We start from the raw sequence: 144,179 nt of genomic DNA, 5'->3' as shown, positions 1-144,179 counted from the left end.
TGTTCGATTCGCCTTCAATCATTAGATTTTCAGGTGCAATAAGGCAATAAAATCGTGAGACATCGGGGAATCATGGGCTTGGACCCTCCGGGCCGACCCATGATCGAGTTGGCTGACTGGGTAGCTTGGGTCGAGTTGGCCCTGGCTTATTCGGGCTGACCCACAAGCCCAAAGGCTTGGCTAGTCATGATCGGGCTGGGCCTGGCCACTCCGAGCCGGCCCACGAGCCCAAAAAATTTGGGTTATTACACTAACCAAATCAAGCCCAAACAAATAAGTGCCTAAAATTTGAGGCCCATACCAAGCCCATGGCCAATGCCAAAATGCCTTGCCCGATCTAAAACTAGTCTGACCCCATGGTCTTAGGTTATGCTCGTGTATATTTGTAGCCCTAGATATTGTACAGATCTAAATATTTTTTTATAGATTTTTTAATTAGACGACTACAAGTTTTCAAACATGGAACTAGAAAAATTTAAAAAAATTACAGCAACACCTCTTTAACTTTTGACAATTTGTCCTTATGCCCTAAAACTTCTAATTTTTTCAATAAGACCCCAAAACTTAAGATTTGGTTGCAATGTAGCCCAACCATTTATCTCTATTACAATTCATGAATACACGATTGTCTGGTCAGATAAGTTTAGAAATAAAATTCCATTAATACCCTTTTCTCCTAGATTAGAAGAGGAGTTACTTTATGATGGGACCAGAAGGAAATCTCATGGCGATCACCATTCCTCTATCTTTCTTTCCTTTTGAATAGGGGCTTCCTAGTTCGGTTGAGTCCGGTGAATAGAGAGAGAGAGAGAGGAGGAGAGAACGAAGGGAGAAGAGAGGAGAGAGTGGAGGGAGAAGAAAGAAACCTGAAAATCATCCATAGCTCCAAGCATGAACTCCGCCCAAAGCTCTTTCCAAAGCTTTGGCCAAAGTTTCTGTTAGATGCTTCTCGTTTACTACAGTCATTGGTTGAGGGCTCCATTGAAGACCTCATGGACCATAGCCAATCCTGAATGGTGGTTCTATGGGTTCTCCATGTATGAGGTAAGAGACTTGCTGATTTTAACTAATTTTCCAAACAAAAACTCTTTCAAATCTTAAATATATTAATGCTGACAGGAAGAGAATGTAGTTTTTTTTTTCAATAGCATGATTCGCCATCCTCATTGATGTGGCCGGGATTCGTTGGCCTATGACCATTATCGACCAGATTAGTAGATTAGACCAGTCGACGAGACCGGCCAACCAGTAACAATGGGCCACATATCCCTGATTCAAACCACATTAGAAGTAGTTAAAGCCTATTACGGAGGGTGATTACAACCCCCTGCATTTGTGAGACAAATGGAGGGATGGTTACAGCTCCTCACATAGGTTTGGGCAGTTATTACATGTTTGAGCAGTTATTGCACGTCTTATGGTTACGTCGTGCTTGCTCTTTTATGGTAACAACTCTATACCTGCACTTCTATATACATAAGACTCGAGAGACCTCTAGGTATGTTGATTCTGCTCTCCACTCTACTCTACATCGCTCTTACGCTAGGATCTCCACTGTTCTACCAAAACTCAGCCTAACTTAGATATCGGAGGATCCCCTACCGGATCAATTCCAGCAACCTCGGTGTTTCTATTTTCTGTTTGCATGTCGGATTTTCTACTTTGGTTCGACCTTCCACCATTCACCATTTCAGTCAACTTATTCGGCTCTTCTAAGTCGGACCTTGACACTTCGTTAGATCGGATTTTGGGGGTAACACTCACCATGTTTCAGAGAAGTAATCAGTAGGTTGATGCACAAAAATAGGAATTTGGAGATGAGATCCAGACCTACAAATTGAGGAGAAAGTGCTTGACATAGTACCTACTTGCTTCTTGGATAGTCACAGGAGATGGTGGGCACTGAAGTGGACCACTAGGAAGTCGGATAGGGAGGGAAAGAGAGAAGGGGAAGAAGAGAGAGAAAGAGAGGAGGAAGAGAGAGAAATCCACTCTCTCCTCTCTTCATGACGGCCCGACCCTTTCTCTCTTTCCTCTCGCAAGTCCTAGGAGTTGGCGGCCATGGTGGCCCGCCCCCCACTCGACAGCGGCCGCAACATTGGCCAACTGGCGGCTAGCGATGATATACTAGAGAGGATGAAGGCCCCTATTTTGGATAAAATTTCTAGCAATTTTCAGCTCATAACAAGGTGAAACGAAGGCTCAGACAGCGGAAAAGAAGTAGAAAAAGATGAAGAACCCTTACCTAGGTACATCAATGTGTCTCGGCGGCTCTCCGACGACGAATCACGGAAGAATGATCCAGAAGAGAGCTCAATTTTGTGGTGATTTCTCTCCTAATTTTTGATGGATTCTCAAAGGAGGAGGATGGAATCCTTAAATAGGAAAGAATACTTGTTCGATTCGCCTTCAATCATTAGATTTTCAGGTGCAATAAGGCAATGAAATCGTGAGACATCGGGGAATCATGGGCTTGGACACTCCGCGCCGACCCATGATCGAGTTGGCTGACTGGGTAGCTTGGGTCGAGTTGGCCCTGGCCTATTCAGGCTGACCCACAAGCCCAAAGGCTTGGCTAGTCATGATCGACCTGGGCCTGGCCACTCCAGGCCGGCTCACGAGCCCAAAATATCTGGGTTATTACACTAACCAAATCAAGCCCAAACAAATAAGTGCCTAAAATTTGAGGCCCATACCAAGCCCATGGCCAATGCCAAAATGCCTTGCCCGATCTAAAACTAGTCTGACCCCATGGTCTTAGGTTATGCTCGTGTATATTTGTAGCCCTAGATATTGTACAGATCTAAATATTTTTTTATAGATTTTTTAATTAGACGACTACAAGTTTTCAAACATGGAACTAGAAAAATTTAAAAAAAATACAGCAACACCTCTTTAACTTTTTACAATTTGTCCTTATGCCCTAAAACTTCTAATTTTTTCAATAAGACCCCAAAACTTAAGATTTGGTTGCAATGTAGCCCAACCATTTATCTCTATTACAATTCATGAATACACGATTGTCTGGTCAGATAAGTTTAGAAATAAAATTCCATTAATACCCTTTTCTCCTAGATTAGAAGAGGAGTTACTTTATGATGGGACCAGAAGGAAATCTCATGGCGATCACCATTCCTCTGTCTTTCTTTCCTTTTGAATAGGGGCTTCCTAGTTCGGTTGAGTCCGGTGAATAGAGAGAGAGAGAGAGAGGAGGAGAGAACGAAGGGAGAAGAGAGGAGAGAGTGGAGGGAGAAGAAAGAAACCTAAAGATCATCCATAGCTTCAAGCATGAACTCTGCCCAAAGCTCTTTCCAAAGCTTTGGCCAAAGTTTTTGTTAGATGCTTCTCGTTTACTATAGTCATTGGTTGAGGGCTCCATTGAAGACCTCATGGACCATAGCCAATCCTGAATGGTGGTTCTATGGGTTCTCCACGTATGATGTAAGGGACTTACTGATTTTAACTAATTTTCCAAACAAAAACTCTTTCAAATCTCTTACATGGACCATAGCCAATCCTGAATGGTGGTTCTATGGGTTCTCCACGTATGATGTAAGAGACTTACTGATTTTAACTAATTTTCCAAACAAAAACTCTTTCAAATCTCTTAAATATATTAATGCTGACAAGAAGAGAATGTAGTTTTTTTTTCAATAGCATGATTCGCCATCCTCATTGATGTTGCCAGGATTCATTGGCCTTTGACCATTGTCGACCAGAGTAGTAGATTAGACCAGTCGATGAGACCGGCCAACCAGTAACAATGGGCCACATATCCCTGATTCAAACCACATTAGAAGTAGTTAAAGCCTATTATGGAGGGTGATTACAACCCCCTGCATTTGTGAAACAAATGGAGGGATGGTTATAGCTCCTCACATAGGTTTGGGCAGTTATTACATGTTTGAATAGTTATTGCACATCTGATGGTTACGTCGTGCTTGCTCTTTTATGGTAACAACTCTATACCTGCACTTCTATATATATAGGACTCGAGAGACCTCTAGGTATGTTGATTCTGCTCTCCACTCTACTCTACATCGCTCTTACGCTAGGATCTCTACTGTTCTACCAAAACTCAGCCTAACTTAGATATCGGAGGATCCCCTACCGGATCAATTCCAGCAACCTCGGTGTTTCTATTTTCTGTTTGCATGTCGGATTTTCTACTTTGGTTCAACCTTTCACAATTCACCATTTCAGTCAACTTATTCGCCTCTTCTAAGTCGGACGTTGACACTTCGTCAGATCGGATTTTGGGGGTAACACTCACCATGTTTCAGAGAGGTAATCAGTAAGTTGATGCACAAAAATAAGAATTTGGAGTTGAGATCCAGACCTACAAATCGAGGAGAAAGTGCTTGACATAGTGCCTAGTTGCTTCTTGGATAGTCATAGGAGATGGCGGGCACTGAAGTGAACCACTAGGAAGTCGGATAGGGAGGGACCAAGTGTAACATTTTGAAAATTCTGGAGTCCAAGTGTTACTATTGTAAATTTATGTGGTTTGTTTGTAATATTTTAAGAATGCAACAAATGGGAATATTTGCTTTTTGTATTAACTATGTTTTTATATCTTATGTCTAAAGACAAGAATGACATATTAGAAATTTTCTAACATTATGCAATCACATTTCAACTGCTAGTGAACCTAGGTTGTTTTTGTGGTACAAATATATACATAGTAAATTTTTGGAGATTAAGTATTATAGTTGTAACTTTTGGGATCTGTCTGTAATATTTTAAAAATGCAGTGAATTGAAATGCTTGCTATCTGGTGCAAGCTATGTCTTTGGTTCTCATGTTTATGATACTTTTGATATAGTAGAATCATATTTCAGTCACTAAAACTGATTCTTACGAGCGCTAACCCGTTGATACTCAAGCTGATACCTAAGGACATGAAATCAAGTTTCAGTTTACGGAACCAGATTATAGAATAACTTCAGTTTATCAGCAAATAGTTTAAGGTATACATCTGATACTTAAGTACTACAAGTAAAATATAATGGACTACTGATAATATCACATTCTGCTACATATCAAAAATAATTAATACATCTTGGACTCAGCAGAAATAAAACCAAAGTAGTACTCAAGCTGCTGATATTTAAGTTTCAGTAGCACAAATGAAACAAACTTAACATTTTGTAAACCAAGCTGCTGAAACATAAGTTGATACTGAAGTATCAGCCCAACCTACTGATGCTTAAGTCCTATATATTCTACAGACTACAGACCAAATGAAGCTGCTAAAAATGTCACATTTAGCTGAAAAAAAGTGTCCCATTCAACTAAAACAAACATATAAGATTCAGCTGTGCCATCACATTCAACTGAAATAAAAAAATCTCACATTGACAAATAACTGAAATAAAAGAATCATATTTCTCATTCACTATTACATGAAAGTGTCACATTCACCATTACATTCAATTGTGTCATATACCAAAAGTATCATAAATTGTATCAAATGATATCAATTGGCGTCACAAACAGTGCCATTCAACTATATAAAATGATAGCAAAATAGTATAAAAGAGTGCCAAATCCTCCATGAGGCCTTTGAGAGGATTAAGTCTAACTTCTTGAGGATGCTGCTTTTGCTGCTGGTGCTAATGTTGCTGCTACTGCTGGTGGTGGTGCTGATGTTGCTGCTGCTTGTAGTGTTGTTTATATTTCTAGTGCTGCTTGGGCTACTACTGGTACTGCTTGGGCTGCCTGTTACTCTACTGATTCTAGATGCGGCTACTGCTCTATGTAATGGACTTATTATTATAAAATGTTTCCGCCTCCATGTGTATCTTGGATATCTCAGCTAACAATCTCAAATTGTCTCATTAGGGTGCTTCCAATATGCTGCTACGTGGCACACTTGGATTTTCTGCAGCCCAAGAACTCAAACATAAGTAAACATGGTACAATATGCAAGATATATACACATTGATCATAAAGAAATACAAGTCCAAGCAAGTAAATATGTAAATAATAATGGCACAATATGCAAGTAAACGGACACAATATGTTTTTTTATGTAAACATGGTACAATATGCAATTAAATATGCTTCAATGTACCTCAAGTTCATTTGATGTGCTAGATTATTATTCAAAGTGTGCCACCTGAAATTGCAAATTGTGTCCATATTTTTTAGAAACCAAACACTTAAAAGGGTGGAGCATTGCTTACCTTTTGACGAGCTATCCCCTCTCCTTTTTTTTTCTAGACCTTACCCTTTTTTTAACCCATGAGTTGCCTTGGCTTTTCAGCTCGAGGAACTTTCTCCCTTTTCGGCCACTTATTTTCTAGGAGGCCTATTTTTCATAGGATCTTTGCATGTTCTAGCATTGTGTCCCCACTACGAGAGGAGCAACTTCTTCTGATTTTATGTAGATCCAACACATTATCCTTCTCGCTTCTTCTCCACTTTTTTGGCCTACCAGGTGATCTCCTCCGTGGGGGTGCAGGTACTAGTGTGAGGTTCCTAAAACTGAAAACCAGGCACATGTTTAATAACTAGCTTATAGGCTTTGAAGAATATATCTCTGGAGTATCAATGGCCTACAAAATGCTCTATCTCCTTGAAAGTATGATAGCTCTAGCTGCATGATAATAGGGGATTCTGGTGAGATCATACTTTCAACACCCTTAGAATCTCCTCTCTAAGTAAACTACAAAAGTGCCATCTAGATGACCAACCTCGAAACTTCCCCCATCACCCCATGTAACGTGGCAATCCATGGCATGCAGCTTAACTAGCTCTACTTCTGGATTTTAGGACATATTGGACCCCTTACCTCTGCAAAGCTTGTCCCTTATCCTGGAAGCGTTGCATAAGAAGCCTTTTTATAGTCTTCAATAAAGTTATAATAGGTTTGACCCTAGCTTCCATGATATAACTATTGAAATATTCACATATACTACACAAAAAAAAAAAATTTCCGTCAACATTTGCCGACGCTTTTTAAAAGCGTCGGCTAATGACGACGCTTATAAGCGTCGTCGAAGTTAATATATAATTGACGACACTTTTAACGACGCTTTTTAGCGTTGTTAAATAACGACGCTTAAAAACGTCGTTAAAAGCATCGTCGGAAGCCAAAAAATCATCTTATTTTAGTCCCACATCGGCGGATTTGAAAAAAAAAATTGTTTATATAGCCAAATCTAACCACTCTGCACGGATGGAATGAAGGTACCGATCGGGAAGGTTGTTTGTATTTCTGAATGGAGGAGAAGATGCAGACCGCAAATGGTAATTTTATTTTGCAAATGGGAATTCGCGACGCTTTAAAGCGTCGGAAATTCGCGACGCTTTAAAGCGTCGGGGAAGAGCGACGCTTTAAAGCGTCGCTAAATTGGAATTAGCGACGCTTTTAAAAACGTCGGAAAATATTTTTTCTACTGTAGCATAGGCGACGCTTTACCGACGCTTTGGAAAGCGTCGGGATGGTTTCTACCGACGCTTTTAAGCGTCGCTAATAGCCAAAAAAAGCATCGCTAATGTCCAAGTTTCTTGTAGTATATGTTGTTCAACATCATAACCCACCAATAAAAGAATTACACAAGAAACTAATAAAAGTTAGTACAATATGATTTGTGAGGCCAATATGCTAAGGAGTACAATTAAGCCTCACACCGTTGTCTAGTTCTGAATGCATGTCTACGCCACAGATAAATCTTGTCTAAGCAACCATTCAGCAACTTTTGAGTCCAAATCAGCGACAACTTTCATTTTAACTTGAAACTCAGGGGTAATGCAAGTCCTTGTTGTCGCATACAGTGCATCTTTAAAGTTTTTATCTTTTCATAGCTTTCTAAAGTTCACATGTAAATGCCTCACACAAGACTTGTGATCAGCATTTGGCATGATGGAGTTTAAGGCCTCCACTAACCCCTGTAAAAAATATTACACAACAAACAAACAAAGTTAGTACTTCATAGCTGCCAGCAGCTGCCTCCCATGGCACACTTCAAGTAGCACCCCTCCAAGCCTATAATGGGTCTACATCCATGTATGAACCACCTCCTGCATGCATCAATGCAAACACGCAATCTCTAAAAGATGGGATGCTCGCCTTCCCGAGGCAAGGTTCCCATGAATATGGTGCTACCTTGGTTTATCTTCTTGATGATGTCATAGTACTCCCAGAGCTTCCCATACTACTCGTCGCATGACCCATGAATGGATTTAAGTGCCTTTTTCTTATCCTATATGCTTGGGCTTTAGAAGTGTTTTCTTTGACTTCTTTCTTCACACTCTAGTTGGCAATAGACTTGATATCCTCTATATATTTCTGAGATCGCCATCTGGAGTTCACATTATGGTTCTCAAAATGCCTACCATATTTATGAGTAGGCTCATGTTTCTTTATTTGATATATCTCTATTCTCTAGAGGGGAGAGGCATGAATCCTCCATCTGCAGCTCTTCTTGCACACTATGGTGACTCTGTCCCTCTCATTGTGTTTGTAAACATAATCAAAACCCTCCTATATAGAGTATTGCCTCAGTGCATTTCTAAATATATGAACGAAAAAAAATGCTAAGCTTCAGCTCTATAGGCTTGCTAAAATTAGTTTTCTCATTGAACAGGAACCCTAGATTGCTCTAAAGCTTCTCCTTTTGAAGAGCTACACAAGATTCTAACCTCATCACTATCAAGTAACTCAGATTCCCTACCAATTAACTCATCTGCTTCTCAAGTTTCTTCCCTAATATCTTCTTTATACTGCTTGTGGACCTCTCTTAGTAATAGAGTCATCAATACAATACTCAAAGAGTTCATGGTCCTTCTTATCACTTTCCTTGAAGTTACTCAAGGACAAGTACTGCCACTACCAATGCAACTATCTTCTTGCACTTTTTCTAAAGGCCTTTTACAAGGCCTTCTTCTCTATTCATGTGTTACCCCATGTCCTCCCACTCTTATGAAAGGGAATCTGCCAAAACTCTGATACCACTTGAAGGGTATCACGCACTTTAAAAAAAACAATGAGTCCGGATCAACGACCGAACACACAGAAAATACAGATTCCACCCCAAAAAAAAACGTTGGAGAGTGGATCACGAGATGCAAACACAGACCAAACAAAAAAAAACCAAAGGAAAAACAATCACAGAGAGAACACAAGGATTTTACGTGGTTCACCAAACTGGGCTATGTCCACAAATCTGGAACACTGCCCAGAGAGATCTATTCGTCTTCTTGGAAGAACAGCCACTTACCCCCAGAACGTCGGCTTAATTCCTGAAGAGACTATTCATCTTCTTTGGAAGAGCCGCCGCCTCCCAAAAAAAAACTTCAAGTCTCTCTCACGCTCTTCACATCACCCTAGGTCTCCCAAAAAGACCTATTTATACATTTTCACTTCAAAGGAAAATACCCTCACCAAAAAACAGACACAGAAAAGACACTCCTGGTCAAATTCTGCTTCCTGCGGTCGGCCTCGGATTTCTGGTCTCAGATTTCTGCAGCCTCGGCCTCTTCAGCAGCACGTAACCGCTTGTACGTAGCTCCAATTTCAATGCCGTTTGCGCCATTGGATCCCTGACGTCATGCTCTTTGTATCCGAGACATCCTTGAGTGCTGAAAGACATCCTAGATCCTTGAGTCTTAGCTCAAAGCAAACTTGCCGAGCATGGGGCTGGACTTCGCCCCCCCCAACAATCTCCCCCTCTAGACTCATGGGAGGAAGAGACCCACTGCACGCCTTCTTCAAGCCATGCCCACGAGCTTAGAACAGAACTCACGCTTCTCTTGAGTTACCATCTTAGTAGTCATATCTGCCGGATTTTTACTTATGTCAATTTTCTTGATAATCATCTCCCCCTCTTCAAGCACTTCTCGGATCCAGTGATACCTGATTGCTATATGCTTGGTCTTTGGGTGGTACGTGGGGTTCTTGCATAGATCAATTGCACTTTGAACATCACAATGCGACAAAAAAGTCTCCTGCTTTATCTCCAATTCAAGAAGAAATCTCTTCAACCAGAGAAGTTCCTTGCCGGCCTCATTCACGGCAATATACTCAACCTCGGTTGTAGATAGTGCCACACACTTCTGCAATTTCGACTGTCATGACACAGCTCCCCCTGACAAAGTGAAAACATAACCAGAAGTCGACCGCTTCCTATCAAGATCACCTGCCATGTCCGCATCTGTAAATCCTTGTAAAATTGGATTGTCACTGCCAAAGCACAATTTGAGATCTGAAGTCCCCCTCAAGTATCGAAGTATCCACTTCACAGCCTCCCAGTGATCTCTGCCTGTATTTGCCATATACTTGCTCACCACGCCCACGACATGAGCAATATCTAGCCTAGTGCACACCATGGCATACATAAGGCTCCCCACGGTTGAGGCATATGGAATTGACAACATCTCTTTTCAGCCTTCCTCTGAATCCAGTGGCATACTGGAACAAAGTTTAAAGTGACCTGCCAGAGGAGTACTTACCGGTTTTGCATTCTTCATACCAAATCTTTCAAGTATCTTATCAACATAAGTACTCTGAGACAACCATAGTCTTCTACCCTTCCGATCTCTCTCGATCTTCATGCCAAGAATGTGCTGAGCTGAACCCAAGTCCTTCATGTCAAAGGCTTTGAATAAATCTCTTTTCAATGCCTTGATCAAATCTGCATCCTGGCCAACGATCAACATGTCGTCCACATAAAGTAGAAGCACTATGAATCTCCCACCGGTAAAACTCCTTCGATAGACACAATGATCTGCAGCTGTACGAGTGTATCCCTGACTCATCATAAAGGAATCAAACCTTTTGTACCATTGTCGAGGAGCTTGCTTCAGGCCGTACAAGCTCTTCTTCAACCTGCAAACCATATGTTCTTTGCCTTTCACCTCGAAGCCCTCTGGTTGCTTCATATAGATCTCCTCCTCAAGCTCCCCGTGAAGAAATGCGATCTTGACATCGAGTTGCTCAATCTCTAAGTCCATCCAAGCCGCCATCGCCAATACCACCCGGATTGATTTCATCTTCACCACTGGAGAAAAGATCTCGGTGAAATCAATACCTTCTTTCTGCTCAAAATCTTTGACCACAAGTCGCGCCTTGTACTTCGCAACTTCTCCGGTACTGTCCCGTTTGAGCTTGAATACCCACTTGTTGTGCAAAACTCTCTTTCCCTTAGGAGCCTTGACAATCTCATAAGTGTTATTCTTCTTCAAAGAATCCATTTCTTCTTCCATGGCCTTCAGCCATTTTTTCTTCTCTTTATCACAAAGAGCCTCTTCGAAGTTCTCTGGCTGCCCCTCTTCTGTAAGCAAAGCATAATCCTCTGAATTATACTTTCTTGATGGTATAGGCACTCTAGTGGACCTCTGGAGTTGAGGCATTTTTGGAGGTGAGAGCTCTGTATCCTGCCCGGTAGATTTATCACGTATCGGAGCTTCATAACCACCAGCTGGATCCCCGACCACTGGTTCTTCATTAGCCTCTCCTTCTCCCCCCTCTGGAAGTTGTGGGGAGGAGACGGAGATATCTTCATCATGTGAACTTCTACTAGTATTTGGCTTCATATTCTTCTGGATGTCGGCGATAGTCTCGTCTTCAAAGAACACTACATCCCGACTTCTCACAATTTTCTTGGCTTTGGGGTCGTACAAGCGGTGGCCGAATTCTTCATCCCCATAGCCTACAAACACGCACGGTGTGCCTCGATCATCAAGTTTTGACCTGTTCTCCTTTGGGACATGCACATATGCTTTGCAGCCAAAGTCTTTAAGATGGGCATAGGAAACCTCCATCTTCAACCAAATACACTATGGAATATCCCCCTTCAAAGCAACTGAGGGAGACCGGTTGACAATATAGGAAGCAGTCAGCACTGCCTCCTCCCAAAAAGTCTTTAGAAGCTTTGACCTGAATAGCATCGCCCGAGCTTTCTCCATCAATGTGCGGTTCATCCTCTCCTCCAACCCGTTGTGTTGAGGGGTGCGGGGAACAGTCTTCTCATGCCTGATGCCATACTGAGCACAGTAGCTCTCGAACTCATGGAAAATATATTTTCCTCCATTATCACTACGGAGACACTTGAGTTTCTTCTCAGTTTCACGCTCTACTTTCACATGAAACTTGCAAAAGGCTTCAAATACATCAAACTTGTTCTTCAAAATATAAACCCATACCTTTCGTGATGAATCATCGATGAAAGTGAGGAAGTTGCGGCGCCCACCGAGTGTAGGAACATCGAGTGGCCCGCATACATCAGTATGGACAAGCTCCAAGAGCTCCTTCTTCCTCTCTGAGTGTTCTGTGAAGAACACTCTATGTTGCTTTCCTGCCAAGCATGCCTCACAAGAGCGAAACGCCATCGATCCAGCATTCAAAAGAATAGAGTTCTTCTGACAGAGTAATTTCATCCCCTTCTCGCTCATGTGGCCAAGTCTCTGGTGCCATAATTCAGGAGTAGCTTCAAGTGCATTTACTGACGCATCCTGAGCTACTATCTCCACATATGTCTTGTACAAGGTACAACATGCTTTGCCTCTAGCCACTATCATAGAGCCTTTGCTTAGCTTCCATGCACCCTGCCCAAACATACTCACATAGCCATCTTTATCAAGAGCCAACCCTGAAATCAAGTTTAGATCGAGATCGGGGACATGTCTGACATCCTTCAGAACTAAGGTGCAGCCAACATCGGTCTTCATGCATATATCACCAATCCTAGAGATTTTCGCCACACTGCTATTTCCCATCCTGACATTACCGAAGTCACCGGTTCTATAGCTTGTGAAGAAATCCTTTCTCGGAGTTACATGATATGATGCTGCGGTGTCTACCACCCATTCGACCTTGTCGCCTGAGGTATGAAGGCACTCTGATTCTTCTACAAAGACTACAATGCCGTCATCCCCTGCAACAGCTGCTGATGTGCCTTCATCCTTCTGCTTCACCTTCCCCTCCTTCAAGTCCTTTTTGAATTCATAACAGTTCTTCTTCATATGGCCATCCTGATTACAATACCAGCACTGATACTTGGACTTTCATTTCGACTTGGACCGAGCCTTAAACTTCCCTCTACTATGGGGCTTCCGTCTCTGACTTCTTCCACATTCCTCGTTCACTAGGGCTTGCGGATGCTCCTCACCGTTAGCCATCCTTCGAGATTCTTCATTGAGCAAGACACTGTGTACAACTGGTACCGGTCAAACTTCCATCTGGAGTCGAGTTGCTGATTGATACCACCAAGGTATCTCAACTACTTGGGAGAGAACTTAGCAACAAGCTAGCTTGAACTTCCTCCTCAAACGTTGTTTTCATGATTGCCAACTGGTTTACGATACTCTGGAAGGCATTCAAGTGTTCTGCCATTGAAGATCCATCTCTGTACTTCAAGTTCACAAGCTTGCGAATCAACAGAGTCTTGTTTTCCACGGTCTTCCGCTCGTACCTTTCGTGTAGCTTCTGCCACATCTCATATGCCGAAGTGATTCCTGAAACATGAGGACATATGCCCACATCGAGCCATTTTCGGATCATCCCGCAGGTCTTCCGATTCAACACCCTCCACTATTTAGAATCGATATTATCCTTAACATCACTATCTCTCAGGATAGGATGATACAGATCCATGCAGTAGAGTATATCCTCCATCTTCTCCTTCCAAATCAGCCATGAGTTCATGCCGGTGAAACAAAACATCCCTATATCCTTGTTATTTTTTCCAGCATCCATCTCGAGATCTAGATCCAGTATAAGACAATAACTGGTTCTCCAATCATTTGAACCTTAGGCTCTGATGCCAATTGAAAGGGAATCTGCCAAAACTCTGATACCACTTGAAGGGTATCAAGCACTCTAAAAAAAATGATGAGTCCGGATCAACGACCGAACACACAGAAAATACAGATTCCACCCCAAAAAAAAACATTGGAGAGTGGATCACGAGATGCAAACACAGACCAAACAAAAAAAAACCAAAGGAAAAACAATCACAGAGAGAACACAAGAATTTTACGTGGTTCACCAAACTTGGCTACGTCCACAAATCTGGAACACTGCCCAGAGAGATCTATTCGTCTTCTTGGAAGAACAGCCAATTACCCCCAGAACGCCGACTTAACTCCTGGAGAGATCTATTCATCTTCTTTGAAAGAGCCGCCGCCTCCCAAAAAAAACTTCAAGTCTCTCTCACACTCTTCACATCACCCTAGGTCTCCCAAAAAGACCTATTTATACATTTTCACTTCAAAGGAAAATACCCTCACCAAAAAACATACTCAGAAAAGACTCTCCTAGTCAAATTCTGCTTCCTCGGGTAGGCCTCGGATTTCTGTTCTCGAATTTCTGCAGCCTCAGCCTCTTCAGCAGCACGTAACCGCTTGTATGTAGCTCCGATTTCAATGTCGTTTGCACCATTGGATCCCTGACATCATGCTCTTTGTATCCGAGACATCCTTGAGTGCTAAAAGACATCCTAGATCCTTGAGTCTTAGCTCAAAGCAAACTTGCCGAGCATGGGGCTGGACTTCGCCCCCCCAACATCTTATATGCACATTTATTAAATCCTCATCTTCTCTAGAATGCTCTGCAACCCTATCCTATGGTCCAATATGATGAGCAATAGTTGTTGCTACATCTTTTGGGGTGGATGGAAATGGGAGTGGTGACTCCACTAGATCCAAATTAATTTTATCTACACCATGCCTCCATGGAGACTACAATTCGGTGATCTGTTGGCTCTAATTAGTCAATGACAACAGTCTTAGGGCTGTGAAAGGTGAGGAAAAAGGGAAATCAAGAATTTTACCTTGTCTAGTGAGTTTCATGGCCAACGCAGTGGTGGTGGCAGATGATGCTCAAGAGGAAGAAGGAGAGAAAGAGAAGGTGTTGGCAGAGGGCTACAGTGGATTGTACTTTAAAGGAAGGGGAGGGCTTTATAGAGTGGAAGCTAGGGTTTCCTAGCCTCTGGTGGTTTCCACAACTCCAACTTCCACCAGAAGTGGTCGACAAAAGCAGACTCCCACCAGAAGTTGTTGACAGAAGTAGACTCCCATCGGGAGTCTGTTGTTGTCTAGCACGTATAGAGCACATGTTGCGCAACCTTTGGGCTAGGTTATTTTGGAGCAAGCAAATCCAAAAATACCGGGCCTCACATAAGCCCCAATGGCACGGTATCTATATGCCAAGGTATAGCACCTACTAGCTAGGGGGTATTGATGTGCCAAGGTATAGCACCGACTAACTAAGGTATCGATGTGCCAAGGTATAGTCCCACTGGCAGGTTGTTGATGTGCCAAGATATAGCCCTTATTGGCTAGGTATCAATATGTCAAGGTATAGCTTCGACTTGTAGGATAACAATGTGCCAAGATATAGCCTTACTAATAGGTTATTGATATGCAAATATATAATCTCTACTAGAAAGATGTCAATGTACCAATATACAGTCCTTATTGATAGGGTATCGAAATATAGTCTATCTGTTCCAAATTTGATATGCATCAAAGCTCTATTTACAAAATAGCATTTATATTATATTTCAATCAAAGTATGCATATTCCACCAACAAACAACATCGTAATATTCCGCAAAATATTACACACAAATTAAACATTTATTTTTCAGTCAAAATTTAATTTCATAAATCACATGTAAATTAATTTACAATTTATTTAATATCACCATAATATTATTTAATTGAAAAACATAGAAAACATGGATTATTACTTAGCTTGTGAGAACAGCTAACAGACAAATCCAACTAATTCTAAAATTTTTTTAGAAAACCAAATATCCAAAATTATATTTTTATCAAAATATAATTAAAATAAAATTCTATGTCTTTGCATCCCCTACAAGATTAAGCCCACTAATTAGACAATATTATGATGGAAAATGGGCCAATGGTGGATAAACATGAAGAAAAGGAGAAAGGATAGGGTCGACAGGTGATAGCGTCCAATGACTCGGGTTGTTTCAATCTAGTAACCCAACAAACTAAATTACAGAACAAGAATCAGATCAGAGTACGGATAACACTACTAGATTAATGATGATAGAGTCCAGTAGTGCTCGATAAGGGATGAGGTATAGACCGATATATTGTGCGGCTACCAAGATGGTTTAGGATCTCTTTCCCAGTATTGATTAAGGTTACAAGGAAGAGACCCTCTAAGATCCACCCAATATCAAAGAGAGAGAGAAGAAGATAGAGAAAGAGAGAAGAAGAAAGAGTAAAGGGGAGAGAGAACAAGAAAGAGAGGGCAACCAAGGGCTTCACCACCTTTTAATGGAAGAGGGAAGAAGGACCGACAGTGGTTAGTGGTGGCACCAGTTGTCATGGCTAGTGACTAGAGAAAATTGATGGCAATAGATAGCCAGTAGGAGGCTAGAAAAATAGAGAAATTTAAAGCATTGAGAAAATAGAGAAAATCAAAGAATAAAGGGGATACATTGATGGGATCTATCCGGGCTCTAGCCTGCTTGTCAGTAAAAGGAGATGGCCGAAGGAAGGACATTGATGGTTGACTAAGCTCTAATCAGATTCTATCTTGAAATTTGATAAAAGCAAGGGCGAGTTCAGTAATTAGCGAAACAAGGAAGAGGATCTTAACTTAATTTCCTTGGATTCCTCAACAAAATTTGGTTGGCGGCAGATAAATGGAGAAAGGGGTAGATCGGGAGAGAAGATATATATGGGTTGAGGGTGTTTCATACCTTGTTTCCAATGAGGATCGACCATAAGCATAGTGACGATGGCTGATAGTAGCAATACTCGATGAAGAGGAGAGAAGAAGATGAAGAAGAAAGGAGAGGAGGCAATGGGTTCAATGAGGTCTTAGTGGACAAGTGGGGAGGCTATATAGCTGGCATCCTCATCGGACTTGGAGATCAAGTCTATCTCCGTCTCGAATAGGGGTTTTGCTCAAAGAAAGATAGGATAGGCCTTTGAGCCTCACTCCAGCTGTAGGCTGGGCCAAAGTCTGAGCCTCCAGGTTAGGTCGGCTGATTAATGAACATGGCCGAGCTCATACTTAAAGCAATATGAAAGCATTAAGCCTAGGAAAAAAAATAAAAATCTACTCTTCATATAATGGAAAATTCTGCATATTAGACTCTGGAGCCTCTCATGAGCATCTTAAAAAAAAGTAAAAATAAAAATAAAAGTTCAGCGCATGGTGGACTTAAAATCTATAATAGCACCTTTAAAATATATAAAATAAATTGCTGACGCATGTTAGTGCTCTAATGGATGATAAAGCCTGCTTTGGTTGCAACTTTCAAGAGCACGGTCAAGTTGGTTACTACAGGCCCAATGGCTACAACTACCAGTCCATGAAATAAAATAAATAGAAATGTTACTGTGCTTCTTACCCATAGTAAAAGACATCTATGATTGGCGTGGTGCATCATATGGTGGTGCACCACGTCAATCACAGATGCTAATTAAATTTAGTAATCTATAGCACTAGTTAAATGAATGAGTCCCTCCATATTGAAAGGTCATTTCTTCAATTGAGACAATAAAAAAAATATTTCATCTTTTTCAGTTTAGTTGGAATCTTAGGTAGTTTCCGAATAAAAATTTTGAGCACAATTATCCCTGTTGTCGATACAAAGTAGATCTTGGGCAATTCTCTCTCTCATCACATGGATAGATCACGAGCATATTGTTTTAATCATATAGTTTGCATATGGCAAGATCTAGTCATTGTATTAGTAGGGGTCCACCAATCTTCCTATTCTAAATCATGGCTTAGACTTTTGTTTTGCAAATCTTGCTTTGATTTGGTTGTATGTGTAACTTCCTTTTTTTTTTTTTTTGTCAATAATAGGAGGGGGGAAGAAGACCTCACCTGCGTAGCAGCCTCCACTAAGCCCCTCTTCCACTAGAGAATGTTCGATGCAGGCCGCAAGTTTCCGCATACCCTCTCCGACCCGTGGATTCCCCCCACTAGGTTTCTCACTTACGTGTGAGTACGTCATCCCAGCGCTATCTCGGTATCAGCGGACCAGTAGTGCTTCCACCGAAAGCATCTAGGCGTCGGGCATCCAGTCCCTAAATTTAATCGATGCCTGCGCGTTTCGAACCTGGGCCACCCAAGTGGAAACAAAGCCCCATTCCATCTGTGCTACCACCTTGGTGGCTAACTTCATATTTTTCACCTACTACAATATGGAAGTATAATGGTTGTTAAAGAATGTCATACTTCTGCATGTGATTTATAAAATCTAAAACACCTGAAAAAGCAACTATATCTCTAAAACTAAGTAATCGATGACTAGTTGAATTAAGGAATCTATGAGACTAGTTGAATGAATGGATCCCATAAAAAAGAACTATTTCATTTTTTCAGTTTAGTTGGAACGTCATGCAGTTCTCAAAGAAAGACATGGTTGAACATGATTATCCCCAGTGTTAAGACAAAATAGATGTTTAGGCAACTCTCTTCTCTCTCTCTCACACACACACATACACACACACACACACACATACACAAAATGGATAGACCACAAGCATCAATTTTGTTTTTCGTTTTTTGTTTTTTGTTTTTTTGCTGACAAATGTATTATACATAGCAGGTACGAATATACCCAAAAAAGTCAAAAAATAACAAGTTTCAGAACGCAGTAGATAATCCCCTTTCTCCCTGCCAAAGAGTCTTTCCAGAATGGTTAGCCACATAAGAGGCTACCCAATTTGCTGCCTCGTTGGTTTTTTGATACACATGCTTAGCCTGCAAGGCTATCCCACCTCTCACCATAGCTTGGATATCTCTAAGCAGCGGATGGTAATAGCCCACCCCTCCTACACTCTGTTGGATCCAACGAACAACTGTAGCCAAATTGCCCTCAAGCACTATAGCATTGGCTTGCACCACGCATCAAGCATAGCTTAAGCTGGTCCAAGTTGCCCTCAACTCCGCCCTCGAAATAGAGATGTCAAAGATCTGGCAACTACTAGCCGTAATCATCCTAGAGTCCGAACTCCTGATGGTGAAGCCAGCGCCTCTCCTGCTTCCACCGTCTTGTACACATATGTCAAAATTGATCTTGAGTAAACTTGGAGGTGGGGGCTCCCAGGTGAAGAATACCATGCGAGATGCTCCACGAGCAAGAGAGAAGCTTCAGGTGTCCCGAGCTGTCAAGGGTCCATCCAATATATGTGATTGAATAATCTCAACTGCCTAGCTCCAGGCTCTCTCGACAACAAACCTCGGTTGGGGAAGCTCTCACAAAACATCCAAGCATTCCTAATAGCAAGATCTGATGCGCCATATAGGTCGCCACAGTAGCCACCTACCTAGATCGTGGGGTGATCGCCCACCGTATGAAAAAAATATTTCATATTTTTCAGTTTAGTTGGAATCTTAGGTAGTTCCTGAATAAAAATGTTGAGCACAATTATCCTTGTTGTCGATACAAAGTAGATCTTAGGCAATTCTCTCTCTCATCACATGGATAGATCACGAGCATATTTTTTTAGTCATATATTTTGCATATGGCAAGATCTAGTCATGGTATTAGTAGGGGTCCACCAATCTTCCTATTCTAAATCATGGCTTAGACTTTTGTTTTGCAAATCTTGCTTTGATTTGGTTGTATGTGTAACTTCGTATTTTTCACCTACTACCATATGGGAGTATAATGGTTGTTAAAGAAAGTCATACTTCTGCATGTGATTTATAAAATCTAAAACACCTGAAAAAGCAACTATATTTAGAATCTCTAAAACTAAGTAATCCATGACTAGTTGAATTAAGGAATCTATGAGACTAGTTGGATGAATGGATCCCATAAAAAAGAACTATTTCATTTTTTTCAGTTTAGTTGGAACGTCATGCAGTTCTCAAAGAAAGACATAGTTGAACATGATTATCCCTAGTGTTAAGACAAAATAGATGTTTAGGCAACTCTTTCTCTCTCTCTCTTGCACACACACAAAAACACATATACAAAATGGATAGACCACAAGCATCAATTTTTTTTTTCCTGAGACATATGTATCATACATAGCAGGTACAAACATACCCAAAAAAGTCAAAGAGTAACAAATCTCGGAGCGCACCAGATAATCCCCTCTCTCCCAGCCAAAGGGTCTCTTCAGAATGGTTAGCCACATAAGAGGCTACCCAATTCGTTGCCCCGTTGGTTTCTCGATATACATGCTTAGCCTGCAAGGCTATCGCACCCCTCACCATAGCTTAGATATCCCTAAGCAGCGGATGGTAATCGCCCACTCCTCCAACACTCTACTAGATCCAGCCAACAACTATAGCCGAATCGCCCTCAAGTACTATAGCATTGGCTTGCAACACGCACCAAGTATAATTCAAGCTGGTCCAAGCTGTCCTCAACTCCACCCTCAGAACAGAGATGTAGAAGATCTGAAAACCACCAGCCGCAATCACCCTAGAGTCCGAACCCTTGATGGTGAAGCCAGCGCTTCCCCTGTTTCCACCGTCTAGTACACATATGTCAAAATTGATCTTGAGCAAACTCGGAGGTGGGGGCTCCTAGGTGAAGAATACTATGCGAGACGCTCCATGAGCAAGAGAGGAGCTCCAAGTGTCCTGAGATGTTAAGGGTCCATCCAATATATGTGATTGAATAATCTCAACTGCTTGGCTCCAGGCTCTCTCGGCAACAAACCTCAATGGGGGAAGCTTTAACAAAACATCCAAGCATTCCTAAATAGCCAGATTTGATGTGCCATATAGGTTGCCACAGTAGCCACCTGCCTAGATCGTGGGGTGATCGCCCACCATATGACCACCTGCAGAAATGACGCTGTCTCGCACCAGACCCCGAATGAAAACATGGCAAACTCCCAAATCCTCCTGATGTGATCAGATCCAATTGGAGCCATTTCGAGAGTCCATTGGCTGCAACCGCACCCCGATTGTCGCCCCAGCCCACGAGTACATGGTTCTGGTTGACTGCATTCACCTCAGGTGACAGGTTCTTCTTTTTTTTGGGCTTGTTTATCTAATTGTGTTCAGTTCTCTTGCATGATAGCCATATTTTGAGAACTTACTTTCCTGTCATATTTTGAAACCTAGAACATATATTACCACACCCGTCCTATTCACCCTCTAAATCTAGATATTAAATTAGCACACCCTAGCGACAGGATATTTCTCAACATCCATAGATCAGATTACTTTAGGATTAGAACGACCGTAATACGTGTTTGCAACCTAATTTCTTATAGTGACTAATTTTCTACCTTAATTCTGAAATAACCAAAGTACAAATTAGTAATATTTAATTTTAAGTTATTTTTGTGAAAATTTGCTAATTTTCGAATCCATAGTAGGTTGTATTAGTAGGTTGTCCTGCATTGCATTTGGTAAGTTAGGGTTCATTAGTAGCATTGAATATCATATCACCAATTAGGGTAGTCCCTTTATGCCAACCCGTAATGGTAGAGAGTACCTCCTCACTGACTCCTAGACCCCTTTAACCACCATGGACCCCAGAGTTCTGCAAGATCTTGTGGAACAAATCGCTGCATTACGAGCTGATCAAGACGAATTCAAACAAGAGATTCGTGCTCTAGTGCAACATCCTAGGACTCCTGAACCGTCAACCCCAATCGCAGCTTATCCCGAGCTTGGTTTGGCCACACCACCTGTAGCTTTTTCCCATCCCCCTAGGAACCAAATTCCTCCTGATCACCAGTGCGATCTTGACGAGCGACTACTTCGTACCGTTCGAGTAGATGCCCCCACATTTGCTGGTCAATTAGAGCCAAGCGTGTACCTTGATTGGAGAGCAGCCATGGATAATTATTTTGAGTGGTACGACATGACTGATGATAGAAAAATACGGTTCGCTAAAATGAAACTTATTGGATAAGCTCACTGGTACTGGCATAACGTTGAACATATGCATGAGACCTAAAGGCTTCCTCGTATCACCACCTGGGAGGATATGAAAGAAAAACTGAATGAGAAGTATCTGCCATTCTCTTACCGACAATGCCTTATGGATAGGTGGCAGAAACTAACTTAAGGGACTTCAACCGTTGCCGATTACATTGCACGATTTGAGGCTGCATCAACTTGGTATCAGAGCCGTCGGCTTTGCCCCTGCTGCCAAAGCCACGAGCCAGCCATTTCTCTCTCCCGATTCTCACTAGAGGCAAAGGGAAACCCTGTCTGCGGGCCCTTCCCACCAGCCGTCACCCCCGTGAACACCTCTACCACCCGCCAGACCACCGGTGGTTCTTCTGCAGTCTCCCAGAAGTTAAGCCGTAGCCGTCCGGGATCAAGCGTCACAGGCAAACAGCAAAAAAAAAAAAAAAAAGAAGGAAAAGAAGAAATCCCTCCCGGCTGGTCTTCCCCGTCCACCCGTCATCGCGCCCGACATCACCATCACCCGCGGTACCCTCGCCGTGTTCCACCTCCCCTGTTTCACCGTCGGCAGCCGCTTCTCCTTCCATAGAAAAACCCCGCCGGTGCATGGCGGAGTAGCGTCGGATCCCCGGATTCCGGTTGGCGCACGAGCTCTATGCGGTACCCCGACCACGGACACCGGAGCGTGTCGACGGGCCACGAGTGAATCCTGCTGCCACAAAGAAGAGGAGCATCGCCGCCCTACTTTCGGCCCTGTCCCTCGGACCCGTCGAAGCACCCGCCGACCACCGCGCACAGGGAAAATCCACCCGCCGCCACATTCCGCCTCCGCCTGTCGCCGCCGACCACGGAGCCGCGGCAGTGAACTCTGTTGCCATTCTGCGGCTGCCGCTGAAGCAACCGGATCGCCCTCCCGAATCGATCGGGAGGTTGAAGAAGAAGCCAGGTAACGGGTAAGTCCTAAACCCGTTACCTACAACCCGATAACCCGGGTCCAACGAGTCAAAGAAAAAAAAAAAAATTGCACGTGATCTGCACGTGCTAGACTTAACGGTTATCGGAGCGGGTTGCAACCGAAAATCCGAACCCGATAACTCGAACCCGTAAAGGTTCAAAAAAAAAAATTCCGTAGGATCACGTGAACTGCACGTGTCCCGCAAAAAAAAAATACTGCTTACCTCTGTTTCTGCCGAAGGAAAACCCTAGGGGGTTTCCGCCACTGTCGCCGCCACCGCCGCCTCCGTCGTGCCGCCGAGCTTTCCCCCCCTCCGCATCGCACCGTCTCTGCTTCGCCACCGCCGCCGCTGCCGAGCGCCGATCTTTTTCCGTGGCCTCCCCGCCGTGTGCCACCGCCTTCGACCGTTTCCTTCTTGCAGCCGACCACAGACGACCAAAGCCGATAGCCGCCGAGCCCTGACGAGCTCCACCGCCGAGCCGCGCCGCCTCCTCCATCCTCTGCCTGCAGCGCCCGTCGCCTTCTTGCCGTCGCCGTCCCCGCCGCTCCCGCGACCGCTCGATTGCCGCCTCCTGCCCCTCCTTGCTTCGCCGCTGCCCCCTCCCTCCTCTGCTCGCTTGCCGCAAAACCACCGCCTCCACCACCACTTCACCGCCTTCCCCCCCTTCCTCCCCCCCTTCATTTCATCGAGGGTTTCAACATTGAACCCTCTTCACACCGCCGCCTCCCCACCCTCTCCTCTTCCTTCACGCGCCCTACCACCCCTCCCTTTCTCATCGGGCCCAAACCACCCGCACACCCCTCTCAGGGCCCACCCTCACTCTGGCCCGTCCACCCTGTTTTCTCTGCTGCGGGCCCCTGACCCGTAGGCCTTTTGGGCCCAATTTCAGCAGGTACTTTCTTCCGCAAGCCCAACCAAGTTGATGTGATCAGATCCAATTGGAGTCGTTTCGAGAGTCCATCGGCTGCAACCGCGCCCCGATCGTCACCCGAGCCCACGAGTACACGGTTCTGGTTGACTGTATTCACCACAGGTCCTCGTATGCTAGCACTGGAACAAGGCATAGTCCACAGACTTAGCCAACTGGCACAAGGGACACTAGGAATGGATATCTAGGCACCTTGCACTCAAGACAAGCCTTGTCAGGAGCCGGCCCCAGACAACCTTCTAAAGAAACAGGGCCACCCTAGGATGTAAACCAAAGTGCCAGACTCAGGCACAATCAACCTCCAGGTGCTGCACACACCGGAGAAGGCCGTAGACATCGCCTACCCTAACTGTGGATTTGCAGGATGAGCTCCACACCCTCACATCAGGGTTGGCATATCCTAGAACTGGCACTGACCGGATCCTCTCAGTGAGCTGGTCTCCAAACAACTGAGCTAAGCGGGTAGTATCTTAACTTGCCCCTCCGGGATGAAGGAGGTCGCAAACCCGCAGTCCTCCCGGGGCGTCGATGTTGGCCATGGTCGACCGACGCCTCACCGGGGGCAAGTCTACCCAGACATCTTCCATCGCATCCATGTTCTGCCCATGGCCGATACGCCACCTGTAATTAGACAAAACCAGAGCAAGCATCAATTTTTTAATCATATAAAATGCACATGCAAAGATCTAGTTAGGATATTGGTAGGGGTCCACCGGACTTCTCATTCTAAATCATATTTAAAGGTTTAGATTTTTATTTGGCAACTCTTGCTTTAAATTTGGTAGTGTGTGTAAACTTTATAGTTTTTGCGCACTACCAAATTCAAATATAACGGTTGTTAAATGAAATTTAAGCTTTTGCATGTGATTTGCAAAATCTAGAACACGTATGAAGAAAAAAGTTTAATTTTTTTAAAAAAAATAGTATTACCATTCAACAAGCTTTATGTATGTTGAGGAAGAAAGTGTCTGCTAGAGATGGCAATCATGCCGAGCTGGATCGTATATAGGTTGGATCATATGGAAGTCGAATAAGAAATTAATAACATTAAACAAGGATCCCATTATGGGAGAAAATTAGGGTTATTGGAGCCTTGGCACCTACCATTCCAATCCATTAGTCTTTCCGTGATTGTTGGCCTCCCATCTCTGCCCATTTTCAGACGTTGCCTAATGTCAGTGTCTTTTCAGTTCAAATTTGCTCATTTTGATTACCTCCGAATTCAGGGCTGTTAGCGCCAGCATCGACGGAGGAAAAGCTTGCATAGATTTCTCTCAAGTCCTTTCGTGCAAAGAAGTCTACTGCCTAAATATGGAAGTCTGACAAATGTTGGTTAGGCATAGGAGCCTTGGGGGACTAATTCTCTTTTGATAGGAGACAAAGGCGGCACTCGTGGAAGTCATGAATCGAAGTCAATGACAGGAACCGAGGTTGTCAAGAATTAGCACTTCACACGCCATCTATCGTCAAGAGTCACCTTGTTTCAACCAAAATAAGAGGGAGGGTGGTCGGGTAAACTTTATGCAGACCCTGGAAATTAATAGTCAAGAAGGTTTTACCAATTGAAAGAACGTGACCGAAACACTTCTTTATGGAAAAATATAAAAACATGAAGAAAAGCTTCATTTTTTTTAAAAAAAAATCTTTCTACTTCATTGTTTGTGTGTTCATTTTTTCAATTAAATTGACTGGCATTTTTTGGTGATTTTATATGAAGTAGGGTAGAAGTCTACATTTGGTTGCTCAAATAATAATAAGGATAAGAACAATAATAATAATAATAACATAAATTACGAATTTATTTCATTATTTCAACGTGGAAAGAGATGAGATATATTGTAATTTTCTTTAGTCATTAGTGACGTAGTGGAACATCCTAAGTTCCCCATTCGTGGTGAAACGTTACAAGCAAGTATTAATTGTTGACCATTAGTCAATTCCTTGGAAGGTGACAAGGAAGTTATGAAACCAGCTCAAAAAATAACGTTACGGGCACAATTCTACACCGCCCATGATAAAATACAAATTTACAAAAAATAAACTAATAGAATTGGATATAACGAAGGGTAAACATTACAGTTCATTCACTAGCTCTGGTATATAAAGATCCAAATTATTGTCATTCACATGTAGATGGACAATCGTTATTTTTCTTGGATAAAAGAGAGAATCATTATTTGGTGTCACTTTTTTTTTGCTGTTTATTATTTTTTAAAAGTGAAATATGAAATCGAATGCAAAAAAGATGTCTATTTCCTCTATTTCCTTTTTTAATTTTAGATAACTTTTATAAATTATGGAAAAAATGAAAGTGAGAATATTTTACTTTAATTATATTTAAAAATAACTTTTGAGCTATAAAATCAAATTGAGTCTCAGCTCAGCGACTGCTACTTCATTGTTTCCACGCCCACTCGCTTCATCACCAAGAAGGTCATCCCTATCCCCTCCTTTCCATCTTTTTCACCCACCTATGTTCATCTTGTCCTCCGATCCCTCGCCTCCTCTTATACCCTTTCTTCCTCCGCTACCTCTGTTGACTCACCTCCTATTGGGAGGAAAAATGGACCACCCCACAAATACAATCAGAGCATCCGAATCCGACGACAGGCGTGACCCCGGCAAGCACGATCTCGGTGTGCACGACCTCCGCGTGCACGACCTCGGCATGCATGACCTCGGTTTGCATGATCTCGGCAGGTATGAGCTTGGCATGCATGACCTTGGTTTGATGACCTCGGCAGGTATGAGCTCGGCATGCATGACCTCGGCATGTATAAGCTCGGCGACCTCGGTTTGCATGACCTCGGCAGGTATGAGCTCGGTATGCATGACCTCGGCAGGTATGAGCTTGGTGTTGCCCAAGGAGACAACCCAAGGTGGGGTGAATTGGGTTTTTGATTAAATATTGACCAATTAAAGATTAGGTGAGTGATTAACTAAATCTATTGCAAGTGGATTAGTTAGACCACTAGATGCAATGAGTGAAGAGAGAGAAAGAGACAAATACCAATACAAACACAGAGAGATTTATAGTGGTTCGGAGCCAATACTTGCTCCTACGTCCACTCTCCAAGCCGTACTTGGGAGTTCACTATAATCCCTAGAATTACAGCCAGTTGTTTTGCAAGCTCACAACCAAATTTGTTGTTTTTACGAGATCACAACGAACTCGGTCGGTTTTGACAGGCTCACCAACTAGAACCAAACGATTATTTTTCCGGGGTGACAATCAAATTCAGTTGGTTTTTTCCGGTTCACCAACCACAACCTTACACCGTTGGTTTTATCTTTGGCTCACCAACAAACCTTACAACTCTTGATTCAATCCCCTGATTGAATCAAGTACAAAAAGCAAGAGTTTAAAGTTTACAACAATAAAGCTTCTAAAAAGCAGATTTAGGGCAATATAAACAAAGAGGAGTTAGAAGCCCTCAAATAGATTTGAGTTGTTGAATTGGGGCTTCTCAATTTCTGAGTCTCCTCTTGAATGAGCCGGAGGATGAGGAACAGTAGGTAGAGCTTTGAATGGAAGAAAGCTTTTTGATTTGAGTTGAATGCACTTCTCCCTTCTTTTGCTTGGATTTACTCTCCAGATGCTTTTGGTGGTTGAAAATCTTTAATGCTCAAGTGGAATGACTCTCTTCTTGTCTACTATTGTTCACTCTAGCTATTTAAGTGATTCCATTCGAAAAATAGCCGTTAGAGAGGAGATTAAAGCCGTTCTGACCCGTCTGCACATTCTGACAATATATCCGTTAGGATCGGAGTCGACTCGACTGTTACTGGAGTCGACTCGCGCTATACTGGAGAAGACTCGGCCACTGTTCCAAATTTGAATTAAAGTACATGCCTTGTCCTGGGGTCGACTCGGACCAAATTGGAGTCGACTTGCCAACAGCTGGAGACGACTTGGGCACTTAGGAGACGGCTCGTTCTCAGGAATCCAGAGAACTCAATTTCTGATTTTCTTCCTTAAGTCGACTTAGGTTAACTTGGAGTCGACTCGGCTGACTTGAGAGACGACTCGAGATCTTCGGAAGACGTCTCGCTCTCAGAGACCGAAAAATTGATTTTCTGTCTTTTTGAACTGATCTGCCTCGGAGTCGACTCAGGCTTTGCTGGAGTCGACTCAGCTCACTTGGGAGTCGACTCTGGAACACCTAGAGTCGACTCGTTCACAAGGTCTCCGAAACTGACTTTCTGCCTTTTAAACTGCTTTCCTCTGGGAGTCGACTCGGACAAACTGGGAGTCAACTCGGCTGATATGGGAGACGACTCGTAGTCTTCGCAAGTTGGCTCGCTGACAGGGTCTCAAAAACTGACGTTCTGTCTTTTTTATCAGCTTCTCTTTGGAGTCGACTCGGGATCATCTGTAGTCGACTTGCCAAGCACCGGAGTCGACTCGCAACCTTTTGGAGTCGACTCGCTAACAGGGTCTAAAATCCATCGTTCTGTCTTTCTGTCTGTTCTTAGTCGGAGTCGACTCGGAGTGTCCCGGAGTCGACTCGAGCTTGTGCCAGAAACTTCAAGTGTCCCGGAGTCGACTTGCAGAGTCCAGAGGTCGGCTCGTGATGCAGACTTTGGTTCAGACAGATTTCAATACTTAACAAAAAGACTATAAACCAAAGCTCAAGGCACTTAGACAGAAATTAATAAAGATTCACCTGAAACACTAGATTAAATTCATTAGAACAACATAAAACATACTCAAGTGCTTTGAACTCATCAAAATTAATTAGGGGAATACTCAATCACTCCACACTCGGCATGCATGACCTCGGTTTGCATGAGCTCAGCAGGTATGAGCTCGGTATGCATGACCTCGACAGGTATGAGCTCGGCATGCATGACCTCGGCAAGTATGAGCTTGGCAAGCATGACCAACAGTCAAGCCGCTCCGCCTAAAGAAGGAATCACCAGATCCTCCATATCCAGGATCAAATCCCGCGATCTCCGCCTTAATGACTGTCAACATTTAAATACACATGATTTCAACGGATCGCCAGCCAGCCCAAAATCTCAAGCCGTCTACGGTAACTCATTGACTTACACAATCCTGTCGAATCACTACGGTAACTCATTGACTTACACAATCCTGTCGAATCACTACGGTAACTCATTGACTTACACAATCCTGTCCAATCACTACGGTAACTCATTGACTTACACAATCCTGTCCAATCACTACGGTAACTCATTAATTCGTACAGTCACATCCAGTCACAGGTAACTCCTACACCCCTCTTATAAAAAGGGGACCTTTTCTTCTGAAAGCAGGCTCTCCTCTTCCCGTGCAATTTCTCTACTTGCCTCAAAAAAACCTCCCTCTGACTTAAGCATCGGAGGGTCGGCGCCGGACACCCCGGCCACTGGTTTCTTGTAGGTCCCCCGGAGAATGCTGTCATCCGACGCACCACCTGCCAGAGCTCCTCCTCCTCAGCCCGCGGTCGCCCCCCGAGTCCAATTTCCAGCAACACCTCCCACCCTTAGGTATTCAAATTCATAGTGTATCTCATATATCAGTTGCATGCCTGGCATCTACTACAGGATATTGAGATATTTTCTATTTTTGATTTTGGCAAACTTATTTTTTTATTCTTCTTGTGAAAAATAAAAAAAAATAATAGTGAAGGTTTCTATTGTCAAATATTTAGAAAAAAAAGAAATAAATTTTTTATTTATTTTTTTTAAAAAAATAAAAGTGATAACGATGCCAAGCCTTACCTTTTAGACGATACAAATACACTCAACATGCGTTCCTTATTTGGAGGGGGTGAGGGAGATGGCAATGTGACTTTTTAGCATGAAAGAAGGCAACTTTTCCTGGCTGTGAATGATCTATTTGTAATTATTGCTCCCAGTCTAATGAGGATATCTATTAAAAAAAATGGAAAAAATATGGAGGAATTGTTATTTACCCTTCTTTGTTAAGGCAAACAATGGTCATGGTTAATTGGAAGCTAGCCTTTCCGTTGGAGACCTGCTTTCGAAGCCCAAGGAGCCAAGGTCTTATGGGGCCAACACCCTAGACCACTTCACTAAATAATAAAATTAGGTTCAAATATCCCTTTCAAACAAAGAATTCCTCCGACCTGCCTACCAAGAACCTCATGAGCCAGCTCTCTCTATATATACCTCCTAACGCCCTTCCATACTCCAAACCACCATTCCAAGAGACCAACTCGAAACTCTTTGCACACCAATTCCCATCTTCTTCATCCCTCCAAACCGCTGAGGCCAATGGCGTTCTCCTACACTTCCAAAGCCTTCATTGCCATAATCCTTGCTCTCAACTTATTAGTACCACAGGTGCTCGGTATGTACTAACGCTTGGCATCGTTCACTTTGAGGCCTTCTTTCTTTCTCTCTTCTGTACATTTACTTACCTTTATTTACTTTATGAAAGTCATCAGGTCAGCATAATCTTCTCCCGCGGGGAACAAGATATTCATTTTGCGTTGTATTTGATTTGGAATGAGAAAAGAATAGAAAAGAGAAGTGGAATATGAATACTTATTCCTCTTGCAGTACTTATTCTTTTCACAGTTTGGCTGCATGTTTTTCTTTCTGTCTGGAATGACCACCGGGCTGAGGTCATTTCTGTGGCATACAAATAAAGAAGGATCGAAAACTAAGAGGGCTGCATTTGAGGAATAAAGTTATTCCATATCTCTTAGAATAGTTATTCCATAAATATGCAGCTTTGACTGGAATTGTTATTCCCGTTTCTATTCCTGCTCTATTCCAGACCCAAACTTGCGGGGCCTAAAGACTCATTGAACCTCACCAGTTCGATCAACTATTCCTTTGTTTGTCTGACAGGAGCTGTCACGTGCGAGAGGCTGGACCGAAGCACGTGTGCATTCGCCGTGTCGTCCGCCGGCACACGGTGCGTTTTGGAGAAGCGTGTGAGGAGGGGAGGACAGGAGGAGTACACGTGTCGCGCATCCAGAATCGAGGCGGACGGATTGAAGGACCACGTCGAGACGGACGAGTGCCTCGAGGCTTGCGGACTCGGCCGTGATACCCTCGGGATCTCTTCAGATTCTTTGTTGGATTCTCGCTTCACCCAGAAGCTGTGCTCGGCCAGGTGTTTTAATGGCTGCCCCAACATCGTCAATCTCTACTTCAATCTTGCCGCTGGAGAAGGTAGATCAAAAACCTGAAAACTTTTTAATATCATCTGACAGTTGATTTTTCACCGGTATTGGGATCTTTTCTAGCCAATCTGGAGAACAGACATGTCCCATCTTTGAAATCGGGCCAATACGCCAATAGAAACTAGCAACTGTAAATTTTTGGACTGCTTCATCACAAGCAGTTTATGCAGAAATTGGATATGATTTCAAAGATTGAACCTGTCCTATCCCTATCAAAAATTTTGAGCAGCTTGTCAAGAAATTCCAAGAATAACTCCATTGATGATCTCCTAGAAATCAACTAATATTTTACCCAGTAAGTTAAGGGTGAAAGTGGATCGGCTAATATCTACCTATATTCATTTTTATACCCAAATCTATCAAGATATGGACAAAAATTTAAGTATCCAATCCATCAAAAAAAAAGAAGAAAAGAAGATATGTATAATGATAGAGAGTTGCCGGATCCGTATCTGAATATTCAATTCTAATTGTAATCTTATTTAATTTTATGTACAACTCATAATTTTTTTATAAAAATAAATGACTGTATTAATATACTATTAACTTGATTTATTATGTATTAAGTGATATTTTTGATTCTATTGTTAAAAAATTTAATTATTCGACTTATGTCTGTATTTTTATCCATACTTTTATTATCTGATTTGTATCCGTATTTGTTTAAAACAAAAATGGTTGCGAATGTTTGTATCTAACTAACATCTCTATTTGCGTATGTTAATAAAATAAATATAGGTATGGATATATAAGTTTTTGATAAGTATTAGATTCAGTTCTAGCCCTACAACAAGTGCGCTTGTGTGGCCGTAAGGTACTGTAATCACGTGACAAGCATGAGGTATATGTGGGCCCATTTACCAGAAGGTATTAGCATGGGCATAGATTTTGTGTTACAGGGACAAACTAAACGCATGCCTAGGTCCGTTCTGATAGTATTTGGTAACTCAGGACTTCACTCAAAAAGGCAAGTCAGAAAATATTATTTGGATTCTTTGATTCTGTATAAATGTCCAAGATCTATCCATTGAATAACCAATGTGAGACTAAACACACGCCTACACAGGTTCTCATATATGGCCTGGAAGATGTTTATTTTCAAAAAAAAATTATCATGTGAGCACTCCAAATTTTATATTAATTTGAAGTGTATGGTATCCTTTAAAATCTGTTAATGACGTTAAAAATATCATCTTCTGTCTCTTAGGTGTCTTCCTTCCCAAATTATGCGAAACGCACCGAACAAGCAACCGAAGGACCATGGCTGAGATTAGAAGCTCTGGTGAGGTGATGCCAACGTACGGACCGGAGGCTGCAACATCTAACAAGCTTCTAGCATATGCTCCAACTCAATCCTCTGATATTCTTCTCTCCAGCTCTGCAAAGGCGCCTTCTATGGTGTAATTTACCTCAATGAAGGATTATATATCCAATGTAGTGTTCTATAGATGGCTTTGTAATAAGGTCGCTTGTAGACCACCATAAATAGTTAGAAGGTAAAGAGTATAGACTACAAAAGGTGTGCATTTGAATTTGTTATTGGTGGTATTGTAAGGCTTCCACTGGAGACTTATAAGTAGTGCATTATTGTTACTTCACCCAATTGGATTGTGAGTTGGTGCATACTAATTTGGCATGGTTTGAGCTGTTTCATAGTCTAACTGTACTATTAGTTGAATCTAAGTAATGTTCCTCTGTACTTCTTACCTCTTTCGTTACCTCAATAAATTTGTTGAGCCTTCCTAATTTTGATCAAAATAAAGCTAAAAATGGTGACTTCCTCTCACTCAAAGAATGATCATACGTTAAAGCAAGCTAAATCAAGCATTGCTTAATTATCTTTCAGTTTGCACCATTTTATTGTGATTTATTTGATCAGCATATTGATAATCTATAAAAATTAATTTTCTCTAGCATTGCCTCACAAACCTATCTAAAACCCAACAATTTAAAAAGTCTTCTCCATATATATTTAGAAAAAAAATCCAGATCTAAGGGCTCCATGGGCAGAAGGAAGGCAATAAAAGCCAGCAATGGGAAAGTGGCGCTGAAAGACATGGTGTAAGACTATAAACATATTCGAGCACTTTTTTCCCACAAAAGCATACGGACGCTAATGTTAGTGCCACAGGGCGACGCGAAACATGTTTGCCTCACATATAACCATCATCAGGTTGAATGAGCCTATCTTAAGTTAAAGAAATTTTTTATTGAAAAACTAGGACTTTCTGGTTCTTATGAACCTAACTCATTAAAATATTGCAAATAGAGCCATTGCAATGATCTGTTTTTTTTTAATATTTTTACTAGTGTTCTACATGTGAGAGCTTTATGAAGAGAAGGCTATAAGAACTTTCATTTTTTTGCAGGTGTCACATTTTTTTGAAGGCTTCTTTTGGTTTGGATTTTCGGCCATTTTATCCCAACTTTTGTGGGGTAAGTTGCCAAACAATTTAATAAGGCTTATAAGATCCCTCATGTTACCCGAGACCAGGTCTTTTGCAGTCCTAAGTATCCTTTTTCTTTGGCTAGACCCATGTCTTAATGGTGAGGAAGGTCATTTCTTCCTATAGTTGAAAAGATGATTCTACCTTCATCTGATCTCCTATATCCAACTCAATCCCCTACTTTATTTGATGATCTCTCTCTCTCTCTCTCTCTCTCTCTCACACACACACACACACACACACGCACGCACATATGCATACGCACACCCTAAAATGGATGCTCGGCTTATGTTGATCTCTCCATTAACGTGAACCTCCATTTTAATGATATTATTGATACGATTTTTAATTTTAGATAATAAATAAGACCCTTATATCTATGCTATTTTATTATCTATTATCTATTTTATATAACTAAAATGGAGGCTCGACTTATGCTCAACCCTCCATTCGCCATATGGATGTCTGTATTAGTAACTTTATTAATAGAATTATGTATTTGGAATAATAAATAGAGCTCTTATGTAATACAGTTCTTTATCAAAATATAACAATATAATATCATTCATAAGAAGTTTTTTGGCTTATTAACCATATCAAATGAAGGGCTTTTCATTAGTACTACTAAATTAATACATAAATTAATGATATTATTAATAACCATATTTACTCAATGTATGCTGATGCTAATGAGAAAACATTTTATATTAGTACTACACCTTGCCATATTCTGCTAATCATTAGGCTATACTGATTTTTACTTATTTTTTTTGCATCTTTTTTTATCATGATCAATTTACTTAAATACTTAAAAGTGAAAGTACAACCACAAATGCTCTTGTTATATCGCAATTAAATATCTCCTAGATGAAATATTTTTCTGTTTCTTTTTATATGCAGGTTGGATCATGTTCTTATTATTTTAATAATATACTAATTTACTGTAATGATAGATATACATATACTATTAGAGTTTTGTATAGTAATAGTATATCAAAATATTAAAACCAAAAATTTATTATAAATAACATGAAACAAGATGGAAGCTTGATGTACAACAATATTAATAATATTAGTATTAGTATTATTAGTGCAAAATGCTTACTAATATAAAATAAAATCAAAGAAAAGATAACAAGGATAGTGTGGGTCCAAGTGCATTGACCTTCAAGAACTTTCACTACTATCACATCATCGTTCGAAAGAAGATAGGTTGGGACTGGATGTAGCTTGAGCTACGGTTGAAAAATCAAAGTTAATCACACTCCTAGTGTAGAGTCCTATTGGTTGAAAAATCAAAGTTAATCACACTCCTAGTGTAGAGTCCTATTGGTAAAGAAAGTATAGGATAAAGTAAGCTAAATACAAAATTAATAAAGATATAATAGGATTGATTGATGTGTTGAAGGTTTCTGTTTAGAGTACAATTCTACTTATTTATACTAAAAGACAAACAACACATTGTGACTATTCTCTATGATGGTGGCTTATGTCCCTCTCCCACTACTAATGGTTTTGGCAATTGATGCTAGCTGCCCTTCTACTACTTCACATCTATCAGGACGATCTAACCTTATATTTCCCTCTTAAACCAATAGTCATGCTTAATCAAAACAAACCTTTATTAAATCTCCATTTAGTCTATCTTTTATTTTTGCATATTCAGCCTCTAATGTGATACCCTCCAATCAACTCGGTTAGCTTCAATATAATATTCTTTACTTTGGTCCACGTCTTGGGATATTCTCCTGAGACCCTATTACAACCTGACATGTTTTTAACTTGCCATATGGCCGATCAAGCATGCACTTTCCATGTGTCATCTAGAGTAAGGATGTGGTGTAAGCATTATTGAACCCTTCTATTTATTATACTTTGTTACATTGTTATATTGCATTTCAACAATAGTTAAAAAGGAGAAAAAACTATATCATAGACATGTAGATGATATACTAATATATAACTAAAATGGAGGCTCAACTTTGTGCGAGGTCTCTATCGGCTATGTGGAGGCCCACATTAATATTATTATTAGTACAATTTCTTATTTTGGGTAATAGGTATCGCTCTTATTTAATATATTTTTATTTTAGACCGTATTAGTAATATTATTAATGTGATTTTTTATCTTGGACAACTAGTAGGACTGTTATTTAATGTGATTCTTTGCTTTAGATAGTCTATTATGTATCTCTAAAATGACTATAGTCATTCATCAAACTTTGTACCTTTAAAGAAAATAGATTATATTCATCAATTTTTGTTCTCTTAATAACTTTATAAAATCTTCATACCTTCCCTCCTGACAAATAACTTTCTTATTTTTGATTAATGAATCTCTTATAACACATTATTTAATGTCATAATTTTTAGCTAAATATTTTTGCAAAGTTCAATTTTTTGCATTAACTTTCCTAGAAAGAAATTATGTTGTTTGAGAAATGATATTTATATCAAGTGAAAGGTGATTTAAAACATACTATCATTATTTTTGTTATTGTATTTAATATCATAATAAGTATCATAATAATAATTTAATATACCGAATTTTAAATATAACTTTCTTATTGTAGCAAATACCGAATGTTATTTACTCTTATAACTCATAGAAGAGAAAGACAGGCTTATGATGATCGCTTGTAAACAAATATATATTACATATGGGTATTATATTATCTATTCTCTTAATGATAATAGTATAATAATAGATAATAGTGTATCTTACAATTATCAAAAATAAGTATCAATTATATATAGGTACCAATTATATTTATATAATTGTTTTAAGTATAATTGATACGTACAAATACTATCTAAGTTAGGTAAGTACTATACTTACCTAAACTGATATCACTATTTTAGTTTAGGTATGTGATGGGAATTTTTTTTGGCCATCATTAAAGTTTATTACTTAAGATACAACAAAAATTCAGCTTTTGAAGCCTTCTATTTCTTAAATTTTTAAATTAGTAAATTATATTTTAAGAACAGTTTAAAAAAGAAGAAAAACATCCTATGCTGTGCATCATGTAGGGCTAGTATTTTAACAAGTTTATCTTATGTGAATTGAATATTTTTTATATTATATTATGTTATTTGGTTTTTAAGTTTTCTGATATTGAACACAAATTAGCTTAAACAACCGACTTTCAGGACATATAGTGCTCCACTCAAAAAGAGTACTTGAATCGAAGAAACCCATATCCATATGGAGATCAATAGTTTTTAATAACTTCCTGAAAATGTTCCATAGATTTAGAAATTTATAAATTAGTAACAAATTATCACCATCATGTTTATGTGAGGGAAAATTCTAAGAAAGAAAAGAAAAAAAGTGAAATACATTGTAAGTAATTTCTAGGAAAAATTAATGACAAATAAATTGTGATAAAAAAGTATTTAATCATTTTGATTGACTAATTTAATTCCAAGACCACAAAAAAAGATTAACATTGATAGAAAAACAATTGTTTAACAAAATAATTTAATATTTATAGTAGGTTTAATAAATGTATGTTTATATTAAGGTAGGAGAGATCTAAGTTAACACTACTTCTAAGGTAGAGTTATATTGGTAAATAATGTGCATAATAAAGTAAAGCTAATGCAAAGATAAGTAAAGATAAATTAAAATTGATGGGTATGTCAGAAGCCGAAAAGATTTTCTATTACAATATGATATTTATAAGTGGCTCCTCTTAACTAGTAAGATGGATGCCACTACTCCTTTTGAACATTTGTCCTTCTTATTAGTGCCATATATCATACTATTGCTATACATGATAGGTAGTGTTACCTCTCCTCTCATGTCATGGGTAGTAGAAAAATAGGTACTACTATTCATTGTGGATGCTTATCCTTAACTATGCTACATGAGTCACTATTACCATACATTGTATATAGTTCGACCATTTCTCCCATGCATGGATGGTGGTAACCGGCAACCAACTACTATCCTTGGACTCCACTCCACTAAGGTCTTGTTCTAGGTTGATAACTCTTGCCTACTTGATGTATAGTCACTCAGCTTCAACCTTAGGTATTTTAGCCTATACCTTTGGTGTTTCAACCTGAAACCTTAGTATTTATGCCTAGTTTGACACTTAGTACGAGGCCAACATGCAACTTAGCCTGATGAGTAAGTTCAATTTTGGCATACTAGTTGAGTGCTTCATCCCACTGATTGATTCTCAGTCTGCACTTTGTAACTTGAAAGCTTACATCTTTTCACCTTATTCGGCCTGCTTAAGGTATCCCTTTGAAGACTTGCTATTACTTAATCTATAATGGATGGCATTTTAAAACTTGTTATTGCAACGATCTTCAACTCGCGGACATTGGACTAGATGTGATGTAAGCAATGCCTCCTACATCCCATTAGTTGATGGTTAGAAGAGTGATGGGGTGTATTTGACACTACGCCTATCGTCCTAATATTTGGATTTGGATATCATTTAACTTAGCCGATGTAAAGGCCATGAAGGATCTAGTAGTGGTGAGACTTAATAATAGTTTGAATTTATGGAACATCTGGTGGAGGTAAGATGTATTCTTGCATCCCCTATAAAATCTCTTCCTTATTACCTTGATCTGTATATTCCAAGGACTCTATAGGATAGTTTTGGGCTAAAATCTCAATGTTGGGTTCTTTGAAACTTCCGACATTTCTATGCAAAGATTGAATGGCTGATTCGCCTACCACAAAGATAAGTCAACAAAGTTTGCCAGGGTATGCACCACAACATGCTATAGTTTACAATATCGGCTCTTGATGATAGAAATAAGTTTGTTCTAGCATCAAAATCAAAGACGCTATATATCGCTCCATGATTGGCCTTAGCACAACTGTCACTTCACTTGCAAAAAAAATTTTGATCTCATTTGTAGCGACATGTTAATAGCTACACCATAATGTCCAACCAAGTATGTCAGAAAACTTGTTTGCACCGGTTGAGGCTCTCCAGGTATGCCATAAAAACTTGTTTCCCTGCTGGCTTGCTAGAGTTGCTTGCTAACGGAGAGGGCTGACAAGTTTGATAGGAAGGAGTAGATAGGTTCACAGATGTGCCCCCGACATTATACCAGCCAGAAAGAATATGATCGAAGGATGGATAAGAGAGCAGCGTGGGTCCAAGTGCCTTGATCTCTCAAGACTTTTGCCATTGTCATACTGTTGTTCAAAGAAGAAGGATTTAGATTGGGATAGACTATAGCATGGGCTACGGTGGGAGAGTTAACACTGCTCTTAAGATAGAGTCCTACTGATAAATAAAATATATGGTAAAGTAAATCTAATATAAAGATAAGTGAGAAAATATAATTGATTGATATGTCAGAGGTCGAAAAGATCCTCAATTATAATTTGATATTTATAAGTAGCTCCTCTTAACTGGTATGATGGGTGCCACTATTCCTTTAGATACTTGTCCTTATTATTATGTGCCACATGGCCTGCTTTTGTTATACATGATAGGTAGTGTCACCCCTATTTTATATATCATGGGTAGTAGGAAGATAGGTACTACTATTTACTGTGGATACAAGCTTACTATTGTATACCTCATGGGCTACTATTGCCATGCATGGTAGATAGTATAACCATTTCTCTCATGCATAGGTAGTGGCAACTACTAGCCAACCACCATCCTTGGACTCTGCTCCACTAAGTTCTTGTCGTAGGTCGATAACACTCACCTCCTTGATTTATAGTCACTCAGCTTGAACCCATTGAAATTTTGACCTATTGATCGAGTGCTTGATCCTACTGATTGATTTTCAGTAAGCATCTTGGTACTTGAAGGTTTACATCCTTTTTACTTATTTGGCCTACCTAAGATGTCCTTTTTAGAGACTTGCTATTACTCGGTCTATATTGGACATTGTTGAGACTTGTTATTGATTGGTATTCAAATCACAGACATTGATCTAGTTGTGATGTAAACATATATAATATAGTTATAACCTTTTGTTAGGTTGAGCATACTGAGTAATGAGTTATAGAAGGGACTGATAAGGTGCAAGGAAAATCTCCTTCAGTGCGAATGTCCCATTTGTCTGTCGAACCCCCAAATTTTAGTCACCAACCACTTTTAACTTCTTGATCTTCATTTCTTTAGCGGTAGACAACTCTATCGCTAAGGCCTCATATTTTGAACTGTTATTAGAGCATGGAAACTAAAATTTAAACGATAAAGATGTTGACTCTCCTTTTGGTGATTTCAAAACTATTCCTACACCACCTTCTTCCTTGGCTGTGGATGATCCATCAAAGTTTAAGGTCCATTGCCCATCTTCTACTATTGCAATCTATTCTATCTCACCTGAAATTTCTTCAGAAAGCTCGATAGAGTCTTTTGATGGGCCAGTAGAATGGCAAAAACTTGCCTCTTTATCAGATGTATGCATGCAATCCGAGAACACTTTGGGGTGAACACCCATCGGAACAAGTAGGGTCAATAGTTCAGCATTTAGGCCGTAACATTTAGCAAAAAAAAAATCTTTAACCCAACAAGTGCTCTCCAAACCAAGCTAGATAGTCTCCTTTCTCCCATGTTTCCTCTCTCTTGCACACCTTCTCACCTGTTAGTTTTTCTTTCTTCTCTTGTGCATCTAACCTCTATCTCCTCTCTTTCCTCCTATGTTCTTTGCTCACACCAAAATAAAGAATTAGGAATTCATATTTTAGAATAGGCAGAGACAAGCCACTCTTAGATGATATCTACTATCAAAAGTAGGAAATAAAACCATTTAACGTAAGTTTTTCTTGTACTCACCAAGTTTGTGCTATCGAGCATTTTAGGGTATAGGATCCTCCTTTTTTTTTTTCTTTTGAGTTTTGTTAGACAGCTAACTATACCAAGAAATGAGTTTTATTGTTCAGATTCTTTTGTATTGTAACATGTTTTGGAGCAATTTTGATGAAAATAAGGAGTAATTAGGATTTTTGCCTATTTTCAGAACTTTCGATCAACTGCAGTTCTGGAGTTATAATTTGAGACATACATATCCATTTTGGTATCACTAGTTTTAGTTAAAGCCTAATTAGTCATCAAGTTCTTGTGAGTTAGTTCCTATAAGACGATAGTACTATGTTGAAAGCCTTGTCTATGGAGAGAGTTGTAATTATGTGCTCCAATATGCGTAAGTGAGAATAATGTATTCTAACAATACTTAATAAAAGAATAATATATATTTTCCATTTTTTTTGCTTAGATATGTTTTGAAATGCTGGAATATCTAGTTTTTTATTGTGTGCTATCACATGTGAGATGAGTTCTCTCCTCATAGTCTACTATTCTTAAAATTTTGAAACAAGATTTTTTACAAAACTAATCTTGTATGAATCCCGTGTAATATAATTTGTGAATTTGCGGAATTCATGTAATGGATATATTAACAAATGTGTGTCACATAGCATAAGAGTTATTGTATATAAAAGGAATTGAAACTAAAACTTCTATAAGAATTTGACAATGAGATTTGATGGGTTGGAATTCTAAGTCAATTTCATAGAGCAAATCATGACAACTTATTGATGTTTGTCATGGAGCAATTCATGGCACCTGATTGATGGTTAACTAATTTATTTTGCCTAAAACCCATCATTTTATTTATGTTCAAATCTGGAAGTCAATGAATTTTTTGTTCATAGATATAGTGAGAATTTGAATATTATATTCAAACTCCTTTATCTATTTAAAATTATTTTGAATCTATTGCAAATTACACATTTTACTTACATATCGTTTACTCTTTTTAGATGTGGCATACTAGTATAACTTAGTTGGAGTTAATCATTAATTTCTTTTCTTATTTGTGAACCTATCGGCTTAAAACTTTGTGTGATAGTTAATTGAATGTAAGAACAATGAGCTGAACAATGGATCGGGCTCATATAAGGCTGATTTCATGAGGTATACAGCATCACAAGTCTATCCATGTGATGAAATTAAGTTTCTACCTAGCATTAGGTGCCTTAATTTGCTCCTCCAAAGATTGGAATAACAAGTTGCAAAAATCTTTGTATTACTTCTTTAATTTATCCTAATCATCTACATTTTGCAAGACCATGACCTTCATTAATAAAGTAAAATTCTAGAGTTGATGCCAAAATCTGCCAAAATACTATATTGATTGGATGGATAGGTAAAATAAGCTTGTAGCACTGCGATTATTCACTCAGGACTATCGTTAGTAGAAATCTTAGGACTCTCAGTACATATTCTACTTATTTTAAACTTTTACATTATGTTTGACTCATAGAAATGTAAAAGAATCGGAATGAGAAATGGAATGGAATCAAAATGGAAGATAAGAAATTGGAATCATCATTCATTTCAAAAAGGGACATTCTAAAAGTTAATTTAACTTGTTATATATTTGAGTGAAATAAATTTTATACTAATTTTTGAATATTATCATGGACTAATAATTAGAAATAAATCTTGTAAAAATGATCATTGTAATTCTTTAGATATTACGGACTTGGCCACCATAATGTTAAAATAGATAGGTCATTTAACATTTTCATAGCATTTCCATATTCTTGTTATTTTATTGTAAATAATAATATATTTCTTTTTTATATTTTATTTTCTATTATTTTGATACTATGATGTGTTATTTACTATATTCTTAATTTTATTTATTTTTATTTTTTATTATTTACTTTTTATTTTATTTTACATAATTTATAAATTTTTATTCTACATTTATTTTATATTTTGTTTTTGTATACATTAATTCCTATTTTAATATTTATAAAATTTAAATTTTATTTTTGTATAATTTAATAATACTTGTTCATTTTTATCAAGTTTTTCTTGAGTGTGCACTGATGATGCTTGTTTATTACTGTATATAACAAATTTTTGAGCAAAACTATTATGAATATTTGCTACTTTATATTTTATTTTTTAAGAAAATTAATATTTTAATTAAATATTATGTAAATTATTTAATTTTATTTATGTCATAAAAATAGTTGACTTAGATCAATTATTATTTTATATTATAACTATTGCAACTTAGTTTACACTATAAAACTTCATACATTCTCATCGCTCTAGGGGAATGAAAATTCCTCCCATTCAAGAATCCCCTCACGCAAGAAGGGAATCAAAATTCTTATATTCAAGAGAACGATGACCTAAAGTAATATGATTCTTTGCTTATTCTATGGACAGGGTAAGTATTTTTCATGCCAAAGAAGAATTCAGCTTCCGTTGCTTGAGTCCACCATTGGATAATCGAACAATCGCTTTAAGATATGTGCATGCTAATGAATGAAAAGTTCGTAGTGCTTCAAGATCTGTGCAAGGTATGATCCAATGGTCTATGTTGCGAAAGAACATCAATCATTGTTTTATATGATAGATACAACCCAAACCCTTATTCTATGCGGCAAAGATAAAATTATTTGCCTTCCATTATAAATCTTCTTTTATTCTAGTAGTGCTCGAGATTTTCTATACCGTGCCCCTTAGGAACTTTTTATTCTAGCAACATCTGTGCAGCTCATGGCACAACAAACTTGGTCAGTCATGTTAATAATTTTAAAATTTCTATTGAAAAATAAACACCATTTAAAAACTTGGTCAAGCCTGTCTTAACTAGTGATTTCAGAGTCAAACAAGCTGTCACGCCCTGAACCCAGCACCCGGGTCCGGTACGCGACCGGCCGCATGAGCTCTAGAGCAGTGCCCTAAAGATCATGCAAGGCCTATGATTAACAAAAATTCCAATAAATCCATAAGAAATTGATAATTTAAATAGACAAATCCGACATGTCCAAATAAACAAATTAGTTCAATTATAAGATCTTCTAATGTTCATCAACATCAAAGAAGGATAAACAACTAACTAACTAATGACTCTGGTACTTGCACTCTGCGCCCATCCCATCCATATATATTTATGCATCCTGCAACTCTGGTAAAGAAAAAGAAGAAGAAGGGGGTGAGCTTTACAGCCCAGTAAGAATCCTTACACATCCATACCAACACAATAATAATATGAGTTTGAAACCACGACAAATCGATGCACATTTTATGAAATCATAAACAGTTTCCAAAAGACTCAAATAATTAATATAATTATGTACATCAAGCATTAATGAAAGTCCATAATTATACATCAAACGTCAATGAAAGTCCAGCCACATAAGAATGATATAGTTGATAATAGCTTATAAATCACTATAACTATTTTTCAATGCTTTTTCTTTCCATTCCATGTTAACTTGATCCGGATCAATTATCTTTCCGACTTTGGGCTACATCCCGGTCACATTTCCGACCCATGACGGGGCAATCGATAGTATCACATTTCCGGCCTGTGATGGGGCAATCGATAGTGTCACATTTCCAGCCTGTGACGGGGCAATCGATAGTATCACATTTCCAGCCTGTGATGGGGCAATCGATAATATCACATTTCCAGCCTGTGATGGGGCAATCAATAATAACGAGATAAGCCCAAAGTCCCTGTTCATTTAATCAATTCACAAACACACATCCATTCCCTTTTCCACTTTATTTCCGGCCTAGACTAACCATTGTCACGTTTCCGGCCCGTGACAGGGCAATCAATATAACATGGTTAGTCCATACCACCACATCCATAAATCCAATTATACAAGTAAAGGTTATACACATACATGCATCCATCATAACACCAATCACAAGCTAACACGATCAAAACATAATTTAATATAAAATTATTTTGCTTTGTCTGGATCATAGCATATCAAATATATATAGTGCAAAAATATCTATATCATGTAGAATTGGCGTACAAAGGTTCTTACAGAAATTGTAGACTGACACAAATACAGATCCGGATCACAATCTACGAGCTGGGGTGCTGAGTCCCCTAATCAAAACCTCCTAGCACCGCTGACTCTTTTCCTACAACATCAATTATAAATCACAAACTAAATTATTTAATATTTAAATATTCTAAACCATAATTCATATCTACTATGGGGTCCATCACCAGGTCCCCAAACATCTCAATCCCTCAAATCTAGGGCAGTCGGGGTGGCCCGACTCCCACCCTGTACCACCGGTCTATGTCGTCGCCAGCCGTGGCCGCTGCCACGCCAGCGATGATGGCCGGTCCCGGTGAAGAGACCAAAAGAAAGGGATGATCCCTCTCTCTTCATGGTTGGGAATACATCTCCCTCCCTCAAATCCTTTTTGATCCAAGGGCAACAACCATGGTGGCTGTGCCCTCTCCTTCCCCAACCCGACATCACCACTGGCCGAACCATCGCCGGCCGCCACTGTTGCAGTCGCCGGCGATGGTGGCCGACCAAGAGAGGGAGAGAAGAAGAAGTTTCTTCTCCTTCTTCTTCTTCTTCCCCCAAAACCGACACAGGGTCCCCTCCCCCTTCCTCCATTCATCCACGGAAAAACCACCGTGATGGTGGCTTGGCTTCCCCCACCCGACGGCAGCCACAGTGTCCAGGTCCCACCGTCGTCGCCGGCCGGCAGCGAACCGACAAGAGGGAGAGAAGAAGAGGGTGAAACCACGAGAGGAAGCCCTCGGTCCACCATCCCCATCTTCAAATAAATCATAGAAAACCCTCTCCGACCCTCACACAGACCCGACCGACCCCCAATGCCATGGATCCCGGCCCATCCCGGCGGCCGGCGGCGGCCAAAAACCGGAAAGAAGAGGCCGAAACAGGGGTACCCTGTTTCGGGCTCTTCTCCGACGATTCACCGGGCAAATCCCTAACCAAAGCAGCCCTAAATCTAGCAAATGACATGCAAGGAGAGGAGCCACACTTACCTCGGTCCGACGGGGTGTTCCGGCGACTTTTCCGGCGAGGAATCGGAGGAGGAATCTTGAGTTTTCATGCATGGATCCAAGGCTTCTTCATGTGTATTCATTGAAGGGGGAAGCTTATGGCTTCCGCCGCCCCTTCTCCGGCGATTACCCTCCCCCAACGATCGGCCTCCTCCGGCGATCGCCCTCTCTAGCGCCGCTGCCCCCCTTTTTTTTTGTGTTTCTTCTCCAACGATCGTGCCTAGGGCACGATCGTATATGGTGGATGGGCCCGGTCTTTTCGGGCCGGCCCGTCCACCACTCTTTTTTTTTTGGGTATTACATACTCTCCTCCTTAAAAAAATTTCGTCCTCGAAATTAACTTACTTGAAGCCTCAAACTTTAAAAATATGCATCCGTTATATCATCCCCGAGATCTCAAGTAGTCTTCTTCTCGGAGTACCTACTCACAAGATTTTAATATACACAATCACAGCATCTCAAAACTTGATCCTTTCTATTTACCACACGTAGTAAGTTCTTTTGATCTCCTTCGAAAGAATTCCAAACTCCCAACCTTGGATTAAAATGCCGTAATTATATCCCAAAGAAATTAATTTCTCTTGATTCTACATCGAGATCATAATTAGCTTGACAGAAATAGGAGATATTTTTAGTATCAAATGCTCTTAATAATCTATAATCCTCCTTCTTTTCTTAACTTTGCCTGTGATTAAATGATCAACCTTTATCTTAGGAAAACCGCAAACCTGTTCAAATAGATATATTAACAATGTCAGAGCTAGGAGTCGAAGAACTATATTAAATCATTCCAGGCCCAAGCTTAATCACAGTGCTATCAATTCGTTAACGCTAAATTTGAGATGCCCCAAAATTCTTCTTAGAATTATCAAAAATAGGAGAGCCATAACTACTTCCAGTAGGCAAAGAATCAACGACATTCCCCTCTACTAGAAAACTAACTCAAGTCTTCCATAATAATACCTTTCAGATCAAGGTATTATTATTATTTTTTTTTTCTAATCGGTTTCAAAATAACTCAAACCACTACACTTCCGCTGCGCACTCTGATTTAATTTATTAAATACTCTAGAACCTCTAAATGATTTATGACCGAAATATCACTTGGCACTGGGAGTAAGAAAAATCTAAATTTCAAAACTTTAATTGAGCAGAACCTCCAGATCTCTCTGTCCTCAATTTATGTAGAGTATACTAACCATAACTAACTCTCAAGCCATTAATCAAGTTTAAGGTTACTATATAATCTTCACAACCATTTTAGAATTCAAAATATCTAGATTTAATTTAAAATAAGTTAACCTTGGATTTCCTCAGCAATTCGATTAGACAATCTACGTTGATCTTCTTTCCAAAAAAGATTTACTTCAAATTCAATGGGTTAGAAATCATTGAGCCAATATTACTATGAATAGAATTAACTCCATTATCTCCAAATCTTTCTTCACTAAGATTCTTGATGTTTAACATCAATGCTACATGTGATAACTCATATAAGCATCTCAAAATCGAAATCTCTACTCAATATTGTATTTTACAAAGATTCCTGGTTAGATGATAAATCTAGACTTGCGTTCAAGTTAACACATCCAATAGTCTCCAACAACTATGAAAAAAAATTCAGTAGCCCAATCTGAATATACAAATTCAAGTAATTAGAATTTTCCACCAATTTGCATACTAGCCTTAAGAATTTAACCCACCAATAGAAATACACCTATTTAAAATATCCAAACATGTCAATACCAAATATAATCTCATATACAGATTTAACCTCGAAGAACAATCTGCTTTAATATTATGAAAAATCGTTCTTAGCTCACTCCAATGCTATGATAGATCCATGCACAAACTCTACTCTAATAATTACCAGCAAAACCAAAAGTGCTATCACATCTACACCCATATCATGTTTGAACTTTCAGGTCACTTACACAACATCTAAACATGATATAACCAATATGCCAAGGCTAACCTTCCTTGCCTTAGGTCTAACCTCTTTTATCATGATCAAAGACAATTTATCCAGTCCTTCTATACTTGTAGAATATCAAACCCAATACTTACATTTTATCACAATGCCTAATAATCTTACACCTTAAGCACTGAATTTAATTATCATGTCGTCCCAAGTGATCATAACCTTAAGCTATGATATATTTCTATCACAATCCCTAGTGATCTTAAACATATGCTCGGATTCCAATTTTGTCACTATCCCCAATGACCTTAAACCTCAAACTCTAATGCCACTAAGGCCATAGTCCCTAGTGGTCTTAAAGCTTAGATTACAATATCATTCCTATTACAATCTCAAGTGATTATAAACCAAGGCTCTGATAGTTTTCCTATCATATCCCCACTCACACTCACCTGAACATAAACCCTAAGATACCTTAACCTTAAGCTCTGATACCACTCTGTCACGCCCCGAACCCAGCACCCGGATCCGGTACGCGACCGGCCGCATGAGCTCTAGAGCAGTGCCCTAAAGATCATGCAAGGCCTATGATTAACAAAAATTCCAATAAATCCATAAGAAATTGATAATTTAAATAGACAAATCCGACATGTCCAAATAAACAAATTAGTTCAATTATAAGATCTTCTAATGTTCATCAACATCAAAGAAGGATAAACAACTAACTAACTAATGACTCTGGTACTTGCACTCTGCGCCCATCCCATCCATATTTATGCATCCTGCAACTCTGGTAAAGAAAAAGAAGAAGAAGGGGGTGAGCTTTACAGCCCAGTAAGAATCCTTACACATCCATACCAACACAATAATAATATGAGTTTGAAACCACGACAAATCGATGCACATTTTATGAAATCATAAACAGTTTCCAAAAGACTCAAATAATTAATATAATTATGTACATCAAGCATCAATGAAAGTCCATAATTATACATCAAACGTCAATGAAAGTCCAGCCACATAAGAATGATATAGTTGATAATAGCTTATAAATCACTATAACTATTTTTCAATGCTTTTTCTTTCCATTTCATGTTAACTTGATCCGGATCAATTATCTTTCCGACTTTGGGCTACATCCCGGTCACGTTTTCGGCCCGTGACGGGGCAATCGATAGTATCACATTTCCGGCCTGTGATGGGGCAATCGATAGTGTCACATTTCCAGCCTGTGACGGGGCAATCGATAGTATCACATTTCCAGCCTGTGACGGGGCAATCGATAATATCACATTTCCAGCCTGTGATGGGGCAATCAATAATAACGAGATAAGCCCAAAGTCCCTGTTCATTTAATCAATTCACAAACACACATCCATTCCCTTTTCCACTTTATTTCCGGCCTAGACTAACCATTGTCACATTTCCGGCCCGTGACAGGGCAATCAATATAACATGGTTAGTCCATACCACCACATCCATAAATCCAATTATACAAGTATAGGTTATACACATACATGCATCCATCATAACACCAATCACAAGCTAACACGATCAAAACATAATTTAATATAAAATTATTTTGCTTTGTCTGGATCATAGCATATCAAATATATAGTGCAAAAATATTTATATCATGTAGGATTGGCGTACAAGGATTCTTACAGAAATTGTAGATTGACACAAATACAGATCCGGATCACAACCTACGAGCTGGGGTGCTGAGTCCCCTAATCAAAACCTCCTGGCACCGCTGACTCTTTTCCTACAACATCAATTATAAATCACAAACTAAATTATTTAATATTTAAATATTCTAAACCATAATTCATATCTACTATGGGGTCCATCACCAGGTCCCCAAACATCTCAATCCCTCAAATCTAGGGCAGTCGGGGTGGCCCGACTCCCACCCTGTACCACCGGTCTATGTCGTCGCCAGCCGTGGCCGCTGCCACGCCAGCGATGATGGCCGGTCCCGGTGAAGAGACCAAAAAAAAGGGATGATCCCTCTCTCTTCATGGTTGGGAATACATCTCCCTCCCTCAAATCCTTTTTGATCCAAGGGCAACAACCATGGTGGCTGTGCCCTCTCCTTCCCCAACCCGACATCACCACTGGCCGAACCATCGCCGGCCGCCACTGTTGCAGTCGCCGGCGATGGTGGCCGACCAAGAGAGGGAGAGAAGAAGAAGTTTCTTCTCCTTCTTCTTTTTCTTCCCCCAAAACCGACACAGAGTCCCCTCCCCCTTCCTCCATTCATCCACGGAAAAACCACCGTGATGGTGGCTTGGCTTCCCCCACCCGACGGCAGCCACAGTGTCCAGGTCCCACCGTCGTCGCCGGCCGGCAGCGAACCGACAAGAGGGAGAGAAGAAGAGGGTGAAACCACGAGAGGAAGCCCTCGGTCCACCATCCCCATCTTCAAATAAATCATAGAAAACCCTCTCCGACCCTCACACAGACCCGACCGACCCCCAATGCCATGGATCCCGGCCCATCCCGGCGGCCGGCGGCGGCCAAAAACCGGAAAGAAGAGGCCGAAACAGGGGTACCCTGTTTCGGGCTCTTCTCCGACGATTCACCGGGCAAATCCCTAACCAAAGCAGCCCTAAATCTAGCAAATGACATGCAAGGAGAGGAGCCACACTTACCTCGGTCCGACGGGGTGTTCCGGCGACTTTTCCGGCGAGGAATCGGAGGAGGAATCTTGAGTTTTCATGCATGGATCCAAGGCTTCTTCATGTGTATTCATTGAAGGGGGAAGCTTATGGCTTCCGCCGCCCCTTCTCCGGCGATTACCCTCCCCCAACGATCGGCCTCCTCCGGCGATCGCCCTCTCTAGCGCCGCTGCCCCCCTTTTTTTTTGTGTTTCTTCTCCAACGATCGTGCCTAGGGCACGATCGTATATGGTGGATGGGCCCGGTCTTTTCGGGCCGGCCCGTCCACCACTCTTTTTTTTTTGGGTATTACATACTCTCCTCCTTAAAAAAATTTCGTCCTCGAAATTAACTTACTTGAAGCCTCAAACTTTAAAAATATGCATCCGTTATATCATCCCCGAGATCTCAAGTAGTCTTCTTCTCGGAGTACCTACTCACAAGATTTTAATATACACAATCACAGCATCTCAAAACTTGATCCTTTCTATTTACCACACGTAGTAAGTTCTTTTGATCTCCTTCGAAAGAATTCCAAACTCCCAACCTTGGATTAAAATGCCGTAATTATATCCCAAAGAAATTAATTTCTCTTGATTCTACATCGAGATCATAATTAGCTTGACAGAAATAGGAGATATTTTTAGTATCAAATGCTCTTAATAATCTATAATCCTCCTTCTTTTCTTAACTTTGCCTGTGATTAAATGATCAACCTTTATCTTAGGAAAACCGCAAACCTGTTCAAATAGATATATTAACAATGTCAGAGCTAGGAGTCGAAGAACTATATTAAATCATTCCAGGCCCAAGCTTAATCACAGTGCTATCAATTCGTTAACGCTAAATTTGAGATGCCCCAAAATTCTTCTTAGAATTATCAAAAATAGGAGAGCCATAACTACTTCCAGTAGGCAAAGAATCAACGACATTCCCCTCTACTAGAAAACTAACTCAAGTCTTCCATAATAATACCTTTCAGATCAAGGTATTATTATTATTTTTTTTTTCTAATCGGTTTCAAAATAACTCAAACCACTACACTTCCGTTGCGCACTCTGATTTAATTTATTAAATACTCTAGAACCTCTAAATGATTTATGACCGAAATATCACTTGGCACTGGGAGTAAGAAAAATCTAAATTTCAAAACTTTAATTGAGCAGAACCTCCAGATCTCTCTGTCCTCAATTTATGTAGAGTATACTAACCATAACTAACTCTCAAGCCATTAATCAAGTTTAAGGTTACTATATAATCTTCACAACCATTTTAGAATTCAAAATATCTAGATTTAATTTAAAATAAGTTAACCTTGGATTTCCTCAGCAATTCGATTAGACAATCTACGTTGATCTTCTTTCCAAAAAAGATTTACTTCAAATTCAATGGGTTAGAAATCATTGAGCCAATATTACTATGAATAGAATTAACTCCATTATCTCCAAATCTTTCTTCACTAAGATTCTTGATGTTTAACATCAATGCTACATGTGATAACTCATATAAGCATCTCAAAATCGAAATCTCTACTCAATATTGTATTTTACAAAGATTCCTGGTTAGATGATAAATCTAGACTTGCGTTCAAGTTAACACATCCAATAGTCTCCAACAACTATGAAAAAAAATTCAGTAGCCCAATCTGAATATACAAATTCAAGTAATTAGAATTTTCCACCAATTTGCATACTAGCCTTAAGAATTTAACCCACCAATAGAAATACACCTATTTAAAATATCCAAACATGTCAATACCAAATATAATCTCATATACAGATTTAACCTCGAAGAACAATCTGCTTTAATATTATGAAAAATCGTTCTTAGCTCACTCCAATGCTATGATAGATCCATGCACAAACTCTACTCTAATAATTACCAGCAAAACCAAAAGTGCTATCACATCTACACCCATATCATGTTTGAACTTTCAGGTCACTTACACAACATCTAAACATGATATAACCAATATGCCAAGGCTAACCTTCCTTGCCTTAGGTCTAACCTCTTTTATCATGATCAAAGACAATTTATCCAGTCCTTCTATACTTGTAGAATATCAAACCCAATACTTACATTTTATCACAATGCCTAATAATCTTACACCTTAAGCACTGAATTTAATTATCATGTCGTCCCAAGTGATCATAACCTTAAGCTATGATATATTTCTATCACAATCCCTAGTGATCTTAAACATATGCTCGGATTCCAATTTTGTCACTATCCCCAATGACCTTAAACCTCAAACTCTAATGCCACTAAGGCCATAGTCCCTAGTGGTCTTAAAGCTTAGATTACAATATCATTCCTATTACAATCTCAAGTGATTATAAACCAAGGCTCTGATAGTTTTCCTATCATATCCCCACTCACACTCACCTGAACATAAACCCTAAGATACCTTAACCTTAAGCTCTGATACCACTCTGTCACGCCCCGAACCCAGCACCCGGATCCGGTACGCGACCGGCCGCATGAGCTCTAGAGCAGTGCCCTAAAGATCATGCAAGGCCTATGATTAACAAAAATTTCAATAAATCCATAAGAAATTGATAATTTAAATAGACAAATCCGACATGTCCAAATAAACAAATTAGTTCAATTATAAGATCTTCTAATGTTCATCAACATCAAAGAAGGATAAACAACTAACTAACTAATGACTCTGGTACTTGCACTCTGCGCCCATCCCATCCATATTTATGCATCCTGCAACTCTGGTAAAGAAAAAGAAGAAGAAGGGGGTGAGCTTTACAGCCCAGTAAGAATCCTTACACATCCATACCAACACAATAATAATATGAGTTTGAAACCACGACAAATCGATGCACATTTTATGAAATCATAAACAGTTTCCAAAAGACTCAAATAATTAATATAATTATGTACATCAAGCATCAATGAAAGTCCATAATTATACATCAAACGTCAATGAAAGTCCAGCCACATAAGAATGATATAGTTGATAATAGCTTATAAATCACTATAACTATTTTTCAATGCTTTTTCTTTCCATTTCATGTTAACTTGATCCGGATCAATTATCTTTCCGACTTTGGGCTACATCCCGGTCACGTTTTCGGCCCGTGACGGGGCAATCGATAGTATCACATTTCCGGCCTGTGATGGGGCAATCGATAGTGTCACATTTCCAGCCTGTGACGGGGCAATCGATAGTATCACATTTCCAGCCTGTGACGGGGCAATCGATAATATCACATTTCCAGCCTGTGATGGGGCAATCAATAATAACGAGATAAGCCCAAAGTCCCTGTTCATTTAATCAATTCACAAACACACATCCATTCCCTTTTCCACTTTATTTCCGGCCTAGACTAACCATTGTCACATTTCCGGCCCGTGACAGGGCAATCAATATAACATGGTTAGTCCATACCACCACATCCATAAATCCAATTATACAAGTATAGGTTATACACATACATGCATCCATCATAACACCAATCACAAGCTAACACGATCAAAACATAATTTAATATAAAATTATTTTGCTTTGTCTGGATCATAGCATATCAAATATATAGTGCAAAAATATTTATATCATGTAGGATTGGCGTACAAGGATTCTTACAGAAATTGTAGATTGACACAAATACAGATCCGGATCACAACCTACGAGCTGGGGTGCTGAGTCCCCTAATCAAAACCTCCTGGCACCGCTGACTCTTTTCCTACAACATCAATTATAAATCACAAACTAAATTATTTAATATTTAAATATTCTAAACCATAATTCATATCTACTATGGGGTCCATCACCAGGTCCCCAAACATCTCAATCCCTCAAATCTAGGGCAGTCGGGGTGGCCCGACTCCCACCCTGTACCACCGGTCTATGTCGTCGCCAGCCGTGGCCGCTGCCACGCCAGCGATGATGGCCGGTCCCGGTGAAGAGACCAAAAAAAAGGGATGATCCCTCTCTCTTCATGGTTGGGAATACATCTCCCTCCCTCAAATCCTTTTTGATCCAAGGGCAACAACCATGGTGGCTGTGCCCTCTCCTTCCCCAACCCGACATCACCACTGGCCGAACCATCGCCGGCCGCCACTGTTGCAGTCGCCGGCGATGGTGGCCGACCAAGAGAGGGAGAGAAGAAGAAGTTTCTTCTCCTTCTTCTTTTTCTTCCCCCAAAACCGACACAGAGTCCCCTCCCCCTTCCTCCATTCATCCACGGAAAAACCACCGTGATGGTGGCTTGGCTTCCCCCACCCGACGGCAGCCACAGTGTCCAGGTCCCACCGTCGTCGCCGGCCGGCAGCGAACCGACAAGAGGGAGAGAAGAAGAGGGTGAAACCACGAGAGGAAGCCCTCGGTCCACCATCCCCATCTTCAAATAAATCATAGAAAACCCTCTCCGACCCTCACACAGACCCGACCGACCCCCAATGCCATGGATCCCGGCCCATCCCGGCGGCCGGCGGCGGCCAAAAACCGGAAAGAAGAGGCCGAAACAGGGGTACCCTGTTTCGGGCTCTTCTCCGACGATTCACCGGGCAAATCCCTAACCAAAGCAGCCCTAAATCTAGCAAATGACATGCAAGGAGAGGAGCCACACTTACCTCGGTCCGACGGGGTGTTCCGGCGACTTTTCCGGCGAGGAATCGGAGGAGGAATCTTGAGTTTTCATGCATGGATCCAAGGCTTCTTCATGTGTATTCGTTGAAGGGGGAAGCTTATGGCTTCCGCCGCCCCTTCTCCGGCGATTACCCTCCCCCGACGATCGGCCTCCTCCGGCGATCGCCCTCTCTAGCGCCACTGCCCCCCCCTTTTTTTTTTGTGTTTCTTCTCCAACGATCGTGCCTAGGGCACGATCGTATATGGTGGATGGGCTCGGTCTTTTCGGGCCGGCCCGTCCACCACTCTTTTTTTTTTTTTGGGTATTACACAAGCCGAGTCCAAATCATATTTCTCAATGATAATGTCTGCATTGTGCAAGTTTAAGCAATAAACTTTGAGCAAGTTAAGATGTGTTTAGTACATTCGGTAAAATCTTCCCAACTTTGATCAAGCTCTTTGCACAAAGTTGATTTCCTCCTAGAATCTTGTGCGTGTATGCTGGACCTCAATCTCATTCTTGACAACAAAATAAGCAGCGGAAAAAGCTTTAGATCTTCGTTTCTTTACCTCTTTAATAAAATGCTTAAGCCGGACAAAGGGTTTCAATGTCTTTTGAAAGTTAATATAGACATCTTGAAGGCCTAGCATCTCTTATGGTCCAACCTTAGAAGTCTATCAATACCCATCAAGAGCGTTTGGTGTTGTATGAAATCATAGCTATTCTCATTTTCGTTACGACAAGAGATGATCCATCTTGACCTTCCCTGTCCAAGGGCATCTTACAGGCAAGTTTTTAAGAACAGATCATGGTAATGTTTTCATTTGTGTGGCTTCTTGAAGTATGTGTACTCTAAAGATACTCTGCAAGCAAGGTGAAACTAAAACCTAATGGCTAAGGCTAATTACTGTCCAGCCTTGATTTGACTACAGTCTATTTTGTTTACGTTTTACTCGTTGGAATATGATGATACACACTGGTGACTTGTTTTAGATACATTGACAACTATGTAATACACGCTTACTATTTGTTCTGAACATAGGCCAAGAATCCAAAGGTAATGGCCATCAAAACAAGTCCAGGAAACAAATTTTTCCACAATAGACCTTGAGAAACTTTTGTCTATAATAAATAGACGATGGTCAAAACGAGGAAGGAAAAGTTCTGGGTAGTTTAGACCCAACCCACCTGGCTTAATCTTTGGGTGGCCCGGTGGCTCCAGGCCAGACCACATAGGCCAGGGTAGGCCCAAATTTCATCCCTCTCTCTCTCCCTCTATCTCTCTCTCTCTCTCACACACACGCACACAACTGGTCGGAAACATGTATAATAGATTTAAATAAATAATAGTTTATATACTCTTGTCTATCCATTTAATAAAAATTAATGGAGTGAAATATAGTTGCTAAAAGAATAATATAGAATTGCATTTACTGGTAGTTGGCTCAGAAACCTATGAACAATGATGCCAGTTTGCAACATTTTAGGGGATGGATGCTGATTAGGAAAATATTGGATATTTCGATTTCGGATTAGACTGACCTCCTTGTCCTCGGTATAAACCAAGGTGAACAACGTCGGCGAAATCTGAGGAGCTAATCTACATGTGCCAGTAAACTGCAGCAGTTATGACAACACTGTTGTCAGTGCACGTTTAGTATACTCACCGTCATATGCTGCTCATACAAAATGTTTTTCATATCGTAAAAATACAATTGCTATTACTTGGCTATTAACACACGTTACATCAAATCAGGTAACCATACAGTTGACTACCCTATATAAAGGGGTAGTCCGGGGGTCTTTAGGTAAGCTCATTAATTCAGAGAACTCCACACTACAAAGATTTCTCCCTTCCATATTATTGTCTCATTGTTTTAACTTAGGCATTGGGAGGTCTCCTGTCGGAAACCTTCTGGAAAGAGGACTTGTTGCAAGTCGACCCTGGAGAAAACTAGTTCTTCCACATCTTGGCCAACTAGTTCAGTTCGGTTCACATCGACCTCAGAATCATCTGACCTATGCTCCGACTTCGGTTCACAATTCTACGACAACAGATTGGCGCTACAAAAAAGGTCCTAGCTATATCGATACCAAGTGAAGGCAAAATTTTCTGCCTGAGTCCGTGCGGTGGAGGCTTGAGCTTCCGCGGACTCGACTTTGTCCTCGACCATCTTTACCCTCTCCTCGGACCAGTCCAAGTCGAGGTACGAGCCTTGGGTGATGATGGATATGAAGACGCGGTACCGGCGGGCAGCTGAGCGAGGACGACCCCCTCCAGAGGGGCTGACCTAATTGGTGATACAATCTCGACCTCAAGGTCGAGCTCCACATCCTCTGCCCCAGGTACTGGCACCTCGGGGGACACTCTGGAAATCGAGGCCTCGGCGGCAGCTTCGGCCATAGGGGGGCTGAGAAGGACTCTCCCCTCGATTTCTTCTTCTGGGAGGTTCACCTTTGGACACCGCGGCTGACCTCTTGCACATCGTCATTCAGATAAAGCACCAAGTTGGTCTTCATAGTTGCAACAGTTGCAAAGCCAAACACTAGGTTAAAAAAGAACATGATGACGAGGAGAAAATATAAAAAAAATTAAAGAAGTTTACCCTGAGGATCGGCTGGGCTCAGAATGACATTAATCAATGTCTTCTCGGACAACAACTCTTGTAAAGCAGGAATCTTGGATTTAAGAAGAGTGTCCATGGATCTTTGATCATTGCTAGACAGCCTTGGAGGCTGGTTCAAAGATCTATGAGGTGTTATTCCATAAGGTTTCAAACCACCATGGTTGCTCAGTGGAAATGAAAAAGAATCTCCCTTTCCATCCATGAATGGAAGAGAAAGTATCTCAGATCAACTAGCAGCCTTTCCGAGGAGAAAAGTACCACCAGTTGCTTTTCCAAGGATGCCTCTTTAGAGCAAAGCATCTCCAAAAAAGGAAAACTGATGCCCGAATGTTCAAAAGAACCAGCTGAGTCGAGATGAGGCTGTAAACCCACCACAACTGAACAAAGAAAGGATGAAGAGGTAATCTCAGCTCGGCCCTGAGAGTGTCCTTGTACAGGCCGGGCAAAGTTGGAGGAGGGTTTGTTACAAGGTCATCGAGACCGGCGAGCTCAAAAGTGAACTCGGAAGTAATGATGTCTCGAGCTCGGATGAGGTTCATCTCCTCTTAAGTGAGGATGGACACTTTATGGTCCAGGCCAGAATGGACCTCAGGCTCAACCCAACCTAGAAGTGAAGACTGCCAAGCTTGAGGAGAATGGTCGGACGACCAAGTCTCTGTTGAGGCGTTGGCCTCGACATCACTCATGGGGGTAGAAAAATCAAGAAAAGAGGTGAAGAAGAAAACAAGAAAAGGAATTCGATCAGTCAAGAGCAAGAACCTACCAAAAAATGAAAGAAATGCCGAGGATGCCAGAGCCAACGAGAAGGAGCTTCATCGAAGCACCACCTGGGAGCTTGAGCACTTGAGCACTTGGGAAGATTTACAAATGAAGCAAGAGTGCAAAATGAGGAAGGGGTTACCCTTATATAGAAGATTGATGGCCCTGATCAAAGCAACGGTTCAACTACTCGAGTAGATTTTACCATGTGTCAACTCAGGATACGACATGGGCAATCTACTAGGATACACTATAAAAAATTTTTTCTATACTATTGCCTCACTATTCTAACTTAGGCATCGCAGGATCTTCTGTTGAAAATCCTTCAATAAGAGGACTTGTTGCAGGTCACCTAGAGAGGAAACTAGTTTTTCCAAACCCTGGCCAAATAGTTCAGGTTCATACCAACCTAGAGTCATCCAACTTGCACTTCGACTATGGTTTGGGATTCTGCTGCAACCAATGATGCTATTCCAAGGTCTGGAAGCCATATATCTCTGCTTTCGGCTTTCCGAGGGCAAACTCCTTTATTTTTTTTGGTTAAAAACTGCATTTCATATATCTCTAACGTGAGTACATCCAGCCAAGTCAAAAGAAAGTAAAAGATACAGGGGAGAGGATAAAACTGTCGACATCCAAATGAAATCCCCGGAGTATCGGGCTACAAATGAGGTGACTCAGTCAGCTATTCTATTCGCCTCCCAAAACATACGCTGCCTAGACAGAGGTAAACTCCCAAACTAGTCCGCGAATCTCACAAATCAAAGGGTGGTCACCCCCAAACCTGTCCTCTTTCCGAATCTAGTCAATCACCGTAGAAGAATCCCCAGCACACTCTGTCAACACCTAGCACGCACCTCGCATAGTAGATGCTCTCCCAGGCTGTCCGTAGCTCTGCTCCAATAACAGTCAGGCCTGGGGTACGCCGACCTCCGGCTGCAATCAACCTGCCAAAATGGTCCTTGATCACAAACCCCATTCCTTCTAAGGCACCATCCGTCAACATACCACCATCGAAGTTCACTTTGAGATAACGAGGGGGTGGAGGTACCCAAGAAAAAAGGGCTTGATCTAGGGGTGGCAAAATGTGACCCGACCCGCCAACCCGACCCGTGTTCGACCCGCTATAAACAGGTTTGGGTTTGGCCTAAACGGGTTCGGGTCGTAAACAGGTTGACCCGTTTAACCTGTTTATTAATTGGGTCGGATACGGGTTTTATATATCTGACCTGTGTAACCCGTTTAACCCGTTTAATTTTTGGGCTGATAGACAAGGGCCACAACCCACAAAGCCTAGGGCCGGCCCAACTCCCCGCCTCAGCCCGTTTTAGTTGCCTCGGCCCAACACACCGCGTCGGCCCAATTTATTGCGTCCGCACAGTCTCCAAGTCACAGTCCCCGACTTGCCGACTGCCCGAGTTCCCGTCTTCTACTCTTCTCCTTAGGGTTAGGATTTAGGGTTTGTACTGCGCCGCCCGAGCTCCATTCGGCTATTCCCTCCCTCAGGTCAGGCCTCAGTCTCTCTCGAGTCTCTCCCCTCTCCTCCGGACCTCCGCCTCCGCCCTCTCCTCCTCCATGCCGACAACTTTGGCCCCCGTCGACGGCGACCGTGGCGGCTTGAGGACCACACTCCACCATCCGCGACTTCTCCTTAGTTAGGGACTTAGGGTTAGGTTTTGTGTGCCGCTCGAGCTCTATTCCCTCCCTCAGTCTCTCTCGAGTCTCTCCCCTCTCCTCTCCTTCAGATTCTTCGCCTCTCGAGCCCTCTCCTTTGGACCTCCGCCTCCGCCCTCTCCTCCCCTGTGCCGACAACTTCGGCCTCCCCGTCGACGGCGACCGTGGTGGCTCGACGGGTCCTGGGAACCAAGGTTGAACGGAAGAGCTCATAAAGAGATCGGATCCTCTGCTCTACCGAGGTAAGAAAGATCTATCTTTTCTTCTTTCTTCCTTTGATGTTTCCGTCTTTTCTCTCTTCTTCTCTTTCTTTTTGAATGCTGGTAAAACCCCTTAGGTAAGAGTTTCTGAAGATTTATGAGCTTTGATCCTCTTAGTAACTGTTATTGCTTAACTGTTAGTAACTGTTATTCACTTTTCTTGGGAAAATAATAGTAAGATTTATGCTTAACTGTTATTGCTTAACTGTTAGTAACTGTTATTCAATTTTTTTGGGGAAATAATAGTAAGATTTATGCTTAAAGCTTTGATCCTCTTAGTAACTGTTATTGCTTAACTTTGATAAGAGTTTCGAAGATTCATGTTTTTTTTATCACTTTTTTTTGCAGTGCATTTACAGTGACTTTCTAACTGTTTTTAACATTATTATTTTATTTTTTTGCAGTGCATTTACAGTTGTTGGAAAGTAGAAGCAGTTGAACATCTAAGTATTAGAGATTATTTTGATAAATCTGACTCAGCAAAAGTAAATGCTTTATAACCTAATGGTTTCAACCTCAATGCTTTATGTTTCTGCTCTCTTTTCATATTATTTTCTTTCTAAATTGGCATTCTGATTTCTGATATAATTTTAAATTATATGATATAGATGGATAAACAATTCGTGAATATAGAGTTAGAGAGTGATGGTGATAGGGCAAATGAATCGACGCCTTAGGTTCTAATGCAGTTGCATGCGACTCCACACATGGAAAACGTAAAAGAAAATTGACTTCCCCTGTTTATCAATATTATCATATAAATGAAGCAATTGAAAAATGCAAGTGTATAAAGTGTGGTGCAGAATATTCATTTGGTGGTAAGGTTGAGACCGGAAATTTGAAACATCATTTAGAGAATTGCAGAAAGAACCGTGACATAGGATAGATGATCTTATCACAAGCTCAAGGGTCCATATCAATGTGTTCTACTAAGTTTAATCCTGACAAATTTCATGAATTGCTAACATTTGCAATTATTAAGCATGATCTATCATTTCAATTTGTTGAGTATGAAGGCATTAGATCTTTATTTGCTTATGTTCGTGTGGAGGCCAAGTTAGTATCAAGGAATACTGTAAAGGCTGATTTGTTGAAATTATATAAAAAAGAGAAGGAAAAATTAGTATTGTGGCTACATTCAATTCCTTATAGGATAAGTTTAACTTCGGATTTGTGGACCTCTATTACTACCGATGGCTATTTATGTTTAACTGCCCATTTTATTGATGATGAATGGGTGTTACAAAAGAAAGTTCTTAACTTTCGCTTCATGCCTCCTCCACATAATGGCATATCTTTATGTGAAATAATTTACAATTTGTTGATTGATTGAGGGATTGAAAATAAATTGTATTGCATGACTTTAGATAATGCATCGGTAAATGATGTTTTTGTTGACATGCTAAAGATCCAACTTAATTTGAACAATGCACTTTACTCAGATGGTGAGTTCTTTCATGTCCGATGTTGTGCCCATATTCTTAACTTAATTGTACAAGAGGGATTAAAGGAGATAGATGAACCCATCTCTAAAATTTGTGAAAGTATTAAATATGTGAGAGGTTCACAAGTTCGGAAACAAAAATTTTTGGAATGTGTTAGACAAGTTTCTTTATAAAGTAAAAAAAGCTTAAGGCAAGATGTTCCTACAAGATGGAATTCAACTTTTTTGATGCTAGATAGTGCTCTCTTTTACCGTCGTGCCTTTCTTCATTTGAAATTAAGTGACTCTAATTACAAGCATTGTCCATCTGAAGAGGAGTGGGGTAAAGTTGAGAAGATTAGCATGTTGTTGAGTGTATTCTATGATGCTACTTTAGTATTCTCCGGAGCTAAATATCCTACATCAAACCTATATTTTCTTCAAGTTTTCTTGATTGAGCTTACTTTAAGGCAAGAGATGCAGAGTGCAGATGCTTTCATACAAAGAATGACACGGCAGATGTATCATAAATTTGAAAAGTATTGGTCGGATCATAGCTTAATCTTGTCCATGGCAGTTATTTTGGATCCTCGGTACAAATTTCAGTTTGTGGAGTATTGTTATAAGAATTTGAATGGGTATGGTTCTACTGAGAGCATGCACATCCGTGATTGTATGTTTTCTCTCTTTAATCAGTATATGCTTGCTTTTTCTAAAACTCCAACTGCTATCACATCAACTCATAGAGATATGGAGACCGGTACTTCTTCTGAAACTTCTAAGGCATTTAGAAAACAGATGCTTTTAAGGTAATATAAAACTTTTTTTTATCTAAAATAAATATATTGTGCTTGTATATGGTATTGTTTCTTATAAATAACTTATTCCATTTTTTCAATAATGTAGGATTTTGATACATTTGAAAGCTTTGATTTTATTACTGCTGCATAGAAGTCTTAATTGGAATTATATTTGGATGAGCCTAGAGTTGATAGGATGTCCAATTTGGATATCCTTGATTTTTGGAAAACCAAGCAGTCTAATTATCCTCAACTTTCTCTTATGGCACGTGATATACTAACTACTCCAATATCTACGGTTGCCTCAGAATCTGCTTTTAGTATCGGTGGGCGAGTACTTGATAAGTATCGTAGTGCTCTTAAACCGGATATTGCCGAGGCCTTGATTTGTACTCGAGATTGGGTGTTTGAAAAGAAAGGTATATGTTTTATGAATTATATTTCTATTATCTTTTGAATGAATTTATTATTAATTTTGCAATATTTCAATGCAGATGTTGAGGAGGCTGAGTTAGATGAGACTGTAGAAGATGTCATAAACTCAAGTTCCTACAATGAAACTCAATTAACTCAATGCTCGGCCAATGTTGAATCTAATTCATAGTGAGATGAATCATGATCATGGATACTCCTTTTTGGTTTTGGTTTAAATATGGATGTTGTTATTGTTTCTCTCTTTTTTTATTTTTGCTTTGACTATGGATGGTGTCATTTGACTTATGGAGTTATGGACCTTATGATGGTGGTTATTCAATATTAAGTTGATATTTATAGCTATTTGGTAGTTTCTTATTTAATATATGAATGCTTTATAGAAACTATGAATCTTGCTGTTTTCTTGAAATCATTCTTATGTTATAATGAGACAGGTTCATTCTTATAATCTTATGTTATTCAATATAGCTCTTTGATAGTTTCTTTTGCTAGATTCTTTTTTTGCACAGGTTGCTATTGTAAGTTTGTAACTTTGGGACAAAGCAAGAAAATTCATCTGGAGATTGCCAAGCAAAAGAAAAATCATCTTGATGTATGCAATGCTGTTTTTATTTTTATTCAATAATAGTCTAATAGCCATCACCGGAGGGACAAGAGGTGAAGATATTAGGTGTTCAGTTGGTCTGATGATCTGGGTCTGTGATTCTTGGTTGTAGTTCTATTGGCCTGGCTTCGTTTGTTAGGGACGCATGGAGTTGGTGCAAGCAACTGGTACTTGATATTCTTGGTTGTATGCAATGCTGTTCAGCTCTTTGCTATTGCTCTCTTGTGCCAGATATGAACTTAAATTGTGATTTGAAGTTGGTGCAGGCAAATGGTACTTGATCTATTTGATCACATAACTTTTGTCCCCTTATATTGAGGTACCAAACTCTTTTCTCTCCTTATCTTTTCATTAATTTTCTGCCATCTATTATCGCAACTTTTCTGCGATGCGGACTCTTTGATTTGTATTAATCAAGTTGTATGAATCAACTTTTTTGCGATACAGGCTCTTTTCTGCGATTTTTGTCAGTGTTTATATTCTTGTGATTGAAAACTGACTATCTATTCTCTTCACCATTTTTACAGTAAGTTACAGAGTGATGTTTTGAGGGAAGCAATCTCTCAGATTGCAAATGATTCTCGGGAGAAGAAGCGCAATTTTACTGAAACCATTGAGCTACAAATTGGTCTGAAAAACTATGACCCCCAAAAAGATAAGCATTTCAGTAGATCTTATGTTTACGTAATATAATTTTTAATGGCAAACATCATACAAATAACTTGCCCAATGCATTTGAATTCAGGGCCTGGTTGTTCTTCTATTGGCTATGGAGAGGCAGAGGAACTTGGACCTTTCTTAATACAAAAAGGTGTGCCAGAGCTCAAATTCAACAAGCATTCTTGGAATCGGAGGAATTGCGACTCATCACTCGCCTATAGGCCCTATACTGGTAAGCTCATCACTTGTAAGCTTAGAAATACATATTATTGATTTAAAAAACTTGGGGACAAGATCATTAAACTACATCTGCATTATATTTGTTGATCAACAATGTATGAAGAAAGATGAAAACAACTAGTAGCTCATTTTTCATTAATTACAATTTGCAGCAACAAAATATTATACTAATGCTTGATTATGTCTTCTGCAGACAGAGAAAATAGGGCTTGACTATATGGATGTTGAAGCACTAAAAAAATGAACAAAAACAAGAAGCTGGTCAAAAAGCTTGCTAAGAAGTACCATGCTTTCCTAGCATCAGAGGCGATCATGTATATTGACATTAGTTCTATATGAAGCAGATTTTCTTTTCGGGCTATTCCATATGTAAATTTGGATGATTTGACTTGTATTCCTTGTCTTTGTAAAGATTAAATATTTTTTGAATATTGCTGGTATTAGATGAATGAATAAATAACTTGTATTCCTTATGTTCAGCTTTTTGTAAAGATTGAATGCTTTTTTAATGTCAATGATGTTGGGACAAGATTTTTATAATGTTTTCTAAATTTACCTTCTTTTTTTTTCTTGTGTTGCTTAATGTATAAAACAGGTTGGGTCGGATTGGGTTGGGCTAAGATCTAAGGCTAAGAGCCTAAGTGGTTAGTGGTTACCTATTTATTAAACAGGTTTGGTTGGGCAGGTTAAATAGGTCCAAACAGGTTAAACGGGTCGGATTGGGCAGGTTAAACATGTTGGGTTGGGCAGGTTAAACAGGTTGGGTTGGGCAGGTTAAATGGGTCAGATTAGGCAAACAGGTTAAATATGTTGGATTGGGTTGGGCAAACCGGTTACCTGTTTATTAAACAGGTTAAACGGGTCGGGTTCAGGTTGTAATTTCTGACCTGTTTATTCAGATTCAGTGTGAAGACCTGAGTTGGGCCCGTCCTAGGGCCCAACATACTGAAGTCGGCAAGGGGTGCCGACTTCAGTTGAGTCATCGTGGGGGTGACCACGATGACCACGCCGGCCGAACGGCCAGCGGGATCTCCGCCCCACCCCCCTCTTCCCTCTTCCCCTCTCTCCCTCTCTCCCTCTCTCCCTCTCTCTCTCTTTGAGAAACTCTCAGAGGAGCTCCCATTCTTCTGAAAGTTCAAACCTTCTCCTCTTCGTTTTTCCCTCTTTGTGAGAGGATCGCCGGAGCCCCGCCGCCGCCGGAGCCACCAACGCCGCCTGGGATTCATCCATTGACGACCGGAGGTGAGGAAGATATTTTTGTTATCACTTTTTATGGATTTAAGGGGAGAAATGAGGGATATCAACCGGTTTTACCTTCCCCTGTTTCTGAAGACTTTTTTTTTTTGTGAAGTTTGGCCGGCCGACGGTGGCCGGCCGGGGTCAATCCGGCCGAAATGAGTTCGGCCGGAGGTGGGCGAACAGAGGGGACGAGTTTTGCAGCCCCGGCCTCCCTCCTTCCTCTTTTTCTTCTTTTCCTCTTCCTCTTCTCGTTCGGCGCCGCTCGTGAAGGTTGGGTAGCCGACGGCGGCTGGCCGAGCGCCGCCGTCGAGGGCCACAGTCGGCCGCCGAGGGCCGACCGGAGCCACCAGCCACCCCCCTTTTTCCTTTCTTCTTCTTCTTCTCCTTCTTCTTCCTCTTCTCCTTCTTTTTCTTCTTCTTCTTCTTCTTCTTCTTCTTCTTTCGGCTGGGTGTTTTTCCTTGCATCGATTTCCGTGCTTAATTTGTGAACCAGATCTTGGACCGGGTTCAAACTGTGAACCGGTTTCACCTATGCTGTGAATAGGGTTTGATCCGAGTTGGAGTGAATGGGTTTTGGTTAGGGTCTGAACCTGAGTCAGGAATTTGGGTTAGCCTGGTGTGAGTATAAACTGATTCATCAGGATTTGATCTAATCTGGTCTGATCAAATCTGGTTTGGGTTGGGTTGGGAAATCTGTGTTGGGCTGAGTTGAACCTCATTGGATCTGTGGGCTGGTTTGGTATGGGCCTGAGATCTGATCTGGACCTGAATCTGGTTTGGTTCAATTGGGCCTAATCTGTTTTGGGCTACAATTGGTTTTGGGTTTAAAGGATCCTGATTTTTGGGGTTTTGGTTTACCTGTTCTTAGGGTCTATGTCTGATCTTAGGGGCCCATTCTTGGATCCATGAACTTAGAAATTTAAGAAATTGGGAATAATTTAAATTATGTTTCTTAGTTAATTAAATAATTAATATTTATGTTTAACCAGGGGTTCGTGATATCTGTGGCAGGGATTTTTAAGCGAACCCATGTAGGTAACCTTGCTTAAAGTATGATTTACATGTACTATGCATATGTGTGATTATTTCCAGCATATTGATATGTTTTATATTCTTGGCAGTATTATCATTTAGAAGCATGTTTTTGACTGTAAATCGATCATCTGAAAATCTATTATGCATATATATTGGTTTTGAAAACTTATGTTTATATTAAGTTTGATTGTTGGAATTTGTGGATGTGATTTTGGAGACCGCGTGACTATTGTCTAGGATTCCCGCCAATGGGGTGGAAACGTTGGCCCTATCGACTTGTATGAGGAGCTAGTTCCGGCACTATGGGGTGTTTTGGCTCTGCGGAGCATGCTCTGAGGAGCAGAGATTGGGGCACCCTGGGGTGCAGCACTGCGGTGCAGGGCTCCATTTGGAGCAGAGTGTTGACACTTCGGTGTGACCATGCCACTGGGTGATGTGGCCGTAGTCATGCGGTAGATATGTGGATTATGTTATGCGTGATATGATAGACTAAGATGGTATATATATATATATATATATATTACTTGAGTATCGGATTGGTTTGCGGATCATCATATTTATTTGTGCACATGACCTGTAGTTATATTGCATATGCTTTAATACATGTTATCGTGACTTTATGCATGTTGTTATCTACTGAGCTGTTGTAGCTCATACCTGTTTTTGACATAATTGCAGGAGATGATTGATGGGGGATTCGGGAGGAGAGGACTTATGACATTGGACATAGATAGATTTAGATTCATTTTGTCATAAGTAATTGATCTTGTAAATAAATGTTACCAACTTTATTTGAGACATTTGAAATTGAATTATTGATTTGATTATCATAAATGATAGATTTTTAGTATTGATATTGTGATCTGATGTTGTGACTTGAGTGTCTGATTATTCAGCCTTGCACGCTCGTGCGGTCCGCCGTGCGGGTGTGCGGCGTCTGGCGCGTCCCGGGCCTAAGTTCGGGTTCGGGGCGTGACTGATTTAGTGGTATCAGAGCGGATCCGGCCCATAACTTATGTGGACTAGGGGACACTGCAGCACAGATCCATTGGGGTTGACCACGGACCGATCGTGGTGTTTGTGATTAGATTTGAATGGATTTGAACCCTTAGCCTGACGAGAATGTCAGGGCTTGAACGGGAGGAGTATGTGAGGACCTGTGCGGGCGTGTGTTTAGTCCCACATCGGTTATTCGCTGGGTAGATCTTGGGTACTTATACAGGATCAAGGAACCCAAATAATACCTTTCGGCTAGCCATTTTGGGTGAGGTCCTAGGTTGTTACATTCAGATTTATGATTTTCTGATCCGATCTGTATCTGACCCAATTTGTTTATGTCTGACCTGATCCGATTGCCACCTCTAGCTTGATCACACCCAAAAAGGTGGAGCTTGCTTTTTCACTAATAAAATAAAAGCCGACCTTGTCGTTTCCACTATGGAGCTGTACGCCCCAACGGCACGCCAGCAATAAATGGAACTGCTCAGGGACCGATCTAAATATAAATTTAAGAAGGCTGCAACCTTCGTAACGGAGGTAACGAAGAACTGGCCTCGTCGGATCCGCCTCAAATCCCATTCCCAAAGGCGTCACAAAAGTTCAAGGGAGTCTCCTTCTTAGCAAACTCCTTTCCGTTGAATCTCCTCTCATTGGGGCCTATTAATAGCTCTCACCTTCCCCTTCCCACACCACACATCACAACAGCAACCTGAAGCCCTCGCTGCTCCATCTATCGAACATTTTGCACCAATGGCTTCCTTTTATAGCTCAAGCACCCTGGTGTGCCTGACTCTTGTTCTTCTCTTCGGTGTTCAGTGCACCCTCGGTATGTTCAGTGAAAGCACAACGTATATTAAATCCCATCCATCTTTTTGAACTTTCTAAATGGACATGGTTTGATGGCCATTGCAGGAGGCATCACATGCGAGAGCCTGGCAAGAAACACCTGTGCCTTTGCCGTGTCGTCGTCCGGCATGCGTTGCGTGCTCGAGAACCGGGTGCGGAGGGGAGGGCAGGAGGAGTTCTCCTGCAGCACATCAGACATCGAGGCTGAGAACCTCAAGGACTGGGTGGAGACCGACGAGTGCATCAAAGCCTGTGGACTCACCCGGAGCACCGTGGGGATCTCATCGGACTCTCTGTTAGATCCTCGTTTTGCTCAGAAGCTGTGCTCACCTCCATGCTACCAGGAGTGCCCCAACATTGTTGATCTATACTTCAACCTCGCAGCTGGTGAAGGTAAGTACTCTATCTTGGCTACGCACATGCAAGTGATCTTTGATATCGAATTGAGATATTATCTTCGTTGATGCTGTTTTGCAGGTGTGTTCCTTCCAAAGTTATGTCAGGCATCATCGAATGCTCGCCGAGGCATGGAAGAGATCAAGAGCTCCAGTGCAGCAGCGGCAGGGCCTGCATCAGGGTCGGCAGCGGTAGCTTGTGCCCCTGGGCAGTCCGAGACGGGTTTTGTTTCCGGCGCAGCCATGGCGCCTCTCTGATGTGCTCTGTATGAGAGCAATTGGACTGTTTCTCATGTATTCTGTGGCCACAAACCAGTGCAAGGAAGGTTGCTGTGAGAGTATGAAAGCATGTACTTGAACCACCATGTTGCATGGCAACTGAAATGTAATACTTGTTACAACGTTGGTAACAATAGTAATATTTAGTTATTTATGGTTCCATTCCAGGATGCTGAATTCTGATGGCTTATTCCTTGCCCTCAAGGAATCATTGTGGCAAATTCTTTCCATCCCTTCAATTGCAAGATAATTGAACAGAAGATCACATAAGGAATAACCAAACATGATATAAAATTAAATCCTCCAGGCTCAAATCTAACTGGGGCGGAAGTAATGGCCCAATAGAGTGAACAAGGCTCGAACGGCCCAATAGGATGAACAGGCCCGAACTCGGCCATAATGGATATGGCCCAATAGGATAAATAGAGCCTGAACTCGGCCCATAATGAATACGACCCAATAGAATGGCCAGGGCCCAAACTAGGTCCACAATGGGCAAGGCCCAAATGAATGATCACGTCCCAACACAACTCACAATGGATGTTCTTCATCCCGTTGAAGAAGGTAGGAGAAGGAAAAAAAAGGAAGAGAGGGAAAAGAAGGCTAGGGGTGGGTGCTGGGGATCCAGCACGGTGGAGCCAGTGATGGAGGTGGCGGCGATGACCGTGGTGGCAGCCAGCGAAGGTGGCAAAACAGCCAACAATGGAAGAGGAAAATCGAGATCTTTCTCAGTTTGGCCCGAAATAGGGAAAAGGAAAAAACTTGATTCAGCTAAGGATTGAAAAGTAGAGGGAAAGGAACTTACCGGCAATTGGCAAAGGTGGTGGATTATATCTACGGGTGGTTTGGTCCAGCGACTAGCGGTGACAAAGCTTGAAACAGGGCTTGGAATAAAGAAAACAGAGCTTGGAGATAAAAGCTTCGGACGACCCTCAATTAGGGTGGCACACCGACCACTGGAGAGGGAGAGGAAGGAGGGAGGAGAAGGAGCTCAAAGATGGTGGCTCGATGGCAGAGGAAGAGGCAATTTATAGAGAGGTCTTCCAAATGGAATCAGGCACACAGCTCGTTCACCGTCGCGATTCTCGTGGCGGTTGAGCGGAATAGGTGGCTGTTCAGAAAGGCCGCGGAAATGCCGTTCAGAAAGGCCGGCCATGGGGATGCCATGGACCCCACCCCCATTACCCCGAGAAATGAGGAGCAGAGGATCGCAATCGCGATCCTCTACTTCAGTTTCTCCTAGGCCATGAGCTGAAGCCAGTTGGGCTCGCCGGCTTCAGCTCAAATGGCCCATTCAAGGCAAATATCACAAGCATCTATTTGCCTCAAGCTCCTGTCCGTTACATGGGATCCCATTGAAGTCCCACTTCCTATAAGTTGAAGTGTGCTCTCTCAAATCAACTACAAAACAATCCAAGTTATCTTGGTAGCTTCTCCCTACTTTCGGACCGCTGAAGACTAGGCTAACACCTGGCAGATTGGTCCTTACTCTTCTCCAACTTTTTTGATTTTTGGGGCAAACTTCTCCTTGGAAGCTCATTATCATCTTGTTCCTCTAGTTCATGATCCTATTTGTTCTTTCTTATAAGCTCTAACATTGTTAAAATAGACTTCTCCCTTGCATCCAAAAGTGGGATATTTACCCATGGAAAGGTGATTTGTCTTGGAGTGACTTATAAACATTCTCAGACGGCTTTTTCAGTTTGCCCATCTTCTCCTCGAAGTCCTCCGCGTAAGTTGCCCTGGCACGGTTCCACATGGCATCCTTCAACCCTCTTCCTGGATGCTTTGCCTTCAAGTTAAAGTATGGATGTCTCATAAAGAATCTATGTTTGGGAATAGCTCTTCAAGTGCTGGCACCAATCCTAGCATATGCCCCATAAACATTGGATGATAAGTAAACATAGCTAATGATAAGTGACAAATTAAATAAAAGAAAGTAGATAAATAGTACATTCTGCTCTTCAGAAATCCAAGTCCAATGATATTAACTTTCCAATTCTCAAGTTCTTTGCCAATAGCTTCAAAAACCGTGTCCAAGATTCACTGATGCATTAATGCTTCTTTCCAGAAGCCGTGTCTTCGATCGAGATGACGATACAATTTTCGTCAGCCGAACTAAGATACAGCTCGGCCTCAAAAGTAGGGACAATGATGGAGGAAATATTGGACATCTCAATCTTGGATCAGACCGATCTTCTTGACCGCGACATAAATCGTAGTGAACCAAATTCGAGTAGTTAATCTATACGTGCTCTTACGCATGGGAGCCCCCACCCCCTAGCTTCCTCAAGATCAATTTTGATGGGTCGGTGCTGGGTGGACGCACAAAGGGTGGAGCAGGTTTCGTTATTAGAAACTGAACTCCAAAGTCGTTGCAGTAGGAGGATGTCAGTTATTTGACTGCACGGTTCCTGATACGAAGCTGACAGCTGTCGGAGCGGGTCTTTGATATGCTCAGTGTATGCTCTCAACTGGCTCAATCATCTTGGAGGGTGACTCGGCTACGGTCATCAGCAGGATCCCGGAGGGTCCGGGAGTTGCTGCTGGTGACCATCCTTTGCTTCGCGATATCTGAATGATGATGAGGAACGAAGGGATTATCCAGACGAAGCATGTTTTTAAAAAAGCCAACGGGGCTACGGATTGGGTGGCCACATACGTGGCTAACCATGCTCATAGCACCCTGTGGGCAGAGGATGGAGAGTTGCCTCGAGAGCTCGATGATATTCTGCTTTCCCGATCTTCTTGGGTGCATCCGTACACGTATTGTATGAATCACCCGGTCTAGCAAAAAAAAAAATTTATACGTGCTAGTAAAGACCGGCAATTATGGCAACACTGATGTCATCGCATGATCAGCGTACTCACTGTCATTTGCCACTCATGTGGAATGTTTTCCATGTTGTAAATATACAACTGACCATTACCTAGCCATTAACACACATCGTGTCAAATCAGGTAACCATATGACTACTCTATGTAAAGGTGTCGTCGAGGGGCCCTCAAATAAGCTCATTCATTCAGAAAACTCAACACTGCAAAGATTTATTTCTCCCACATTATTGTCTCATTGTTCTAACTCAAATATCAGAAGGTCTTCCATTTGAAATATTTCAGCAGAGGACTCATTGCAGGTCGCTTCAAGAGGAAATCATTTTTTCTGTATCTCGGCCAAACAGCTCAGTTCGGTTCAAACCAACTTTAGAGTCATTCAACTTGCGACCCGGCTTTGACTTGGAATTCTGCGGCAACAGATGCTATCCCGAGGTCTGCTAGCGATCTATCTCCGCTTTGGGCCTTCCAAGAGCAAACTCCTTGATCGCACCCAAAAACACATGTAACTGGCTTTTTCACTAATAAATTAAATACCGACCTTGTCGTTTCCACTATGGAGCTGTATGCCCCAACCGCACGCCAGCAATAAATGGAACAGCTCAGGGACCGATCTAAATATAAATTTAAAAAGGCTGCAACCTTCGTAACGGAGGTAACCAAGAACTGGCCTCGTCGGATCCGCCTCAAAAAGTCAAAGCCCATTCCCAAAGGCGTCACAAAAGTTCAAAGGAGTCTCCTTCTTAGCAAACTCCTTTCTGTTGAATCTCCTCATTGGAGCCTATTAATAGCTCTCACCTTCCCCTTCCCACACCACACATCACAACAGCAACCTGAAGCCCTCGCTGCTCCATCTATCGAACATTTTGCACCAATGGCTTCCTTTCATAGCTCAAGCACCCTGGTGTGCCTGACTCTTGTTCTTCTCTTCGGTGTTCAGTTCACCCTCGGTATGTTCAGTGAAAGCACAACATATATTACATCCCATCCATCTTTTTGTCCTTTCTAAATGAACAAGGTTTGATGGCCATTGCAGGAGGCATCACATGCGAGAGCCTGGCAAGAAACACCTGTGCCTTTGCCGTGTCGTCGTCCGGCATGCGTTGCGTTCTCGAGAACCGGGTGCGGAGGGGAGGGCAGGAGGAGTTCTCCTGCAGCACATCAGACATCGAGGCTGAGAACCTCAAGGACTGGGTGGAGACCGACGAGTGCATCAAAGCCTGTGGACTCACCCGGAGCACCGTGGGGATCTCATCGGACTCTCTGTTAGATCCTCGTTTTGCTCAGAAGCTGTGCTCACCACCATGCTACCAGGAGTGCCCCAACATTGTTGATCTATACTTCAACCTCGCAGCTGGTGAAGGTAAGAACTCTATCTTGGCTACGCACATGCAAGTGATCTTTGATATCGAATTGAGATATTATCTTCGTTGATGCTGTTTTGCAGGTGTGTTCCTTCCAAAGTTATGTCAGGCATCATCGAATGCTCGCCGAGGCATGGAAGAGATCAAGAGCTCCAGTGCAGCAGCGGCAGGGCCTGCATCAGGGTCGGCAGCGGTAGCTTGTGCCCCTGGGCAGTCCGAGACGGGTTTTGTTTCCGGCGCAGCCATGGCGCCTCTCTGATGTGCTCTGTATGAGAGCAATTGGATTGTTTCTCATGTATTCTGTGGCCACAAACCAGTGCAAGGAAGGTTGCTGTGAGAGTATGAAAGCATGTACTTGAACCACCATGTTGCATGGCAACTGATATGTAATACTTGTTACAACGTTGGTAACAATAGTAATATTTGGTTATTTACTGTTCCATTTCAGGATGCTGAATTCTGATGGCTTATTCCTTGCCCTCAAGGAATCATGGTGGCAAATTCTTTCCATCCGATTAAATTGCAAGGTAATTGAAGAGAAGATCACATAGGGAATAACCTCACATGCTATTAAATTATCTTAATACTACAAGAAAATCAGGCATTGCCGACGCTTTTTATTACCTATACCAATGCTTATAAGCATCGTTAGTTTTATTACCGACACTTTATAAAGCATCGCAAAAGTGTTGGCATTGTGAGCGTTGAAAAAAATTATTTTCTTTCAAGAATTAGGTGTCTGTTTTAGCCTTCAGTCGACGAAGAAGCATAATCAAGCTCAGCGAATTCAAGTTCGGAAATATGCTTCCTATTATCTGAGTGGCATCACCAAACTCCTTCAATGAGATGGTACAACAAAAAAATAATAATCTCATATGGTTGCTACCATCCAGTAGCTAGATAACAATTATAACCATAAAAGCTATGATATTCTCTTACTTCATCTTTAACCAGTATCTTTAATCGAAAACAACAGATGCCCAATTTATATGATATTTTTTTTACGAATTACAATAAATTACAAAACCTACGGAAAGCTTGCCTCTCTCTCACCGGGAACCTAACCCTAACCCCAACCCCAACCTCTACCTTTGATTCCATTTCCTCTTCTTGCTCTCGCGTCAGCGGCGGCCACTTCTGCACCATCTTGGAGCCTCCATGAGGTCTCGGGGCCCCGCGATCGCACATTGATCCGCCTCCTTCCATGGCCTGGCACGGGCTACCTCCAGCCGAGCAACACCGATCTAGCTACCGGAGAATCACCCAAAGCTCCCTCAGCAGTCGGAGATCAATGGAGCGTGGGGCCGGTGCTCGTGGGGATGTCGCCAGAGAACACGGTGGGGGATCTGGTTCAGGCAGAGGTGGAGACATACGCCAAGCAGAGCTATCGACCGCTGCTACCCCATACCGATACTAAGGCTTATGACCTCCACTACTCTCAGTATAGCCTAGAGAGTACTCACTCCCTCCTCCTCCTCCTCCTCCTCCTCCTCTTTCTCTCTCTGATCTGCACTAGGGTTTCCATCGCCTTGATCTAGGATTGGCGTTTTATAGGGGGACTTGGCCTTCGATGACGTAGTTGAGCGTCATCTTAGGTCCCTTGGACCACAGGATTCTGATGACACTTTTAAGCATCGTCTGGCCCAAGTCTTGCAGCCTTTGGCTTCTACCGATGCTTGTAAGTGTCGTCTTACTATTTGCTTTTCCTAATCCCTGCCGACGCTACTTAAAAGTATTGGCAAATTTTGGTGCCAGAGACAAATTACTGATCCTTCTATCTAGCTTCGGCATGTATATGTTGGTATTTTTTCATTTTCTTGTAGTGTAACTATCTTTTACGTGATTACATGAGGTCGGATGTTCACCCTGCAATTAGCTACCAGAGATGATTATTTTTGGCTTAATTACTAAATTAATCCCTGAGGTTTGGGCTAAAAGTTATTTGAGTCTCCAACTTTCAAATGTTGCAATGTCATCCTTGATGTTACATGAATGTTTCCTTTGAGCTATTACTGTCCCTTCGATGTTGCTAATCAAACAGAATTGCACAAGTAGCATGTTTTTTATGATGTGGCAAGAAGATGCCACTTACCAGACCAAGACGTGGCAGAAAGAAACAATTGGGAGGGAAAAATTACTACATCAGCAGGTTGTTGGAGTTGCAAGTGGGTCCAGCCCACTTGGGGAGGCCCAATAGCCCACTAGGGCTTTGCCTCTTTGGTTTTTCCTTGCAGAACCGCAAGAGGTGGGTGCGACACAAAAGGAGGGGCGTGAACATCAAGAGGGGTGGCGGCACTGTTAGGATCTGTCACATGCCGCTGAAAATTCAAAAAAAATTCAGATGCGCAGCGGAATGACATGTGCATATCCCGTTCATCGCATGAACGTATTTTAAAACCATTTATAGATAGATCAGGATTAAATTCTTATTAAATTATTTTAAAATCAAGATTAAGAAGATCAGATCTTCACCTTGTGCAGGTAGATGGTCTCCACAAATTTGATTCACGTGGTATTCGATGAGGGTTTAGTGGAAGCCGCACACGCGTCCGGCCTCTACAGGTATCCACACGAAGTATTGAGTCGATCGAAGCCTTTGGATCTCCCTGGGGTGCTAGCTCCGTTGCAGAGAAGGCTATGGATGGCTGAAGTCCTCTCCTTTGAATCAACATTTGATTGCCTTGAGAGGAGGAAGAAGAAGGAAGTGCCAAGGAAGAAGAAACGAAGGCTCTTCGCAGCCTTTTACTTTCCCTTACGCTAGAACCAAAAGAAGAGAGGGAGGAGGCCATGCCTTGATGATCTCCTTTTTCCCTTGTTACTTGCGGCTGAAGAGAGGAAGAAGAGACGGATATTTGCTGCCGTGAACCACCAGAAAATAGCATTAATAGAGGGGCCAAAACCCCTTCCTTTTAATGCCATAATAGATAAAGATGAGCTCCTACTTTTTAGGAGCTCATCATTATCATCTTATTTTCCAAAAGAGGAGGGGCGTAGCCCCTCCTTTTCATCTCACGCAAGCAAGGGAGGGGCGTAGGCCCCTCCCTCTTCTCCCTTCTATTCTTACACCCCACTTAATCACATTAAGTGGGGTGGGTTTAGCCACATTCATAGGGACTCAATCCTTTTCTAAAAAGGATTAGATGAACCCAATTCAATTTCTCCAAATCCTAATCCAATTAGGATTTAATTGAACTATGAATCTATTGAACTCTTCAATCCTAATCCAATTAGGAGTCATTTAATTAATTAGATTAAAATTAAAAATTAATTAGAACTTAAGAAAATTCTAATCTAGTCAGGACTTGTTCAAATTTCAGCCCTAAGACAATTAGGACTTTAGAAATCCTATTCCAAGTAGGACTCTAATTTAATTTGAAATCCTAATCCAATTAGGACTTCATGAATCCCACTCCAAGTAGGACTCATGATCAAGTCCAATTAATTAAATTAAATTGCAATCCGATTGCAATTATTCCTTCTTCTAACCACTAACTCTTAGTGGATTTTCAATTTATCAATCTAATTGATCATATGTGATTCTTAATCACAATTCAACCATCGGATCGGTCAATACTTCTAATGTGTGTGACCCCATAGGTTCTATTCTGACTGGTAGTGAGATATATTACAATCTCTATCACAATATCATTGAAAACTCCTTTCAATGGGTTGAAACAATTCCAACTCAACTCACCAGGAATTATCGACCATCGAGATGATCCCTGTGAGTCTCACCATCCACCAGTGATACCTAGCAGTATGCAGTGGCTACCCAGCAGAATAGAATGATGAACCTCTAGGTGCAGTTATCGTATGATACAGTCCTTCTATCATGGATCCCTACAGACCGGAGGTCATGGATAACTTGTCAAACCCCGTTATCTGTCATATGTCTAGATTTATTCGACTTGAGTTCGATAGTGGAAAACTCTTTCTCCACTTTATATTACTGCCCTGGCCAAGGTCTTAGAACTCAGTCTAATAAATCACATAGGATCACTCCTCTTCTATCAAGGTCGATAGATTCAATGTAAGTGCATATCCTACTCCTACAGTAAACTTACTGCAGTCAATCTACACAACAAGGACCCATATGACTAGAGACCATGTATATGTGCAGTCAAATTACAATAACCTCACTGTGAATAGCCGAAGCATCGCAGGTCAAAGGACCAGTCACACTACTGCAATATCAAGCAAGTCATTGACGAGTGGATAGACATCCAAGTGACTTCTTGTCTTAGTCATGCTCAGTACCCTTGTTCTCTAACAAGCACCTGCACTATCACTTCAGTGTCTCTACACTGTGGACTCAAGTCTCGTCCATCCATAAGGAAAGCGATCTGTGCACTGATCGGATTGATCACCGTCCTCGTGATGATCCATTGACCAGGAGCATTTAGAAATTAATCACCAATAATACATGGCTCAAATTCTCAACTCTTGAGAATATGTATCATCATCTTATTAATTTCTTGGACAATGCATAGACACATAAACAATATGAATGAAAAGATGCACATTTATTATTCAATAATAATAAAGTCAAGTACAAATTTATGTCCCAGAATTTATAATGTGTCCGCCAGATTGGCTTCTAGGGCATACATCTAACAGGCACATCAAAAGAAAACTAAGAAAAACAAATTAAAAAGGGGAGAACGGCGGAACAACAAGGGGAGTGCGTGAGTGCTTGAGCCTGCAGAACTCCAGGCAGAGGGCACAACTCACGGCAGCATGACAGGCAAGAAAAAAAAAGGGAAAGGTGCGTGAACCAGGAGGTGAGCGCGGCAACGGAAGAAAAACAGGTTTTTTTTCTTTATCCTTTTTGGGCGTGGTTTTTCACATGGAGATTTAACAAATTGGGTCTATCTAAGAGTTGTATTGGATGCTACAAGGAGTTGTAGTATTTATTGTTAGAGATTTAATTATATTCTTTGGTTCATCACATTGTGGTGGTTTGGGTAAGATCATTGTTTAGAGAGGTGATATTAGAGTTTTTCTAATTTGTTGTGAACTCAAGTTGTGAGCATAAACTTGAGTATTGTAAACTCTATATTTATTATAGTTGATTGATCGGATTTGCCCCATGATTTTTTTTCCTCTACATTAGAGGATTTTCCACGTAAATTTGGTGTGCTCTTCTTTTACTCTTCAGGTATTTGATATATTGCCCATGTGAATATTGCTTTTAGTTGGTTTTGGTTTTGGCTTAGTTTATTTCGCAATATCTCTGTTTTGGCCCCAACAAATGGCATCAGAGCTGAGGTTGTGTGGGTGTGAAGATATTGTGGAAGTAGATGGAGAATTCTTTGGGTATTATGATGAAACTTAGTGCTTCTAATTATTCTATTTGGAAGCCTATGATGGAGGATATCCTTTACTGTAAAGATTTACATAAGCCCATTAAAGGTGCTAATGTTAAGCCAAAGGACATTAGTGATAGTGACTGGAAGAAGATGCACAGAAAAGCTATTGGATATATCAGACAGTGGATTGATCTCAATGTGTTTCATCATGTATCTCAAGAGACAGATGCCTACAGTCTTTGGATGAAATTAGAGAGTCTCTATAAGAAAAAGACAACCCAAAACAAAGCCTTTGCAATTAAGAGGCTTGTAAATTTGAAGCTGAAAGAGCAAAGATCTGTTGCTGAGCATTTGGGTGAGTTCCAAGATTTGGTGAAACAGTTGACCACAATGAAGATAGTGCTAGATGATGAGTTACAGAAATTATTACTGTGGAGTTCATTGCTTGACAGTTGTGAGACTTTGGTGGTATCACTTAGCAAATATGCTCCTGATGGTGTGCTACAACTTACTCTGGTGAAAGATAACTTGTTCAATGAAGAAACAAGGAGAAGAGACATGGGTAAGGACAATGCGCAGGCTCTTGTTATAGAAAACAAGAGAAGAGGTAAGAGTAGAGATTTTAAGGGGCGCAGTACTTTTAGAAGTCAGTTTAGTGTAAGAAAAAAAATTAAGTGCTTCTACTGTAATAGAGAGGGTCATATGAAGAAACATTGCAAAGCTTGGAAAAAGAAATTGAAAGAGAAAAAGAATCAGAAGAAGGCCAACAATGAAGACAGCACTGCTTGTGTTTCAGATAAAGTAGTGGCAGTTCTCTATATGGGAGAGGACTGGTGTTGTCATGTTGCAGATCTCGATGTGGAGTGGATAATTGACTCAACATGTTCTTGTCATATCACTCCTAGGAGAGAGTTCTTCACTACTTACAGAGTAGGTAATTTTGGCAGGGTGAAGATGGAAAATGATAGTTATGCTGATATTGTGGGAATTAGTGATATCTATTTTGTTACCAATGTTGGATGCTCCTTTACACTCAGGGATGTGCGACATGTTCCAGATATGCATCTGAATATGATCTCTACTAATGTTTTTGATATAGCTGGGTATGAAAATTATTTTGGCGACAAAAGATGGAAACTATCGAGGGGATCAATGGTATTTGCTAGAGGAAAGCTTTGTTGCACACTTTACAAAACACAAGTAAAGTTGTGTAGTGGTAGAGTGAATATGACTGAAGATGATGCTTTGCCAGATCTGTGGCACAGACGGCTGGCTCACATGAGTGAGAAGGAATTACAGATTTTGGAAATAAAATCCTTCATTTCTTTCCATATAAGTATGTTATTGAATCTCTGTGATTACTGTTTACTTGGCAAGCATCATAGAATTTTTTTTCAAAAAGCCTCTACTAGAAAACCCAATATATTGGATTTGGAATATTCTGATGTGTGTGGTCCCATTGAAGTGGAGTCTTTAGGTGGCTATTTTGTTACCTTTATTGATTATGCTTCACGAAAAATGTGGGTTTATGATTTAAGAACAAAAGACCAGGTATTTCAGTGCTTCAAGCAGTTTCATGCCTTGGTGGAGAGAGAAATATGGAAGCAATTGAAGTGTCTTCGTACAAATAATGGAGGTGAGTATACATCTAATGAGTTTGAGAATTACTGCTCAGAGCATGGTATTAGATATGAGAAGACAGTTTCTGGTACCCTACAGTATAATGGTGTTGCAAAGAGGATGAATCGCATCATTATAGAAAAGGTTAGATATATGTTGAGGATGGCTAAATTGCCTAAGTCATTTTGGGGTGAAGCTGTACTTACTGCATGCTACTTAATCATCCGGTCCTCATCAATTTCTTTAGGTTTTGATAATCCTGAAAAAGTATGGACAGGGAAGGATATTTTCTACTCTCATTAGAAGGTATTTGGGTGCAAGGCATTTGCACATATGCCTAAGGAACAGCGGGCAAAGCTTGATGACAAGGCCATTTCCTGCATATTTGTTGGCTATGGAGATGCGGAATTTGGCTACATACTATGAGATCCAAAGAAGAAGAAGATCATCAGAAGTAGAGATGTGGTTTTTCATGAAGACTAGACCTTGGCAAACTTTGAAAAAGTAGAGAAGCCTAGTCAAGCAGTTGAAGGTGTTCCTGACCTTACATCATCTGTTTGCCTCCAGAAAGTGCCATTGATGGAGAAGAGATGCAAGTAGAAGATCAAGGTGATGAGCCAGTTGTTGATGAGGACGATTTGTTTGAGCAGGGAGAGCAGTCTACTCTGCTAGAGAGAGTTGAGCATGAGGAGCAGCCTACGGCGATAGAGTCTCAGGTTAGGAGGTCTACCAGGGAGCATCGTCCATTAACTAGATACTCTGAATCAGAGTTTGTTTTGCTTACTGAAGAGGGGGAGCCAGAGAGATTTCAGAAAGTGCAGACTCACAAGGACAAGCAGAGCTGGGTAAAAGCTATGCAGCAAAAGATGAGTTCTCTACAGAAGAATGACACTTATGAGTTTGTAAAGCTTTCTAAAGGTAAAAGAACTCCAGAAAACAAATGAGTGTTCAAGCTAAAGATGGATGGTGAAAAGCTAGTAAAGTACATAGCTCGATTGGTGATAAAAGGCTTCAAGCAGAAGAAAGATATTGACTTTGATGAGATATTCTCTCCAGTTGTCAAGATGCGTTACATTCGAGTTGTTCTAGATTTGGCAGCTAGTTTGGATCTTGAGCTTGAGCAGTTTGATCTGAAGATTGCTTTTCTCCATGGTGATTTAGAGGAAGAGATCTACATGGTTTAGCCAGAAGGATTTGAAGTAAAGGAAAATAAACACATGGTTTGTAGGTTGAAGAAGAGTCTGTATGGGTTAAAGTAGACTCCAAGGTAATGGTATAAGAAGTTTGATTACTTCTATAAGAAGTTTGATTCATTCATGGTGGGTCATGGCTATACCAAGACAAAGGCAAATCATTGTGCATATGTCAGAAAATTCTCTGATAGTAAATTCATTATTCATCTATTATATGTAGATACCATGCTGATAGTAGGACAAGATGTTCAACTGATTTGCAGTTTGAAGGTAGAGTTGTCCAAGTCCTTTGACATGAAAGACCTTGGTGCAGCACAACAAATTTTGGGTATGCAGATTTTTTCGTGATAGGAAAGTCAAGAAGCTGTGGTTATCACAGGAGAAGTATATTGAGCCAGTACCTAAAAGGTTTAACATGAAGCCGGCTAAACCCGTCAGTACACTTCTTGGTGGTCACTTCAGACTGAGTAAGAAGACTTATCCTTTTTTTTAAGAAAGAGAAAGATAGCATGGCAGTAATTCCTTACTCCTCTGCAGTCAGAAGTTTTGAAGTATGCTATGGTTTGCACATGCCCAGACATTGCTCATGTTGTTGGAGTTGTTAGCAGGTTTCTAGTTAATCCTGGCAAAGATCACTGGCAAGCAGTGAAGTGAATCTTCAGATACTTGAGAGGTAGCTCCAAGATGTGCTTGACTTTTAGGGGCTCAAAACCAATTTTGGAGGGCTATACAAATGTAGATATGGCAGGTGACCTTGATGGAAGGAAATCAACTTCAGGATATTTGTTTACTTTTGCAGAGAGAGCCGTATCTTGACAGTCGAAATTGCAGAAGTGTGTTACCTTATCTACCACTGAGGCTGAGTATATTGCAGCTACTAAAACAGGAAAAGAGATGCTTTGGATTAGATAGTTTCTCCAAGATTTGGGTTTGAAGCAGCATAAGTATATAGTTCATTGTGATAGTCAAAGTGCATTAGACTTGAGTAAGAATGCTACATATCATGTACGCATGAAGCATATAGATGTGAGATTTCATTAGCTACGCCAGGCAGTTGCAGAACAATTAGTACTACAACAGAAGATTCACACTGATAAGAATCCAACTGACATCATGATGAAAGTTGTGACCATAGAGAAGCTGAAACTTTATGCCGGAATGGCCGGCATGGATTTTAACTAGCAAGTTATAGTACAGTTTCTTTCCTTTGTGGGCTGGAGGGGGAGATTGTAAGTGGGTCCAGCCCACTTAGGGAGGCCCAATCGCCCACTAGGGCTTTGCCTCTTTTGTTTTTCCTTGCAGAATCGCAAGAGGTGAGTGTGGCACAAAAGGAGGCGCGTGAACATCAAGAGGGGTGGCGCACATCAAAAGAAAACTGAGAAAAACAAAGTAAAAAGGGGAGAATGACGGAACAGCAAGGGGAGCGCGTGAGTGCTTGAGCCCGCAGAACTCCAGGCGAAGAGCACAACTCACGGCAGCACGACAGACAAGAAAAAAAGGGGAAAGGTGCATGAACCAGGAGGTGAGCGCGCACGGCAACGGAAGAAAATTAGGTTTTTTTTCTTTATCCTTTTTGGGTGTGGTTTTTCACACGGAGATTTAACAAATTGGATTTCTATCTAAAAGTTATATTGGATGCTATAGGGAGTTGTAGTATTCATTGTTAAAAATCTCATTACATTCTTGGGTTCATCACATTGTAGTGATTTGGGTGAGATCATTGTTACTCTTAGGAAGGTGATATTAGAGTTTTTCTAATTTGTTGTGAACTTAAGTTTTGAGCATAAACTTGAGTATTGTAAACTCTATATTATAGTGGATTGATCGGATAGTTTTTTTCTCTCTACACTGGAGGGTTTTCCATGTAAATTTGGTGTGCTCTTTTTTTGCTCTTCAAATATTTGATATATTGCCTATGATAATATTGCTTCTAGTTAGTTTTGGTTTTGGCTTAGTTTATTCCGGAATATCACTGTTTTGGCTCCAATAAAAATTAATACATCAGTGGGTTGTTGGAGAAAAACTCCCACCAAAATGAGAGAGATAGGAGCTCTAGTTTGCAACAGAAAGAGAAAAGAATAAGAGAATGGAGCTTTGTTCGAGAGACAATAGAGGAGAAAAAAATAAGAGAGAGAGAGAGAGAGAGAGAGAGAGAGAGAGAGAGCTTATCTGGTTTGCAAAAATCGATGCTTTAAACGTGTTGTCTCCTTGTTGGGGTTTGAACTGGCTTCTATGTGTATTATGTGGTCTATCTTCCTATTTGCCTAGCTGGAACACAAAAATGCAATGCGCTTGATGGTAATAAGCACCATTGGAGGTCTGCAGCTTGTGCCTTTTTTGTATGGTTTAAGTTCTTGTAGGTAACTTGCAATGTTTATGATGGAGAGGGTTACCTTTACGTGTGGATCAGTTAGGCTAATATAGATTATGGTTCCATGTAATGAAATGCTAATTTTATATTTTTGAGTAGTAAAATATCTTGTTCAATCTCTTTCCCGCAATGTATATCATTGAGCATGGAGTATAATATGATAATAAGCTAAACACAGGCACAAGATGAAAAATTGAACTCTCGTATAGCCAATTATTGGAGCACAACTACTACTAAAAACTATGATTCTCATTCATTTCTACGAGAAAATTATGGTACACAAGAAATTTGATAGTTCAGTATCAACTTTTACAGTTCGATACTAATCTTTATACAATAGAGCTGATCACGGGCTTGACCTTAGGCGCCTGAACTTTATTCATTTTTAATCGGGCTTTGGACCAGGCCTATTTAAAATTCAATATTATCTATGCCCAAGCCCGGCTCATGATCAGCTCTAATCAATAAATAACATCTGCCCATATCAACAAATAAATATCCAAAATAACTACATTGCCGTTAACAAGGAACTTTTTCCACAGTACAAAAGAGTATATCCCAAAATTCAAAAAAAAAAAAACTCTCAGCACTCATATATTCTCCGACATTGCTGCATTAGTGACAGACTGGAAGCTTTTGGAATTTGTCACTGACTTTCCTCTATGAACATTTGCTTGCAATGCGGTGCATTCAGTTGGCACTGGATATGCTGCCATTGACTCTTTATGGCTTTACTGTGTTCTTGGGATTATTGTAGGTTGAGCTAGAGTTGATGTAAATAGACTTGGTGCTAGGTATGATGCCACTATATTAGGTATAGTAGATAGTGTAGCTTTGTTTGACTGTGATATTTGATATTGGCTAGAACCCGGAAATGAAAAATGACAATAATTAAATTTACAAATATGCAGACATAAAATCACATATGAAAGATAAAAGAAAGGAACATTAATAGTGGCATGTGTCCATCTGATATTTCATCCATAGGTATCCATCAGGTATCCATCCGACAGTGATTGTTGATGAGATCCCTCCAATATATGATGAATTCCATCCGTAGGTAATCTTTTTTATAACCTTCATTTAAAAAATTCAGTGTGTAAATTGAACTTATAAATGATATTCAACTAAGAAATAAAAAATCCTATTTGATTATCTTCATTTATAAACTGCTATAGGTGCATTTCCGCTTATTTATCCACTTGGTTGACTACTTGCTGGTGGACATAAGCTACTTCCACAAGTCCTTTTACCCTTCAATTCAAGAAATAAGTCATGTGTCAACATATATAAACATTGGACTTAAGAAAGACCCTCATATAAAAAATAGTGTTAAAAATATGAATTACTTTCACAGTTGGATTATTTCCTCCTGAGCCACTTGGTTGATTAGCTGATGGTGGTTCTAAGTTCCTACCACCGCCTCTTCTGCATGCCCTCTTGTTATGCCCTTCTCCACTATATTGTCCACAACATAGCTTGAAGCTCCTTTTGAGTTTAGTTGGCTTTTGTGGCTCATCTGGCTCCTTCCTCCTTGCTAGTTCGCGCCGGCGAGGCATCTTCTTAGGAATCTCGGGAGGTTGTATTTCCCCTAGGCCATACTAGTCTTTAGCCACAGCTAAGGCCCATTAATCGGTTTAACAATTGGAGGCGACTTCTTGAAGTAGTCATGGATCCCATTCAAGTCCCACTTCCTATAAGTTGAAGTGTGCTCTCTCAAATCAACTGCAAAACTATCCAGGTTATCTAGATAGCTTATCCCTACTTTGGGACCCCCTGAGGACCTAGGCTAACACCCGGCAGATTGGTCCTTAATCTTCTCCAACTTTTTTTGGAATTTGGGGCACATTTATCCTTTGAATCTCATTATCTTGCTCCTCTTGTTCATGATCCTATTTATTATTTTTTATAAGCTCTAACATTGTTAAAATGGACTTCTCCCTTGCATCCAAAATAAACCTGCTGAAGGCTTCACAAAGATTGTTTAGTAACATGTCGCACTTGGGATATGTGCTAGAGCGTGATCTTGACCTATGGAAAAGTGATTTGTCTTGAAGTGTCTTATAAACATTCTCAAACAGCTTCTTGGGTTTGCCCATCTTCTTCTCGAAGTCCTCTGCATATGTTCCCTAGCATAGTTGTCACGCCCTAAACCAGAAGCGCAACAGACGCCGCACACCTATATAGCAGATGCCATACACTTATATGGCGGGCCATATAGGCGTACAAGGCTACACATTATATCAAAACAAATTCTTAAAATTTATTTAATTAATAATTTATTCAAATCATTCTAATAATAGTTTCAATGTAACATGTGCTAACATAAATCAAATATTCTAACTAGTCTAACTAAAATGCTAATAACTGAAAGAATCTTCAGAAAATCTAGTGCACTCCCCAAGTTCCGAGCGATCATGCATCTATGCCTCTGGATCTAAAAAATAGAGAAATATAATAATAAGCTACACTAGACCAGTAAGCAACATAACAACCCAAAGTGGGGTCAAAGAATGTCATATATTTAACCAAAATACAAAATTATAACTGAAAAATATATCATCAATAATACATTTTTTTTTGAAATTTATTATCATTTTCATAAACTAATACTAGAATCCCAACATTAATAGGCTATGGACACGTAACCCAGTGGTATAGGTCTCACAAAGTGCAAAAAACTACTATTATTAATCACTGGTGGCAATAGTGTCCAAATACCACTATTCTAATCACCGGTGCTTTAGAAGTTAAAGTATGGATGTCTCACAAAGAATCTATGTTGAGTATCTGGGAATAGCTCTTCAAGTGTTGGCACCAATCCCTAGCATATGCTACATAAACATTAGATGATAAGTAAACATAGCTAATGATAAGAGACAAATTAAAAAAAAGAAAGTTAATAAATAGTACACTCTGTTGATCAGAAATCCAAGTCCAATGATATTGATTTTCCGTTGTCAAGTTTTTTGCCAATAGCTTCAAAAACCGAGTCCAAGTTTCACAGATGCATTAATGCTTCATTTCAGAAGTTGTATCCTCAATCGAGATGCCGATATGATTTCCATCACCCGAATTAAGATACAGCTCGGCCTCGAAAGTAGGGGCAATGATGGAGGAAATATTGGACATCTCAATCTTGAATCAGACCCATCTCTTTGTGTCACGCCCCGAGCCCGAGGCGTGGCAGACGCCGCACGCCCGTGCGGCGGGCCGCCCAGGCGTGCAAGGCAGCTGATCATATCAAAGCAATCACATATGTTTAAAGATGACATAATTATTCAAAAAGCAGTCTTACAAAATTTCAGAATAGCATATTTGCCAACATAATTCAAATGTCCAAACTAATCTAACTAAAATGCCAATAACTGAAGAAATCATCAGGAATCTACGCGCTCCCCAATTCCGTGCGATCAAGCCTCTGGATCTGAAAAACAGAAAAAATAAAATAATGAGCTACACTAGCCCAGTAAGCAACAAAATATCCCAAAGTGGGGTCAGAGCATATCAGATCAAAATACAGGATAGTAACTGGAATAATTCATAAATAACATTGTTTTACTGTTCTCAAAACTTATTATCATTTTTCCAAAAACTCTGATATCATAATCTCAACACAAACAGGCTACGGCCACGTACCCCAGTGGCATGGGTTGCACAAAGTGCCAAATCCACTATTATTATCCACCGATGGCAGCCGGTGTTGCACAAAAGTGCCAAATCCACTATATTTACCCACCGATGGCAGCCGGTGTTGCACAATAGTGCCAAATCCACTATATTTATCCATCGATGGCAGCCGGTGTCCAGAAACCACTATTCTAATCACCGGTGGCGCGGTGTCGAAACCGGTTCCTCATAGATTACAAGTCGACAGGTCCAACGTATAATCCCCATTGGCGGGGCCAGAACAGAACAGAACAGATCATAGCCATGCTGAGAATGCATATATATATATATAAACAGATTTCATAAATTGCCCAGTCATAATTTATGGATTTCAGAGCATAATTTTCAAATAAAATTTAACATGCTAGACCCATTTTACTAAATACAAAACATATGTCGAAACTTAATCAGTTTATCAAACAATTTGGAAATCACACTTGAAGTATTAAGTTACTTACATCTTCTCGCTTAATCCCTACTTCAGATAGGCGGATCAGGTTCACCTGTTTAAATTTAATTAATTTCTTTGTTAATTTCAGAGCTAAGCAAAAGTCCAAAAATAATACTACTGGGCACGGCCCAACAGGGCCCAGAGTTGGTCCATAATGAACATGGCCCGATAGGGCCCACATCAGATACGGCCCAATGGGCCCACATAGACTCGGCCCAATAGGGCCCTCCCAAGGTTGGCCTCTAATTTGTTCATTTATGCAATAAAAATTCGTTTCAGGGACCAATGTCTAATTACATAGCACAGTTCTGTAATAAAACTTGGGTAAAAGGACCAAACAAATATAGTTGAGGGACTTTATGTAATAAATCTTTCCTACAGGGATCAAATACAAATTACAGAATACCTTTTTGTGAAATAATATACTGCCAAGGGCTGAACTGAAAAATTCCATTTATTAGCCAAATGGGTTCGGATTTTGGGTTCCGGGTTTCGGGTTCCGGGTTCGGGTTCGGGTTCGGGTTCGGGTTCCGGGTTCGGATCTGAACTGGGCCCAAGTTGGGCCCACAAAGGTACTGCCCAACTGGGCCCAACCGGACTGGACTGGGCCCAAGTTGGGCCTGCAGTGGACTGGGCCCAACGGCCCATCAAAGTGCTCACGGCCCACAATGGGCCTTCTTCCTTCCCGATCTCCCCATGGACAGGGGAGATGGGAAAACGAGGGAGGAAGGAGGGCAGCAGGGTGGCCGGCCTAGGTGGCCGGACGGTGGCCCGGCCGGCGGCTCGCGGGGGACGCGGCTGTCGGTAGGGCGGTCGTGGCCGGCGGCAGATTGCTGCGGCGACCGGCGTCGAGGAAGAACCGAGAAGGATCTCGGTTTGGGGCAAAAACAGGGGAAAATATCACGTTATTTGGCAAAAGACGAAGGCAAGGAGAAGGAGGCTCACCGGCGGTCGACGGAGGTGGCAGATTCCGGCAGCAGGTGGCTCGGTCCGGCAGCTAGCAGCGGCGACGGCAGCGGTGCTTTCCGGAGAGGAAGGAGAGCTCAAAACAGAGGAGGCTCAAGTGGTGATGGTGGTTGGCCGAGGCGGCTCGCCGGCCACTTGGGAAGCGGGAGTAGAGGAAGGAGAGGGAGAGGAGAGGGAGGAGAGGAAGAAGAGGGAGCTCGGCGGTGATCTGGAGGAGGGGGCGGAAAGGCTTTATAGCCCTAGGGCAACGGCTCTCCGCCGCGTGAATCGCGGCGGTCGAGCGAAATCCGTGGCCGGATTGGCCGCGGATTAGCTAGAGGGGGGGGGGGGGGGGTGCCGCGGATGCCCACGACGCCCTCGCCCCGATCGCCCCCGGAGGGGCCGGAGAGGATCGCGTTCGCGATCCTTTATTCCGGCTCTTCCCCAAAAAGAACGGGGCTGAAGTCGGCTGGGGCTGCCGACTTCAGCCCGTATCTCACACTTTGATCTCGGGATAAACCGAGGTGAACAACTTCGGCAAAATTCGAGGAGCCAATCTAAATGTGTCAGTAAAGACCGGCAGTTATGGCAACACTGATGTCATCGCATAATTAGCGTACTCACTATCATCTGTCGCTCACGTGGAATGTTTTCCACGTTGTAAATATACAACCAACCATTACCTAGCCATTAACATACATCATGTCAAATTAGGTAGCCATACGATTGACTACTCTATATAAAGAGGACGTCGAGGGGCCCTCAAGTAAGCTCATTTATTCAGAGATTCAGAGAACTATAAAGATTTATTCCTTCGATATTATTGTTTTGCTATTCTAACTTAAGTACCGAAAGGTCATTCATTTGAAATCTTTCAGCAGAGGGCTTATTGCAGGTCGCTTTAGGAGGAAATCAATTTTTTCGTACCTCGGCCGAACAGTTCAGTTCGGCTCAAACCAACTTTAGGGGCATTCAACTTGCGCTCCGGCTTCGACTTGGAATTCTGCGGCAACAGATGCTATCCCGAGGTCTGCAAGCAATCTATCTCCGCTTTTGGCTTTCCAAGAGCAAACTCCCTGATCGCACCCAAAAACACATGTAACTGGCTTTGTCACTAATAAATTACATACCGACCTTGTCGTTTCCACTATGGAGCTGTATGCCCCAACGGCACGCCAGCAACAAATGGAACTGCTCAGGGACCGATCTAAATATAAATTTAAAAAGGCTGCAACCTTCGTAACGGAGGTGACCAAGAACTGGCCTCGTCGGATCCGCCTCAAATCCCATTCCCAAAGGCGTCACAAAAGTTCAAAGGAGTCTCCTTCTTAGCAAACTCCTCTCCGTTGAATCTCTTCTCATTGGAGCCTATTAATAGCTCTCACCTTCCCCTTCCCACACCACACATCACAACAGCAACCTGAAGCCCTCGCTGCTCCATCTATCGAAGATTTTGCACCAATGGCTTCCTTTTATAGCTCAAGCACCCTGGTGTGCCTGACTCTTGTTCTTCTCTTCGGTGTTCAGTTCACCCTCGGTACGTTCAGTGAAAGCACAACATATATTACATCCCATCCATCTTTTTGACCTTTCTAAATGGACATGGTTTGATGGCCATTGCAGGAGGCATCACATGCGAGAGCCTGGCAAGAAACACCTGTGCCTTTGCCGTGTCGTCGTCCGGCATGCGTTGCGTGCTCGAGAACCGGGTGCGGAGGGGAGGGCAGGAGGAGTTCTCCTGCCGCACATCCGACATCGAGGCTGAGAACCTCAAGGACTGGGTGGAGACCGACGAGTGCATCAAAGCCTGTGGACTCACCCGGAGCACCGTGGGGATCTCATCGGACTCTCTGTTAGATCCTCGTTTTGCTCAGAAGCTGTGCTCACCTCCATGCTACCAGGAGTGCCCCAACATTGTTGATCTATACTTTAACCTCGCAGCTGGCACTACAAAAAAATATTAATTTGCCGACTCTTCCCCGCCGACGCTATCAAAAAGCGTCGGCGAATTTCGAGCGGGGGTCGAAACTCGACGACGCTTTTTGATAGGGTCGGGTGAAATTTAGAGACGACGACGCTTTAAAGCGTCGTCGGAGGCCAAAAGGGGCCCAACTTCCCCGATCCCTCCTTCACCCAGCGGGTCCCCCGATCTTAGAGACGACGACGCTTTAAAGCGTCGTCGGAGGCCAAAAGGGGCCCAACTCTTCCGATCCCTCCTTCTTCACCCAGCCGCTCCCCCGATCCCTCCTTTTTCTGGCGCTCCATCCGCCCACCCCACCATCCGCCGACGTTCTTCTTTTAATCCCACACCGGAGACCCCACCCGTTCTCCCCTTTTCTTTATCTACTGCACCTTTGGGCTTCTCCGTTCTTCTTTCTGCTACTCTTTGGCGTGGGGTGTTGGGAGAGAGAGGATGGGGATCGATCTGAACACGATCGAGGAGGAGGAGGAGGCGGCGGCGGGCCTGATAAGTGCTGATTAATCTATAATTTAATATTCTTTTTCCAGCACTTATCAATGTTCTTAAACGGATAACTACTTGTTTTACCATGAAATTGAATAAACAATAAAATAAATTTAAAGTAAGAGGTAAATAATACTTTTCTTAAAACAGACTCTGAATTTGTCTCTCTTCTGGTTTAGATCTTTCATAAAAACATATAAGGAGGAGATTGTGTTGACCCGAATTATTAACCTGATGGAGTTGCAATCAAGCTAAAGGTATAATTCAATGGGCTTTGGTCCTGGTTAGATTGAAAGTTATAATTATATAAAAAAATATTTGATTAATCCTTTTATTAAGTCACGGTTTGATCTGGTTGAGTTCAATCTGAAGCGGTGTAGTAAGAATTAAATGTCATTGGGCTCGAGAACAAATTCAAGCAAATCAACAATCATGACCCACCTCAAACCCAAAGTCAATTCCCAACCAATGCCTTGCGTGCCTTCATATAAAATTTATAATTTTAAAACAAAAAAAAAATAATAATAATAAATAATAAAATAATAAAATAAATAAAAATAATTTCGGGAAGAATTACTGGGAAACACTGTTCATATAAACAGTATCCCGTGAAAACACTGTTCATATGAACAGTGTTTTTACAAATATATATATTTATGTATATATATAAATCAAATAATAAATAAATTAATAAAGAATATCCACTGTTTATCTTCTTCTTCTTCCCGATATCCCACTGTTTATCTTCTTTCCCCTCCCCGTTACCTATCCTTTTCAGCTTCCTCCCGCTGCCAAACCTTCCCGTGATCCCGCCTCGCTCACAACAACCCGATCCCCCATCATCCGCGTGCCAAATCCAAGAGGGAGATTAGCCGGGCACCTTCCGCATCCAGCCATGGCGTCGTCTTCATTCCCGGATGCTCCGCCGGCGATCACTCCTCCGCTGCAATCAACGAGCCGCTCCAACCGTCGGGAATCAAATGCTCCGCATCAGCCCGTTCCAGCACGAGTTCCACGGGGTGCAGCCAGCGACCGGATTCCCCGCCTCTCCTTCCGATCGTAACGCTTCCAACTCATCATTCGCACAGACACCTACAACATCTTTCCGTCCGGATTCATCCCTAGCACCAAGCCGTGACCGGCTCCCAACCGCCGGAAACCCAGCTCGGCATTCATCTACAGCTCAGTCCTTGGCTTCTCCGAGATCCAGATACTCCGAATCAGCACCTCCCGTCGATCCAGCGGCCGGCTTCATTTCCGGCCATTACAATCAAACGCTCCATGGATCCCTCCCAAGATCCAGCCACGCCATTGACACCATTCATCCACTATAAAAGGAGGCCATCGTTCGGTGGCAAAGGGGGGCTGGGTTGAGAAGAAAGAAACAGGGGAGAGGCTCTGTTTCGGTGAAGAAGAAGAAGCCACCAGCCGAGAGAAAGAAATAAAAAAAAAAGGAAAAGAGAGAGGGGAGGAAAGAGAAGAGTTGGTGATATTTTGGGAAGAATGAGAGGTGCTCAATTTCATTTGAAGATGGGAGGTCATCCGGAAGCCATGCTCGGCTAAACATCTAATCTAGGGCTGGATGAAGCCCTAGCAATGTATCAGGGCATTGTAGTTCTTATTTTTTTTATTATTTTGGAGCTTGTTTAAATTCTTATCTTCAATGAAATATCTTTTTATGATGTTTAAACTTTGAGCATGCCATTTACTATTCATGTTTGCTAAAGTAGTCTAAGATGATACATGCCTAGGAAGATGAGGTGTGCTGCATCCTAGATTAGCATACTTAGGTAGACACTTCATGCTATACCAAAGATGGATTTTCCTAACACTCTTTATGTTTTTATTTTAAAAGGCTTGTAGCCAAAATTGCATGCCTCTCCAAAAGATAAAAATCAAGAACACAATCCTTGATGCAATGCTATGTGGTGGATTCCAAATCCTAGATCTATTTACTTTGATAAATTCCAATCCGTACTCATAGTTTAATTTAGTTAAATCAAGTTAGCAAATTCTTCTTTTTGAGTTATTTTTAAAAGAAAAATAACCTATTCTTCAATCCCTGTGGACCGACACCCGTAATCACTATCCTACAGGATACGTGCTATTGCGTGGTTTATTTTTGAAATTGAAAAGAACCGATCAATTTTTGGCGCCGTTGCCGGGGATTGCTAGAATAGTTATTTTTCTTAAAAAAAAATTATTTAAAAATTAAAAAAAAATTCTTTAAAAAAATTTCTATTATTGTTACTTTTCTTATCTTCTTTTTCTCCCTTACTAATTTTTATTTATATTATTTGATCAGGAATCGAGGAAAAAAATCTGGGATGATCAAAAGGAGAACTGCCGGAAAAGAAATGCTGTAGAGGTTTGCAAAAAAAAAATTAAATTGCTGGGGAAATTCCCTTTGGTAACCTCTAAACCTTTCTTATTTAAATTAATTATTAGCTTGAAATTTTGTGGTGATTGTTTGATTTCAATTTCATCAAAATTGTGAATGCATGCCTGATACACATACACAAATCAATTTGCACATAGTAAGGGCAATCACCCCAACAAGATAAGAGCCAGATTTCATCACCGGACTCTTGCCCAACTTAGGTGAACTCAATCTCACATAGTGTCATCTTTAATTAAAATCAATTAGACGTTGGCCCCTAGGGACATTCGAGCTCAATAGGACGAAGATCACCGAAAGTTGCACCAATTTCGCTCTGTGGCTTAGTTGATGTCTAGGCAAGCTTTGTTCCTATAAGGGAGACAGTTCATCTGTTCGAGGCAAGTAGGTTTTAAGTGGGACCTTTGCGAACGCATCGTGACCCCTCCACTTACCTGGGAGCTTACCTGGTCAACTCGGTTCATTAGACCGGATTGGAGGCTTAGGTGTCCTCTTCAAACCAGTTAGGAGCTGTCTAGTGATTTTAGGACAAAGACTAGGATTGATATGCTTTTCTCTTTTATTGCATGCTTGATTGATCGAGTACTAGTGTATGCACGGTAGTCGTTCTAGAGTACAAAACCTATTACCTTTTGACCCTGAAATAGAACGAACCCTTAGGAACATTCGAGCTAAGATCAAAATATTAGGATCATCCCCACCTCTTAAGATGGCTGAAGAACAACCCAAACTCCTGAGGGAATACTTTACTCCCACCATTTACACTTCCCCATCTTGCATTCGATTACCTGAAGTAGCAGCTGTACAATATGAAATAAAGTCTAGTGTGATCCAAATGCTCCCATCTTTTTATGGGCTCACCAATGAAGACCCATACAAACATTTAGATGAATTTCTTGAGATTTGCACCACTGTCAAGATTCAAAACTTCACTGATGATGCCCTGAAACTTAGATTATTCCCCTTCTCCCTTAAAGATAGAGCTAATCAATGGCTGAATTCTTTAGAGGCTAACTCAATTCGTTCTTGGGATCAAATGCAACAAGAATTTCTTAAGAAATACTTTCCTATAGGAAGAACAAACCAGTTTAGACGTGTCATTACAAGCTTCTCCCAAACCGAGGGAGAAGAATTTCATGAAACTTGGGCGAAATTTTGGGACCTAATCCGTAAATGCCCTCATCATCAAATACCTAAGTGGCAGCTAGTGCAATGTTTCTATGACGGTTTGACGGAACGAAACCGTCAGATGATCGATGCTGCATGCGGGGGGACTTTCATGCTTCGAAATGAGCAAGAAGCATGGCAACTATTTGAAAATCTTAATGAAAACTCCCTCCACCATGCTTCATGTTCTCGTCAAGCACCCCCGAATTTTCAAAGAAAAGGGGCCATTTGTGAAATAAGTCATTCTATGGACCTGTCTAGCAAGGTAGATGCATTGTCCCATAAGATTGACCAACTAATGATAGGAGGACATGTCGTTAGCTCTTCCCAAGCACAAGTATGTGCTATCTGTTCTAGCCCATCGCATCCTATTCATGAGTGCCCCTCAGCACCCCAATTTCCCGAACTCGTGCAAGAACACATCAATGCTGCCCAAACACAGCCCAGACCGGGTAATGATCCATTTTTCAATACATATAATCCGGGATGGTGGAATCATCCAAATTTTTCTTGGAGGCAGCAAGCTTCTAATACCTCCCAACCCTTCTCCCAAAATTTTCAAAACCCTCAGAATTTTCATCTCTACCGTCCCTCAACTCAATTTCAGCATCCTCCTCCTCCAACCCAAAGAAATACAGCCTTTGAGGAGAAGGTGTTGACTGCCCTTCAAGGTTTGGAGGCAAACACACAACTATTGCACTCTCACACACAATCAATTGCTAAGCTAGAATCCCAAATGGGTCAACTAGCTAATGCATTAAACAAGCGAGAGGAAGGTAAGCTTCCAAGTCAACCAATGAGTAATCCTAGGGGACAATACGTGGCTCAAGAAACTCGACTAAATCATGAGCAAGCCAATGCTTTGACTACCCTAAGGAGTGGACGTATAATAGATAATAAGGTTGGGGAGGGTAACAATAAGGAAGGTGAAGAAGAGGAACAGACCATATCACATGAAAATCCAAAACCTTCTTCAACTAGTTCACCATCTGCTACAACCCACATTCCAAAGGCTCCATTCCCTGAAGCACTTAATGCACCCTCTCCATTTGGCAAAAAGGAAACTTCACTAGAAGAGATGATGGAGGTCTTCAAACAAGTTAAAATCAACCTCCCACTCCTTGATGCCATCAAACAAGTTCCCTCCTATGCCAAATTTCTCAAAGACCTTTGCACCCAAAAGCGGAAATCTAGGACACATGTGCCTAAAAAGGTCCTACTTACTGAACAGGTAAATTCAATTCTCCAACACAACACCCCTCCAAAATTTAAAGATCCTGGCGCTCCCACTATTTCCTGTGTCATAGGAGATAACTCCATTGATCGAGCACTTTTAGATCTAGGGGCAAGTGTGAATCTTCTACCCTATTCAGTCTATGAAAAATTTGGGTTAGGTGAATTAAAACCTACCTCGGTGTCCTTACAATTGGCTGATCGATCTGTGAAGATACCACGGGGGATGATTGAAGATGTTCTTGTCAAGGTAGACAAATTCTATTTTTCAGTAGATTTTATCGTCCTTGACATGGAACATGTGCCCAACCTAAAAAACAAATTCCTGTGATTCTTGGTCGTCCCTTTTTAGCGACAGCCAATGCATGCATCAACTGTAGAACTGGGGCAATGGATATATCATTTGGGAACATGAAAATTAAATTGAATGTGTTTCATGCCGCTGACCAACATGTGAGGGAAGACGAGTGTTGCCTAATTGACGAAATGGATGATCTTGTAGAGGAAGCCCTTCCCTATATCTTAGCCGATGACCCCTTAGAGGCATGTCTGGCCCATTTTGACATTGACAACTTTGATATAGACAAGGCCATAGAAGAAGTTAACATCTTACTTGACAATCAATCTCCTGTGAGTTCCCTTCCTTGGAAGAGCCGACCTGAACCTCTTCCTCCCATTGCTAGCGCGCCACTTTGTCCTTCCATTGATTCACCACCTAAACTTGAGTTAAAGCCACTTCCAACAAATCTTAAGTATGCCTTTCTAGGACCAGAAGATAGCCTCCCTGTAATTATCGCAGCCAACTTATCTACTGAACAGGAGGGTAAACTTTTGAGGGTGTTAGAAGAAAATAAACATGCCATAGGATGGTCTGTAGCCGATTTGAAAGGGGTTGACCCCTCTGTTTGCATGCATCGAATTCATCTCGAAAATGATGCAAAGCCCACCCGAGAAATGCAAAGAAGACTCAATCCTAACATGAAGGAGGTAGTCAAGAAAGAAGTGGTGAAGTTATTAGATGCCGGAATCATTTATCCAATTTCTGATAGTAAGTGGGTGAGTCCGACACAAGTGGTACCCAAGAAATCAGGTATCACTGTGGTTGAAAATACGGAAGGAGAATTGATACAAACACGCACAACCACGGGTTGGCGCGTGTGCATTGACTATAGGAAACTTAATTCAATGACTAGGAAGGACCATTTTCCTCTACCTTTCATAGATCAAATTTTGGAACGGTTGGCTGGTCAAGGTTTCTACTGTTTCTTAGATGGTTATTCTGGATATAATCAAGTACCTGTTTATCCGGACGATCAAGAGAAAACCACCTTTACTTGCCCATTTGGGACATTTGCATATAGGAGGATGCCTTTTGGACTATGTAATGCACCCGCAACTTTTCAACGATGCATGATGGCCATCTTTTCAGATATGGTGGAAAACTTTCTAGAAGTGTTCATTGATGATTTCTCAGTTTTGGCCTATCTTTTGATGATTGTCTAGACAATTTGACCTTAGTTTTGAAAAGATGTAAGGAGACCAACCTAGTACTAAGTTGGGAAAAGAGCCATTTTATGGTTCAAGAAGGCATAGTTTTAGGACACGTCGTGTCCAAGAGGGGCATTGAAGTAGATAAAGCCAAAGTCGATCTTATTTCCAATCTTCCTCCACCAAAAACTGTGAAACAAATTCGATCATTCCTTGGCCATGCTGGTTTCTACCGTCGCTTTATTCAGGATTTCAGTAAGATTTCCAAACCCTTGTGCAATCTTCTTGCCAAGGACACTCCCTTTGTCTTTGATAAAACATGCGAGGAGGCATTTGAAAATCTTCGCTCGAAATTGACCACTGCACCTATCATACGACCCCCTAATTGGACCTTTCCATTTGAACTAATGTGTGATGCATCCGACTATGCTATTGGGGCAGTCTTAGGGCAATGGCTAGATAAAGTACCTCATGTCATTTACTATGCTAGTAAAGCACTCTCAGATGCACAATTAAACTACATCACCACTGAGAAAGAATTGCTAGCGGTAGTATTCGCACTAGACAAGTTTCGATCTTACTTATTAGGATCCAAGGTTACCATATTCACTGATCATGCTGCCCTTCGACACCTTCTTGCAAAGAAGGATACCAAACCCCGTCTGATTCGATGGATTCTTTTACTACAAGAATTTGACCTAGAAATTCGTGACAAGAAAGGAACTGCAAATGTCGTAGCGGACCACTTATCTAGGATTCTTCTTGAGCCCTCTTGTAAAAATACCTCACCCTTACACGATTCTTTTCCCAGATGAATAATTATTTGAGGTACAAAGAATAAAAACGCCATGGTTTGCAAACATAGTGAATTACCTTGCCATAGGACGAATTCCTGATGATTGGTCAACTCAAGATAAGAACCGATTCTTTTCACAAGTAAAGTTCTATTATTGGGATGATCCTGATTTATTCAAGTATTGTCCCGATCAAGTCATCCGTCGATGTGTCCCTGAATGTGAATTTCAAAGTATTCTTTCATTCTGCCATTCACAAGCTTGTGGGGGACATTTTGGGGGTAGAAAAACTGCAGCAAAAGTTTTACAAAGTGGATTTTATTGGCCCACACTTTTCAAAGATGCCCATAACTTTTGCCAAACTTGTGAACGGTGCCAACGGATGGGTACCATCTCCCGTAGAGATATGATGCCTCTCAATCCTATTTTAATTGTAGAAATATTTGATGTCTGGGGTATTGACTTTATGGGCCCTTTCCCACAATCCTTTGGTTTCGAATATATTCTTGTAGGGGTTGATTATGTTTTAAAATGGGTAGAAGCTGTCGCCACTAAAACTAATGACCACAAGGTTGTGATTAAATTTTTACATGAAAACATCTTTTGTCGTTTTGGCACACCCCGAGCCATCATCAGTGATGGGGGATCTCATTTTTGCAACCGGTCTTTCGAGGCTTTGGCTCGCAAATATAACATCACCCACAAAGTTGCTACCCCATATCATCCCCAAACGAGTGGACAAGTCGAGGTGTCCAATAGGGAGTTAAAACACATCTTAGAGAAAACGGTACGTCCCGATAGGAAAGATTGGTCTCAAAGGATAAATGATGCACTCTGGGCCTATCGTACTGCCTACAAAACTCCTATTGGCATGTCTCCCTACCGATTAGTTTTTGGAAAAGCTTGTCACTTACCGGTAGAACTTGAACATAGAGCTTTCTGGGCTATCAAAAAGTTTAACTTAGATATGGCAGTAGCTGGTCCTCACCGAAAACTCCAACTAAGTGAACTTGAAGAATTGCGCAATGAGGCTTATGAAAATGCTAAAATTTATAAAGCAAGGACTAAGACTTTTCATGATAAAAATATTAACCGTAAGTCCTTTGAACCTGGTCAAAAGGTTTGGCTATTCAATTCAAAGTTGCGACTCTTCCCGGATAAACTTCACTCTAGGTGGGATGGACCATTCGTAGTGAAAAAGGTTTCTCCTTATGGTGCAGTAGAGATTCAACACCTCAATGGTGGACATGTTTTAAAAGTCAATGGTCAAAGGTTAAAACCTTATGTAGACTGTGTTGCCGACGGGCAATTGATCGAATCCCTTAATTTAACGAACCCTGTTTATCAAAATAATTAAGGACCCACTGTGTCTGGCTGAAGACAATAAACTTAGCGCTTGTTGGGAGGCAACCCAATTCTCTTAGATTATTTCTTAACATTGAGGACAATGTTAGGTTTAGGTTTGGGGGTATTCATCTTGATTTTCATCAAAAAAAAAAGTTAAAAAAAATAAAAAAAAATCATTTTTTTTAAAAAAAATAAAAAATTAAAAATATTTTTTTTAAAAAAATGTGTTTATTTTCATAAAATAATAATAAAAAAAATTATTAAAAAAAAGTTTTGTTAAAAAAAAAACCTAATTTATATACATTTATGCGAGAATGATAAACACACAAGGTATATAAAATCTAAAAGCCCAATGACTAGTGGGAAGTAATACAAATTTAAGTTCTTTTTATTAAAGTCTCTCTTAGGGAGTTGTAAGCTAATTAATACTTTGGAATTTTACTACACACTGGCCGACCCTTCTAAGGTCTAGGCTCGACATTATGTTGATAGTATAGTAGCAACCTTGGACCCTGATGAATCATACTTATCTAATCCAATAAAAAAAAAATCAATAAAAATGGATTTAGTCAGGAACATCGAAAAGGGCTACCTATTGTCAAAGGTCAAGTGGGCTTGTGATGAGGACTCCGAGCATAAGTCCGTAGGGGAGTCTTGATGCCCGACACCTTATGCCAACTGGTGTGAGAGTTGTCGACTGATTGCTCGTTACACGGAGAAATCACCACAAGATTAAAAGTGCACAATTTATATATCTTTCTGAAAAAAAAGGGAAAAAAAATGGTGTATTGACCGAAAAGACAATAGCGTGAAAGCCGTCGTTGTAAAAATTCGAGTAAACTGGAATATTACAGATAAAGCCCGTGAGGTACTAAAGTAAACATCCACAACTCTCGAAATCCTGCAGATAAGATGATTTTGAATCAGTGAGTAGGTTCCTTCGACCAATTCTTGGAAACTACTGGTATTAGCAATATTTTGGAGATCCGAACTCTTAGCTTGGGTACGGTCCAGATTTTACCGAGCACTCCAGTATAAATAAGTCTTACAACTTCCTAAAAGGAAACTTAATGACTTTAACTTAGATTGCATACTAACCTAGAATTTGGGCTGACTTAGTAAATAAAACCGTGTGTGCTTTGAAATTCTTATCATTTATGTATCTTAGATAATAATAATAATAATAAAAGAGAGTTTTTGAAAATCTTAGCTAGTATGCATTTGGAATTCGATTTTTACTTCATAGATCAATCGATCTAATAAAAAATAAATAATAAAAAAAATAATAAAAAATAAAAATAATAATAATAATAAATAATAATAAAAAAATAATTTATTGAAGTTTGTGAGTATCTTCACTGTAAACTCTCACGAGACTATAACTCGTCCACTAGGGTAACCTAGGGGTTTAAAGCCATGTTGCATATGGTAAATGCAATCGCGATGCCTGCGAAAGTGAGTTAGAGTTGTTCTTTTCTAATTTTATTTTGCTCGAAGACTAGCAAAACATAGGTTTGGGGGTGTGATAAGTGCTGATTAATCTATAATTTAATATTCTTTTTCCAGCACTTATCAATGTTCTTAAACGGATAACTACTTGTTTTACCATGAAATTGAATAAACAATGAAATAAATTTAAAGTAAGAGGTAAATAATACTTTTCTTAAAACAGACCTCTGAATTTGTCTCTCTTCTGGTTGAGATCTTTCATAAAAACATATAAGGAGGAGATTGTGTTGACCCGAATTATTAACCTGATGGAGTTGCAATCAAGCTAAGGGTATAATTCAATGGGGCTTTGGTCCTGGTTAGATTGAAAGTTATAATTATATGAAAAAATATTTGATTAATCCTTTTATTAAGTCACGGTCTGATCTGGTTGAGTTCAATCTGAAGCGGTGTAGTAAGAATTAAATGTCATTGGGCTCGAGAACAAATTCAAGCAAATCAACAATCATGACCCACCTCAAACCCAAAGTCAATTTCCAACCAATGCCTTGCGTGCCTTCATATAAAATTTATAATTTTAAAACAAAAAATAATAATAATAAATAATAAAATAATAAAATAAATAAAAATAATTTCGGGAAGAATTACTGGGAAACACTGTTCATATAAACAGTATCCCGTGAAAACACTGTTCATATGAACAGTGTTTTTACAAATATATATATATATATATTTATGTATATATATAAATCAAATAATAAATAAGTTAATAAAGAATATCCACTGTTTATCTTCTTCTTCTTCCCGATATCCCACTGTTTATCTTCTTTCCCCTCCCCGTTACCTATCCTTTTCAGCTTCCTCCCGCTGCCAACCTTCCCGTGATCCCGCCTCGCTCACAACAACCCGATCCCCCATCATCCGCGTGCCAAATCCAAGAGGGAGATCAGCCGGGCACCTTCCGCATCCAGCCATGGCGTCGTCTTCATTCCCGGATGCTCCGCCGGCGATCACTCCTCCGCTGCAATCAACAAGCCGCTCCAACCGTCGAGAATCAAATGCTCCGCATCAGCCCGTTCCAGCACGAGTTCCACGGGGTGCAGCCAGCGACCGGATTCCCCGCCTCTCCTTTCGATCGTAACGCTTCCAACTCATCATTCGCACAGACACCTACAACATCTTTCCGTCCGGATTCGTCCCTAGCACCAAGCCGTGATTGGCTCCCAACCGCCGGAAACCCAGCTCGGCATTCATCTACAGCTCAGTCCTTGGCTTCTCCGAGATCCAGATACTCCGAATCAGCACCTCCCGTCGATCCAGCGGCCGGCTTCATTTCCGGCCATTACAATCAAACGCTCCATGGATCCCTCCCAAGATCCAGCCACGCCATTGACACCATTCATCCACTATAAAAGGAGGCCATCGTTCGGTGGCAAAGGGGGGTTGGGTTGAGAAGAAAGAAACAGGGGAGAGGCTCTGTTTCGGTGAAGAAGAAGAAGCCACCAGCCGAGAGAAAGAAATAAAAAAAAAAAGGAAAAGAGAGAGGGGAGGAAAGAGAAGAGTTGGTGATATTTTGGGAAGAATGAGAGGTGCTCAATTTCATTTGAAGATGGGAGGTCATCCGGAAGCCATGCTCGGCTAAACATCTAATCTAGGGCTGGATGAAGCCCTAGCAATGTATCAGGGCATTGTAGTTCTTATTTTCTTTATTATTTTGGAGCTTGTTTAAATTCTTATCTTCAATGAAATATCTTTTTATGATGTTTAAACTTTGAGCATGCCATTTACTATTCATGTTTGCTAAAATAGTCTAAGATGATCCATGCCTAGGAAGATGAGGTGTGCTGCATCCTAGATTAGCATACTTAGGTAGACACTTCATGCTATACCAAAGATGGATTTTCCTAACACTCTTTATGTTTTTATTTTAAAAGGCTTGTAGCCAAAATTGCATGCCTCTCCAAAAGATAAAAATCAAGAACACAATCCTTGATGCAATGCTATGTGGTGGATTCCAAACCCTAGATCTATTTACTTTGATAAATTCCAATCCGTACTCATTGTTTAATTTAGTTAAATCAAGTTAGCAAATTCTTCTTTTTGAGTTATTTTTAAAAGAAAAATAACCTATTCTTCAATCTCTGTGGACCGACACCCGTAATCACTATCCTACAGGATACGTGCTATTGCGTCGTTTATTTTTGAAATTGAAAAGAACCGATCAGGGCCCGCGTCGCCGAGCACAACCCCGACCTCCGCCACTCCGCCTTCAAGCCCACCTCGCCTGCCGCCAAGGCGGTCGTCGACCAGCTCCTCCGGATCGCCTGGGCTTCGAAGCAAGGGCACTTGGTGCAGGACTCCAGGGTGGACTCCTCCTTGCCGGAGGCCAGAGGTCGGATGGAGCTCTACCAGTCAAGAGGATCTCGATGATCGACGACATTGAGATCATCCTCCTCCTCCATCAGCTCTCCTTCCAGGCCGGCAAGCCCCTGGTTCCCCTTTTTCTTTTTTAATTTTTTTTTTGAAAAACAGGTTGCTAACACCGACGCTTATAAGCGTCGGCGTTGAGTACTTTCGCGACGCTTTCATTAGCGTCGGGAAAGTCCTGTTTTTGCCGACGCTTTCTCTTAGCGTCGGCAAAAACCGGACCCACGCCCACCTGCCCGAAGTCTGACCCACGCTTTGTGGTGCGTGGGCTGGAAATCCGCCGACGCTTAAAAGCGTCGGTAGAGACCAAAAAACCGTCGGGAGATATCCTTTCTTATGTAGTGTGGTGAAGGTAAGAACTACATCTTGGCTACGCACATGTAAGTGATCTTTGATATCGAATTGAGATATTATCTTCGTTGATGCTGTTTTGCAGGTATGTTCCTTCCAAAGTTATGTCAGGCATAATCGAATGCTCGCCGAGGCATGGAAGAGATCAAGAGCTCCAGTGCAGCAGCGGCAGGGCCTGCATCAGGGTCGGCAGCGGTGGCCTGTGCCCCAGGGCAGTCTGAGATGGGTTTCGTTTCCGGCGCAGCCATGGCGCCTCTCTGATGTGCTCGATATGAGAGCAATTGGATTGTTTCTCATGTATTCTGTGGCCACAAGCCAGTGCAAGGAAGGTTGCTATGAGAGTATGAAAGCATGTATTTGAACGACCATGTTGCATGGCAACTGATATGTAATACCTGTTACAACGTTGGTAACAATAGTAATATTTGGTTATTTACTGTTCCATTTCAGGATGCTGAATTCTGATGGCTTATTCCTTGCCCTCAAGGAATCATGGTGGCAAATTCTTTCCATCCGATTAAATTGCAAGGTAATTGAAGAGAAGATCACATAGGGAATAACCTCACATGCTATTAAATTATCTTAATACTACAAGAAAATCTGGCATTGCCGACGCTTTTTATTGCCTATACCAATGCTTATATGCATCGTTAGTTTTATTACCGACATTTTATAAAGCATCGCAAAAATGTGGGTGTTGGAAAATCCGATTTGGTCCACCCATGATGGTTCAACCAAACCGGTAACCAAAAAACATGATCTCATGTCCAAAAGAAATGTCTTTCCATAGACATCTCTCCAACCCTGAAACTGTCTATTGACAGTTATGCATAAGGCTTCATTTAAAAGGTGTGGGTAGTTAATGAGATTCTCAGCAAGAGACTTGGGCATTTAGGTTGTGGAAAACAGTAGATTTTTATTGGTAAAATCCATTCCTCGATCAGTGAATCGAATTAAAGAGAAAAATCTGTAAGCATTACAAGAATAATGGTCATTAGCGACGCATTTTTTGGCCTTTAACGACGCTTTTAAGCGTCGCTAAAAAACATCCCGACGCTTTCCAAAGCGTCGGCAAAGCGTCGCCTATGCTACAGTGGAGAAAATATTTTCCGACGCGTCGAAAAGCGTCGGAAAACATTAGCAACGCTTTACCGACGCGTTTTAGCGTCGGCAATTGCAAACTTAGCGACGCTTTAAAGCGTCGCTAATTGCAATTTACCGACGCTTTAAAGCGTCGGTAAATCGAACATTTACCGACGCTTTAAAGCATTGTTAATTCAAACCTACTGACGCTTTAAAGCGTCGTTAATTGATTTCTGGTCGAAATTTTAACGACGCTTTAAAGCGTCGTTAGAATATTAATTTTTTTAAAAAAAATTTGAAAAATTTTTAAACCCTGTTTACAATATCAAAGCCACACACACTAAGCGAGATATACACAAAATCAAACATATTTATCTAAACATTCATATTGTCAAATTACATTCATACTATCAATTTACGTTTACAATGTACTTCAAAAAGCATAAAAAAATACATATAAACTCCAAAATAAATGCTTCAGGGGTCGCTAGCATCACCATCTCTACGTGCAGATGAAGTATCAGGAACCTGTAATAAAAAAACTTAAGCAGTTAAGAATACGAAAATTATTAAGCTCTTTAAGAAAAATATGATACTTATGCAAAATGTTCAAGTAGATGTAGTAATTTACCTAAGGAGGGACAAACTGATGCAACAAAGATGTAATCTGATTAATCTGAGCCCTCAAAGATTGCATCTCTGTCTGGTGGCTCTGCTTCAACTCTTTTATCTCTGCCTTCAGATCATTAACCTCTGCAGTACTACTACTCTGTCTAACATCTTGAGTATATCTACCCACTGCAGACAACTGAGTGGGGGTAACTCCAACGCCATAACCCCTCACTCGACCATAACGCTTCGAGCCCATCAATTCGGTAAACACCTGAGCTTCGACACCTCTGGTGTTGCCGATTGAAGATGACTCTCCGATACGCTCTGAAATAAGGGATGTAGCTCTGTCCTATATCTCTCAAAAACAATCAAATTAATTTTTGAAAAATTAAAATATATAAAAAATCATTGCAGAAATTATTAATAAGTACATACAACTATATCTCTCGACTCCTCTCGGACAAAGTTGCCATCTCGATGGATGTGAGTCATCTTATAGAACTCCACCTCACCAGGTTTCCTCCCATGGTCTTCCATCTACAACAAAAAGTATATTGGAAGAGTTTTATCTTATAGAACTATATCATGATACATGCTATATGATACAAGAGTTTCAAAAAGTTTCAAAAAAAACTTACGAATTCAGCTCTGAGCCTCGCATAACTCTTCGAGCCTGAAGTGTGAGGAATTGTCTGAGATGCTCGTGCGGCTCGACCAATGTCAGAATATGTCTACCACGAAAAAGTAAACATTGTAATATATTAAATATATTAAACATTATATAAGGTATTGAGAGAGAATACACAACCTGTCCTCTCTCGGAAAACCAATAGTGAACAAGCTCCCTCCACTGATGATGGTATACATCAGGAGGACAAACACGAGCAACCTCCTCCTCTGTCATACCCTCGCGCTTCCGGTCGGCCTTCAACTTCGACTTATATTCTTTCCATTTGCGGTTGAGGAACTTTAGTACCCAATCATGGCTCTCTGGAGGGAGTACAAACTTTTTCTACACCAAAATAAAGAATGTTATAATAATATTAAATCGAAAAATTAAATTTATAATAGTAAGCAAATTAACATACAGTAGCTATCAAATTAACAATATTAAATTCAATTCTTTACCTGTACAAATTTAAGAAGCTCAACTTTATAAGAAGTGTAATAACCCCAAAAATTTTTTTTTATATATAAAAAGGGATAGAATAGTTCTTTAAAATTGATATAAGGGGTAAAATTGGAAGGAATCAAAAGATAATGGCATAGTTGTAGATATGTTGAAGTGTTAGGGGCAAAATGGGAATTTAATAATATTAAACAAAGGTGAATAGTGCTTTGATGTGATTTAAATGGGGTGGTTGGTGGCTCACGGGAATGAAGCAGAGAGAAGAAAGGGAGGGGTTCTCAGGCGATAGAGAGGAAGAAAAAGAAGAAGAGGAAAGGAAAGGAAGAAAGGAAGAGGAAGAAGAAGAAGAAGAAGAAAAAGAAAGGGAAAGGAATTTCGGGTGCACTTCCAGCTGAAGGGAAAAATGTAGATTTCCTTCTCCTCTACGCAAGGACCTCGATTTCCAAAAAGAAAAAGGTAAATATCCATCCCTATCTAGTCTTTTGATGACATTAGGCTATACAAAGGGTGGATATAGTCTAGAGGGGTCGGATAAGGGTTGTAGAGGCGGTTAAAAGAGGAAGAATCGGATTTTGACAAATTTTTCCGGCACTACGGAAAAACTGTGTCGAAATTCCAACTTTGGCGAATTATTTAGGGGGTCAAACAACCTCCGATAGCAATGCATGTTACCTCTTTGGAATTCCCTATGAGTGTAGAATGTTAGGTAAAAATTTCATCAAATTTGGAGTCTGGAAAGTGGATCAAACCTGGGATGAAGTAACTGGCCGTCGGTCCGGATTACTGTTCATCCGGGTGGAAAATAAGGGATTTCATGCTATAATAGAGTATTAAGCCTAGATCAAGCTAAAAGGGACCTTGTACTCATGCAAGGGAATCCCTGGTATACATAAATGATGAGTTAATTAATTGAAAAAGAAAAAAAGAAAGAAAAGAAAAGATTTAGGGAACGGGAGAGTTGAATCAATTAAAGTTTCCTATATTATAATTGGCACGTAGATTATAGCCCTTGATACAGGACTAAATGTATTGTAAATGCATGTCACAGTTGGGCAAGAAGCTAGGGAACAAGAGGAAGAAGTTCTCCACTGCCAGCTGTAGATTTTTGGAGGCGTATCAGGGCTGTGCCAGATTGACAGGTGAGTGGGAGTCATGTACTTTGCACCATGAGCATCCTTAATTCATTTTCATGAATGTCGCCAAGTGTGAATTGATTCCACTTGAGCTTATTGATTGATATTGTAGTAGATTCCTCTATAATCTTGATTCTCCATGCTTGATTATTCTGTACATGCATTTGAGGGAACATTGAGAGGAATTACGAGGGGTTGATGAGTAATCAAATTGATTCCGAATTGTGAAATGATTTCTTTTGTAAATTGATTTTATTTCCTCTATTTTAAAGACTTGTGAGTCGTAGCTTGATTATACTCTTTTATGAGTAATTAAATTGGTTCCAAATTGTGAAATAACTTCTTTTGTAAATTGATTTCATTTCCTCCATTTCAAAGATTTGTAGAGCCTTTTTAGTGGTATATTAAGTTGTATTGCACTTCCTTGACCCTCACTCCTAACCCTGATGTTAGTTTATGATTGGGTCATGATCGAGTGAGTGGTAATCTTGATTATACTCCTTTTTAGTAGAGTATTGGGAGGGTGCATTATGACATTTATGCATGGCTTGGCAGTATCTGCAGGACACCTACAGTCGATGGGGTTGAACATCGGCTTTTGTGCACATAGTAGCCTTCTGGGTGGGCGGAGCCCAGTCCCTTCCTAAGGGGGACACGGTCCTAGGCGTAGGATCGGCCGGTCCTACGACTTATATTCTGCTTGCCGCCGGGCATAGTAAGACCCCGCGAGGTGCAGTATGGCTTTCCGCGGATGTAGAATTCCCGCGAGGTACCGTTTAGTATATAGATGTGAGATGGATTTCTGTTCTGGATACTAGCCGGCATTTACATGATTAGTGTGGTGTCTTATCCTGCATATGCATGTGACAGTAGGGAGTTGTTGCTGGTTCGCCTGGGGCGTAAAACCCACCTTCCGACAGCTGTCTAGCATTTCCATTATCGATATGGTGTATTATCCTGCATATGCATGTGACAGTAAGGAGTTGTTGCTGGTTCGCCTGGGGCGTAAAACCCACCTCCCGACAGCTGTCTAGTGATGATTTCAGCATATTGACACCTGATTTGTATGTTCCAGCATTATGATCTGTTGAGCATATTCATGAGTAGCATATATGTTTACTTGATTATTCCATATATGCTTCAGATGAGTTGATATTGATTGTGGTGATATTGATGATTTACTCTATATTCTCTATGTTGAGTTCATGTTCATGTTGTTATTGATCTTGAGATTTCATCTCGAGCCATGATTATATTCTGTCTCATGTGCATAGTACTCTCTACTCCACTCACTGAGTATTCATATACTCACTCCCCAGTTTGGTGTTTTTGATTGCAGGGCAGGTATTGTATAGAGAGGAGCAGGGTTAGAGATTGTCTGCTTGCTGTGCCGCTCCATAGTATAGTATAGTATAATCTAGATAGAGGTTTATACCTTTTGGTGTATTATAAACCTTCTGTTGTATATAGTGTATAGTTATAGTCATAGATCCTGTTGTGGATATGGGTTTGACCATGGATGGATTGGAGAGCAGGTATATATATATGTGCAGATCAGTTGTATGCCTGTGATGATACATGTGTTGTCCAGGTTATATTGTGACAGATTATGTGATTGCTGCTCTGACAGGTAGTGTGTTGTATGTATTGAGATAATCCTGACAGGTCACTATAGGAAAGGTGATCATTTTGTGCATGCATCATGCCAAAATTTTCAGAATTTAATAATGATTGATAGGTAATAGGGTTCTACGTGGTGGCTGGTGGCCTTATGCCTACCCGCACCCTAGGACCGTCGCGACGGCCCGCCGGGAACGGGGCGGGGGTCGTGACAAAGCTTGGTATCAGAGCAAAGATTAAGAAGAGTCTTGTCAGAGTAATAGGATGAGTCAGGATTAAGTATAGGATTATACTATGGAGCATAGGATTTTTCTATATGTTAATTTATGAGTCATTTACAATTCAGTAAAATATATTATGACTCAGTTTGTAACGACTGCCCTCTCTTTTTAACTCTTTTAGAGACATATAAAGAATACTTCCAAGGAGAATGGAGCCAGATATAGCATTGGATGCGGGTTCCGCACATGTCGAGCCCCAAAGAGAAAAATCTCCTCCTGCTGATAGACGGAGGGTTGATGATCAAGGAGAGGTAGGAAGTAGAGATGCATTAATGGAACAGTTACTGACGGAGAATCAGGCTCTGAGGGAGCAGATTGCTCGGGGGAAATCTCCTGCCCCGTCAGTAGTATCCATCCCACCTCCTGTAGTTGTGCCAAGAAGTTTGGCAGGCGGGCTCTAGATGATGAGGGGATTACTGTACAGGAATTTCTGAGGCTCAGAACCCCAGAGTTTAAGGGGGAAGAAGGTGAAGATCCTCAGAGATTCCTGGAGGAGACTGAAAAGATGATACGGAGACTGCCCTGTTCTGATGCAAGGGCAATAGAACTTGTTGGGCTCACAATGAAAGAAGATGCCTGGGGCTGGTACCAGAGGCACGTGGAGGACAGATTGTACAGTAGGAATCCTCCAACCTGGGAAGAGTTCAGGCAAGCAGTGATGGATGAGTTTTGTCTCCGGCTGAGAGGCAGAATCGGGCTCTTCAGTTTGAGAGGCTGAAGCAGATGCCCGAAATGAGCGTATCTGAGTACGCTCGTGAGTTCACTAGATTGGGGAAGTATGCTCCTTACATCATCCCCACTGAAGCTGCCAGGATAGAAAGATTCAGGCGGGGTCTGATTTCTCCGCTTTATAATGCAGTACTGGCAGTAGAGGTCCCCACCTTGTCTAGGCTGATTGATAAAGCAAAACAGTGGGAGATCAGAAACAAAGAGGAAAGGGCTGAAAGAGAACAGAGGAAAATGAGTAAGGGGAAAGGGCAAAGCAGCCGAGGTAGATCTGAGGGAGCAAGTCTCCCGGAGGGCCCGACGGAGCAGTCTGTACGCTCAGCTCCACCTGCCCCACGTAAGAGGAAGTGGAGGAGAAGAGGTCAGTCACAGGATGCTTCTCTACCATTAGCACCTCGTCCTCCGGTCACTATGGCCAGAACTGAATCCAAGTTCCAATCATGGCCAGTGTGTGGCATATGTGGGAAGCAGCACCCTGGCAGATGCAGAATGGGTCAGGGAGTGTGCTACAGATGTGGACAGTCGGATCATTTTGTCAGAGAATGCCCGCAGGGTGCCACCCAGCAGTTTATGCCTTTAACATCCTACCCTTCTATGCAGATAGACAGGCCTAGTAGTAGGGGGCCTGTAGGCAGAGGCAGAGGTCAGACACCAGCGTCACAGCAGAGTGTTGGACCATCTCAGCTGTTAGCTCCAGCAGGCAGAGGGCAAGGAAGGGTGTTCACGGTAAATCCACAGGAGGCACAGGCATCAAATGCAGCTGTGACAGGTATGCTCCTCATTGATAAGATTAAAGCTAGAGTGTTATTTGATTCTGGAGCTACCCATTCATTTGTGTCCCCTTATTTTGCTAAAAAGTTAGCTAAGGATAAGATATTGATGCATATTCCCTTAGTTATTAGCACACCTGTAGGGGATAGTATAGAAGTGAGATATGTGTATCCTACCTGTGTGGTAGAGGTAGAAGGTAAGACACTCCCAGTCGATTTGATTGAGTTGGCAGTGTTAGACTTTGATGTCATACTGGGCATGGATTGGTTATCAGACAATCGTGCCACCATTAACTGCCAAGAAAAGAGTGTTATCTTCAGACCTTTAGATAAGGAAAAATTTACATATCAAGGGGACAGGAATGAGATCCCAATGAATTTGGTGTCTGCAGTAAAAGCAAAGAGGCTGTTGAGAAAGGGGTGTCAAAGCTATCTAGCTTATGTGATGGACACCCAGGTAGAGTCTGTGGATCTGCAGCAGATTCCAGTTGTTAGGGAGTATCCTGATGTATTTCCAGGGGAATTACCAGGATTGCCACTTGATAAAGAAATTGAGTTCAGTATTGAACTTCTTCCTGGTACAAACCCTATATCGATTGCTCCCTATCGTATGGCACCTACAGAGCTGAGGGAGTTGAAGGTGCAGTTGCAGGATCTGCTAGACAAGGGGTTTGTTAGGCCCAGTACATCACCATGGGGTGCCCCAGTTCTGTTTGTGAAGAAGAAGGATGGGTCGCTGAGATTATGTATAGATTATAGACAGCTGAATAAAGTGACCATCAAAAATAGATACCCACTCCCCAGGATAGATGACCTGTTTGATCAATTACAAGGGGCTGAGTACTTCTCGAAGATTGATCTGCAGTCTGGGTATCATCAGTTAAAAATCAGAAAGGAAGATATATTGAAGACTGCATTCAGAACGAGATATGGGCACTATGAGTTTCTAGTGCTTCCATTTGGGCTGACAAATGCCCCAGCAGCATTCATGGATTTGATGAATAGGGTCTTTAAACCCTATCTTGACAGATTTGTGATAGTCTTTATAGATGATATCCTCATATATTCTAAGAGTCAGGCTGATCATGAAGAGCATTTGAGGATAGCACTACAAACCTTGAGAGAACATGAACTGTATGCCAAACTTACTAAATGTGAGTTCTGGCTACAAGAAGTTGGATTCTTGGGACACATAATATGTAAGGAAGGAATCAGGGTGGATCCCAAGAAGATTGAGGCAGTTATGGATTGGCCGAGACCAACAAATGTAACAGAAATCAGGAGTTTTCTGGGTCTGGCTGGGTACTATAGGAAGTTTGTAAAGGACTTTTCAAAAATAGCTACCCCATTAACAAAGCTGACTCGGAAGCAGGTTAAGTTCACTTGGACAGATTCTTGTGAACAGAGCTTCCAGAAGCTGAAAGATTGTCTCACATCAGCTCCAGTTTTGACTCTACCCACAGATACAGGCGGGTTTGTAGTCTACTGTGATGCTTCTAAAGTGGGATTGGGATGTGTGTTGATGCAGAATGGCAAGGTGATTGCATATGCATCCAGACAGCTAAGAAAGCATGAAGTAAACTATCCCACTCATGACTTGGAAATGGCTGCTGTCATATTTGCATTAAAGATATGGAGGCATTATTTATATGGTGAGAAATGTGAAATATATACTGATCATAAAAGCCTCCAGTACATTCAGCAGCAAAGAGATTTGAATCTCAGACAGAGGAGATGGATAGAGCTGTTGAAGGATTATGACTGCCAAATCCTGTATCATCCGGGCAAGGCTAATGTAGTAGCAGATGCATTAAGCCGGAAGTCAATGGGCAGTTTATCTCACATCTCCATCCAGAGGAGAGAGATAGTCAGAGATCTGGCAGATTTATTTGCTCAGGGACTATCTTTTGAGTTATTAGAGGTTCGTCCTTTGATTGCATAGTTTCAGGTGAAACCGAGGTTGATAGATGAAATCAAAGTTTCACAGGATTTAGATCCAATCCTTGTGAAACTGAAAGGAGAAGTGCAATCAGGACAGTCAGAAAGGTTTCAGATTGTAGATGGAATGTTGAGGTGTGGCAGTAGGCTATGTGTGCCAAATGTGGAAAATCTGAGACAGAGGATTATGCAAGAAGCACACAACACTCCCTATAGCATTCATCCTGGTTCCACCAAAATGTATCATGATATCAAAGGCATATATTGGTGGAACGGATTAAAAAGGGATGTAGCCAAATATGTGGCTTCTTGTTTGACTTGTCAACAAGTGAAATTTGAACATCAGAAGCCAACAGGGCTTTTGCAAGAGTTACCTTTGCCCGAGTGGAAATGGGAAAGGATAACTATGGATTTTGTGGTCGGGCTGCCCAGAACACAAAAAGGATATGATTCCATCTGGGTGATTGTGGATAGATTGACAAAATCAGCCCATTTTCTACCGGTGAAAACCACATATTCAGTAGCTCAGTATGCTGAAATATATGTGAATAAAATAGTATCCCTGCTTGGAGTGCCAGTTTCTATTATATCAGATAGAGGTTCATAGTTTATCTCTAGATTTTGGCAGAAACTCCATGAGGCATTAGGAACTCAGCTTGATTTCAGTACAGCATTTCACCCTCAAACAGATGGGCAATCGGAGAGGGACCATTCAGACCCTCGAGGATATGCTTAGAATGTGTGTACTGGATTTCAGAGGTAGCTGGGACAGATACTTACCTTTAGTGGAGTTTGCATATAATAACAGTTATCACTCCACTATTGGTATGGCACCTTATGAGGCACTTTATGGGAGGAAATGTAGATCTCCCTTGTGCTGGTCTGAGATTGGAGAGAAGCACCTAGAAGGACCAGATTTGATCAGAGAGACATCAGAAAAAGTGCCAATGATACAGGAAAGGTTGAGGACAGTGTTCAGTAGGCAGAAAAGCTACTCAGATGTCAGAAGGAGAGATGTGCAGTTTGGCACGGGGGATCACGTGTTCCTAAAGATCTCTCCTATGAAAGGGGTAATGAGGTTTGGAAAGAGGGGCAAGCTTAGTCCCAGATACATTGGCCCCTTTGAAATATTAGATAAAGTTGGCAATGTATCTTACAGATTAGCACTGCCTCCAAACCTCAGCCATGTGCATCCAGTATTCCACATATCTATGCTCCGGAAGTATGTGCCGGATCCATCTCATGTGCTATCAGTGCAGGAAGTTACACTAGAAGAAGATCTTTCTTATGAAGAACTTCCTGTCGCTATTCTTGATACTCAGATCAGAAAGCTGAGAAATAAGGAAATATGTATGGTAAAGGTCCAATGGCACCGGCACAATGTTGAAGAATGCACTTGGGAGTCGGAGCAAAGTATGAAGAGCAAATACCCTCACCTCTTTGAGTAATCAGGTAATTTACTCTTTTAAATTCGAGGACGAATTTTATATAAGGAGGGGAGGATGTAATAACCCCAAAAATTTTTTTTATATATAAAAAGGGATAGAATAGTCCTTTAAAATTGATATAAGGGGTAAAATTGGAAGGAATCCAAAGATAATGGCATAGTTGTAGATATGTTGAAGTATTAGGGGCAAAATAGGAATTTAATAATATTAAACAAAGGTGAATAGTGCTTTGATGTGATTTAAATAGGGTGGTTGGTGGCTCACGGGAATGAAGCAGAGAGAAGAAAGGGAGGGGTTCTCAGGCGATAGAGAGGAAGAAAAAGAAGAAGAGGAAAGGAAAGGAAGAAAAGAAGAGGAAGAAGAAGAAGAAAAGAAAGGGAAAGGAATCCCGGGTGCACTTTCAGCTGAAGGGAAAAATGTAGATCTCCTTCTCCTCTACGCAAGGACCTCGATTTCCAAAAAGAAAAAGGTAAATATCCGTCCCTATCTAGTCTTTTGATGACATTAGGCTATACAAAGGGTGGATATAGTCTAGAGGGGTCGGATAAGGGTTGTAGAGGCGGTTAAAAGAGGAAGAATCAGATTTTGACAAATTTTTCCGGCACTACGGAAAAACTGTATCGAAGTTCCAACTTCGGCGAATTATTTAGGAGGTCAAACGACCTCCGATAGCAATGCATGTTACCTCTTTGGAATTCTCTATGAGTGTAGAATGTTAGATAAAAATTTCATCAAATTTGGATTCTGGAAAGTGGATCAAACCCGGGATGAAGTAACCGGCTGTCGGTCCGGATTACTGTTCATCCAGGTGGAAAATAAGGGATTTCATGCTATAATAGAGTATTAAGCCTAGATCAAGCTAAAAGGAACCTTGTACTCATGCAAGGGAATCCCTGGTATACATAAATGATGAGTTAATTAATAGAAAAATAAAAAAAAAAGAAAAGAAAAGATTTAGGGAACGGGAGAGTTGAATCAATTAAAGTTCCCTATATTATAATTGACACGTAGATTATAGCCCTTGATACAAGACTAAATGTATTGTAAATGCATGTCACAGTTAGGCAAGAAGCTAGGGAACAAGAGGAAGAAGTTCCCCACTGCCAGCTGTAGATTTTTGGAGGCGTATCAGGGCTGTGCCAGATTGACAGGTGAGTGGGAGTCATGTACTTTGCACCATGAGCATCCTTAATTCATTTTCATGAATGTCGCCAAGTGTGAATTGATTCCACTTGAGCATATTGATTGATATTGTAGTAGATTCCTCTATAATCTTGATTCTCCATGCTTGATTATTCTGTACATGCATTTGAGGGAACATTGAGAGGAATTACGAGGGGTTGATGAGTAATCAAATTGATTCCGAATTGTGAAATGATTTCTTTTGTAAATTGATTTCATTTCCTCTATTTTAAAGATTGTGAGTCGTAGCTTGATTATACTCTTTTATGAGTAATTAAATTGGTTCCAAATTATGAAATAACTTCTTTTGTAAATTGATTTCATTTCCTCCATTTCAAAGATTTGTAGAGCCTTTTTAGTGGTATATTGAGTTGTATTGCACTTTCTTGACCCTCACTCCTAACCCTGATGTTAGTTTATGATTGGGTCATGATCGAGTGAGTGGTAATCTTGATTATACTCCTTTTTAGTAGAGTATTGGGAGGGTGCATTATGGCATTTATGCATGGCTTGGCAGTATCTGCAGGACACCTATAGTCGATGGGGTTGAACATCGGCCTTTGTGCACATAGTAGCCTTCTAGGTGGGCGGAGCCCAGTCCCTTCCTAGGGGGGACACGGCCCTAGGCGTAGGATCGGCCGGTCCTACGACTTATATTCTGCTTGCCGCCGGGCATAGTAAGACCCCGTGAGGTGCAGTATGGCTTTCCGCGGATGTAGAATTCCCGCGAGGTGCCGTTTAGTATGTAGATGTGAGATGGATTTCTGTTCTGGATACTAGCCGGCATTTACATGATTAGTGTGGTGTCTTATCCTGCATATGCATGTGACAGTAGGGAGTTGTTGCTGGTTCGCCTGGGGCGTAAAACCCACCTTCCGACAGCTGTCTAGCATTTCCATTATCGATATGGTGTACTATCCTGCATATGCATGTGACAGTAAGGAGTTGTTGCTGGTTCGCCTGGGGCGTAAAATCCACCTCGCGACAGCTGTCTAGTGATGATTTCAGCATATTGACACATGATTTGTATGTTCCAGCATTATGATCTGTTGAGCATATTCATGAGTAGCATATATGTTTACTTGATTATTCCATATATGCTTCAGATGAGTTGATATTGATTGTGGTGATATTGATGATTTACTCTATATTCTCTATGTTGAGTTCATGTTCATGTTGTTATTGATCTTGAGATTTCATCTCGAGCCATGATTATATTCTGTCTCATGTGCATAGTACTCTCTACTCCACTCACTGAGTATTCATATACTCACTCCCCAGTTTGGTGTTTTTGATTGCAGGGCAGGCATTGTATAGAGAGGAGCAGGGTTAGAGATTGTCTGCTTGCTGTGCCGCTCCATAGTATAATATAGTATAATCTAGATAGAGGTTTATACCTTTTGGTGTATTATAAACCTTCTGTTGTATATAGTGTATAGTTATAGTCATAGATCCTGTTGTGGATATGGGTTTGACCATGGATGGATTGGAGAGTAGGTATATATATATATGTGCAGATCAGTTGTATGCCTGTGATGATACATGTGTTGTCCAGGTTATATTGTGACAGATTATGTGATTGCTGCTCTTACAGGTAGTGTGTTGTATGTATTGAGATAATCCTGACAGGTCACTATAGGAAAGGTGATCATTTTGTGCATGCATCATGCCAAAATTTTCAGAATTTAATAATGATTGATAGGTAATAGGGTTCTACGTGGTGGCTGGTGGCCTTATGCCTACCCGCACCCTAGGACCGTCGCGACGGCCCGCCGGGAACGGGGCGGGGGTCGTGACAAGAAGGAAGTATATCATTCCACTTATGATAGTTGAGCGGACACAACTGACCCCTACGCGCAACTGATCCTAAGAAACTTGATAAAAGGCTTCCAGCCCTCTTGATGGGCTGCCCTAGTTCGTTGCATTCGACGACCATCTTCTCATCCTCACGAAGCTGCCACACATCCCGTGCTCGAGAGGAACCCCGTGTCAACCTCACTCTCCCTTGTTCATCTATAAAAAATAATAATTAAAACATTGGAGGCAAATTAATTAAAATAATTAGATTGTAAATGAACTTAATATATGCACTTTAAATCAAATTACCTTGGATATGCAAGTCATCCATAACCTCCTGGCCTGGATGTTGCTGAGACTGGAACTCATGCTGAGACTCGGACTCGTGCTGCTGGGGCTGCTGGGATCGCATGGACTGAGCAGAAGAAGATCCCACCTGAGACTGCTGGAACTCCACATCTCTGAATCGTTTTCCTCGGTGCATTTTGTTACCAAGCAAGTACTTAAGCAATTGAAATCTGTTTAAAAATGCAAGAGTAACTAATGCAAGAGTAAAAAATGCAATTAATAAATAGGGCATTTTTTTCTTACTTCTGAATCAACAACAATAATTGTGAAATGTGATTGCGGATAACTTCACGGCTCTTTCTTACTGCAGATTCTTTGTACAAAAGAACAAGCTCATCTACCAATCTGAGCACAAGAATAACAAGTCAGCAGGAGCTTCTATTCAACAGAATCCACAACTAAATAATTAGCAGACTATCTAAATTATAAACGAGATTAAAATACAAAATATTTTCACCCAAGATTCAATCAAGAGTTCAAGATTTCCATCTTGTTTCCTGATGGGAAGGATGGGCTGCCAAAAAGGAACTAATACAGATAGAGACAATTAACACCAAGTAAATTCATCCAAACGTAATTATATACCATTCGCTTCTTCCATGATAGATAATATTAGATACATTTATATGTGCTTCTAAACTTGTGATAAACCTAATAAGCAGAATAAACTTTGGGAGAACAAAAGGAATGCTTATATACAATTAGATGGACACCGGCTGAATTTTTGAGCAATCTTAATTTTCATCTGAATAGAGTTGTACAAGACAAAATCATATCAACATGAACAGTTAAGCATACCTTTCAATATATGGTGATCTCCTGATCCATGTTAATTTAATAATTGTATGTAGCCGTTCAAGAACCTGCAAAATGATGGGATTGGTTCAAAATATTCAACCATCCAAATCCACCACTAAACTCCATATTGTTTACAAACACCAACAAGTACTGATCAATTTATATCCTTGTGCCGCAAAAATTGGAAAATAGAGGAGCAAGTACCTGTCTAGCACTGCACCATTGCTTGGGAACTAACAGTACATAATAAAAGGCAAATGATAACAAGAACACAGTACGTAATAAAAGGCAAATGATAACAAGAACACAGTACATAATAAAAGCCAAATGATAACAACAACTTATAACCCCAAACAATTGGTCAAGGCATGTCAGTTATGGTATGATCATACTCCAGGTCCAGCTGCCTAATGCTTAATGGTTTTCTGTTTGCCCCAAAATGCTCGCATGCAAAGCCTATGCCACTTTACTAGTATAGATAAAAGAAAGTTGTTTTAGTGCATGGTACCTCTATATGCTTATTTGAGAGCATCCATGTGAGTTTATGAACATAAATGCATGCATACATTATGGCATAACAAAGTATATAATGCCACTTTACTGGTATAGATAAAAGAAAATTGTTTTAACGCATGGCACCTCTATATGCTTATCTGAGAGCATCCATGTGAGTTATGAACATAAATGCATGCATACATTTTGGCGAAACAAAGTATACACCGTGTCATTTTTATTAGACAGACCAATTTATTGATATAATATATGCCAAACAGCAGATTAGTACTTTGTTGTTCTTTATAATCCACAAACATCAAGTTTCTAATATGTTTTTATCTGTAAATAAATTGAGCATATCTTAATTATGTATTTATGCGTCCACCACTCACAAAAACCACCATATACATGTAAATACAAACAAATAGACATATACATACACTTTGAGAGAAAGATTGGACATCGTCCAGTCCTACATAAATGCATACAAACATACTACATTCATACATATATTTGAAGAAGCCGATGATTAGTATTTTGAAGCACGTCATGACATCAGCAGAGCCATAGTGCAGCAGGGACCATGCACCAGTGTTACTACAATTAAATGATTCATATTCTAAAATGATCTGAGCATTAGAAATTTCCAAGTAGCATTACTTGAAAAATTAAGCATGGGTTTCAAAACATGGACCAAAAATTGTTTTGCTGAAGTCTGGCTGGTTTCTAATAAAGAAAACAGATGTGTGAGAGCAAAGTGTCATGAAGGAAATATATGGTACCAACTATTAACAAGGATGTGGTAATTCTTCTTGCACAGTGAATGGAATATCTAGTAATGTTTTCCACTAAAAAGGAAGAGTCATACAACAATTACCTCACCCTTCGTACGCATGCAGAGCACCGGAAAAGAATGACTTAGAAATAAAGCAAACTGGTACAATATGCAAAGAGAAATTCTGAATCAAGGTTTGACTCACTTTTTTTAGCGAGCTTTAAATAAAGTTCTGTCTAGCAACCTATTGCATGTGAAAATAACACTGGATCATTCATTACACATGACAACATAATATTCTTGTAATTATGAAAGGAGAGAATCCAAAATAACATATTGCAAAGCTAAGGGAATGATGATTACAATCAGTTTCTTCTTGCTCCACGAGATGCATGAGATGTTGCTTAATAGACTATTCCTAAGCCCCCTGGTAGCACTGAAGTATATTCCAAATATTTTACATTATTGGTTAAACAATTTGCAGTACCAAAAGTAGCAATAAAACAAATTCATACGCTACTAGTAGAAAAGTCAGTATCGGTAACATAGAAACAGACTAGAAAATTTTTCTTACCATTATGAAACTATACTCTTTCATTGTCTATCAGTCGGCATAATATTAAAAGACATACACTGAGTATAAGTCTCATTATCCTCCTCTTCCAACCCTTTTTCTATATCATACAAGTCCCTAGGTTTAGTCTTAATGACAACAGGCCAATCTTTATCTTTTGAGTCTTGTACAAAAAATACTTGTCGAGCTTGAGATGAAAAAATGAATGGGTCATCTTTCAATAGCACACCGGTATGCATCAACTTTGAAAAATTTACAAGTGTGAAACCATTTATGTCTTGTCTCAAACCTCTAGATGAGTTTATATCCACCCAATCACAACGAAATAGTACTACCTTAAAGTTTCCATAATAATCCAGCTCATAAATATCCTTCAGTGCACCGTAATAAGATTTTCCCTCCGCATCAACCATAACCCCACTGTTTTGGGTTTTTCTAAATTTCTCACGTTCTTTAGTATGAAATTTGAAACCATTTATAATTAACCCATCATATCTGTTGATAATATTATTCGGACCTCGAGCAATGACTATTAATTCATTGGAACAATTTTCCTCCATCATCGTGGGCACCTAAAAAATTATAGAAGCAATGATTAATTATTCAATGACAATGTATTAAAAAATTGTGAAAATACCTAATGTATTAAATGTCTAACCTGTTTGAATAGCCATTCAGGAAATAACTCAACCAACCATCTTTGCTCAATCCTTGGGGTAGGACGAATGTTATTGTTGATGCTTCGCTGAGTTACTAAAAATTCTCTGCACGATCAGAAACTCTTTAGCTAAGCATTTATATCTGATATGACAGATAAGAAGATTACAATCATACTAACCTGCGATACTCGGATATTATATCACTATGAAGTAACACATAGCGATGTGCTTGTGCTAATGATTTTTGGTCAAGAACAACACTTTTAACTGTCCCCAAAACTCTTCCCGCAGATGAGAACTTGTAAATTTCTGCATTCTCTACAATATCAAAATTTCTTGGAGGTCGATTGAGAGCAGTTTCAACACCTTCGAGATATCTCGAGCAAAATGTCAAACACTCCTCAGCAATATATCCTTCAGCAATCGAGCCCTCGGGATAGGCTCGATTGCGTACATAATCCTTTAAGCGCATCAGAAACCTTCAACGAGAAATTTTTAAGATTAATATCAACACCGATATGATTTATAAATATAGACATTAGAGTTTAGCAAAATCACCTCTCAATAGGATACATCCATCGGTATTGAACCGGTCCACCAAGTTTAGCTTCCGCCGCTAAGTGAATGAGTAGATGAACCATAATAGTAAAAAATCCAGGAGGAAAGATCTTTTCCATATGGCATAATGTAAGGGCAACATTAGACTCCAATTGATCAAGCACCCTAGGATCAAGAACTTTTGAACACAATGCTTTAAAAAATGATGACAACTGAGAAACAATTACAAGAACTTGTTTCGGCGTTGACGATCTTAAAGCCAATGGAAGTATATCTTGCATCAAAATATGACAATCGTGACTTTTAAGATTTGAAAGTCTTCGCTCTTTAAGATTTACGCACCGTGAAATATTCGATGCATACCCATCAGGAACCTTCATATTTTTCAGAACCATTAGAAAAAGATCCTTATTTTGAGTAGACATTGTGTAACATGCAGGAGGTATAAAAAATTTATCATTAGAAAGCTCTTTCGAATGAAGCTCTTGTCGTATGCCCATATCTTTCAAATCAAGACGCGCTTTCAAGTTGTCTTTGGTCTTTCCATCAAGATTTAACAATGTTCCAATCAAGTTATCACAAACATTCTTTTCTATGTGCATGACATCAAGATTATATCGAAGAAGATTATACTTCCAATAAGGTAAATCAAAAAAAATACTCCTTTTTTTCCATAACTGTTTCTGTGTAGAAGCAACCAATGTGTCATCATCATTTTTCTGTCCATATGCATTGTCATCATTCTCAAAAAAGTTAGCATCCTCTAAAATCTCTGATATTAACCCTTCATTTAATGAGCTACCAACATCCTCCCTTCCCCTCTTCTTTAAACATTTGGAGACCTTACCAGGTATGTAATTTGTGCCATGCATTTGTCTAAGAACTTCGGTACCAGTTGGTGGAATAGGGGTAGAACGCAACTCTGTGGTACTATCAAACAGATCATTCTGAAATCGAAATGGATGGTTTGGTTCTAACCATCGACGATGGCCCATATAACAGAACTTTCCTCCATTTTTTAACCAATATGAATGGGTTGAATCTCCACAAGAAGGACATGCAATACGCCCCTTAGTGCTCCAACCGGATAAATTAGCATATGCAGAAAAATCATTAATAGTCCATATAAGAGCTGCACGCAATTTGAATGTTTGACCAGTAAAAGCATCAAATGCATCAATACCCTCCCATAACTGTTTCAATTCCTCTATTAAAGGCTGCAAAAAAACATCAATATCATTACCTGGGCCCTTATCACCTGGAATAACCATTGACAAAATGAGTGAAGACTGTTTCATACACATCCATGGTGGTAAATTATATGGAACCAAAACAACCGGCCAAGTGCTGTATGTAGAACTCATAGTTCGAAAGGGATTAAACCCATCAGTAGCCAAACCCAGTCTGACACTGCGAGCATCAGAAGCAAATTCGTGATGCCTATCATCAAATGCTTTCCATGCTAAACTATCTGCTGGGTGTCGTAACATTCCATCTTTTGTACGGCCTTCGTCATGCCATCTCATAGAGGAAGCCGTCTTTGATGATGCATACATTCTTTTCAATCTAGGTATGAGAGAAAAATATCTCAACACTTTAGCCGGTCTTTTCTTAGTCTATGCAGCATCCACTTCATTCAAAAAATCATGCTCATCTTTAGATTTCTCCCATCGTGAAGATCCACATATTTGGCACGACTCTTCGTTAATATTTCCACCACGAAATAAAATACAGTCATTCGGACAACTGTGTATCTTCTCGTATCCAAAATCTAATTCTTTTACTAATTTTTTGGCTTTATAAGAAGATGATGGCAAAGTAACGCCTTCCGGAAATGCATCATTTAATAATTGGAGAAGCATAGTAAAAGACTTGCTAGACCACCCATTCAAATACTTCAAATGGAATAAATGCACAAGAAAAGAAATCTTTGTAAAATTCTTACAACCCGGATATAGTTCTTCATCACAAGATTTCAGCAAGTTATGATACCGAGCTGTGTCATCATCAGAGTGTATATGTTCTTCAACATGCATAAAATCAGTTGCTGTACGCTCATCACCTATTTCAGTTGCTTCTTGTCCTCCACTAATATCTGTTAAATTTCTAATACTATGTCCAAGAGCATCTCTGAGTAAGCCCCTTATATCATCTTCTCCTACAGATTTTTTTTCTATATTACTGGATGCAAAACTAGAGGTGTCTTCTATATACGAGGGTTAGTTACATGGAGATGACAATATCAACTCTCCATGAAATACCCATTCAGTATAACCTCTTGTAAAACCATTCCACACTAAATATTCTTCAACAGTTTTTGGAGCAAGAGAAGAAGCATTTACACATTTTCGACATGGACATAAAATCTTTCCATTCATATTAGATTTCTGAAAAGCAAATTTAACGAAATTCTGAACTCCATTCAAATATTCGTCACTGTATCTCGGCTTATTCATCCAACTTTTGTCCATTCTAAGAAAAAACAAGGTAAATGATACAGTCAAAAATATGCATGCGTACACTGACTCAAGCAAAATTAAGTTAAACAAATAGCACTTAATCAATTAATTCAATGATTGCATAGCCTACATTAACTGACATGGTCTGAAATCCCTTGCCAGAAGTAAATGAATGCTTCAATTGAAATCCCTTGCCAATTAAAAAAAACCCAAATATTTAACTTTTCCATCAAGCATCAATTACATACAGCAATTAAAAAAAACTTGATCACCAATATACATACAGCAAGCCCAAGACTATAGGATGTAATTATAATTAGTATCTATGAATAATACTTTCTGCACTTTGCTTTTATATTCATATTTAAGGACTCTACGATGACTTAATGATAATATATGACATGGAAAAAATAAACGTACTGATCCATATCTTCAAGCATTTCATTGTAGCATTTCCATATATGACATGGAAAAAATAAATGTACCGCTCACCTCATGTGAGCTTAATTACCTCCTTTAAGCTAAAAAACGTAGAATGGAGAAGGCTATATACGATCCAAAGAATGGCGATGTTTCACTTTATTCTCGCTAGATGGCACACATATTCCAGCTAATGTTGGATCATTTGATGTGTGTCAATTTATGTAAACCATAAACCAGGCAGTGAAAGGAGTATTTGAAGGCTCTGACCTCAATGCATCAGGACTGTTTTGAAGACTATGCCCAGAACATACGATTGTTGCAACTAATTCAAATGGAGGAAAGGTTAGGTGGATGGTTGTGCATGGAATGATAAATTGACAAATCGGTACAATATTTTATTTCTCCTTTTTCATAAAAAAAACAGGGTATTGGATCAAAACTAGTTTTTCTCAAAAATAAAAGCAGAAGCTGTATGATGGCTTTTGTGAATCAAAAGTATGTGAAGACAATCTTCTAGAATAGTGGGTTGTTTTATTTACCATCTCTCTCTCAACAGCACCCCCCATCCCCCCAACACACACACACATCAAATGATTAATGCAAATGAAAGGCTAGTTAATGTTACAAAGAACAAAAGTTCTTGACTTTTACATTAATATGTATGGTGTCAATGCCTTTTATGTACTCAACTATCAGCATGTTAATATTGGCAAGCAACAAACACACATGTTGCTGTATTATAGCTACATATATAATTTATTATGTTCTACATTTAAGAGCTATTCTAATTAGAATTATCACTGTTATAATAGATGGTTATATCAAGGATGACTAGAATTGCAGTTTGAGCCGAAGATTAATGCTAAAAATAACATCTAACAATAAGAACATTTTGGTAATTAGATGTAGGGGCTGGAAATTGATAGTCTACAGTGGTGATTCTTTCATTTGAAATTTGTTTGAAAGAAGTATAGCATAATGAATATATTCACAAGAGAATTTTAACTAGGTGATGTAGAGGTATTGTTCTGAATATTTTGTATCATTGTTGGAGGTCCTTGAGACTTGAAAAGTTTTACGAAGTTCATTGTGTACTGAAAAATAAGTATATCAATGCAAAAGCAGCAGGTCTAGATTACACACAGAGAAATGAACAATATGGTAGCAAACTCTAATAAGAGGAGCTTGTATTTGTGTCCAGCAACCAGAAGATGCTAATGGAAAACCGAGAAAGAGAAAAAGAGTGAAATTTAAATAAGAAGATTAACAAAGGATTTTTTTTTCTAATGGTAGGAGAAAAATTCCCAAACTCAACCTAGCTTGACAATCATTGTTAGAGGTCCTTGAGACTTGAAGAAAAGTTTTACAAAGTTAACTGTGTACTAAAAAATAAGTATATCAATGCAAAAGTAGCATTACTAGATTATACACATAGAGAAATGAACAGGATAGTGAGCTTATATTTGTCTCTAGCCCAAGCCAAACCTCAGACATCTGTAAGGAATTCCAAAATAGGTATTCCAAAATCTGTAAGCTAAAACTTGCAAAAAGATAAACTTGCTAATTTACAGGTCATATATGGAAATGCTAAATGCAAAACAAATGCATAATCTAATCGGACAAACTCAGTGAAATAAAAGTAAGAGAGCAAACGAAACCATATATTTCCAAGACTACCACCTCAAAACTTAGAAAATAAGCTAACAAAGCAAAGGAAACGCCAGAATCTGTACATTTACAGAGAATTCTAAAGCATAAACCTGAGATTAAAAAAAGGACAGAGGGAAACGAGTTCTCAAGTACCTGATAAGAGAGCAAGTCTTCCTTTGATAACTTTCCCAAATTTCTAAGCCAACGAAGAGATCTGAAGAGCAGTAGATCTAGATCGCATGCAATCGCTCCAATCCACTGAAATGAAAAATATTAATACAGTAATGAATGAACATTCCTAAAATAAGGAGACAGAAAGAGAAAGATATATAAATATCTCCAGGCAGAGCTCTCTTTTTCTGAAAGAGAAGAAGATAATCCTATGATCCTTGATCGAAGCAAGAGAAGAAGATAATCCTTGCCGGCTCCAAACTTCAAACGCCGTGTGAGTGCTCTGTGGCGGAGGAGGAGGAAGTCGTCCACGAAGAGGAGGCCAACGAAGAGGGGAGGAGGGGAAGGAGATGCGGCGGAGATCGGTGAAAAGGGCTGAGGACGGAAGGGGTCGGTCGCCGGAAGGGGACGGAAGGGCTGAGGATTTAGGGCTGTGGGCTGTGGGGGGAGGGGATCGATTAGGTTTTGTGGTGGGAGGAGTGAAGTCCGACGATGCTTATAAGCGTCATCGTATTTTTACATATGCCGACGCTTATAAGCGTCGGTAATGGTTTTTTTTCCGACCCTCTTTACAAGCGTCGGCGGTTACTGTCGGGGGAAAAAAAAATGCCGACGCTTTTATTTAGCGTCGGCAATATAGAGTCGCGATAGGCCTTTATTGTTGTAGTGAAGTGATCCGAAATCCTTGCTTATGTTAATGTGTTTATCTTTCATTGGTATCAGAGCATGTTTGTTCGATTTCTGAAATGTTTTGAAGTGAATATTACATGTTTTTAACATCTTAAATCCATTGCTCTCGCACTCACCACCTTGAATGGCCATTAATGGCGGTTTTGTTTACACATAGAGTTAGGCCGTGATTTTTTGCATGAAGATACTATATGATATGTAGATGATATCTGGAAAGTTCGGTGATGTTTAGTGCACTGGTTTGAGATATATAAATTCATAAAGATCAAAAACCCGGAATTTTGAACCTTGATAACTTTCTCCACAATTTGTTTTGGGAAACGAAATTTATATCAATGGAAAGCCCTTGAAACAACCTTTCTATCCATATATAATACACTCAATTTCGTTCACTATGGAGGGAGAAACAAGGCCCGAAAATTTCAAGCTTGTTTCTGCAAAATTTTTTTTTCATGTGAAGAAGACCTCCCCTTTTTCTCCCACGCGGCCACCTCATGAAAAAGGGAAGCCCAACTGTCCCAAACCCTTTTTTTCTCCCCTCCTCATCTTCTTCTTACTGTTTTTTTCATCCGAACATCTTGAAGAAGAGAAAGGAGGAGAGATGGGTTACGTTGGGAAGAATATAATATTTAAACAAAGAAGGTTGAGCTCTGTAGCCGGAATTTGTAATCCAAGTGGGAGCGCATTTGGGGGTTTGAACGCTTGGTCACGCCTCTGAGTCTGGGTTTGGTGGTGTAAGAGGCTGGCTCGCTCGCTCCAAGTTGAGTAGCGAGATGTGTAGCTTGAGCGAAGGTTTGGGCCGCGCATCTTCTGAAGCGGAGGGGACCGCGTGAGGCTGGTTTCACAGAGCAACGTACACCTCCCGCTCTCAACGGTGGAAGTTTAACGGGCAGGCCACCAATTTTCTGGAGAGAAAATTTCCAAACATGGTTTGGAGAAGTATATTGAGACGTAGTTTGTACCATTGAATTCAAAATAATAATAATTAATTTTCTAATTTTCTGTATTTTTTTTTAAAATATTTTTTCGAATATAAAATAATTTTTTTATTATTTTTATATTCGAAAATGAGTTAAAATTATAGAAAAATATTTTTTTGAGAAAAAAATAATAAATAAATAAATAAATTCTGAAATTTTTCCAATCATACCGTGATTGTATGTGTGACATTTGGAAATTTTGAAATTGAATGTTCCTGTATCCTTTAATTGTGTGTTATTATATTTCAGTGTTATGCCTAAGCATTTTTTCCATATTTGTTGTAGGAAATAATGCCACGAGTACCACTCTTAGTGAGGGTTCCGAGGGCAGCAAGGACTCCGGAACAAAGGGCGAGGCTTAGAGATTTGTTGCACACATTACGAGTTATAAGGATGGATCCTAATGATGACATGATTTTACATATACAAACTATTCATTATATGATGGAAGAAATCATTCATCTAGGACATGCGTTATGTCAACATCAACGGTACCAAGTATTGTATGATTCTCTATTTGGATCATGGCAACAAGTTCTAAGAGATATTTGGAATTCCTTAGTAGTGAGAGATTATGCTCAATTGGTGAGAGCATTTATAAAAGAGTATTTAATGCATGAGATTAGTGGAATTTTAGCAGTAGCTGGAGGTCATACCATTAGTAGAATAATGGTTCCTTGGATCGAACAAATAGTATCAACTATGATTCAAAAAGAAATTGAGGATACTATTCCAAGGAGGGTTCGGGTTCTTAGATGGCAAAATCACTAGTTGAAAATAGTCGATGCTAGAATGACTTATATTCTTTACTTGTGTATTAATTATTTAAATTTTTTTATGATAATAAATGTCTCCATGTTTATATAATTTTTAATGTTTTAGTATACATGTTTAAAGTGGGAGTTCTAAGACTTACTATATAATTTGTCTTAAGAACTAGAACTTTGTCTGCTAAGAATCAAAATTAATGTTTATAGTGAATTTTCAATTCCATGCCATTATGTGAATTAGCATTAATTTTATTTGTGTTTAGTGGCAAAGAAAAATATGTGTTGTGTTTGGCATTAATTGTGTGCATGTTTGTCTTTATGTAGAAATTTAGTTTTCTGCAATGGCTTCAGCATCTTAGAATATAGTAGTTGAACTTAATAAGGGTGAGAAATTGAATGGTGAAAATTATAAAATATGGCAAATGAAAATCCAATATGTATTGGAGGAACAAGAGGTGCTGGAAGCCTTAAACCATACCATGAATGAGCCTGAGGATGGAATAACGGTTCAACACATAAGGGATAAGGAGGCTTATATTGCCTGAAAAAAGAAGAACTCAATTGCTCGGATTACATTGCTGAGTAGCATGGAAAATGATATCATGCGAGAGTTCAGGCCTTTTGAGATGGCAAAGGAAATATGGGAAGCATTAAAAGAAAAGTTTGGTGGAACTTCTGTCACCAAACTTAGGCAGCTGACCATCAAGTTCGACACATATAAGAAACGCACTAATAATAATATGAAGCAGCATTTAAGGAAAATGTCGAACATGATAAGTGAACTGCGAGATGCTGGACATGTGCTAACTGATGAACAACAAGTTCAAGCTATAATTCGATCTTTGCCTCATAGTTGGGAGCACATGAAAGTTCACTTAACCCATAATAAAAGCATTAGAACTTTCACTAATGCTGGTCGTCATCTGGAATTGGAGGAATGTCTTGAGGCAAATAAAACCACTAATGAAGTGTATACGGCTAACACTAGTTCGCAAGGAGCTTCGGGCTTCAAGCGAAATCATTTTAGTGGTCATTTTAAGAAAGACAATGGTAATGGCAAGTCCTCTAAGAAGCTCAAGCATAGCCAGCCGGGCAAAAGAAAGCGTCCTTTTAAGAGGAACAAAGCAAAATTGAGATGTTACAACTGTGGCAAGAAGGGTCACTTTGCTCGTGAATGCTCCGAGGCAAAGAAGGTAAAAATCCTTAGCACAAATATAAATATGTCTTATGTTTCAAGTTCTGTGTTCTTAGCTGAATCTCATCTTTTGTGGACTGTAGACTCAGGGACCACAGACCATGTAGCAAGAGATCGAGACGCTTTCGTGGAATATCGTCGAATTCCACAAGGAGCAAGATGGATATATGTGGGAAATAATTCAAGAGTTGAAGTAAAGGGGATTGGCACCTGCAAATTAAATATGCGAGGTGGTCAACCCTTAATTCTACATGATGTATTATATGCTCCAGATATTCGGCGAAACTTAATTTCTGTTGTTATGTTACTTAAGTTTGGCTACATCTTAAATTTTCATGGTAATGGTGTAGACATATTGCTAGGGACAACTTATTATGGATCTGGTTATGTACTAAATGGTTTTATTATACTTGATACTGATTATAGTATGTGTAATGTAATAAGTACTGTTTTTTCCTTTGTTACATCTACTAGTAATCCAAACATGGATGAAAATATTTGGCATGCTAGGTTAGGTCACATTGGGCAACAACGAATGAATAGATTAGCCAAAGAGGGATTATTAGGCCCTGTTGAAAAGGTTAATCTAGCTATATGTGAATATTGCTTAGCAGGAAAAACAGCAAGAAAACCATTTGGTAAAGGAACTAGAGCCAATTTTCCATTGCAATTAATTCATTCTGACATTTGTGGGCCGATGAATGTAAGGGCAAGACATGGAGCTTCTTATTTCATCACATTTATTGACGATTATATACGTTTCAGTTATGTCTATTTGATATCTCATAAATCTGATGCATTAGATTGCTTTATAAGATATTTAAACTTTGTTGAAAATCAATTAGACCAGAAAATCAAAGTGTTAAGAACTGACCGTGGATGTGAGTATTTGTCTGATCAGTTCAAACAAATTTGTGATGAAAAAGAAATAGGTAGACAGTTAACTATTCCTAGTACTCCACAACAAAATGGTGTTGCGGAAAGAAGAAATAGAACCCTATTGGAAATAGTTAGGTCTATGATGGCACAAGCTAATTTGCCGATCACCTATTGGGGTGATGCATTATTAACAGCTGCATATGTACTTAACCTAGTGCCCTCAAAAATCAGTAACTTCCACCCCTTATGAATTATGGACCGGTCGCAAGCCTGACCTAAGTAATTTAAGACCTTGGGGATGCGTTGCATATATTCATGATTCTTCTCATAAATATGGAAAATTGGGTCCAAGGGGCAAAAAGAGTATTTTTATTCAATATTCTGAAAATTCCAAAGGATATGTGTTTGTTGGTAACACTGACAATGGAAGTATTACTGAGTTTGAATCTCGTAATGCCACATTTTTGGAAAATAATTTTCCAAATCAGGATGAAATAAATAAAGGTTTATCTTTATTTGAGATAGAAGACCATGATAATTTGTTTAATCAATCTCAATTGGTAAAAAATCTTGAAAATCCATCAACAACATCTGGTTCAAGTGGGAGAAATTCAAGAAATGATGAATTTATTTCACAACAATCTCAATTACGAAAAAGTAACCGTGGATTAGTTCCCCATCGACAATTTGAGATTGAAGCAGAAGCATTTCTTGTTACACCTCAAGAGGAAGGTGAACCGAGAAATATTGATGAAGCTCTTAAATATCCTACAAAAGAGCAATGGATGAAAGCAATGGAAGAAGAAATGGAGTCAATGAGATCAAACCAAGTTTGAAAATTGGTTGATCTTCCGAAAGGTCGGAAAGCAATTGGGAACAAATGGGTTCTCAAAATAAAGTGCAAGGCAGATGGCACAATAGAAAGATATAAAGCACGCCTTGTAGCAAAAGGCTATACACAACAAGAGGGGATTGACTATGACGAGACATTTTCTCCTGTTATGAGATTCACCTCAATTCGCATAATTTTAGCCATAGTAGCTAGTTTGGATCTTGAATTACATCAAATGGATGTAAAAATAGCTTTTCTCAATGGAGAATTGGAAGAAGAAATTTATATGGAACAACCTATCGATTTTATTAAAGAAGGCTAAGAGCACAAAGTGTGTAGACTTTTGAAGTCGATTTATGGCCTTAAACAATCTTCTAGACAGTGGAATATAAAATTTCATCAGGCTGTCATATCATATGATTTTGCCATGATTGATGAAGACCACTGTGTCTATATTAAAAGATCCAAAGACAAATTTGTGATTTTATCACTTTATGTGGATGATATACTAATGGCTGCTAATGATAAAGAATTCTTAGCATCAGTTAAGAATTGGTTGTTCACTAATTTTGAAATAAAGGACATGGAAGAAGCTAACTATATTCTTGGAGTTAAAATTGAAAGAGATCGTTCAAAAAAGTTATTATCTCTTTCACAGGAGCCTTATATAAAGAAAATTCTTGAACAGTTTCATATGCAAGATTGTAAACCCATTGATACTCCCATTGCAAAAGCTGAAGCGTTAAGCCAAAGAATGTGCCCGAAGACTCCACAAGAAGAAGAGCAAATGAAAAGAGTTCCCTATTCCAGTGCAGTTGGAAATCTTATGTATGCAATGATGTGTACAAGACCAGATATCTGCTTTGCAGTTGGTATGGTAAGTAGATATCAATCACACCCTAGCCATGACCATTGGAAAGCGGTCAAAAGGATATTAAGATATCTAAAAGGTATTGCGGATTATTCATTATGTTATCAAGGAAATGATTGGGGAGGTGATTTGGATGAAAGAAAATCAACCTCTGGTTATGTTTTCTTACTAAGTAATGGGGCAATTTCATGGAGTAGTAAGAAACAAACTTGTATAGCTTTGTCCACGATGGAAGCTGAATTTGTAGCTTCTTCAGCGGCAGTACAAGAAGCAATTTGGTTAAAGAGATTTCTTAATCATTTGGGGGTTATGAAAAATGCTGCATATCCAGTACTAGTACATTGTGATAGCCAAGCATCGATAGCTTATACAAAAGATCCCAAATATCACTCAAAGACTAAGCATATTGATACAAAGTATAACTTTGTGAGAGACATGGTTGCACAAAAGAAAGTGAACATACAGTACATATCTACGAATCAAATGATCGCAGATCCGTTTAATAAATCTATTCCTAGAGATGTATTTATGAGACATGTGAAATCTTTAGGTCTTTATAGACTTTGATGTACTTAATGGTTTGAATAATGAGATATTTTAATTTCTAATTTGGGATTCACATGTATGTATTTATATTAATGCTAAGTTCTTATTTATTTTTTTTAAGCACACACATATGCATATATATATGCGTTAATGCTTAGTGCATATGATTAGTTCATTTAAAGAAACGTATATTGGGCAGAAATTAGATTGGCCTTCTCACATGGGCAATCGCCTCTATAACTTGTGGTTGATAGAGATGAGACAATTTTAAGCATAACGTATTTATGAGCTCAAGCTTAAAATTAGTGTCGCCTTGATAGTAAATCAAGATGAGGTTACTATATAATATTTTGTGACCGAAGGTGAGTAAACCCACAAATCACCTTATCTGTTTTAAATACTAAATGTGAGTTCCGTAGTAATAATGAGAAAGAAAGTAGAGTGGTGAACTCAAGTTGGACACTAAGTGTGTCTGAACTATCATTTGTATGGTATTTCATATAATGAGAATCAACATACGCTCCATGGAAAAGGAGAAAAATACCATAACATGCGCTTCATACCACATGTGCGTAATTCGACCAATAAGGGTAACGAGAGAATTGATCTCTTCTCTCTCGTTGTGTGAGCCCTGAGGCTATAATTACCTCTGTTAGTATCCTTATTACTTTTACTGTTTCTTAAGATTTAGTTCAGTGTATGCTATCTTGGAATGTTACCTGCAATCATGCTTGATTCGATTTATTGGGACATATCTGGAAAAGCAACTAAACTATAATTAAGAGATTCGAGATAGAAAGGAAGATCATTTTGTGTCTCATTTCTTTGTTGTATTTACTGGTCGACCAATCATCTTAACTTCGTGTTAAAGCATGATTGTGAATACAAAACAGAAAACAAGTAATGTGATAAGTTAAAGTGAGATCATGAGGTATTTGAAATGTGACTTAATTGTTCTGGGGTACTGCATACTTACTCTACTGAACTACTATATATTCCTAATAGATGTATGATAGTGTGAGCTCGTTATCATTTCTTTATTGGTATGCTGGTCGCACGATCTACTTGCCTGTATGAAAGTCGCAGAGAAAAGACTTGTTCGTAATGGTTAAAACTCACACTGTTGAACCCATCATGTGTGAGTGGGAGATGTTGGAAAATCTGGTTTGGTCCACCCATGATGGTTCAACCAAACCGGTAACCAAAAGACATGATCTCATGTCCAAAAGAGATGTCTTTTCATAGACATCTCTCCAACCCTGAAACTGTCTATTGACAGTTATGCATAAGGCTTCATTTAAAAGGTGTGGGTAGTTAATGAGATTCTCAACAAGAGACTTGGGCATTTAGGTTGTGGAAAACAGTAGATTTTCATTGGTAAAATCCACTCCTCGATCAGTGAATCGAATTAAAGAGAAAAATCTGTAAGTGATCCGAAATCCTTGCTTATGTTAATGTGTTTATCTTTCAGTGGGCAATGTGAGCGTTGAAAAAAAATCTACTGACGCTGGTAGAAAGCGTCGGAAATTCAAGTATATTATTTTTTCAAGAATTGGGAGTCTATTTTAGGCTTCGGTCGATGAAGAAGCATAATCAAGCTCAGAAAATTCAAGTCCAAAAATATGCTTTCTATTATTTGAGTAGCATCACCAAACTCCATCAATGAGATGCTACAACAAAAGAACATATAATCTTATTTAGGTGCTACCATCCAGAAGCTAGGTAACAATTATTGTAAAGAAACAGGCAAGAAGGCTGTTGAAAAACAGGGGAAGCTTGAATGAAGAACTCAAGACTTTATTGATTAATTCTTTCTTACATGATACGTCCTATTTATAACATTATATTGATAGAGTAACCGACTAACTAACATGATAACAAATTAACTAAAAATAGGTAGAGACATTAAAGTAGTTAGTCACAGTTCTTGAAGTTCTTCATGGAGTGACTGAAGTATATCCAGAATGCAGGGAGTGAAGCAGAGTTGAGAGTGCTGTTCCTCAATACTCCCCCTCAAGATGGAGTGTATAGATTGTGTATACCCATCTTGCATAGTAGAGTATGAAACCGGTTTGTTCCGAGTGCTTTGGTCAACAAATCAGCAAGCTGTAAGTTTCCGGATACATGAAGGGTTCGGATGATGCCCAGTTGAAGCTTTTCTCTCACAATATGGCAATCAATCTCGATATGTTTTGTTCTCTCATGGAACACTGGATTGGCAGCAATGTGCAATGCTGCTTGATTATCACAGAATACTAATGCCGGTTTGGTATGTTGTACATCAAGATCCTTGAGGAGATGATTAACCATTGTAGTTCACAGCATGTGGAGGCCATGGAACGGTATTCTGCTTCAGCAGAAGATCGGAAAATGGTGTGTTGCTTCTTTGATTTCTACAAAATGAGAGATCGCCCAAGAAATATACAGAAACCGGTGACTGATCGACGCGTATCTAAGCAAGATGCCCAATCTGCGTCACAAAAAGCCTTTAAATGAAGCTCAGAATCTAATGGGAAAAATAAACCTTGCCTTGGTGTAGCCTTCAAGTATCTCAAGACTCGATATGCAGCATCCAAGTGCGGTTGTCGTGGTGATCCGAGAAACTGACTCAAAACCTGCACAGAGAAGTTCAAATCGAGCCTCGTTATAGTAAGATATAACAATCTTCCTACTAATCGCCTATAGACTGTGGGATCTTCAAGCAATGTTCCTTCAAGGCTGCTGAGTTTTAAGTTTTGGATCATAGGACTTCTCACTGGTTTGGAACCGAGATAACCAACATCTTGTAGAATTTCCAAGGCATACTTTCTTTGACACACTGAGATCCCTTTAGAGCTTCTTGCTATCTCAAGGCCAAGAAAGAACTTTAAGGTTCTTAGATCCTTGAGTTTGAATTGTGCATCAAGGTTTTTCTTGAGAGCATCTATATATAGAATGTCATTCCCTGCAATGATTATATCATCAACATATACAAGGATTGCAGTATAAGAACTTTCATCCTTTCGTGTGAATAAAGAATAATCAACCTTCGACTGAATGAAGCCTTGGGAGATAATGAAAGAAGATAGCTTGGCGAACCACTGTCTTAAAGCTTGTTTCAGCCCGTACAGAGATTTATGTAGATGACAGACCATCTTCTTCCCCTTCTCCCCTTGAAGTTCATATCCTGGAGGCAAATTCATGTATACTTCTTCGATCAAATCTCCATGTAAGAATGCATTATTTACATCAAGTTGAGATAAATGCGAATTTCTAATTGCAGCAATTGCTAGTAATGTTTTGACCGTGACCATTTTAGCAACTGGGGAGAATGTGTCATGATGTTGCCCAGTAGATACAAGCCAAGAGGGGGGGTGAATTGGGTCTTTTAAAACTTTTATGCTACTTCTAAAACTTTTTGATTAACTATGCTAAGTTGTATAGATGCACAGTGAAAGTTAAACTTAGCAAGGGTTTGATGTATAGACTTCGACTTGATTAAATATGCTTGCAACTAAAGGATGTGCGGATAAGAATTAAGCAAGCAATTTATCTAAGTAAGTAAGTGTGTTAGTTAGACAATAACTAGAGGCATTACAAACACAAAGGACATATAGTGGTTCGGTGCACCCCAGCACCTACATCCACTCCCCAAGACCTCTTGGGAATTTCACTATAATCCTACCGATTACAGCCGGTTGTTTTACAAGCTCACAACCCAACTTGTTGTTTTACGAGCGCACAACGAACTCGGTCGGTTTTCCCAGGCTCACCGACTAGAACCTCCCCGATTGTTTTCTCGGGATCACAATCAAACCCTTACACGTTGGTTTTACCCTCGGCTCACCAACAAACCTATCACCGTTGGTTTTCCCTTTGGCTCACCAACAAACCTTAACACCGTTGGTTTTTCTTTGGCTCACCAACAAACCTTAACACCGTTGGTTTTTCTTTGGCTCACCAACAAACCTTAACCCCTTGATTCAATCCCTTGATTGAATCAAGTTACAAGATATTAAAACAAAGTATAAAACAAGACAAAGCTTCTTAAACAAGCAAATATGACAATATAAACAAATAGAGTAAAGAGAAGCCCTCAAACGAGTTTTGAAGATGGAGGAGCTCGACTTCTTCTTTACTTGACCCTCTTCTGATTTGGCACGAAGTAGAGGATCACCGCGGCAGCACACGGATGGAGAGGAAGCTTTGGGATACACTTGGAAGCTCTTCTTCTCTCTATTTCACTTTGAATGGCCCTTATTGTGCTTATGGGAGATTTTCCTTGGAATCTCTTCCCTAAATGTTTTCTCCCACTTCCCTTCCATCTCCCCTAGCTCTCTTCTTGTTTTTATAGCTTTAGATGGCGTGGAAACAAGAATATAGCCGTTAGAGACAAAAATAGAGCTGTTGGACACAGTCTGCACCTCCTGACAATATTACCGTTGGGATCGGAGTCGACTCGCGCGATCAGGAGTCGACTCGCCTGTTGCAGGAGTCGGCTCGTGCTTTACTGGAGACGACTCGGCCACTGTTCCAAATTTGAATTAAAGTGCATGCCTTGACTGGGAGTCGACTCGACTTAACCCGGAGTCGACTCGCCAACATCTGGAGCTGACTTGGCATTTTCGGAGTCGGCTCATCCCATGAATTCAGAGGACTTTCTTTCTGATTTTCTTCCTCGAGTCGACTCGGATTCTCTTGGAGTCGACTCGGCTCTCAGAGCCCGAAAACTGGACCTCTGTATTTTTGGCTTGTCTGGTCTTGGAGTCGACTCAAATTGTTTCGGAGTCGACTCGGCTCTCAGTTTTCGAAACACAGCCTTCTGCCATCTTGGTGTAGCGCTGCCTTGGAGTCGACTCGAGCTGTCTGGGAGTCGACTCGAATCTCAGAGACGAAAATACAGTCTTCTGTCTTTGGGGATGCGCTATCTTGGAGTCGACTCGGACTTTGTGGGAGTCGACTCGAATCTCAGTGTCCGAAAAACTACTCTCTGTCTTTTCGTCCTGTGACTCCTAGGAGTCGACTCATACTTCCCCGGAGTCGACTCGGTAAACATTGGAGTCGACTCGAATTCCTCAGGAGTCGACTCGAAGACTATTCTTTTGAATTTTTCCTTTGATTTTACTCCTCCAATTTGAATCCTTTGAACATTAAGCTTGGGCCAATAAATTGTAGCTTTCTTCCAACTTGAGAGCTTTGGAGGCCTTCTTGTGTTCTCCCAACTTGCTATGTTCCTTGCAAAATAAATATCTTTCTCCTTGCAACATAAGCATTAGTATCTATACTTCAAGGTTTTGTGATCATCAAAATCAATCTATGAATCAATCTTTGGGTCATCAATCTCCCCCTTTTTGATGATGACAAAACTTGGAGTATATGCAATATAAAAGATATTGTTTTCTAGAAGTAATACATAGCTAAGTTGCATGAAGTAGAAAACATATATATTTAAAAAACATACTTCATGATAATGCTTTAGATTTAATCAGCTTAACGCAATCAACATATTTCAATTTAAGCTGATTTGTATTCAATTCAAAGCATAAAGGCATTATGAGCATATACTTAGATATTTCTCCCCCTTTTTGACAACATCAAAAAGATAGTGAAACATTAAGCACAAAGATCAGAATGCTCATATATTTCTTTTCCTTATTGTACTCTGATTTGCAAGTCAAATTATTGCAAGGATATGAATCATATAACTCAAGGCAATAATATTAGAATCAGATTAATGAGCATAGATCAGAGCCAATTAAGATAATTTCAGAGCAGAACACATCGAATGTGATACCACAGATAGTTTTCTAAGCAAGTGTAGGTGGAATCTTTCTTAAGTTAATTCAAGAAGTACCACACGAATGGAAATCTAACCTCTCTTCAATAATAAGTATGAAAGCTTGTTCATTTAGGACCTTTTGCCCAATCTATTAAGTATTTTATCAACCATGAGAGCAAATTAATTAATTCTCTTAATGACTTCAAAGTTCTTTTATGATAATAGGAGCATTGGGGCACAAATATCAAAATATACATTCATGCAATTTTTGATACATCTTAGAGCTCTTTTAAAGACTTTCTTTTATTTCTTTAGAAAATAAGCACAATTTGATACATAAAATAATGAATTTGCACAAAATTGAAGTTCCAAAAAGCAAGCCAATTAGAGCTCATTAGTGAAGTTTAAAAAAAAATAGATTTTCTAAGAGATACTCAAGAAAATTTAACACATTATTCTCCTCCTTTTTCATTAAATTAGAGGCTCTTAAGATTTGCAATTTGGTTCAAGAGTGATGCATGAGATATACTAACCAAATAACACGCCTCAAGGTGTATCATAAAGATTTTCAGATTTAAATTTCAGATGATACATATTGGAGAGTATTAGAATCACTTTTCATTTAGTATTCTTTCTCTCTCCTTTAGTTATAGATTTATGCGATTAAGTTCCATAAGACCTCTCCTTCTGAAATTTTCTTTCTCCCCCTCAATTGATCATTCCATTTAAGAGTTTAGAATCATAAGATAATGTTCAATAAAATTGTCAATCTCAAAAATATATTTTCTATAAGTTTCAGCTTATTTTCATAAGACTCAAGGTTTGAGATAAGACAACCTTTATAGAACTCATCTCAAGGTAATTTAAAGCATGTCTTGCAATATAAGGAAGTTCATAAAAATCAATCCATAAGATTTAAGGTATACATCAAATTGAAGTAACTTTAGGATAAGATACTGAATATCTAAAGCTCCCCCTCAAAAGATGCATACTTCTTTAATCATTCTTTTCTTTTGTTGAATTTCAGATTTTAATGACAAACGTGAATAGAACTGAAATTCTATGATATCGAGAATGGAGAGTGATCAAGAATTATTCAAAATTTATAGCAATCACCCTTTTTAATCTATCAAGAACAAGTTATGCTTCCTCTTAATCTTTGAGAAAATGTACTGAAATATTAATCAGAAAATGATTCATTTGACGCTCAGTTTCTTTCAACAGCATTTACATTTTCTTTCTTTTAGAGTCATTTGAGTGAGGTGAAATATTTCCAGCTTTTAGATCATTCACTCTATATATATTCTGATGGAAATCTTTAAGAATGTAGGCGAGAAAAAAATATATAGATGATCATTGAGGTATATATATTTTTAGAACTCAATTTCTTAATCATAGTTTTTCAGCGATGTATACATGAAGCTCAATAAATTTTTAAATATTAAAATAAAGTCATATATTTTAAAAATATTTACTTGCAATCAAGATCATCGTAAGACACATCATTTGAATCAAAATTAGTATACTTTGAAGATAAGAAATGATATGTTTCGGATGCGTATTGGAGCAATCAAAATAAATTCTGTTTTTCTTATATTAACATTTTATTTAGTAATCATATGGAGTTTAAACTTTTATACAAAATCGGATTCTGAATTACATAGAATTTTTAATAGAAGCTTTCTAAGTCATAATATGAGATATGTATCTTTCACAATGTAGCTCATCTTAAATTGTTACGATTGAAAAATACATATTTCAATAACATTAAAGCACTTTCAGAATCTTTGTGTTTAATTTTGAGTTTCGATACAAAATAAAGGATATTTTAACAAGTATTAGGACATTATGTATCAAAGTTAGGCAAGTAGAAAGATAGATCAATATCAATTTATTTTCCCTAAATAGAGATGTTCTTCTCTTCTCCTTTCTACAATTTTATTTAGCTTTCAGATTTTAACAATGATTGTGAATGACAAATCTGAAATTTCTTTTCAATAAAACTAAATAAAAGATGTTATGTAGCAATTCAAACATTCAATCAAATTGTCCAAGTATGAAACATTACAAAATATTGAGAACCCATAAATCAAGACATCATACCATATGCAAAATATACCATGTGTTAAGTCATGCATTAAAATACTAAGAACAAGAATGTCAAGGATCAAAATCAATTCTTTTCAAATAAACCCCCCTATTTAAATATAATCTTGCAATGATTTCATCCTTAGAGTGTGTTTTCAAGTGATTAAAAATTTGACTTAATTCTACTTTCATTTACTTTGTTTTTCATTTATAACTTTCTTATGCTCTATACTCTATTTGCTCCCTATCCGGTGGAGTTGGAAAGGGGCACGAGGTACTACCACTAGCCTCCCTCTTGTGCCGTCCCTAATATGCCCTACACCGAATAGTTGGGTCAAATAGTGCCGGGTACTACCACTAGCCTCCCCATTGGCACCATCCCTATGATGAGCAATATAAAGGTTAAAATGTTTACTTCAAAACCTCCCTGTTTAAGTGTAATTAATTATGGATTTTATCCCTTCCAAAAGAATGCTCACACAAGTCTCACAAATGTGTCGAATATATTAAGTTTGTTTTGCTTTTCCTTAAGGTTGAAGTGTTTGCCTCTACTTGGATTTTACTTCTCTTGAATAATATCCATTTTCTTTTCTTTATCTCTCTCTCTTTTTGTTATTCTCAAGTAATTTTCATGAGAGAGCAGAATAGAGAATTAATCTTACGTATCATATATATGTATATCATGCAAACAACATTTTCATTATGCTCAAGGATTCATAACTTCTCATGAGTTATTTTACATCAACATTTTAAGCATGTACTTGTGTATTTCATGGTTATGACATAGGCAAAGATATATTTTAGTTTGGGCAAACCATGAAATAATTTCTAAAAGTATAAGTCAGTCAATACACATATAGACATGATATCAAAAATTAATAATTAAAGAATTTAATCATGCCATAATAAGATTTAAGTTACTGACTTTGCTCAACTAATTTGTGAGAAAGGTATCTAAATTACCTATTCATTATATGTTCTTCAAGCCAAACTAGATTTCTTATGTGTGAACTTTTGGCTGAAGAAGATCCTCTCTCTTGTTTGCATGTGAATGTTTAGTGTATCTTACATGAAGATATCCTTCAAGTTGAAATTTCTCATTTTTCTTTCTTGAAGGAAGGTCATTAGTTTCTTTAAGATACAAAGCATTCATCCAACATATATATTTTTTAACTAGATGACTCAATATAAGATATAACAATAGTTGCATGTTGAGTCACTTTACTCAAGAGATTGCCTAAATATAAGCAAGCACATATCATTTGAACTAAAGAGATAGATTCATTAACCAAGATAGTTCAAGTCAATTTAGTTTAGATTCTATTTGCTTAAGATAATTATCAATAAGATATGTTAACTATGTTTTAATCAATTTATCTTAAACATTTGTTTCTATCAAAATTCAGATTATGATTTATTTGTTATCAATAAAATATGATTAATTAAAGTTAGATTGAAGTCTTGCACAAGGTCACATAATGAGCATACAATCTGGTCTACTAGCTGTATGATAAAATAATTATTCTATCATGCTTCAATACAGCTTTAACACAATAGATCTACTTTGCTCATCCTTTTCAAATTCTACAAGATGGGGTCATAGATATACCTTCTTCATGCCAATCTTCTATAAGAGTTTTCTTGTGGACTAACGTTGGTCAATGAAGATCCCCTTTCCTGTTTGTCTTAATTTGGAGTTTGAGAGAAGATGTTAATTCATTCATCATATTTCAAACTCACTTTGCAATATAACTCTTCATTAGTAGAACCAAAAATGATGTCATCAATGCATACTTTGAGTAAATAAGATATCACAAATTCATCTTTTTGATGCATAGATTTATCACTATTACTTTCTATCAAAAAGGTTACTTAAGCTTTTATGTATCATGCTTTTGATGCTTGTTTGAAATCATATATTGCTTTATCATATTTGTAATGAGTGTTTTCAAATATGGTGGTTATTTAACATATATCTTCTTTAATAAAGTAAGCACATAGGAGTCCATTCTACACACTCATTTGATGGACTATAAAGCTCATAAAGCAAGCAAATGATGATGGTGATCTTTACTTCTAATCATGCAAAAATTTCATCAAGATCTATTTCATCTTTTCTTGATTTAGTCTTTTAGTAGTCATCAATTTTTCTTCATTAAGTGCATTTCTGAAAAACTCAATTTGGTTCTAAATTATTAACATATTTTTAGATTGTTATATGTAAAAGATTAACCATATACATATATAATTTGATCTTAGTATCTTGATAATAAATCATTAGTCTCATAAAGAATAAAATGACTTGATATTTCTGCAACTAAAATCTTTTCATTGAATATTCTATATGCATTGCTTGATGAATGATATTCAAGGATAGACATATCTCTATCAGATTTGGCATTATTTTCATAATACCATGTACGACTGAAAAATATGAAAGATATGCAATGGTTCATTTTTCATTTTTCAGAAGATCAAAATTTTCATCAAAAATAGAAATCATATGTATGACAAGCAGTGATGATAGTCTTTTAAAAATTATTTAAGTAGATGACTATCATACATAATTGTCTTTTTCATTTCTTCAAGAATTCTATTAATCCTATTTTGCTTATGGTGTCCTTGGTGCTGAAATCATTGGATTTAATATTATTTTCTGTATAACCTTTATCAGGATTTTGGTTTTCAACACTGTGCCATGATACTCTTTATCTTCACAGTTTGGAAACCTTTATCATTTGAACCACTTTTACAAGATTTAGTAAATACAGAAAAATACTTCAGTTTTATTTTTCAAGAATAAATCCAATGTAGGCTTTTGAAAAACTTGGAGATGGAAACAACATCTTTAGATTTAGAAATGATTTTTGTTTGTTTTCTTAGTTAGCATGCATAGCAAAACTTTGACCTTTAAGTAGATAATCTAAGTAAGCCTATGGCAAGGTCTTTTGAGATTAAGTACATACTAGCATGAGTTGATTTTATATGCCAAGGATGGTTTCTTGGTATTCATAGTGCATATATTCAAAAGCATACCAAGTACACATTATCATATCTATGATCAATAAACAATAATGCCATGGATAATAACTCTCAATCAAGCATATAGAGAATTCATAGAGTTATTCTTAATAAATTGACTAATCATTTAGCAACTTATCCAATAGTGAGTAAAGTATACTAAAAAAAATGAAGAGATTTGATTATATTTCCAAAAGTATTTTCTATATCACAAAATTGATCACTACTAGCAAATCATATCAAATACTAAAGCACAAATAATGATGAGATGCAAGAATTACTGATTTCATTATTATTTTTTTTGTTAATAACTTTTTAAGTTTCTTTATGTTCCATAGGTACCTTGGTACACCTATGTGTACATCCTCATTTTCTCATTTTGGGTACCCAAGCTTGCTTGAGTCCTTGAGAGTTAGGACATATGGTTCCTTTTGGAACCCATATCTGTTTAATAGTAATAACTTTAC

General features: G+C 39.9%; 6 protein-coding genes and 1 long non-coding RNA gene across 7 annotated transcripts; 5 read left to right on the top strand and 2 right to left on the bottom strand.

The window, feature by feature from the left end:
• The first annotated feature begins 29,866 nt into the window (after positions 1-29,866).
• Positions 29,867-32,481, top strand: LOC120110881. The gene is made up of 3 exons (XM_039126814.1): positions 29,867-30,034; positions 30,541-30,867; positions 32,086-32,481. The coding sequence occupies exons 1-3, from the start codon at positions 29,959-29,961 to the stop codon at positions 32,280-32,282; spliced, it is 600 nt and encodes a 199-aa protein (XP_038982742.1). The 5' UTR covers positions 29,867-29,958; the 3' UTR covers positions 32,283-32,481.
• Positions 32,482-59,467: 26,986 nt separating this feature from the next.
• LOC120110880 lies at positions 59,468-64,314 on the top strand. Its single transcript, XR_005512006.1, has 4 exons — positions 59,468-59,605; positions 60,028-60,108; positions 62,791-63,777; positions 63,979-64,314. It is a non-coding gene; the product is annotated as an uncharacterized LOC120110880 (long non-coding RNA).
• A 3,368-nt stretch (positions 64,315-67,682) lies between these two features.
• Positions 67,683-68,605, top strand: LOC103698551. The gene is made up of 3 exons (XM_039126813.1): positions 67,683-67,884; positions 67,971-68,297; positions 68,382-68,605. Exons 1-3 carry the CDS (start codon positions 67,809-67,811, stop codon positions 68,555-68,557), a joined length of 579 nt encoding a protein of 192 aa, XP_038982741.1. The 5' UTR covers positions 67,683-67,808; the 3' UTR covers positions 68,558-68,605.
• A 3,621-nt stretch (positions 68,606-72,226) lies between these two features.
• LOC120110745 lies at positions 72,227-73,207 on the top strand. Its single transcript, XM_039126299.1, has 3 exons — positions 72,227-72,363; positions 72,450-72,776; positions 72,861-73,207. The coding sequence occupies exons 1-3, from the start codon at positions 72,288-72,290 to the stop codon at positions 73,034-73,036; spliced, it is 579 nt and encodes a 192-aa protein (XP_038982227.1). The 5' UTR covers positions 72,227-72,287; the 3' UTR covers positions 73,037-73,207.
• Positions 73,208-89,794: 16,587 nt separating this feature from the next.
• LOC120110942 lies at positions 89,795-103,814 on the top strand. Its single transcript, XM_039126995.1, has 3 exons — positions 89,795-89,872; positions 89,959-90,251; positions 103,539-103,814. Exons 1-3 carry the CDS (start codon positions 89,797-89,799, stop codon positions 103,812-103,814), a joined length of 645 nt encoding a protein of 214 aa, XP_038982923.1. The 5' UTR covers positions 89,795-89,796.
• Positions 103,815-105,167: 1,353 nt separating this feature from the next.
• LOC120110941 lies at positions 105,168-106,074 on the bottom strand. The gene is made up of 4 exons (XM_039126994.1): positions 105,957-106,074; positions 105,787-105,879; positions 105,584-105,685; positions 105,168-105,497 (listed from the first exon to the last, which is right to left on the bottom strand). The coding sequence occupies exons 1-4, from the start codon at positions 106,050-106,052 to the stop codon at positions 105,168-105,170; spliced, it is 621 nt and encodes a 206-aa protein (XP_038982922.1). The 5' UTR covers positions 106,053-106,074.
• A 6,706-nt stretch (positions 106,075-112,780) lies between these two features.
• Positions 112,781-117,666, bottom strand: LOC120110940. The gene is made up of 3 exons (XM_039126993.1): positions 117,482-117,666; positions 117,173-117,388; positions 112,781-112,818 (listed from the first exon to the last, which is right to left on the bottom strand). Exons 1-3 carry the CDS (start codon positions 117,654-117,656, stop codon positions 112,781-112,783), a joined length of 429 nt encoding a protein of 142 aa, XP_038982921.1. The 5' UTR covers positions 117,657-117,666.
• Between the last annotated feature and the right edge of the window lie 26,513 nt (positions 117,667-144,179).

Source organism: Phoenix dactylifera, chromosome 5 (assembly GCF_009389715.1).
Source record: "Phoenix dactylifera cultivar Barhee BC4 chromosome 5, palm_55x_up_171113_PBpolish2nd_filt_p, whole genome shotgun sequence".
Classification (NCBI taxonomy): Eukaryota; Viridiplantae; Streptophyta; class Magnoliopsida; order Arecales; family Arecaceae; genus Phoenix; species Phoenix dactylifera.
This window is presented reverse-complemented; position numbering and strand designations above follow the sequence as displayed.

Excerpts from the sequence above, each read along its gene's own strand:
- LOC120110881 (XM_039126814.1), top strand. The coding sequence starts at position 29,959 with ATGGCGTTCTCCTACACTTCCAAAGCCTTCATTGCCATAATCCTTGCT. Across the intron at positions 30,035-30,540 it reads ATTAGTACCACAGGTGCTCG|GAGCTGTCACGTGCGAGAGG; the intron begins GTATGTACTAAC and ends TTTGTCTGACAG. Across the intron at positions 30,868-32,085 it reads CAATCTTGCCGCTGGAGAAG|GTGTCTTCCTTCCCAAATTA; the intron begins GTAGATCAAAAA and ends TCTGTCTCTTAG.
- LOC103698551 (XM_039126813.1), top strand. The coding sequence starts at position 67,809 with ATGGCTTCCTTTTATAGCTCAAGCACCCTGGTGTGCCTGACTCTTGTT. Across the intron at positions 67,885-67,970 it reads CGGTGTTCAGTGCACCCTCG|GAGGCATCACATGCGAGAGC; the intron begins GTATGTTCAGTG and ends TGGCCATTGCAG. Across the intron at positions 68,298-68,381 it reads CAACCTCGCAGCTGGTGAAG|GTGTGTTCCTTCCAAAGTTA; the intron begins GTAAGTACTCTA and ends GCTGTTTTGCAG.
- LOC120110745 (XM_039126299.1), top strand. The coding sequence starts at position 72,288 with ATGGCTTCCTTTCATAGCTCAAGCACCCTGGTGTGCCTGACTCTTGTT. Across the intron at positions 72,364-72,449 it reads CGGTGTTCAGTTCACCCTCG|GAGGCATCACATGCGAGAGC; the intron begins GTATGTTCAGTG and ends TGGCCATTGCAG. Across the intron at positions 72,777-72,860 it reads CAACCTCGCAGCTGGTGAAG|GTGTGTTCCTTCCAAAGTTA; the intron begins GTAAGAACTCTA and ends GCTGTTTTGCAG.
- LOC120110942 (XM_039126995.1), top strand. The coding sequence starts at position 89,797 with ATGGCTTCCTTTTATAGCTCAAGCACCCTGGTGTGCCTGACTCTTGTT. Across the intron at positions 89,873-89,958 it reads CGGTGTTCAGTTCACCCTCG|GAGGCATCACATGCGAGAGC; the intron begins GTACGTTCAGTG and ends TGGCCATTGCAG. Across the intron at positions 90,252-103,538 it reads ACCAGGAGTGCCCCAACATT|GTATGTTCCTTCCAAAGTTA; the intron begins GTTGATCTATAC and ends GCTGTTTTGCAG.
- LOC120110941 (XM_039126994.1), bottom strand. The coding sequence starts at position 106,052 with ATGACAGAGGAGGAGGTTGCTCGTGTTTGTCCTCCTGATGTATACCAT. Across the intron at positions 105,686-105,786 it reads CGAGGCTCAGAGCTGAATTC|ATGGAAGACCATGGGAGGAA; the intron begins GTAAGTTTTTTT and ends TTTTTGTTGTAG. Across the intron at positions 105,498-105,583 it reads AGGAGTCGAGAGATATAGTT|GACAGAGCTACATCCCTTAT; the intron begins GTATGTACTTAT and ends TGAGAGATATAG.
- LOC120110940 (XM_039126993.1), bottom strand. The coding sequence starts at position 117,656 with ATGCACCGAGGAAAACGATTCAGAGATGTGGAGTTCCAGCAGTCTCAG. Across the intron at positions 117,389-117,481 it reads GGATGACTTGCATATCCAAG|ATGAACAAGGGAGAGTGAGG; the intron begins GTAATTTGATTT and ends TATTTTTTATAG. Across the intron at positions 112,819-117,172 it reads GAATGATATACTTCCTTCTT|TTTCACAAGGATTGGATCTA; the intron begins GTCACGACCCCC and ends TTCTCCTTTCAG.